Here is a 119,907-nt window from a genome sequence, read left to right as displayed (position 1 = left end):
GAGACAGAGGGCTAGGGCTGCAGACCCGCTAAATGGTCCCCAAATTCTCTTCTTTGAAGAGACACTGAGTTTCTTACCAGTCTGCCAGATTATTCTGCAGAGTTAACTTAATACAAGAAATTTACTCCTTTGATTCTTTCCCAGAATAGCAGCTTCTTGGTCTGGAGCAGATTCCCTCCCAGGATAGCAGCTTCTTGGTCTGGGAGCATTATCAATCAAGACTGCCTGCCCTGCTCCCAAGGCTGGCTGAGTTATTGTCTGTTTTGTTAAGAAACCTGTTTTTTGACTTCTTGGGTTTTAAAATGCAATCTTATCTTTAAGATGGAGTCTTTCCTGTTTTTACTATGTTTGTGACTGGGCCCACTTTCCATATTAATTGCCCAGATTGTAAATTACTTGATTAGGGGCTGGAGGAGGAATAAAACAGCATCCGGGTAGAGTTAAAGAAAACAAGCTGGGCCTTTTAGCAGGCTAAAGTAAATTTTTAAAAAGCACGATTTAATTGACACAATGAAGATATGGGCTATGCTGATCTCATTTTCTTGTCTGGGAATATTCAAACATTCCAGGCCAAGTTACTCCTGGCTTTTTAGTTTTAACTAATCTCACTGAAGAATGCTTATATTCCTAGTTTGATATTTTACTTTAGAGAAATGTGACTCTGACTTTGCTTAATTATTTAGTACAGAGTTTTGGTAGGGGCCTTTTTCCAGAGGCCCTCACCCTACTCTGACTACACCACAGTTCCTGTCTCAAAAAGACTACCCTTTATCCATTAAATTACCTTGGCTTTATGACCACATATGTGTGGTTTTATTTCTGGACACTCTTTTGTTATATTGATCTATGTATCTATTTTTATGCCAGGACAATACTGTTTCTCTCCAGGCCCCAGCAGGGCTCCCCAGCTGGCCTGTTTTGTTTTTTAGTTATTTTTTTTAATTGTAAAATTACATTACATGAAATTATCATTTAACATTTTACGTGTCCATTCAGAGACATTAGACAGTCACAACCATCACCACCATCTATCTACAGAAAATTTTCATCTTGCAAAACTGAACCACTGTACATGTTAAACAGTAACTCAGTCTCTCTTCTACCTAGCTTCTGGCAACCACTCCCTACTTTTCAATTTTTTTTAACTCTCTTGTGTTAAGAACAATTCACATGAGAACTACCATCCTAACAGATTTTAAGTGTATAATATGGTGTTGTTATCTATAGACACAATGTTGTACATATCTCATATAAGTGCAATCATGCGGTGTGTGTCTGTGACCAGCTTATTTCACTTAGCATTATGTTCTCAAGGTTTATCCGTATTGTCACATCTTGCAGGATTTCATTTTCTAAGGCTGAATAATATTCCATTGTATGTATATACCGTATTTTGCTTATCCATTCATCAGTTTTAGCAATTGTTAATAATGGTGCTATGAAGATGGATTTACAAATATCTGTTCAAGATCCTACCTTTGGGTATATACCTGGAAGTGGAGTTACTGGATCATAAGCTAATTCTATTTGTAATTTTTTGAGGAACTGCCATACTAGTTTCCATAGCAACTACAATATTTTACATTCCCACCAGCAGTGCACAGGATTCCAATTTCTCCACACCAACACTTGTTATTTTCTGATTTTTTTATAATCACCATCCTAATGGATGTGCAGTGGCACACTGTTTTGACTACTATAACTTTATAGTAAATTCAAAATCAGGGTCACTTAGACTATGTAGTTTCTAACCTATTTCTGGAACTGTGCCACCTGTGTAAAGTGCAGTCAGACCTTTGGCACTTACACTCCATCCTGGAAGTGCTATCCCTGTCAGGTTTCTAGTCCCTCCCTAAGAGTACAGTATCTCTTATCAGAGCAACAATCTCCTGGGTTTTACATTTGTAATCTAAGCTGAATTGAGAAGCTAGTGGTCTTGGATCTGATTTGTTTTCTTACAGTGTTACAACTAACCATTCACAGGTTTGAAATGTGTGTACATGCCTATTTGCAGATGGAATGGGTTGGTGGAGCTAACTTTCATACAAAGATTTGTGAAAGGAAAGGATGGGGAGCACTGCCCAGCTTTGTAATTACTGTGCTTTGGGGCAGCCGGCTTCAATCTAAGTAGGCTTTAGATATTAGGAATGAAATATTTAATTTGGGGCATACTTAAAATGCTTTAAATTTCCTGGTATTTATTCTTATCTTGACACTCCAGTACATCTCCTTCCTGCCACTGATTTTGTGATCTGGGACAAATCACTTTGATCTCTTGGATTTCACTTTCTTCATCTATAAAATAAGCAGAATATGTAGTACCTACTAGTTAAGTTCCTTCCTTGCTCAAAATTCTTTTATTCTGTCCTGTGAGTTGAAATTATATTTCAGATGATTTGAAGAGAAGGTATGCTATTTGGTCTGTAGCTAAGATGAAAAAACTGCTGGCACAAGGCAGCCCTACGGCTAGTATCCACCCAAAGGTCTAGTAATCCTCCCTCACCCTCAAGAGTGGTAGAAAATTAGTATCTGAGGAGTTTATAAACTCAGGCTTAATTTGGCTGTGGTTACCATGAAGGAGAACCCTTGGTGGTAGGAATTCTCAGGTAGTGATGCTGGTGGTTAGCCTTTTAGAATGGGGTTACACCAAGCTGGTGGGATTTCAGTGGATAGGACTGTAGCAAAACTGATAGGAGTGCTAGTTAGTAAGGAAACTTAGATGAAATAAGTAATATTCTAGAAAATAGAAATGATCAAAATTGACTCAAAAGAAATAAAAGGCCTGAATAAACCAGTAACCACTGAAGAAATTGAATTAGCAGTCCCTAATCTCCCTCCAAACAATTGTGAAAGACATTTGGACACAGTCAAATGGGAAATTTGATTATGGTCTAGATATTAGGTGAAACCAAAGAAATATATTTAATTTTGTTAGATGTGATAATTAAATTTTGGTTATGTGAGAAAATGTCTTTGGTTTTTTAGAGATGCACAGTGAATATGTACAGATAGAAACACATGATGTCTGTAATTTGTTTTAAGATACTTCATTTAAAGAAAAAAGGAAATCGAATTTTTAATAGGTAAGTGAAACAAATGTGACAAAATCATAATAATTGTTGCATCTAGGTGATGTATATGGGAATCTTTGAGCTACATCCTCTTCTTTTATATACCTTTGAAACTATTCATAATAAAACCACTAAAAACAAACATGTTTTTCCTTCCCCCAAAACACAGGGTCCAGATTGTCTCATTGGCAAGTTTTACCAGACCCTCAAAGATCAATAATCCTTTTCTCAAAGTATTTCAGAAAATAGGAAACAAAAAAAAAAGACCTAACTTATCTTGTGATACCAATACCAATGACAGGGCAAGAAAGTTCTAAACCAATACAGTTCATCCTCAGGCAGGAATCCCTGCTGCACCTCCCCCCAAAAGTAGCTTTTACATTTTTATAACTTAGAAAAGGGAGAAAAGAGGTAAACAAAAGGAACCCAATGGGAAGATACATATACAATCCTACCTTACTTTATTTTTTTTTAATACAAAGGTATCTTAGATCTTAAATGAGAAATTGTGCAGAAAACCATGCAATAGGCCTGAGATTGCTCTCTTTAGAAAGTCCTACTTACAGGGTTGGCCCTTGGGTGGAATATGGGAGCGTGACTGGTAATCAGTTTCCTACATTTATAGAAAATATTCATAAAGTGAGGGTGCCTAAACATGCCAAGACTATTTGTGCATATCATATGGCTTATGCTGACTACCTGCTTTCCTTCTAGAAATCTGGAATTTTGGTATGTGCTAGGCAGAGGCTGTATAGGTGAACAACCCCCAGGATAAACTTTGGGTACTGAGTCTCTAAGGAATTTCCCTAGTAAACAACATTTCTCACATGTTGTCACAATTCATCTCTGGAAGAATTAAGTTTGTCTTGTGTGACTCCACTGGGGGGAAAAGGGAAGCTTGAACCTGGGTTCCTCCAGGCATCCTCCATGTACTTTTTCCCTTTACTGATTTTACTTTGTATTCTTTTGCTATAATAAATCATAGCTGTGAATACAACTGGTTGCTGAGTCCAGTGAGTCCTCCTAGCCAGCCATCAAACCTAGAGGTAATCTTGTGACCCATGACACCAGAATTTGGTAGCTAAATCTATACATATCAAAAATATGAAAACACATTTTTAAAATCCTAGATTTCTTATTTTGTGGGAAATGAGTGGACGATTTCGTGGGGTACAGAAAAATGTGTATTTTGATAGAATAACATTCTCATGATACTAAATCAAGATCGGATGGGCTTTCTCCATATGGGCCAGGAGACATAGCCACAACAGCTTCAAGCATATATCCTTATCATCTGGCAGTCTGAAGGGAAAACATTTTTCCTGGCAGCCCCAGTGAGAAAAATCCTGGAGAGAGATGCTGACTGGCTTAATGAGGTTCATATGCCCATCAGTGTTGATGGCCATGCTAATTGACAGATACAATGATTGATCACCTGAGTATCCAGTAACCAGGAGAGAAGCTTGGGGGTATGGTAGTACAGAGATCCCCTGAGGTAACTGCTGGGAACTAAGTCACTTGGGGATACTACATCCATCTTTCGGCCTTTTAAGTAAGTGGCTTTTTTGCCACTAGCTTATTTTAAAGCATGGTTGTATTTTCTCAAACATACGCTGCCTCATCCTCTTTAAAGGGGAGCTTGGATCCTATCAAAATCATATGGAAAACCCACTGCTATGAACACTTCTTTTCAGGTAGAATCCTTACCCATTTTATATTAATCCTACTTATTTGCTTGTTTCATCCTCCATGCTTTCAGTCCTTGGCTCTGACACTTTCCCTAGACACTAATTTTTGCAAGTAGATTGGGTTTTGATTTAAACTTTTTTTCTGCCCTAGTGCTGATTTAAGCTATTTTGCTGAGCCAGTCCATCTGGGTCTACCAACCAAGTGTAAGGTATTAGACAACTGCTATTTTGGTTGTTCCCCTCAGAAGACTTCAGAGACAATGGTTTGAATGCAAGTTGCTTACTTGGAAAGTGATCCCAGGAAACTCCATTCTGGGAATGGAGAACTGAAACAGGAAGGTGACCAATAAAGTATGTGCTATTAAGCCAGCGGCCACAATGAGGAATTAGAGCTTAATCCCGCTGGGGAAGTCTGGCAACAAACACAGAAGAAACACCTCAGAATTGTCTCCATGCCGAGGTGAAGGACCTGGGGTATTAATACTCCATCTCCTGGGAGGGAGGTTAAGGGGTGGATGAAATAGGTGAAGGGGGAAAAAATTAGAATGTTTGATATCTTCGACTGAGAGATGGTTATATAGGTGCATGTATATGTTAAAATTAATCAGGATGTACACAAGATTTGTGCATCTTGTCAATATAAAAAAATTTTTAATGTCTTCAATGAGAAAAGAAATACTCCTCCTGAGAATCGTTAGTGGAGAGTTGATCCCAGGGGTAACGATAATCCGCTGGTTCTTCTGACCCGCTACACCTGGACAAAGCATCTTTAAGTTTCAAGAAAAGATCTTCAGGAATAGAGATACAGATATTGACTGCTGGGAGTCAGTTGGAGCTCAATTAAAGGAATAAAGGTCAGTGAAATTGCAGTAAAGTTTAAGGAATGAAAGTGGGATTTCTGGCACTTCTGCAATGACTGGCAGTTTTTTGTTTGTGAACAAGCATGCTCAGGAATTGGAGTTTTGGTATGGTATGTGAGAAGCACGTGATAATTTCCATAAGGACTCCCTGCAGCCTCAACATCTGGGCAATATCTCAGGCATCTGTGATCCTGCATGGTGCCCTGGTCCATTGCTTGGTGGGGGTCTTTTTTATCTTGCTAGGCTTATTGGGAGCTTCCTGAAAATAGGGCCCTCCCCCTCTAACTTCCTCACTGCAGAGCCCAGCACAAAGCCTGTCGCATTACAATTGAATGGCGACCACATTGTCCTCTGTAAGTGGACTCGAGTTAAAAACAGGTAGAACGAAGGGTCTGTGTATAGCTCCTTCTGCCATCACTGCCAGTTCTCTTGATAGTTGCATGTCTATCTACTGTTACTCATATTTCAGCTGCAATGCTACCTCTTTGGGTCACCCCTGACTTCACGAAGTACCACCCCAACAGTCTTTGGCACAGTACCCTGTTGTGATTCTCTGCAGAGCACTTATTACCATGTGCAGCTTTTCTTGATTATTTATACTTTATTGTCTGTCTCCCTCATAAATTGACAGGTTACCTATACCATATTATCTTTTGTATTTATATAAGAATAAAGGTTCCATGACAGCAGGGACATTGTGTGGCTTCCTCACTGCAGTACACACAGCATATACTGGTTGTTCAGTATTTCTGGAGTGAATGAATTTATCACAAACAGAAGTGGAAACAACTTCCCCTTGGATCGTCAGCTATTGTTAAAGAGGAAGGAAGGAAAGGTCCTAGAGACTGAAGAGAACATCTACTATGAGAGCTATCTGTGGGATTTTCATTGGGGACAGAGGTGACAGATAATTAACTTCTTAAAATTGCTTTTATTAACATGGAATTGAATCAAACAATATATGTGTGCTGTAGAGTAACAAAGATACTAAGTACCTAGCTTAAGAAATATGCTCAGATCATCTTCAGTAATGAAGGTTTATTGCAAAGGTTCAGGGGCACATGAGATAGCAGTGATCATTTCCTTCCTAGCCATATCATTACTTGGAGTCCCCAAAGGTCAGACTGGGATGTCCAGAAGCCTTATGAAGAGGTAGAAAATAGCTTAAATTTTGTGGAATAAACTTGATCTCAAATTATTTGCTGTCTTTGTTTTAGCACCATATTCTCATCCCAGGAGAATGTGATGCTTAGAGAGGTCACCACAGTTGCGAATCCTGGGAAGCTGGCTCAGAAACCCAAAAGAACAGGTTCAGACCTTGTATAGGCTATTGGGAGATCAGCTTGACCCCGAGTTGAAAAAGGGCTGACAGGCTGAGTGGAGTTTAAGTCTTGGTTCTCTGAGGAAAGCATGGTTAACAGAGTCTGGTCTAGTTTGTTCTTTGCCTTTTTCAATTCCTCTTTCATTATATTGAGTTCTGGGTCTTTAAAGAGGGATGGCAGGATCTTCAGGCTGTCACTGAGGCAAATTGGTAGATTTGGGCTGGGGCACATTCAATGACAGCTAGTAGGCTAGCATCTGCTTCTCCAGAGTCTCTCTCCAGAAAGGGGCCCACTGGAATGTAGGGTAAACTGGCTGAAGCAGCCTTGGCTGTTCTCAGAGGCTCCTGGTCGGCCCAGATTCAGCCCTCTGCATGCGGACTGACCTATCGGCCCAAGAGGCAAAGGAAGGGCAACGCTGCAGATCACAAGCTCCTTCCCTCAGAGAGAGAAGCTGGGCTTTGTTTTCAAGGCTATTCCCACTGCTGCCCAGGAAGCTACACTTAAGTGTTGTAGGTCACGCTGACTTGCTCAGAGACCCTACCCTCCACCCCGACTGGAGGCTCTGGTGCTGTCACAGCCCCTCATCTGCCTCACCAGCAGCAGACGGTTCACCTGCTGGCAGAAGCCCACCTCAGAGGCTGCCCTGAGCTTTCTACTTTCTTATGACTCCTGACATCTGGGGCCCACTCAGCCACAAAGCCTTCTTGTTAGTGTAGCAGAACCAATTCCCCTGCAGGCCACCCCAACTAGTGTCTCTCCGGTGGACACTTCTGGGACATTCCACATGCTTCTCAGTGGTTCCCCCCCAGAATTAAGACCCTAGTTCTATAGCAGTAGACTTGGTAACACACCCTTTTAGTGGCTTTTCCTCCTCTGTTTCACTCTGCCCACTGCCTTAACTCCTGCTTCCTGAGATCATCTCCCAAATAACTACCCGTGCCCAAAGCCTTGTGTCAGGCTGCGCATAGGAGCGGGCCAAACTGAAACATGAGCAGGTGCTCACATTCCAAAGCTAGGCCCTATGTAAACAAGCCAAGTTGCCTAGGAAAGGAGGGCAGCTGCCATCCCATTCCAGCTGATGTTTGACCTGTGGATCTGTAAGCTCGGCACTGCTAGAAATCCAGGCTTTAATGGGAAATTCTCCCATCTTTATATGTCAGCGACTAATTCAAAAATAAAAACACTGCACAGCACTCACCATATCTGCTGACCAGATTAGGTGTATGAGCAGCCCATTCAGCAGAGTATATGCACCAACCCCATGAACAGTGGGAGGAGACCATTAACGGGCTAGAACCTTAAGGATGGCAGAATGGGTCAGGGAGCATAGAAAAGTTCCCCTCCCAGACTTGTGAAGGCCTTGATAACACACTACAGTGAACACAAGTGTTCACCATGTACTCTGCTCTCAACTGCATTATTTCAATCTCACCATCTCAGGAAACAGATACTATGTTCATCATCCCCATTTTAGACATGAGGAAACAAGTTTTTAGAGGTTGTGATAGATAAAATTCAAATCAAGGTCTCTCTTCACTATTTAAACATTATAGTCTCCCTGGATTGCAAGCCTTGACTCTAACAAAAAGAGCCAGGAGCGTCAAGTTCTAATTTTTGGTTCACTTATGAGAATCTCTTTGCCTCACTTTACAGGTAAGTCTCAAAAGATAAAAAATTCTTTATAAAACGAATCTAATAAAGACAGAAGGAGTGATAAAATAGAAAGCCACCAATGTGCAAACTCTAATGAAATAATGGATCAAAGCTGGTTAGATCATAATTTAAGTGAAAGGCTAATGGAAACTTGATAATAAATAAATCAAGTCACTTCCTGATGTGATGCAAAAGCAGGTACCTATCACCTCTAACTATGTGTTCTTGCCAAAAATATTAGAACCTGAGTCTGAATGAGCCTTGAGATCTACAGTTTACAGGAAAAGTGTTGATAGTGGGTCATATTTAATGACACCACAGGAATACAACCAGGCGAGTCTAGAATGTAAGAAATTTTAGGGCAAATGACCTGGTTTTCTCAAATGGCAAATAAAAATAGAAGGGGAATTGTTAAGTATTTTCATTTTATTTTATTTTGGTATCATTAATCTACAATTACATGAGGAACATTATGTTTACTAGGTTCCCCCTTCACCAAGTTCCCCCCACAACCCCCATTACAGTCACTGTCCATCAGCATAGTAAGGTGCTATAGAATCACTACTTATCTTCTCTGTGTTGCACAGCTCTCCCTGTGCTTCCCCCCACATTCTACATGCTAATCGTAACGCCCCCTTTCTTCCCCCACATCCCTCCCTAAGTATTTTTATTTTTAAAGAGACTTAAGGGACATCAGCAAAATGCAGTGTGTGAATCTTGTTTGAATCTTTATTCAGACAAATCAACAAAAACATTTTGTGATGACTGAAGAAAATTGAACATTGATGGGGTTCAGGACATGCTACTCCAAAATATGAGACCTTGGCATATTGAATACTTTAAGCTGAGGGAATTAGAAAAATGGCAGGTGCTGGAAGCACTCTTGACCCTCTCCCAGGAAGCAGGTCATAAGACCCTCATATGAGAGGTGCTCTCCCTATCCTCCAGAAGAAAGGAGCATGCTTATCTCTAAAGATGGAGGGACACTGAGAATTTGAACAAAGGCCTGGCTAAGTTTCTCCCAGTTTACTACACTTAGCTCATACCATTCTGTCCTGTCACAATTTCCAAAGACTTTTCACTCTTTGTTACACCTCGTATAAAAACACTCAGGTTTAACTGTTTCTTTGGGTCTTCAATTCCTTCTGGAGGCCCCCATGTCCTATCAAAACATGTATTAAATCTGTATTATTTCCTTTTAATCTACCTTTTGTTATAAAGCCCCAGCTGAAAACCTTAGAAGGAGAAAAGGAAAAAGATTTTTTCTCTCCTAAAACATCATCTGTTAGTAAGAATTACTGTTAATTTTGTTAGCAATGATAATGGTGTTGTGACATATATTTTTAAGTCCTTAAGAGTTTTTCTGGAAAACCAAGTGGAACACTTATTACATGACAATGTCTATACCTCAATATCAGCCTTTCATGGAGAGGCAAGCTTTATTTCAAAGTAACGTGAAAAGAGCAGGCAGGAGGTCTGGAAGTACCACCTGGCAGGAGGGTACACAGAGCTGCATGTCCATTGGCAGGGTCCAGTTGGCAGTCTCACCAATTCCTGTTGTTGCCCAAGACTTGCTTGATTTCCTCTTCAGGTTGAAACTAAAAAGACAAACCTGAAGATGCCCATGTTACCCTTGTTATCCAAACATGCCTACTTCAGGGAAGAGGACACCTGAAGTCAACATAATTGAAGGAATTTGCTTAATTATTAAAATAAATAAATACACTGAGAGTACAGTTAATTTAGTAGCGTTCCTCACATTTTCACATTCTTAAAAGAGCCACGGGGGTTTTCATTCATGTTTTAAGCCACTGAGTTGGTAAAGATCCTGTCTTCATTTCACAGGAAATGGATTACATTCAAGTATTCCTCCCAATAGCCAACTGGAAGATTATTCCATTGCCTTTGAAGCACTGGTTGGGTTGGCATCTGTGATGGTAGCCAAATAAATGGGATTTGTATGTAACACAATGCTGGTACCTATGAGTGAAAACCAGGCAAAAATTACAGGCTTGTTTTTACTGAAAATGGACAAAAAAGTAGAAAAGAATTTATCCACAGCAGTGAAATGGCTCATCCACTGACCAGATGGTTCAGTGTTATCGACCTTCCTGTTTGGCACATTCAAGGACAACAGATCCTTGTTGAATCTTACTTGTTCTCACTTATCACTTCCACAGCTACCTCTCTAGGCCAAGCCACTATCGCTTCTTGCCTAGACTACTACTGGACCAGTGTCCTAACTGGTCTCTCTGCTCTACCTACTCTATTCTCTACATGGCAGCCTGAGTGATCATTGTATAATTTAAGTCAAGATTATGTCATCCCTTTGCTTAAAACCCTCCAAAGGCTCCCACCTCATGCTGTGCAGAGCTGAGCCCATCCCATGGCCCACAAGGCCTCATGTGATTGGGGTCTCTAGTCATCTCTCTGACCTCAACTCCTACCACTTTGCCTTTGGCTCACTGAGTTCTGGCCACAATGGCTTCCTTTGCTGCAATTTGGAGATATGCAGATGCTCCAGCCTGGGGGCTTTTTCACCTGATGTTTTTCTGCCTCACATATTTGCATAGCTGGCTCCCTCACCTCTAGTGTCCATTCAAGTGTCACATCAGAGATACTCTTTACAAAACAGCTTCCCTTCCCCCACTTTCCCTGCTTTATTCTTATTTGAAGCATGTATTAGTATGTGCCTAATTATATACTTCCTCCCTCCAGATTCTAGAGTCTAGGATGTAAGCTCCATGAGCACAGAGCTGGTACTTGTTTGGGGACTACTGATTCCCTAGTAGCTGAAACAGTGCCTAGTACTCAGTAATACATATAAAGTATCTGCTGAACAAGCTTAAGGAAGGGAGAAGGCACCTTCATGACCAATATGAGCTTACTATAGCAGTGATGTTCAGTCAGGGAACAGAGCTGCAAATCAGACCAGGGGACAGGAAGCATGGTCTGTGCAATGCAAAAAAAGCCCAAGGGAGATTTTGATAACCTTTTTACCCATAGCATAGGTTGAGAATCACTGCCTCAAATGAGTATTTTGCAACTCTTTTCCATATAGAAAAATGAATAAGCATTACTATAAACTGTAAAAAAGCACATTGTCAAATGCCAGAATCAAACGTAAAGACTTATCCAAAAATGGATATCTCTACTATTCCATTGACCTGTTTAGTGAGGGATTACAGATATTTTCAAGGGGTGGGAAAAGCATGGCTTTCTTAAGCATGTCTTCAGTAACAATGAAATAATATATTTTTCTATAATTGGGTATAATTCCTGGCCCAAATTTAGAAAAGAGGCTATTTAGTCTCATTTTGATATATGTCAAGAGACCACATTAAATTGCTGTGCAGAATTTACCTTGGACTTACCTTGGAAATCTCTTACTGGTTTTTGTGTGTGTTACAGACTGACTGCAAGTTAGAAGTAGGAGGAAACTTAGTAGTCAAAAATGGTCTTACTCCCTCACTTAAAAAAAAGGATAAGCTAGGTATCCATGATGAGAAAGCGGCCACCGCTCGTGCTCTCCCCACAATCTCTGCTGTTATCAGCTGACATGGCTTCATGTAAGGAAGGTTTTGCATTGAGCATAATTCAAATATTGAAGAAGGTGCCACGTCTGACTCCAGATTTCACAATGTACTGTCCATAGGGTCCTGGTCAGTAAGGAACCTCTCTCTGAGCCCATCTGCGACCAATCATCCAAGACTCCTAGTTCAGGACAGCAGCTGTATCAGCGCACCGGCTCCCCCTCCACGCAAACGTCAGAGGATGGGGCAGGGCACTTACTGGACGCACTCATTCGCCCGGTCTTTGATACTCCAGGATACAGCGGATCAGCTGGTTATTCTCCTCCAGGAGCTGAAAGATCAGAAAAAGGGTCAGTGCCGTGCGACATCAGAAAGGCGGGGAGACTGTCCCCGCACCCCCCAATCCCCGCCCCCTGCCGGGCGACTTTACCGACCTGGTTCCCTTCTCACCCCATACGCCTGCAGGTCAACCCCCCATGCACACGTCAAGTCTCAGCCGGGATGCGATTCCAGGAAGCTTTTCGCACCCGCAGCCCGTCTTGCGGATCTCGACGGAGGAACCCCTTCTCTTGGCCTGCGTTAGCGTTCACCCGCTGGATCGTCTCCTGATTGACTTCCGCCTTGCCTCTCAGCCAGTCCGGTACAAAGGCCACCGACATCCCGGGAAAGCCGGCTGGAAGCTCGCCGCAGGACCAGCAGGCCCCATCGTACCGAGAGCCAACCAGCAGCTCAGACGCTCTAGGCTAGCAGCAGGGATTCGGGATAGGTCGGACTTCCGCTCTAGACGTTGATTGGGTCCTGCCGCTGACTGGGAACTGGCGGAACGTGCCTCGTGATTGGGCTCGCAAGAGGGAGGCTCAGCCCCGCCCCTGGGGCGCCGGAGCTGATCGCGGATGCTTCGCATTTGCGCAGGCTGGAAAGCTAGTCTCAGACGGGCCTCGGCGTCAGCTCCGCGCCTTCTGTGCACCGGGTACAGTCGGCCTTTCCTAGCCCATAGCCTGGGGGTATAAGTCGTAGCTGGAACTCAGATGTCTGGCTCCAAATCCACTTCTTTTTAGACATCACTCTGGTGCCTCCAGGCCTGTATCTGGAGCATGATCCCTGGTCATTGCCTTCTACCAAGCCAAACTCTGAAGGGCCAAGGAAAATACTGGTATCAGCTTTACTCTTTGCTGCGGGAGAAGCTTGCATATATGACTTTCTTTCCTGTGGGCAATAATAATGCCTAATAGGTTTACAACGCTAAAAAGCACAATAATTTCCTCCATTTTACAGATGAGAAAACTGAGGTTAAATAACCTCCCCAGGGTCTCATAGTTGCTAAGGACAAAGCCAGGATCTTAACACACACAGTCTGGCTTTAGAATCCATGCTCGTAATCACTGCCCTACACTGCCTGAGTACCGTCCTGCAGAAGTAGTTTGCTGCAAGATACAGAGAGGAAGCTGGGCCTACCGTCCTGGACCACATAGTTACTGCTGGCAACCACTAAAACTCTGAAGTGGTTGTCTCCTCTCTTGTCTAGCCCATCCATGGTGGACAAGGGAACAAGTTTGGTTTTCCCTGCAGCACAGAGTGAGCAGCAGCCACATCATTTGGGAGGGAGATCTTGTAAGCCTTTACTTCTCAAATGGGGCCTGGGCAATTCATTTTCCTGAGTAGTGGCCCTGACCCAAAGCAGCCTCACCTACTTTGCTGAGCTTTCCCTCCACAATCCCCTTATTATACCCTGTAAGAAGACAGCTTTCATCCCATTTTGCAGAGGGATAAAAACCCAGTGTGAGAAGAGGGCAACATGCCTGAGGTGGCCCAGGACCCAGGGCTTCCTGGTTCCTAAGCTTGTACTGTTAACTCTCAACTAAGTTCCCTCCCAGGGAAAAATCCCCCGAGGTTCCACAGCAAATGGAGTCAGCAGAGGAGGAGCCATCAGGATGCAAACCTCCCTTAGTCCTTCTCACCCTATTCCTGTTTGGACAAATGAGGAATGGCAATAATATGAGATGGTGTTAAGGTGGAGCAGGTGCAGGGGGCAGCCAGGTCCAGCATGAAAGCTGGAAAGAGAAAGCCCTCCAGGAGAACAGATGTCTCAGTATGAAGAGGAAGTGGAAGTTACACAGGTGACAGTATCCAGATTCTGGATACTGGAGCAATGGGAGCTGTAGATGATTTTGAGCAGAAGACAGGCGAAGTTGGGGATGCATTTTAGAGTTCTCTTGGCTGTAATATGGTGAAAGGCAGGAAGGGCAGCCAGATGAGAAGCAAAATGAACAGTGGGAGGGCTGTTCCAGGTGTGCAGGGCAGAAATGGTAGGAGCAAGGAAAAAAAGAAATGTGTGCATCTAAAAGACGTTAGAGGTAGACTTGATAGGCTGTGACCTAATGGCAGAGGGAGGGAAAGGAGGAATTAGGGATGACTTCCCGGGTTCTGGCTAGGGCAACTGAGAGACAGGGTGTGGCTCTGGGAGGATGGGGCTTCCCCGCCCAGGGCAAGTTGGCTGTGAATCTGCTGAGGCTGAAGGAAGATAAGGTGAGAGGTTGGAGAAAGAGTTCTTTTATTGCTTATGGCTCAGTCTCTCCCTCTCTCTCTCTGTGTGCTTTTCCTCCCCTTTTCATTTGGCTCTGCTCCCCAGCTCTGTCCCGCTGGCCCAGTGCATGCCCTGCTTTGCCCCTCCCCTTCCTCTGAGAGGAACTCCGTGGGTGGATCCCTGGTGACTGGCCACCAGCTGACCAATTATATACCAGGAACAGGAGGGGAGAAGAGAATGGCTGCTTGCACCAGAGGGACAGTCTTTGCACATTCTGATATGCAAACAGGCCCTTATATATGTATCACTGTCCAGGCCAAGTGGGAAATTCTGGTTAAATACTTACATTTATCCCACACAGTGGATGTTATTTGTGGAGGTGGAAACGTTAGAACAGTTTACTTATAATGAATTATAAAACTTTGATAGTTAAATTGTGCCATCACTTATGAGGCACCTATTCATTATTTTTGTGGACCTGAAAGAAGCTTTGTATACTTGTATTTGCCAGTCTCAGAGGAAGATTCTGAAGAGAAGGTCTAAAATATTTATAAATCAAAACCCAACTGAGTTAGAACACTGGAACAGCAGAGAAAAAGCCTGAAAGGAAGTAAGAGTGATAAATTCAGCTGTGGACATGCACAGTTTGAGGTGATGTCAAATGGAGATGAAGTGTGTGGCTGGCTATGCAGGTCTGGAACTCAGGGCCAAGGGCTGGGCTGGCAATGCTGGGTTGGGAATACAGGCTTTGAGAAGGATCACTGTGGAAAGTGGAACCATGAAGTAAATGAGACTGTCTAAGGAGAGTGAGTTGGTTTCTCTCATGGCAGAGGAAAACTAGCTACAAAGGAGAATGAGGGGAGAAAGAAACTAGAGATATAAGGAAATCCAGGATAGTGTGGGGTCATATGACTAAGTGACTGAGAAGGTGAGTTAGGACAGCAATAAAAAGTGCTGTTGAAAAGTCAAGCAAGATAAAGACTAGATCTTCGATGTCCTTAATGAGGGAAATTTCAGTGATGTGGTGAGGCAGAAGTCAGAATTGCAGGGGACTAAGAAATTAGGGGAGAGATAAAGCAAATGTGTCTTTACACATAAGCCACTTTTTCCAAGAAGTTTGCCTATATAGGGGAAATGAGAAAAAGGTGGTAGTTGGAGGGACAGATGCTGGTGGGAGCTGAGGGACATCACTCTAATGGTTGCTCTTCCCTCAGTGAAGAAGGCACCTGGGAGAGCAAGGCAGGTTGAAGAGTGGAAGAGCTGGGGACCATCCAGGAGTTTTTGAAGGTGGGGTTGGAGAGAACTGGAGACACAGCTGACCTTCAAACACAGGACTGCTAGGCAGTGTTGAGGTTGAGGCTGGCATTGTACACACAGCTCTGATCTGTGTGGTTCTGAGATTTTTCCCGGAAGCACTTTCAGCCAAGGAGCAGATTCAGAACAGGCAGAAGACTGGATTTATCCAGGGTGCTGCCAGGAAGACGTGATGGCAAAATAACTGTACAGTGGAGGTAAGCACATTAGGAGGAATGTGATGGAAGTAAAGGACTCTGGCCTTTGAGCTGATGGGGAAGGAAATGAAGACTAAAGGAAGATGATAAATAGAATGATGTAGAAGGCAAATGGACTGGAGGCTTCTGCAGGCCAGACAACAGTTGAGGGGAAAGTCAGAAACCAGATGTCTGCATTTACAGCTTCAGAAGGTGGAGCTTTTCTGTGGCAATGCAGTGCCCCCCAGCAGGGGTGGGATGAAAAAGCCTAGAAGAGAAAGTCTCTGAAGCCTAGAGCCAAAATGACCAATGACTGGAGAGGACAGCTAGGACTTCAGGTACCACATCTCACACCTGTTGCCCAACCCACTGTGCTTCTGCCTGAGCCACACCAACAATGCCAGCTTGAGGGTACAAAGCCCTATTCTAAAGCACTCACAGTGTAGGTTTTCAGATCTCAAGAACCTGTATTTCACATTTGAAAGCTCTGGGTTTTTGTGGATCTAGCCCCAGTTTTTCCCTTCCCATTTAGGCCAGAGCCTTGTATTTGATGACCTGTGGTGGGAAAAACAGGTCTTCATTTCCCTGTGTGAATGCATATTGGGAGGGAATCCTAGCCCCTTTCCTGGCACATACATTGCAGGGGTTTGAATCTCCTTTTACCTACCAAATCTGGTTTTTCTTCTTTGTGCCTTTTATGAACTAGTCTCATGATCACTTTTCACACAGGCCAACCCTTACTCAGAGTGGAAGGGGACTACCCAAGTGTGAATACCATAAAGCAGGAATCCCTGGAGGTCATCTTGGACTCTATGGTAACTCTATTCTGTTTCCATTTTGTAATTTTTCTCTGGCTATATAAGTAAGCCCTGCTTCACTTTCTACCTATGTGGTGATGACTTTCAAAAGTCTATGTCCAGAAGAGGATCACGGGAAGATGGCGGCATGAGTAGTTCAGAGGAAATCTCCTCCCCAAAACATACATATTTATGAAAATACAATAAATACAACTATTCCTAAAAGAGACACCACTGGATGCAGTACAACAGCCAGGATACATCTACATCTGTGAGAACTCAACATCACACGAAGGGGGTAAGATACAAGCCATGGCCAGGCGGGAACCGAACGCTCCCCAACCCCAGAACCCAGCGGGAAGAAAGGAGTTGGAACAGGGAGGGAGTGAAAGCCCAGGACTGCTAAACAACCAGCTCTAGAAACTGCACCTGGAGTGCTGACACAAGGTGCATGGGGTGCTGGATATTAGAGAAACGGAAAAGCAAAACCTGTGGGCAGGTCCCCGCAACTGGTGCCCTTGAGACAAAAAGAAAAGTGAGTGCTTTCTGCAAGTCTTAAACAGACAGGGACCCCAGAGCTGGATGAAGTCATCCCAGCACACTTAGCCAGCAGCTGGAAATCTGGGGAACCTTAGGCACCCTAAACCCTGGGGAGGCAGCGCAGGTCTGAAGCTCCTCACGGCACTAAGCAGCCTGCCAGTCGTTCCTTCAACTGGCATTGACCCTGACACACCAGCCCAGTGGCAGCACGCGCCGGGGGCGGAGGTGCCGGAAGGGACCAGGAGCGGATCACGTTCGCCAATGGTGCCAGACGGAACCAGGAGAGGCTTGTGCAAGCCCGCAGCGGCAGCAACTTAATGAATAGCCTAGGTGCGGCTCGCGTGCACTGGCAGCAGTGGAGCCAGAGGGGCCCGGTAGAGGCCCATGCAGGAGAGTGCTGTGCACTCCCAGCAGCTGACCGGAATCCCAGCCCAATGCACAGCTGCCCGGGCCAGACCTAACAGCTGCTGCTGGTATACTGCTGCCCGGCAGGGTCACCGCTATCATGGAGGACCACACCTGGTGTGCCTGCCACTCCCCACAGGGCTCCACGCTGCTCTGACAAAGACCCCGCACACAGCAGCTTAGGGGACTAACCCAGTGGCTGCTCCAGGAGTGCAGGTAACAGACACAGGCAGCAGAGAAGGGCAAGGCATCCAGCAAGCAGGAAAGATCTTTCTTCTTCCAGGTGACACACCTACAACCTGCCTACAGTCACTGCTATCACCATGAAAAGGCAAAAAAATTTAGTCCAGTCCAAGACAGTTCAGACAACACCGGAGAGAGGATCTGCAGAGACAGATCTAACCAGTCTCCCTGAAAAAGAATTCAAAATAAAAATCATAAACAAGCTGACAAAGCTGCACAGAAATATGCAAGAGCTAAGGGATGAAGTCAGGAGGGAGATTACAGAAGTGAAACAAACTCTGGAAGGATTTATAAGCAGAATGGATAAGATGCAAGAGGCCATAGATGGAATGGAAACCAGAAAACAGGAACACATAGAAGCTGAGGCAGAGAGAGATAAAAGGATCTTCAGGAATGAAAGAATATTCAGAGACCTGTGTAACGAATCCAAAAGGAACAATAACCGCATTATAGGGGTACCAGAGGAAGAAGAGAGAGAAAAAGGGATAGAAAGTGTTTTTGAAGAAATAATTGCTGAGAACTTCCCCAAACTGGGGGGAGGAAATAGTTGCTCAGACCACAGAAGTACACAGAACTCCAGAGAGATGGGACCCAAAGAGGACAACATCAAGACACATAATAATTAAAATGGCAAACATCAAGGACAAGGACAGAGTATTAAAGGCAGCCAGAGAAGAAAGGTCACCTACAAAGGAAAACCCATCAGGCTATCATCAGACTTCTCAACAGAAATCTTACAGGCCAGAAGAGAATGGCATGATATATTTAATGGACTGAAAAAGAAGGGCCTTGAACCAAGAATACTGTATCGAGCATGATTATCATTTAAATACGAAGGAGGGATCAAACAATTCCCAGACAAGCAAAAGTTGAGGGAATTTGCCTCCCACTAACCACCTCTACAGGGTATTTTAGAGGGACTGCTCTAGATGGGAGCACTCCTAAAAAGAGCACAGAACAAAACACCTAACATATGAAGAATGGAGGAGGAGGAATAAGAAGGGAGAGAAATAATCATCAGACTGTGTTTATAATAGCTTAATGAGAGAGTTAAGTTAGACAGTAAGGTAGTAAAGAAGCTAACCTTGAACCTTTGGTAACCACAAATCTAAAGTCTGCAATGGCAATAAGTACATATCTTTCAATAATCACCCTAAATGTAAATGGACTGAATGCACCAATCAAAAGACACAGAGTAATAGAATGGATAAAAAAGCAAGACCCATCTATATGCTGCTTACAAGAGACTCACCTCAAACCCAAAGACATGCACAGACTAAAAGTCAAGGGATGGAAAAACATATTTCATGCAAACAACAGAGAGAAAAAAGCATGTGTTGCAATACTAGTATCAGACAAAATATACTTCAAAACAAAGAAAGTAACAAGAGATAAAGAAGGACATTGCATAATGATAAAGGGCTCAGTCCAACAAGAGGATATAACCATTATAAACATATATGCACCCAATACAGGAGCACCAATATATGTGAAACAAATACTAACAGAACTAAAGGAGGAAATAGAATGTAATGCATTCATTTTGGGAGACTTTAACACACCACTCACTCCAAAGGACAGATTCACCAGACAGAAAATAAGTAAGGACACAGAGGCACTGAACAAAACACTAGAACAGATGGACCTAATAGACATCAATAGAACTCTACACCCCAAAGCAACAGGATACACATTCTTCTCAAGTGCAGATGGAACATTCTCCAGAATAGACTACATACTAGGCCATAAAAAGAACCTCAGTAAATTCCAAAAGACTGAAACCCTACCAACCAACTTTTCAGACCACAAAGGTATAAAACTAGAAATAAATTGTACAAAGAAAGCAAAAAGGCTCACAAACACATGGAGGCTTAATAACATGCTCCTAAATAATCAATGGCTCAACAACCAAATTAAAATGGAGATCCAGCAATATATGGAAACAAATGGCAACAACAACACAAAGCCCCAACTTCTGTGGGACGCAGCGAAAGCAGTCTTAAGAGGAAAGTATATAGCAATCCAGGCATACTTAAAGAAGGAAGAACAATACCAAATGAATAATCTAACGTCATAATTATTGAAATTGGAAAAAGAAGAACAAATGAGGCCTAAAGTCAGCAGAAGGAGGGACATAATAAAGATCAGAGAAGAAATAAACAAAATTGAGAAGAATAAAACAATAGAAAAAAATCAATGAAACCAAGAGCTGGTTCTTTGAGAAAATAAACAAAAGAGATAAGCCTCTAGTCAGACTTACTAAGAGAAAAAGAGAGTACACACATCAACAGAATCAAAATGGAGAAAGAAAAAATCACGATGGACCCCACAGAAATACAAAGAATTATTAGAGAATACCATGAAAACCTATATGCTAACAAGCTGGAAAACCTAGGAGAAATGGACAACTTCCTAGAAAAACACAACCTTCCAAGACTGATCCAGAAAGAAACAGAAAATCTAAAAAGACCAATTACCTGCAACGAAATTGAATCAGTAATCAAAAAACTACCCAAGAACAAAACCCTGGGCCAGATGGATTTACCTCGGAATTTTATCCAACATACAGAGAAGACATAATACCCATTCTCCTTAAAGTTTTCCAAAAAACAGAAGAGGAGGGAATACTCCCAAACTCATTCTATGAAGCCAGCATCACCTAATACCAAAACCAGGCAAAGACCCCACCAGAAAAAAAACTACAGACCAATATCCCTGATGAACGTAGATGCAAAAATACTCAACAAAATATTAGCAAACCGAACTCAAAAATAGATCAAGAGGATCATATACCATGACCAAGTGAGATTCATCCCAGGGATGCAAGGATGGTGCAACATTCGAAAATCCATCATCATCCACTGCATCAACAAAAAGAAGGACAAAAACCACATAATCATCTCCACAGATGCTGATAAAGCATTTGACAAAATTCAACATCCATTCATGATAAAAACTCTCAACAAAATGGGCATAGAGGGCAAGTACCTCAACATAATAAAAGCCATATATGATAAACCCACAGCTAACATCATACTGAACAGCAAGAGGCTGAAAGCTTTTCCTCTGAGATGGGGAACAAAACAGGGATGCCCACTCTCCCCACTGTTATTCAACATAGTACTGGAGGTCCTAGCCACAGCAATCAGACAAAACAAAGAAATACAAGGAATCCAGATTGGTAAAGAAGAAGTCAAACTGTCACTATTTGCAGATGACATGGTATTGTACATAAAAAACCCTAAAGACTCCACTGCAAAACTACTAGAACTAATATCAGAATTCAGCAAAGTTGCAGGATACAAAATTAACACACAGAAATCTGTAGCTTTCCTATACACTAACAATGAACTCATAGAAAGAGAAATCAGGAAAAGAATTCCATTCACAATAGCATCAAAAAGAATAAAATACCTACGAATAAACCTAACCAAGGAAGTGAAAGACCTATACCCTGAAAACTACAAGACACTCTTAAGAAAAATTAAAGAGGTCACTAACAAATGGAAACTCATCCCATGCTCCTGGCTAGGAAGAATTAATATCATCAAAATGGCCATCCTGCCCAAAGCAATCTACAGATTTGATGCAATCCCTATCAAATAACCAACAAAATTCTTCAATGAACTGGAACAAGTAGTTCAAAAATTCATATGGAACCTCCAAAGACCCCGAATAGCCAAAGTAATCCTGAGAAGGAAGAATAAAGTGGGGGGTATCTCGCTCCCCAACCTCAAGCTCTACTACAAAGCCACAGTAATCAAGACAATTTGGTCCTGGCACAAGAACAGAGCCACAGACCAATGGAACAGAACAGAGACTCCAGACATTAACGCAAACATATATGGTCAATTAATATATGATAAAGGAGCCATGGACATACAAGGGGAAATGAGAGCCTCTTCAAGAGATGGTGCTGGCAAAACTGAACAGCTACATGTAAGAGAATGAAACTGGATCACTGTCTAACGTCATACACAAAAGTAAATTCAAAATGGATCAAATACCTGAATGTAAGTCATGAAACCATAAAACTCTTAGAAAAAAACATAGGCAAAAATCTCATGGACTTTTTCATGAACATATCTCCCCGGGGCAAGGAAAACAAAGGCAAAAATGAACAAGTGGGACTATATCAAGCTAAAAAGCTTCTGTACAGCAAAGGACACCATCAATAGAACAAAAAGGTATCCTACAGTATGGGAGAATATATTCATAAATGACAGATCCGATAAAGGATTGACATCCAAAATAAAGAAAGAGCGCACACACCTTAACAAACAAAAAGCAAATAATCCAATTAAAAAATGGGCAGAGGAGCTGAATAGACAGTTCTCTAAAGAAGAAATTCAGATGGCCAACAGACACATGAAAAGATGCTCCACATCGCTAATCACCAGAGAAATGCAAATTAAAACCACAATGAGATACCACCTCACACCAGTAAGGATCGCCATCATCAAAAAGACAAACAACAACAAATGTTGGCGAGGTTGTGGAGAAAGGGGAACCCTCCTACACTGCTGGTGGGAATGTAAATTAGTTCAACCATGTGGAAAGCAGTATGGAGGTTCCTCAGAATGCTCAAAATAGAAATACCATTTGACCCAGGAATTCCACTTTAGGAATTTACCCTAAGAATGCAGCACTCCAGTTTGAAAAAGACAGATGCACCCCTATGTTTGTTGCTGCACTATTTAAAATAGCCAAGATATGGAAGCAACCTAAATGTCCATCAGTAGATGAATGGATGAAGAAGATGTGGTACATATACAGAATAGAATATTACTCAGCCATAAGAAAATAAATAGATCCTAGCTTCCACAACAATATGGATGGAGCTAGAGGGTATTATGCTCAGTGAAATTGGCCAGGCGGAGAAAGACAAGTACCAAATGATTTCACTCATATGTGGAGTAAGAACAATGGAAAACTGAAGGGACAAAACAGCAGCAGAATCACAGAACCCAAGAATGGACTAACAGTTACTAAAGGGAAAGAGACTGGGAAGGATGGGTGGGAAGGGAGAGACAAGGGAAGAAGAAAGAGGGCATTACAGTTAGCATGTATAGTGTGGAGGGGGCACAGGGAGGGCTGTGCATCACAGAGAAGACAAGTAGTGATTCTACAGCATCTTACTATGCTGATGGACAGTGACTGTGAAGGGGTATGTGGGGAGGATCTGGTGAATGGGGGAGCCTAGTAAACATAATGTTCTTCAGGTAATTGTAGATTAATGATATCAAAAAAAAGATACTCCACTGCCTTATATCAGGGTGGGACTCCTCCTAGCTGTCAGGCCCCTTTCCCACCCACGTGTCCAGGTCTCAGCCCCACCACGCCCATCAAGGGTTTGCATTTCCCTGTGCCTGCCACACCTCTGAGCCTTTGCTTTTGCTGTTTCCTCCACCTGCCTTGCTGCTTCCTTAGTTCCCAAAGACAAACCTCCCTTCATCCTTTGAGGCTCTGCCCAAAAGCTCCTCCTTTGTGGCTTGTTAGGCCCTTGGGTGCCCCTACTCTAATCTCAGAGCCCCGCGAGTGATTCCCTGAGTTTATGTGTGCTCACCAATAGGCCAGGAGGCCTGAGACAGGTCTGGCGTGGGAAGAAAGGAGAAAAGCTTTTGTGGTTGGGCACCTACTGTGGCCACTTGCCTTCCGTGTCTCATGAGATATGATCTGCATGCCACTCTGTGCAGTAGGTACGTTTTAAAGGAGTCAGAGTAACACTTCAGGGTTAGCTGTCCCTGGGTCCAGACCCTGCTCTGCACTTCCTGTGTGACATTGAGCTGAACATCTATGAGCCTCAGTTTCCCTGTCTTTGAGAAGGCAGGATGCTAACCATGGGTTTTGGGGAAGCACTGTCAATGAGAGAAAGCTTATAAGCACTTACCATGTTCACAAGTTTCTATGTGCAGTAGTAGGTATTGTTTACAGGTGGGGAAACTGAGGCTCAGAATGGGGAAGTGCCCTCTTCAGGCCCCCACATGAGTCAGTGGCCAAAGGGAGAGACCAAGTCTTGGCTCCTGGCCTCCAACTCTACCCTGTGTTCTTCCTTCACTCCCTTAGTCCCCTGGGCCTCTTCTCTTCCCCAGATCAGGGGAAGCTTTGTTTGGGAATTGTTTTTCCTACAAAGTTTCCTCTGTGGTGCCAGTGGATGACTCAGCCCTGAGTCACCAGGAGGCTGAGGGCCAGGAAGGAGGAGGGAAAGGAGAAAAGGGGCAAGGAAGGGGGCCCTAGTTCCAACCCTGGCTTTCCTGCTGCTTGATTGACTAGGTCTGACTGGTGCCCCATCCTGCCTGGGCTCAGTTTTCCCAAGAATGAAAGGTGATGTTGGGCTTTGATGAGTGGCTCCAGGCTAGGCCAAGCCTCAGAATCCCAGGTTCCTGGGCCCCACCCCAGTCCACAGGCTCAGAGGCAGGCATGGGGCCTGGGAATCTGCCTTTCCTGGAGCTCCCCAGATGCTTCTGCTGCAAACCTGGTCTGCAGAGGTGTTCGGGAGCCCATGGCTCGAGGCTCCTCCTGGCTGGGCCTGAGAGCTCAGCCTCTGCTTACTCATCTCCACAAACTCAGAGAGAGCTGCTTTTCCTGCTGAATGCTTTGGCACAATGGTGCATAGGAAGTGAGTCAGTTTGTGTTTTTTGTATTTTTTTTCCTTAAAAAACAGCTTTATTGAAGTATAATTTAGAGAATTGGGAGTAAATTTACATACATATAATAATCTATTTTAATTAATTCAGTGTTTTTTGGTAAATTTACAGTTATGTCACCAACACTGCAATCGAGTTTGAGAACATTTTCCTCATCCCTAATCACCCCTAAAAGATGCCTGCCCCAGCCTGCCGGCTATCTCCTCACCCACACCTCACCCAACACTAATCTACTTTCTGTCTCTTTGAATGCCCAGACCTGTGCATACCTCCCAGCTTCACCCCTTCTGGCCGTGTGGCCTCTTGCAGATTATTGTCCCTCTCTGAGCCTTGGATTTCTCTTCTGTAGGAAAGGGGATCATCATATCCTCCCTGAAACTTGTTGTTTGAATTGCACTAATGTGATAGAGTGTCTGATGCATAGTAGGAGCCAGAGATGTGGGAGCCTGGTTGCAGTACACAGGATGTAGTACAGGTAACCTGGGCACAAGTTGTAACAATACTAGCATACATTTTATGGACTCTGTGCCAGGCACTGGACTGAGTGCCTTAAGTACATTATCTCTTTTAATCCCCTCAACAACTCTTGTTAGGTCAGTGTTAATATCATTTCCATTTTGTAGCCAAAAATGGAGGCATTGAGAAGAGATAACTTCCCAGGTCACATACGTGATAACATGGGTAGGTGGAGCGTCTGTCCCAGAGGCTATCCTAACCGGTACACTCCAGATGGGACTCACGGAGCAAGGGACACCATTAATGGACCCAGGACAAGGTTTATGGCACGAACTTGCAAAGGACAAGATCTGGTACAGTGGACATGGGATTCAAAAGATGGTATGTGGCACAGAGTATCCAGGTGTGGCATGTGACATGAAGCATGATCCAAATGTACGTGATGTGGGCTGCAGTACAGGAACATGCATCAGGTGACACACATAGGACAAGGTGTGAGGAACACAGGGCCTGGTATGGGTGCAGAGAGCACAGCATGTGTGACACTGAGGCAAGGTAACCAAGTTACAAGGCTTGAGGCACAGCAGTGGAACAGCCTCCTGGGCCACAAGGGGCCCCAGCTCCCAGCAGCAGGAGCCAGTTTTCTCCTCTCACAAAGGCCTGTCTGTTTTTTGCCTCCTCCTTTCTGTCTCTTCAGATGCCAAAGAGTGGGAGTGTCCGAGAGGAGTGGGGCCCAGGGTACCACCCACCACCCACCCAAGGCTTGGGGCCAAGTCCATGGCTCAGGAGGAGCCTGCAGGCCCCCAGATCCCCTGTTATTCACCAACCCAAGAAAGTTAAATGAGGCAAAGTTTATGCATTCTTTTCCATTCACCACAATTTTGTGGCTTGGCGGGCTGGGGAAGAGAGAAGAGAGTGGTAAACCTGAGTGGACATCTGGATCACAGGGCACGTGCTGCCACACTCGCATACAGGACTACAAGGGCTATCATTCTACCCTATGTGCATATTGGGCTCATAGCTCTTTTTTAACTTTTATGAAGTAAAATTAGAAAATGGTGTATTAAAAATCAGGTATTCAGTCATTAATTCTATTCTAAAGGCTACCTTGTTCTACTTAAGTTCAAAAAAGAAAAGGTTAGAACTCCAAGATGGATAAATAGAAAATCTTTCTGTTGACTCTAAAACTCACTTAGGAAAGAAGCAGCTAAATAAAGTACCTCAGAAAAAGCTCTATAAGACAAATGGGGGAAATATGAAAAGATCAAGATCAAGGCAAGATTAGGCAGAGCAAGTTACGATCCTATTACAGTTAGGAAGTTTCAACATACGTAACCCGGGACACCTATAGGAAGAAACTAAAAGAACAGGTGGGATATGTTTCCAAGTTCTAAAGTTAATGCTGGAATACTGTTTAAGCGGACTTCTCCACCTACCATATCCCAACCCCAAAGGTAAAAAAGGAAAGGAAACAGGGTGACCATCTGGATCTCAGTTTGGCTGCAACAGGGGATGGGCTCTTGAGGAGATGGCCCATCAGGTCCCCTGCTGACGGCACTCCAGCTCTAGGCCATGCTTCAAAATGCAGAGTCCAACTACGGCTGTGAGCCATTAAAGGGTTGTAAGACCAATTTAATCACAACCAAACTATTTCAAGTGAAGGAAACCACAGGAAGAAGATGGAAAGCAAAATGTCAGAATACACCTCACAGGGCGAGCAGATGGGTTGCAGATGTCCACACGCCTCGGGCTGTGTACTGGGCTGCCCTGTAAAATGCACTGCAGTCAGAGAAAGCTGAGACACACTGCTCTTGGCACGTTTTAACCTCAGTATGGTTTTCTATGAGAAAGACAGCAAAAGATGCTGAGAAATCAGGAAGGAAAAGGATGCTCGAGAAACAGATGAACTCACATAAAAGGCCAAGAAGACCTGGTGACAAGAACATGGGTTGTAGAGTCAGCCAAGTAGAGTAAGCCAAACAAACTCCACTGGCATTACGGCTCCAATAGCTTCAGAAGCTCAGGATGTTACTTGGCTTCTGGGAGTCTCAGTTTCTTCATCTACAAATCGAGGAGAAGCTAACTTTTAGGCTAATTACTATAAAAGTGCCTGGCTTGGAAGAGATGCTAAGTATTTTCTTCCTCCTTCCCTACAGCTTCACAGGCTCCTCCTCTGTAAAACCACCCACTGTGACTCCGAAACCATGGCATCACTGAGCTCCCAGTCCTGGGGCCGCCCTTGGTCTCCGCAGCGCTCTCTGGTGTCCCTGGTTGGCACCCACAGAGACAGACAGCACAGGTGCATGCTGACAAGTGCCTACCAAAGCCTGCTGCTGGGGAAGTCAGGGCCATTCAACAAAGACTGTAAGTCACGGAGAAACTGAGTTGTCAGAGTAAGTACACCCAAAGCCCTGCCCACAGTCGGTGAGCTGGGAAGAGGAACACGATGCAGGAATGTCGCCATCTTGTTTCTGCTCAGCCCTGGCAGCAGGGGAGACGTTTCCAGTGAGAAATGGAAGATTCACACGTGTGCCCCATGCAGGCTTGCAGTGCTAAGTCATACTGAGTACCTGATGCAGGAATCCTGGAGCCTATGACCCTTCAGGGTCCCTCACAGAGGGAAATACACCAATCTAGAAAGACAGCTCCACAATTAAGGCCTCAAAGGACTTTAGGGAGGGAAAATAAAATCCTCACTAATCAAAAATCACAATGTCACTATTAGTGAGAGTCAGTAATTATACAAATGAACTTAGAAACAAGAAGGTCGGTGATTTACCAGAGAAACAAACAAATACTACAGAACCCCATTAACAACAGGTTTGGTACTGGTCTGAGAACAGACAGCTTAATCAATAAAAGAACCCAAAACTCAAGAGAACTGTGTATATATAAATACATGGTAAATGGTAGCAGGAGCCCCACAAACTACTAAGTTACACATATTTAATTTTCTGTGCAGAAAAATGAAGCTGAATAACCATGTACAAAGGTGAATTCCAGACATTAAAGTTATCCTGGAAAAGATAACAGAAGAAAATGCAAAAGAATATCTATGAGACCTTGGAGGAGGAAATGATTTCTAAGACAAGTCTCTAAACCCAAACCATGAGGCCAAAACAGATGAATCTGACCAAGTCAAAATTATGAACTTTGGTTCAATGAAGATGCCAAAGACAAAATTAATAGATGGATGATATTCTATTTCACTAAGATGTAATTGACTGTATTTTATTTACTACTAAGGAAGAGAAACAGTACTGATTAAAATGTAACGATGTTTTCTTGTCATCCAGAATTTTTAGTTTACATTTAATGAAAAGTTCTCCTAGGCATTCTTAGGAACAGATTTTTGTCACACTACTTGTGCACTTATGAAAAGGAGAATGTAGGCAAGATATGGCTCAGGACATTCCTACCCTCTCTACCTGAGTTCCAACCGTCTGCTCTCCTCTGCTGAGTCACAGTCACCATGGCGATCTGTGCAGATTCTCCTTCCCACTATCAGGAGTATCCCGCGCTCCCCTACCATCCCTGCAATTACCCAACAAGCAAGCGAGTGTCACCCATTCTCAAGTGCTGATATTGGAACTTTCTTACTGGACTCAATTCCCAGACTCATCTTTCCTCCAATCAAATCACATGTGTCTAGAAAGGAAGCTGTTACTAAAAGGCAGCACAAGTTTGACAATGAGATGTTCAAGCCTTCGTCACAGCGGCCGTTTAATCCTCCTGTAGGGGTCCGGCTGTTTCTCCTGCCTCTGCCTAGCTGACTTACCAGCAGTGCTCCTCACTCACCTGAAGCTGGCAGTGAGCGCAGCCACGACCACGTTCACAGGTACACAGGCAGTGAAAACCCCCCACTGGCTGACAATGACTGTCAGCAGCTCTAAGATTCATGTCAGAGATCTTACACAGGAAAAAAAGTGTCTTAGAATTAATGCAGGTGTACTACATCAAAAACTACCCAGGGTTAAAACCTACAGAGTATATAAGACTCTTGCTGATCAAGACAGGCTGGGAATCTGGTGGGAAAAATGAGGTAAAAGATATAAAGAGGCATTCGATTCATTTTCGAAGGGGAAACTACAGCAGCTAATAAGGTGAAATGAGACTCAAATAATCAGAGAAATGCAAAGTAAAGCAATGCTACCCAAAAGGGCTGTGGGGAAACTGGAACCTCCATGAAGTTGGGGGGAACAGGTGGATACGGCTGTGTCACGATGTGGAAAAATCCCACTGGGAAATGAGACACCATCAGCACCCCACTTTTGGTTCTACACCCCCAGAGAGATTCAAACAGGTCCACAAGGGCTTATTAATCACCGGGTTTTCTGTGGCAGCAGGGAGTGAGGGCAGCTGAGGTATCCAGAGGAAAGGGGCTCGGTAAAATCTGGTGACCACACACAACAGAACACTGTGGAGCTCTCAGAAGAAATAATTCAGAAGTCCCTCCAGCAACCCACCTCTCTGCTCTGCTTTGACATTTCTTCAGACCACTTAATTCCAGCTAACACTGTATTTATTTCATTGTTGGCCTAAGATTGTAATTTACTCCATGTGCTCAGCACATTCCTAGAACACAGTACACACTCTAATACATGTTCAAAAAATAAATGTTGAGTAAAAAACTTGTGAAAAATTAGAATGAAGTCTGGAGAACAAAATTAAAAGCATACATCCATAAAATATTAAGATCATGTAACTTCAAAAACTCAATATAATAAAATATCAATCATTTTAGTAACAGAAATAACGTAACACATCAAATGAGAACAGGAACCTGTGACCATGGGTCTCCTCATGGGAGGAGAACAGAGGCAGGCACTGGGGTAACCGAAATAAAGAAGAAAACAAATGAGAGCACTGTCTTTCCTGGCTGCCGACCATGGTGGCTCTGAGGACAGGGCCGGGGCCTGGGCCTCGTGGGGAGGCCCGAGATGGAGAACACAACATAGCGCCTCAGCTCAACAGAAGCAAGCCTCTGGCAAATTGGAGTGAGAAAGGAAGAAACACAAACAAACAAGGCCTGCAATGGAGACATGATCCCACAGATATGTCAATGCATCTGTAATAAAGTTACATGTGTATATATATTTTATATATGCATGGCCAGGACAATCCTAGAAATCAATTCATGCCAATACATTTGAAAATCTAAAAAGAAATGGACAACTGCTCAATGACAGTACACTAAACTTAGGAAGGAAACCTGAACAGCTTTGAAAACTCACTCTAGACAATGAAATTATCAAATTCATTAAAATCACAAACACAATGAATACATGCTAAGAAAATGATAAAATTAATCTATCTCTAATACTAAAACTGAACCAGCATAGTAAAAGAAAAGAAAAGAAAGAGACTAAACTTACTTTTCAACACAGATGTTAAAAATCACAAATGTTTAATGGACAGGTCCCTGTTTGATCATCCTAGAATGAAGCCTTCTATCAGTCAGGAAGCCCACCCCATTTACACAGGGCTTCTAATAGCATTTCTGTGTCTCATTCTTAAAAGTCGATATGGACAACCTTAAATTTATGATTGGTTGATTTTCAAGAGAGTACCAAGACAAAAACAGGGAAAGAATCTTTCCTGTTTTTCCCAACAGATGGTGCTGGGACAACTGGCTACACACATGTGAAAAAAGAATGAAGATGGACCCCTACCTCATTACCATACAGAAAAATTAACTCAAAATGAATCATACACCTGAACTTAACTATAACAGCACAAACTATAAACTATAAACTATAAACAAAGAAGGAAATCTTCATAAGCTTAGATTAGGCAAAGAGTTTTAGATACAAAAGCACAAGCAAGGAAAGAAAAAGATGGATTGGACATCATTAAAATGAAAAACATTTGTTTTTCAAAGTACACTATCAGGGAAGTGATACAAAAATGCACAGAATGGGAAAAACTATTGCAAGTCATATATTTGTAAGGGACTGGTATCCAAAATATATAAAACTCATACAATTCAAGGATAAAAAGACAACCCAATTCAAAAATGGGCAATTGTCCAAAGAACATATATATAACTGGCTAATTTGCACATGAAAAGATGCTCAACATTGTTAGTCATTAGGGAAATACAAATCAAAACCACAATGATATACCAGTTCTCACCTACTAGGGTGGCTATAATAAAAAAGATAGACAATGTTTGACAGAATGTGGAGAAATCAGAACTCTCAGACACTGCTGATAGGAGTGTAAAATGATTCAGCCACTTTGTAAAACGATTTGGTGGTTCCTCAAAATGAGTTACATTATGACTCAACAATTTCACTCTTATGTACATTCCAAGAGAAATGAAAACATGTTTATACAAAAATGTGTAAACAAATTATTCATAGGAGATACATATATATATGCATATGTATACATACGTATATATATATATGTATATGTATCTTTTCATATACACCCATATAGAAACAACCCAAATGTCCATAAACTGATAAATGTATTAACAAACTGTGACATATCCACAGAGTGGAATACTATTCATATTCAGCCAGAAAAGTGAATTAAATACTGATGCATGCTACAACATGACTGAACCTTGAAACTACTATGTTATATGAAAGGAGTCAGACCCAAAAGGCCATGTATTGTACGGTCCCTTTTATGTGAAATATCCAGAACAGGCAAACCCGCACAGGAAGTCAATGAGTAGGCACCAGCTGCAGAGAAGGGGGAATGGGGAGCTACTGCTAAGAGTGTGGGATTTCTTTTGGGGGGATGAAAATATTCTGGAACTAGATGGTGGCAAATATACTAAAACCCACTTAATTCTATACCTTTTCAAAAAGTGAACTTTATTGTACATGGATTATGTATCAATAAGCCTGTTATTTAAAGGAAAAAAAATCTATCCGAGTTAACAAATCTCACTTATTCTTGTGTCAACTCAGTACAGAAAGCAGAGGCACTGCAAAAACTGAAAAGTGACTAAGGTTATCACTATCCACAAAACAGCATTCAAACTGTTCTGTGGTTTTTGCAGTTTACATAATGCTACTGATGACAATGAAAATATTCAGTATATTGAAAAGAAATTTATGTTAAGGATCACCAGACACTGAGAAGGTATCTAACAGATCTATTAAAATCAGGTTCAAGAACACAATGTTTTCCACGTGAAACCTTAGTAAGAGTGTGTATCAGTGATCCCTTAATTTAAAAAAAATCAGGTTTAACAATTACTCCAGGGTATGAGTAAAGTAAAAAATAATTTAAAGATGTGTATGGTTTCAAAAAATTTACCTTCCTTCAGGCCTTCCTCAGGAGTCTATTTGCACTCTACCAACATAAGAAGTAAAGCACGAGCGGAGACAGCTGGAGCAGGAGAGACACATGGGATTCCTGAGAGTAAGGCAGCCCTGGGCAGTAGCTCCACAGAACACCAGTCAGGACAGGAGCAAATGACAAGGGTTCCAGGAAGGGAAAAGAGTATGAACCCAATGTTTAAACATTCTGAATGGAGATCCTCTCTCTTGGAGAAAGACAACAGGATGAACTGGACTGGTATGTAGAAGCAAGCAATCAAGCAAACAAAGGAAAATGATTAACTCCAGGGAAAAGAAAATTAAATTAAGCTATTTTGCATAGTGAAAAAGAAATGGCTGCTGAATGGACGGTATTAATACAATCACGGAAATGCAAACACCGAGTGATCTAGGACACACTGCGAAACGACAAGACTGCCGGGAGAAGGGAAGATGGGGGCAGCTGTGTGGCTGTGCAGCTCCAGTCCCACTGAGGGTGCCAGGGAGGCTGCTGAATTTGCGGGGGGCAGCCATGCTAGTCCACACAAGGGCCCTGCAGGGGCCACTATAGGCCTGCAGCAGCAAGTCTGTGCGCATCTTCAGAGAGCCAGCCTTCACCTCTACAATTAATGGGTGTAACTAACACCGTGAAAGAAAGAAAAAAGAAGAAAGAATCACACAGGCAAACTCTTTAGAAAAAACAGAGAAATGCCAGGAAAAAAAGCTATAGAAATGGAAAGTGTTGACTTCTAAAGTGGGAATCTGGCATGAGGAAGGGTGGCATGCTGGACTGCAGTACTTCTCACAGAAATGTATATGTATGAGTAATTTTAAAATCCTATCTGTATAATTTAATATAGTAACTGGAATATATAATTTAATATATAATATACAAAGAATTTCCATGGTGAAAGGCATACATGGTTCAAAGTCATATATGGTCGTCTCAATAGGTACAGAGAATGTACTTGATACAATTTAATATTCTGATTTTGAAAACTATTGAAAAAGTTCCCTCAGCAAACTAGGAAGAGATAGAAAGGCCTATCAACTTGATACAGGTTATGGCTACGAAGCCACCAGGAACAGGACACAGAGGCCCTTGTCACCACTCCTATTCAACACAACAAGAGAGGTGTCCCAGGAAGAAAAACATGCTCCTCATGACAGCAACAAAAACTCTCTGGTACCTAGAGAGAAATGTATTAGAAGATGTACAGTGTCAGCTTCCTGGCTGTGATGCACTATATGACAGCCAAGATGGTAACATGGGGGGAAACTGATGAAGGGTACATGGGATCTCTCTGTAGTATCTCCTACAAGTGCATGTGAACCTACTATTACTTCAAAATAGACAGCAGGGAAAAGAAGATAAGCAAAGTCTTTATCAAGAAATTATGTAAGTTCACGGTGGGATATGGAAGACCTCAGTATACATGCGATGCTGGGAGCCGGGGCTATGTCCCTTTCCCCATGTCTGAAGGCAGCATGGGAAAGCATAAGCTTGAGAGCAACCGATGCAGTCCTTGGAAGTTATCTGCCCACAAAAACATGTCTTTTCCTTGAGGAGGAGCCAAGACTCCTCACTCTGAAAATAGGGAAACCTTGAGGATGTGTGAAAACACCACCCCTGCTTCTGGCTATGCCCTTCCCCCACTTGCCGATGTGGTGGGAATGGAGAACAAAGAACACTCTGTTTATGCACTCCATGAGCAACTAACGGAACCCTGCTGAGCCTACCTTTGCCCAGTTACCGCTGAAGTCAATACTGTGCTTGATTGTTTATTGGATAATGCCATTTCCTGGAATAGTGAGCTTTTTGCTGTATAAATACCCTAGACCTTCAATAAAGTTTTGCTGGTGACCGAGTAGGAGCCTCAGCCCTCCCCACCTCTCTTCTGTCCTTTATTCCGGTCTCATGTCCTTCGGTGGCTCTGTACAACTGTTGCGGCTGGACCGTGACGATGCGATATGCCAGCTACAGCGTGACAAGATTCAGCATTACCCAGTTTCCAATTCTTTTTAAACTGATCCACAAAATCAGTGAACTGCTAGTCAACTCAAGCCATTTATTGGTCAGATTTGATCACCCAAACTGAAATTCAGTGAGGAATAAAGAGTTGAGTTGAGAACAGCCTAGACAATGTTGAAGAACAAGGTGAAGAACTCACTCTGGTCGAGGCCTGTTCTTAAGCTGTGGCATTTCCATGAGTGAGGTTCTGGCACAAGGAGAGACAAATACACCAAAAGGTAGAAATAAAGCTGGCAACAGACCCTTTGCAAGGGAATGTGATATACAAAAGAAGGGAAACTTCCAGTCCGTGTTAAAAATGAACTATTCAACTGAGAACACTGGGACAGCTGACCGACATACGGAAAACAGATCACTGAGCCTCTGGGGTAGGGAGGGGTCCTTAACCGTAACATTTGTGGTTATTAGTATGTGTGCTTTCAGAACACGCAAAACTTTTATAAGGCCACGGAAATCCATAGAAGCGAAGCAGCCTTTCTTAGATCAGACCAGAAGTGGAAGGATACATTCAGGAGAATATCTGCATCACATTTTTAGACAAAATACAAAGAATTTCCATGGTGAAAGGAATACGTGGTAAAAGTATGTCACAAGCAAAGGAAAGAAGTGCACCAACTTGAAGACAGCAACAGCGGTTACCTTGAGTGGAAGGTAGGGATAAGCAGTCGATGGAAAGGAGGTTGCTCAGGTATACTTGTAATGTTTAATGTTTTCTTTATTTTTCAAATAGATTTAAAGATTGCAAAACATTAATGCCTATTAATTCTGGGTGGTGGGTCAATACGTATCTAGTATTTTCTGCATACTTAATATACTTAATTTAAAAAAGCTCATACAATGAAGCAAAGCTAACCAACAGGAGAACCAAAGGCAGACTAGACAACGGAAGGCAGGAGGCAGTGTGGGTCGGCCTCCTCGCTCCTACTGGAAGAGGTGGCTGGTGTTTGCGGGCAGTCAGAGAACTGCAGTGTGAGCCTGTCACCACCTGTAGTTATGAAGGTGACCTACAACAGATCTAAAACCAGATGCAAGCCGGGGGGGGAAAAGCAGGAGTGCGCTTTTCATCTTAAGTGTATCTGACCTTCTGAAATACTACCATGAGCATGTATACTGTGAACAAAATATTTTTAATAGAAAAGAGGGACAAACTTTAATGGCCAAAAAATAAAACATGTCCATACCACCCCTAAAAAGAAGTTATATACTGGGAACTAGAGCAGTTAGTTTCTGATCTCTGGAAACCTGGTGAACATTTCATTCCAGTAAAAAGGAAAACTATATAAACCACCGCATACTTTGTTACCTATGGGAAACCAAGGGTAAGGCCTTCGGGCAGCAAACCGATTTACCCTGAAACGATGTAGTTGAGAGCAGGATGGTCTTCTGAAACAGGAGGAACAAGAGGTTCTGGTTGCCACTCTTCAATCAATTCTTCCTTTATCTGCAGGGGAAAAGGAGTTGAAATACAGCACAGTGCTAGTCAGGGAACAGCAGCTCCAGGATTATCTGAATCACCTGCTGTAATGGCACCATCATAATGAGCACACAGCTGGAAACAAAGGTCCAGAAATGCAACAGCATTACCATTAAGTTCTGTGCACTTAACCCTCACCTGTCCTGATCACAGGTTAAAGGCTCTGTTCCCATGCAGTTCTGTGGGTGACTGGAAAATATGAGAAAATTTTATTTCCATGTTCAGGATTTTCCACTGTGCTAAGTGGAAGTAAACCTATCCTGCTGGGAAGACAAAGAAAGTCTACAACACAAAGGTGCGAAGCAAGACTTGCAGGTAAGTGAGCCCTGCCTCTACTCCAAGATACTGCAAATGCCACACCTGCAGTTCTTAAAGCCATGACTGTCCTGGGAAGGGGTCAACCAGACTACTAAGCACTGCTTCCACGAGCCATCTGCAGGGATTAACAAGTAGCTGAAATACAGAAAAAGACTCTCTTATAATTACTGCAATGGGATTTAATTTGGAAATTTCTCATAAGAAGCCATGTTGTTCCTTATTACTTAATTCATTACAAATATTTTGAGTATCTTGAATGTCTTATCCTTTCCTGAATAAGAAAAAAAGGTAATTTTGAAATGCAGTCTGGATGTACAGGGTGAGGTGGGGCACCGAAATGAACACCAATTCTTGCCTTACATCGAGGCCCACTCTCAATGGTTCTCACCTCATGATTCTGTTAAGTGCTGTGCATTTTTCTCCTGACAGACAACTCCAAGGCTGGGCTAAGAGCATATTCACCTGATGCTCAGATACTCCAAAGTGCTGACGGAACAAATTAACCAATCAATTCCTCATCTGTTTCTACCAATTACTGCACATGAGAACAGCAGCCCAAACAAGGCCAGGGTACCTGTCATGCATGCTGTCTTCTTGCTCCTGTGGACATGCTAGCTTTTATATCAGCTTCTCTTACATCGGTTTTTGGGAATGAGTCAGATGCTTTCAAAGAAATGCTAAGTCTTAAATCACTAAACAGATTCTCAGCAGATGGTGGTGGTAGGGGAAGCAATTTTTCGGTCTCTCTGAATGGCTACGTGGGAACAGAAAACACCTAGACAGAAAGACCAGAGCTCTGGGCAACACAACAAAACAAGATGATAAGACACCCCCAAAAGCCCCAGCCCCAGCCCTTGTCACTATACAGAAAAATAAGTTATGGACCTCTATGAAACTAGATTTCCCAAATTCTGTCTCATTTAAAATTGAAGGGAAAATAACTTCTGTAAAAATGAGCAGGCGAGTCAATCTCATAAAAATCATTCTAAGAGGAAAAAGAATAAGCAGAATAATATACCTACAATAAAAATAAAAACATACCAGGAAAGTGTGCACACACAACAGGTCAAAATTGAAAGGAAGGAGCGACACACAGCAGCAATTCACTGGAGAATTCCACTTTATTAGGGAAAGGTGCTGGGTTATATAGGAAGGGGCATGAGCTGATTGAGGTGTCACTTCTACGGGGCTGGTGGCTATTGGCTAGGTACTGGGATTGGGAGGGGGGCGAGAGGTGATTGGGCTTCAGGTGGCGCCGGCGAGAACCAAAGACCTGGAAGAGAAGCAGGAAGTTCGCCATCTTACGGATGGGGGCCCTTCAAAAATTGTAGCAGATTTCAAAATGAGATTAAAAACCTTTAAGAATATAATAAAATACAGGACACAACAACATAAATCAGAATTAGAATAACTCAGAAATGAGTGTCAAGACTCACAAAAGACTTAGAAATTAAAAAAACATTATTTCATAAATGAAGACTAAATTTGAAGGAACAGAAGGAATAAACATAATAGATAATGCCTTAAGAGAAATAGAAGCAAAAATTTTTTAAGTGAAAGAAAAAAGAAATATGAAGGGATTCGAGAGGATGTGACAAATACCGAAGACAGGCAAAAATCAAACATTTGAGTAACAGAAGTGCCTAAAGAAAGCCAAATCAAATATGAAAAATACTAGTATAGGAAAGATTTCCTGAAATAAAAACTGAGTGGAAACTATACTACGAGAATAGTGACCAAGAATAACCAGCACTGCCATGGACTGAATGCTTGTGTCTCCCCAAAACTCATATGTGGAGGCCCCAGTGTGACAGTATGTGGAGGTTGGGGCTTTGGGAGGTAATTAGGTCAAGCGGGTAGAGTCCTAATGAATGGGATTAGTGCCCTAATCAGATACACAAGGGAGATGATTTCTCTCTCTGCCATGCGAGGACACAGCAAGACGACAACCCCCTGTAAACCGGGAAGAGTGCCTCCCTGAGAACTGACCCGTGCTGGAACTTGATCTTGGACTTCTCCCCTCCAGAAGAACTGTGAGAAATCTTGTTTTAGCTACTCAGCAGCCTGAGCTAAGTAAGGCAAAACACAAGCTAGTAAAATTACTGGAAAATGATGAAGAGAAGAAAACCTTTTGGGTATTTAGGAAAACAAACAAACAAACAAACAAATGCAGGGGACAAAACTTCATGCCAGAAGAAAATGAAGATACATATTTAAAATGCTAAAAAACAAAGTGTGAGCCAAGGATTTTATATCCAGCAAAAATGACCTTAAGTATAAAGGACACAAACTATTATCAGTAAGAATCTCAGGGACTATTATTCTCATGAGCACTTCCTGAGGGATCTACTAGAAAATAACCTTTAGACAACAAAATGACAGGAGAGACAGAGGGACGATGGGCAGCACTGAATTTATGGTTATGAAGTCTGAGAGGGGGGGATATACAATGCAATGTGCATATGCTTCAACACTGTAGACACAATACAGCCACCTTTAGAATGGGGAGAAACAGTATGCAACCATACTCTAAAACCCTTAATGTTTCCAGGAATCCTAGTGTGGCAGTACTGGCATCTTTTTTCCTGGACTTTTGTGTAATATGGGATAAAACAAGTGAGTAATTATGGGATATTATAATTAAATAATTTCCTATATGCTTAAGAGCCAGGATTACTAGGTGGAGGAAATGGTATACAAATGTGACAGAGAAGAGATCAAGCAAAAGCTTGAGGACCTCAAATTAAGTATCAATGTAAGTGTGGAAGTATCAATATAAACTCATTAAATATTGTATCATCATATATAAATTGCATATATGTATATAAATGCACATATACATTTATATGCAAATTATATATACATACATACACATAATATAAACATGTATATGCAAATACATGAATGTGTGTGTATATATATACACACACACACACACATACACACATATACATACAAATAATCTGTCCAAGGAAAAGGCCCAGAAATGTTAGTAGCAGCAATGATCATTCTTAGCTCCAATCATTCTTAGATCAAGTTGTCTTAAAACACACTTTCATAATTAAAAGAAACCAAGACTTCTTGGAGAGACAACTGATTCTGGGCCTGGGGAAAAAAATGTATGAGATGACACTGGACACTTTGTAATACTAGATAGCAATCAAAGACATCACATCAAAAGGTCTCAGGAACAAAGATTTCCACTGCCTAAAGATGGGATAACTGAGCCTCAACAATATTAACTGCAGTGGATTAAGATCCATTAAATGGGTTTGAATCAATTACTTCATACTGATTTTAAGAAAAGAATGGATCATCCTCTGAGGATGATATGGAATCTATTTACTAAAAATTGATGAAGAAAGGAATTAAGTATTTTTCCTGCCTTCTCCATATGAACTGAATCACTAGGGAAGTAATAGTGGATGAGTAGAGGTATCTCTTTATAGAAGCATTTTAACTAACAAATGAAAAAGATCTGGAAAATATCATTTTGCTACTGTGAATGAATTAAACAGGTACAGGCATTAAGCATCAATGGCTGCCAGGATCATGTGTGCCTCCCACAGTCTTAGCAGACACTAACTTTTATCTTGTCAGGGAAACTGAACCCAAGTTTGATACGGTCTCAGGAGCCAATTGTTCATTTCCAGAAAGTGTAGAGGACGGAGGAGTATGTTCAACTGCATCAAGAGTACATGTAATCAGCAAAATGCAAATTGAGGAAAATTCAGAGATGGCCCAGGTTCTTCAAATAAATCATGAGAAAATGAAAGGGATGGGAGAGGAATCCTATAGATTAAAAGAGACTACATAAACATTTTTCAGAAGTGGGTAAGACTAAACTATCAGGCCTAGGGATACACATTTGTGTATTCCATAAAAATGCAAAAAATACTGCAAAAGTTAGAATAATTAGTACTTAATGGGGCACGAGTGGGGGCAGGTCTTGGGGTAGGGGACAAAGTTATCTTGGCTGAGGAGGTCCTTCCTTTATCCTGCCACCTACTTCCCCAATGTAACATCTTGATTGTAGAACTATTTTACAAGCTAATTGAAGAATCTCTTACAGAACTATTTGCACAAAACAAATATGTAAAGAAACGTTTTCAGAACGTATCGATAGTTACCTAAGAATTTATCCATGGATTCATACACCTGTTCTTGATTGATAACTCTGTCATTTGAAAACTTCATCAGTTTTCTTAGTCTGAAAGTGCTAATTTTTCTTATGGCTAGGCAATTTTGAGGAGAAACTGACTCTATCTTTTATAGTTTTTGGTCTATGGTTCTGTTTAGAGAAACTGATGTGGCTAACAGATAAACCATCATCTGAGGATGAAAAATTATCAACAGCCTGAGAGTTACAATTTTCATCTGTTGTACACAGTTGGTTTGCTTTCTTCAGTGTTTTAGGAAAGTTCCATTTTACTTTCTTTTTTTCTCTTAAACCTCAAAGAACTAGTAGCCCTTTGCTTTCTTACTCTTGACTTGGAGGGAATTTCAATGTCATCAGTCTCATCACTAATATCACTATTGCCATTTCTTTTCACAGATTTCAGGGCCATGTTCTCAGAATGTAATTGTTTTGAAAGTAGTCCATTTCGTGGGACATCAGGCTTTCTATCATCACAAGTATTTATTATTTTCACATAGTTTTCTGTTACAGGATCTTCAGATCTATCCATGGACGGCTTACACTGCACACTGTTCGTAGAGAATCCCTGTGTTGTATACTGGGTGGGAAAGATGACATCACTGTCTTCTGATTCTGTGACATCCCCTAAATTGCAGTGGTGATCAGCTGCGTTTAAAAAAATTTTCTCACCATCAGATTCAGAAGAAATACTCTGGTCTAAAATCTCACTTTTATCAAAATCATATTTTTCACTTGGATTTAGGATGTTAGCTAATTTCTGGTATTCTTTAGTACCAAGGGAGTCGTGGCTTTTCTGACAACGAGCATCTTTGGCTTCTGTTGAAAGGCATGTGGGCTGTTCATTAGAACTTTCATCAGAGGCGGTATTTCCATCACTGGCCTCAACGGCTTCACACTCTGTCTCAGACAACTTGGAGAAACCGCACTGGAGTAAGGAAAGCTGTCCAGGAGAGCCCACAGCTCAACGTGCGCCAGGTGCTTCCTTCCTCACAGCCTTGACCCCCAAGTCTCCCAGCGGTTCCTCATTGCTGAAGTCACTGCAGGGATCACGCCCGTCTTCAGCCAGCAGCTCCGGGGGCTGCTCTGGACCTCCGTGTCCCCGACGCTCAGGTTCCCTCAGCTGTCCAGGAGCAACGACAGAAAATGTTAAGACAACATCATGGTGAGATGTCAAATCATCACGCTGGAAGGGAACTGAATTAGGGCACAAGTGTGTCACTTGATACTTTCTGGAAGTACAGTTAATACACAAACGTAAAGGATTTAACATTACACTTTGGCACACTATTTGCTCTTTTCAAGTTGAATACTTTCCAAAACAAATACGTTTAAGCGAGAATACCACATGATCAAATTATTTATAAGGAAAATACAGAGCAGAGTGGTCAGCCTTTCAGATGCAGGAACCAATTCCTGGACTCAGAAGAGAAAAGTACACATGTTGGGAGCTGGGGCTATGTCCCTTCCCCCACGTCTGAACGCAGCATGGGAAAGCACAAGCTTGAGAGCAACCGGTGCAGTCCTTGGAAGTTATCTGCTCACAAAAACATATCTTGTCCTTGAAGATGGGCCAAGACTCCTCACTCTGAAAATAGGGAGACCTTGAGGATGTGTGAAAACACCTCCCCGCCAGCGCCACCTAAGGTCCAATTATCTCCTGACCCACCCCTTACTTGCTACTTGTATAAATTGAGCCTGTAAACAATAAACTTCGCCAGCTTGATCAGACATCCTGTCTTGCTGGTCATTCTTTGTGTCTCTTGCTTGTCTCATTTCTGCAGGCGTCTCCGGTACACTCCACGTTCGTCCCGCGGGCCGGGACATACACAACTTGCTTTCTGCAGTCCAGCAGATTCTTGAAATACGCCTTAAAAAATGTGTAGGAGTTAAAGAATTCATAACGAGACAATATAACTACTGATTAAAAATAAGATCTGATAGGATCATGACCACAAGACATTCAGAAAATACTGAAGATGTTTTGAAGTAAAATTTGCTACAAATATAAATTCAGCATTTATTTTCTCATATCAATCAGAGCTAAATACATCCTTCAGTTTCTTAAAACTAAGGCTTCATTAGTAAAAGATTTAGAGAATGTATCATACAGTAATACTTCTGTCAACATTTGATATGCAGGTATTTCTACAGAGAAAAATATTCTTCCCATATTTCAAATCATTGGGTACAAATTTATGGTTAAACTGCTAAAAACAAACAAGAAAAAACAGGCAATAACAAAAAACTTTCAACACATATTCTTTACTTTTAAAAAGGCCTTAGGATGACAATACATATAGATTTTGTAGTATGTGACATGACAAGCTACTGAAAGGATCCCAAGATCAAGTACTCAAATAAAATTATCTGCTTGAGTCAGTGATTTTGATGTTTGGATTTAGTAATCATAAACACACAGATTACTATTTTTCCATTTAATTTATTGTTTAGTAAAAATTATTTATTTAAGATTGGACCAGTTCCCTATACAAGGACCAATTTTTTTAATGCAGTAGAAATTTTTTTAATATATAGGTGTTGGGGGCAAGGTGACACTTACAAATTGGATGTCACACTCAGTGAGACACCATTTATCATGTACTAGCACTGAACATGGTATGATCTCTAGTAATTGCAGGTGAGATCACATATTAGACCCCACTTAATTTTGGATGGACAGTTTGGGATAGCTGAAATTCCAGTTTGGATATAAATGCCTGATGACTGCTCCTGAATTTGTTATGATATGAAATGTTAAATTAGCCTAAATTATTAATTTCACTGACAGTCTTCTAACTTTGTGTCCTTGGATTTTTTTTAGAAGATTTTTTTCTTCACTCATTGAAAATTGAGAGAGAAAGGAAAAGAAACTTAAGATGGTCATGGCACGTGCTGTCCGAGTTCCACGCTACAGACGCAGGAGCTGCTCACAGTTCCCAGGCTGCGCACTGGAGGCTCCTCTTTCAGCCATGTTGTGACTGTCAGGACCCCCGCTTCCACTTGGCCTTCCCTCTAGAGAATGCAAGTAACTGAGTAAAATACGGGGTAAAAACCAGATAAACGGCAGCAATGTACACTAAAACCTGGGGTTGGGAAAGGAAAACTGAGTGCAGCTTGCTTAGTTCTCCTATTTTTCAATTTGCTGTAAGGACTCACATGCAGTTTACAGAACATTAAAATTCTCCTAAGTCGCAGGTAGTGGAGAGGCACAGCGGGAGCAGCAGGGCCTGGCACACACTCTCACTTCTTGCTTCAAAGCTGACTTTGCCAGAGTGAAGACGAGTGAGTACTACTTTGCAGCCAGCTCCAGGGAAACGTCTCATGAGGCTGGGGGGAGACTGAGAAATGCCATGGATTTGCTCAATAATGATCCATAAGTACCTAATAGTAACCATGTCTATGCAATATTTATAGGAAGGACATAATATCAACATTTCAAACACCACAGATAATGTGGAGTGTTGGGAATTGCACAATCTAGTCTATATTGCTAGTGTATTTATTATTCATACTCATTTAAACACTTTCACTGATTCCTGCAGCATAGTAGGCATCAAAATGAAAAAGTCCATCTAATATGAAACTAAAACACTCTTAATTATATAACAGGTTTGCTACATCTTTTGGGAAACTTCACGTTTTTAAAACTTTTGGTATACCATTTAGCAGAGGTATTAATGGCCTAGATTCTAGAATATTAAATTCTCCTTTAAAAGGAAACCAGCTTATTTCTCTTTTTAAGGCTTTGTTACCGGGACAGGCACAGTGGTACTGCCAGGCCAGTTACCAATGCCCGATTCAGGAGGACACACCAATGGTCCCAGCCGCTTGGTATCTGGGCAACAACTGGGCGTCTTCTCCGCAGAACCAGAGAATTATAGGGCCCCTGGGCTGCCATGAGGTCCCTTCTCCCGGGGCCTGGGGACGACCACGGGCCGGGGTGGGCAGCCTCCTTCCCGGTCCTGCCTGTATCTCCTCAGTGGAAGCCCAGGGCCTGCGACAGATGCAACCGACAGCGCCAGCAGCCGTCAAGCTGCCAGGACCCCGCTGAAGGGGGGCGGCTACTCTGGTCTGAGCACCCTGGAGTCAGGCTCGTCTCAGACCCCGTACCGGACCCGTCAGCAGCCGGTCGCTGCCCCCGAGTCCTCGCCCTTCTCCACTGCCACTCCGGCCCAGACCACCATACCCAGCTGGACTGCCACAGTGTCCTCCCCGGTGCCCTGCCTCTGCTCAGTACTACAGTCTAAGTCCCTGGGTTCAGTCCGGGGAACACAGAGCAGGCCGCGTCTCTGTTCGCTCAGAAGCCTCTGGGCTGTAAGTTGAGAACAGCAGTAAGAGTCCGAGGCGCACGGCCAGCCTGCTTGCCCCGAGCGCTCCGCGCACAGCCCTTTCGGCAGCGGCAGCCCTCAAACCCGTGCCCGCCTCCAGGGAGAACCCCGTGTGCCAGAACGGGGGGCATTTCATGGCATGCCATACTGTAAGTTCTGTCTCAAAGTCACAGCCACAGTTCCGCATGATGGGGCTTCCTGTCGTCTCTCTGTCACCACCTTTTGCTCTCTTGATCTTCACTCCAGCCATTCTGGCCTCCCTGCCATTTCAAAATTGTGCTGGGCAGGCTCCTCTGTGGAAGCATATCTCCCCCTCGTCTCTCCAAAGAACCAAGGCCACCTCACAGCGAGCACTTCCCCAGCCACTCCACCTATGACTACAATGCTGACAGCCTCCCTACGTGTCCTGTCTGCGCTGTTTTATACTGAGATATAATTCACACAAACACTGTGTACACGCAGGGTGTGCGCTGCTGATTTGACACATTTGTATACTGCAATATGTAACCACCTGAGCTTTAGGGGACACCTCTGTCACATAATTAACACTTGGTTTTTGTGTTAGCAATTTTATATATATATAATATAGTACTGCCGGCTATAATCACTACACTGTGCATTAGATCTCCAGAACTTACTTATCTTCTACCTGCTCCATTTCTATCCTTAGAACCTATCATTGTCATATACTATATGCTTCACTTATTTTTTTATTACTTGTCTCTCCCAAACAGACTATACATTTTTTGTGGGTAGGATTTTTTGACTGTTTTATTCATTTCTCTATGCCTAGCTCTGTGATGTACAGGACCTGACATTTAGCAGACATCAGAAAGTATTTGTGAAGTCAACTCTCAATATCTATTTCTAAAGGGAAACCATGATACAGACAACAGACAACAGAAAGTCAATGCAAAATATAACTAAATTGTCCCAACTCATCAGATTAAAAGTGTTCTATAAATTCAAATTTCTACATCTTAAAACATTTTAAAAGGGATTTTCTACAACCTTTAAAAATTAAAAACATAGCACAGGGAATAAAATACTTATTTTATAATATGTGCTTCCATTATACAGGGCTTGGAACAATCATATTTTAAAACATCACCTGGCCAAAAGCAGCATGCATTTAATGAGGCCTGAATAAATTTGGATACTCTTGGTAACAAATGAACAATCTTAATTCAAAATTTCATCACTGAATGTTGACAGTATGCCTGGCAAGAACTTAAGTACGTTTTACTGCAAACAAAATATAAGATGTGGAGGGTCCTGCTACTAATAAACAACCCTGGAGGAAAAACAAGATACACTTAGGACAATGAGAGAGCAAGACAACTTTCCATGTGACTTAACATACTGAATGTCTTACTTCACACTTTAACAATGGAATAGGTGGCTACTCTGACAAACTGAAACACTGAACTATTTAATATATGGCAGAAAACAGGACAAGTCATACAGTGCTAATAAGTTTTGTGGATAATGATCTCAGATTAGAAACATGAGTACAGGCTGGAGGTGGGGTGGTACTCTGAGATGGAGGCAGGATCAGAGGGGGGCCTGGAAGGCAAAAAATGCTGCTGATTACAAAAGAGGAACTGGGGGAAGGAAGTCTGAAAGCAGCAGCATATTCAATAGAAAAGACAGAGAAAGGGGACCTTTAAATGGGCCCCTCAATTTAGAATCAAATAGTTACTGTAACAGAAACTCAGCTGTGAACATAAGACATTGTATAATAGTTGTAATATTCATAGGACACAAATAATATATACCTTCTTCTTCCCCATCCATCAGCGATCACTTTGAACTGGCACAGATCTTGCTTAACATGCTCACTAATGGTAATGCTCATTATGTAAGTGTTCCCTTCCGCCTCCCATCACGATGGTGTAAGTTAGGACAGGGACCAAGTGTTCCTGTTTTTACAGTACTGTTTTAGGTCAATAAATGACTTACATGAAAGTTTTACTACAAAGTCCTGGAAGTTAAGGGAAATATCCTTAAGTTTCCTAGGACTCAGTTCCCTCATTTTTATGGTAAGGAGGTTAACAAGGACAACAGTCCAGGACTTTATTATGCTCATGTCAACATCAACTAGAAAATAGGTTAATAGCCTTTGTATGCTGGTGTGTGAAAGAATTTAAAATATTTTTTCAAAGGATATAAATATCTTGTTTGGAGAATAAGAAACATCTGTATGCTGAGGATAAACACACGTGAGAGAGTTTGAAATATTGGTGTGGAATTTTTATTGGGAACAGAAAACAAAAATCTCCATGAAACATGAGAGTGCATCTCAGGGAGTATTTGGTAATTTTTAACCAAAACACATTTAAAATTTTTGTTTATTTAGGAAAGTTTCTTTTTAGTTCTTGACTTCAACAGCTATTTTAAAAAATAATACATTTCTCTTTGCCAGTCTGAAAATGGCCCTGGAGGTCACACTATCTAGTATATGTACATATCTAGTATATGTATACATCTAGTGTGTGTACATTATTTATAACTATATATGAGAAAAATCTTAGTTTAAAGGTACAATAATACAATAATACATTTCTTATTTCTTTAAAAGTAGAAATTCTCAACACAAGGCATTTTTTGTAACAAAAATGAAACATTTCTCTGAAAAGGCACCAGAAATTGTATTTCAAGTTTACTAAGGGAGAAAAATGTGTTTAAAATATTATTGAAAAGGTCAGAGAACAATTTCACCCCTCCAGGATGTCGCTGGTAAGACAAGAGCCTTCGGACCATAGTCTGAAGAGGTTACAGACCCCGAAGAGCTCTCCTCGGTGCTGTTTTGATCCTTGAACTGCTTCAAAATATCGCCTGGCATTTTCGCTTCCAACTATACCACACAGTGAAGTTGCTAGAACAGAAAAAACACAAGATATTTTTGAAGTGTTTGCTCCAACAATATGTCAGAATTTCCTGGCATTCCCCATATATACACAGCTTTAGCTGGAGCAGGCAGAATCTACTTAGGCAGGAAATTTTATTTTCATTTCCCTGGCAGATGTTGCCATTATGGTGAAACGGTAATAATCTGGCCAGTGTTACTGAAGAGAGCTGACATTCCCTATTTAATCTGTTTTCTACCAACTTAGTCAAGATTATATCTCCATGAAACACCCACCTGATATAATATGTCTAATAATAAAGGCATACATCTGAGTATGCATTTCTCCTTCTAGACTATTATTACAATAGCAACTACTAAAACTGACAAAAATAACTACTGTATCACCAAAATTAGATTATGATCTAAAATAATTGTATGCTAAACCTGTGGGTGTCAAAAAGTCAACCACTGTTTAGAAACATCACATCTTTGAAACAATTTTGAATGCATAAAGAACACTGACGTGGAACCTGTAAGGCCATATACCACTTTAGTATCAACGTTATTGTGCGTTTTTATTTACTGGAAATTTTACTAAATGTTATGTAAATAAAATCTGATCAACCCCATGTATACTTTAAAATTTCTTGTCAGAAACAAATGCACAGAAGGGAAAATAACTTCAGCCTAATGTTGATGGAAGGATTAGTAAGAAGTAATACTTTTGTGATTATCATCAGAGTTGATTTGCACTGTAATACATTACTCTAGGCAATGAAAAGAATTCTTAATAATAGCTGCTATTTATTGAACACTTATTACATGTGTACCTTTTTACATTCTTGCATTTAATTCCTACAACCCTAAAAGATATCTCCCTTTTGTAAGGAATTTAAGTTTAGAGAAATTGCTCATTAGATGCCCAGCTTGGAAGTTATTTCTAGAATTATTCTTGGGTTTGGCTGAATCCAAAATTTACACTGTAACATCTCTCATGTCCAGAACATCCCTCTCAAAACAAGACCCTTGGGGCCTCAGCTTGAAGAAGTTGTGGATCAACATACTGACTGGATCAGCTCTAATAGCAGTGTCCCAAAAACATGAGCTATAGTCCTGGAAATATGGAACCACAATAGCAATTAATGTACCTGACGGCCCAGGCACCTGGTGGCTCTGCCCTTGCTGGCGCCACCTTCAGCACTGTGCTGTCAGACTGCAGGGACTAGACAGAATGACCAAGTGATGGGTGGGCATTCATCTGAATCTCTGTAAGTTTCCTACAACAGCTTTACCACAAAACTTACAAAAGGCACCTCATTTTGTATTTATAATCTTTCCCAAAATGGCTTCAGTAAAAGTGAAGGCCGCATCCGCCTGTAAGTTAACTACAGAAAAACATTAGAATTCAAAAGGGTAGAGGAAAAAAATCAGGAATTAGGAAATGTAGCTTAAGAAAAACTCATACAAGGCTACAAATGCTTGCATTTCTTCTTAGCAACTTACAAGATAATGCAAGATGTAAAAAGAAAAGCAGGAATGGTCACATGTTAGGGAGCTCCAGCGCTACCTCCGTCTTAAAGGCTGGTAGTGTGGCACCTTTGTATCATTCTCCAGACCTGCTTCTGCCCTAGGAATCTCTTCCTCTTTCTCTGAGCCTCCTGCCCAACCGCTCCCTTTATAAATATCCTTATGATTACACGGGGTCCACCCAGATAATCGAGGAGACATTGCCAGGAAAATGGGTGAAATCTGGATGGGTTCTGAGATCACAAAGTATATTAATGTTTGTTTCTTGATTTGGATAACTGCATTTTCAAGAGGACACTGAAGGGAAAAAAGAAGTTTCAGAACAAAACATAAAATGGAGTGTTTTCTAATGGATAAGACTATTTTTATGTGTACATGTAAAAAACAGTGTCCTTGTTCTGGGGAAATACACACTAGAGGATTTAGAGGTGATAAATCTGTAACTTTCTCTCAAGTAGTTCAGAAAAGGAATAAAAGATCATGTCTGAGAGAAAGATACAGCAGATGTGGTGAAATGTGAACAGCTGAGGAATCTGGGTGAGTTAATTGGGAGTTCTTCATGCTGTTCTTACAACTCTTCTGTAAAACTGATTTTTAAATGAATTATATTTTTACAAATTTAATTTACATTTAAATTCCCTCTATATAATTTCACATATACATATGCATTAAAGATGAATTTCTGAATGCCAAACTTTAGATTACGTGCAATGCTCCGAACATTATAGGAGTCAGTTGCCATAGAAATCATGGTTTTATTTTTAAAAAGCATAAACTATCTGAATGCATTACCACCAAATGCCAACAAAAATGTCAAAGTGAAAGTCCCTGTTGAACAGTACAGATCACCATCAGTATAACCCATACCGTAATGTTTAGGTGTATCCTTCTAGATCTTTTTTAATGTATTTAGAGCTATTTACATATATAGTTTTATATATAAATACAGTTGATTACTTGTTCTGCAAGTTTTTTGCCCCACTTAAAAATGTCTTAGAAACCTTGCCACATCAGTTCATTTGCTCTATAATTTTTTTGTGCTGCTGCTGCTGCAGAGTATCCTATAATATGGGCTTATCAGAATTTACATTATCATTCTGTTACTACTGGACTTTTAGGCTGTTTCTTTTTTCATTTTTTAAACAAATATGAACAGTGCTGAATATGAGTTCTTGCCATTCTTTACTATGCGTATGTGAGAGAGGAGGAAGGTGCTATGTGTTTTAAAATGCTATTAAATTAGCACTAAAATAAGTGTACCAGGTGTATTTTGTATTCTGAAAAATAGTATATGAGTACCTCTTTACAAATATCACCCCAACAAGAAATGGCACCAATCTCCCCACCTTCCTAAAAAAAGACCCCTCAAAACAAGTCTTCTGTAGAATCTGCAGAAGATAATCTTATTTTATTTTGTATTTCTCAAGTATGAATGTGATTATCTTTTCATATACGTGTTAACCATTTGTACTTTTTCCCTCAGTAAATGCCTAGTCATAGTCTTTTTGTGGGTTTGTGGGAGTTCTTTATACACTGTACATGCTAATCCTTTATTATATTTATGGCAGATATTTCCTTCTGGTCTCCCTTTTAATTTGGCTTGTAGTTCTTTTGTCATACAGAAGTTTTATAGAAAAATACAGTCAATTACATGACACTTGCCTTAGAGGACGTATTAGTTTCTTAAAGATGCTGTAATAAAGTACCACAAACTGGGTGGCTTAAAACAGAAACTTATTTTCTCACACTTCTGGAGGCTAAAAATCCGAGATCAAGCTGTTAGCAGGGCCATGCTGGCTATGGTCCTGCAAAGGTTTTAAGGGAAGGTCCTTCCTAGTGTCCAGTGGTTGCTGGCAATTCTTGGTATTCTTTGGTTTGCAGCTGAACTCCAACATTTGCCTCCAGTTACATGGTGTTTCCCCTCTGGTCCATATGCACCTTTATAAGGATGTCAGGCATTGGGTCAGGGCCCACCTGGGTCAGGGCCCACCCTCATCCAATATGACCTCACTTTGGCTACATCTGCAAAGACCCTACATCTAAATAAAAGCCCATTCACAGGCACCAGGGCCCTACTTCCAAATAAGAGTCCATTCATAGGAACCGGGACAAGGAGTTCAACACATTTAAAAAAGTTTTCTTGGCCAGTGGGAGGAGCACAATTCCACTTCTAACAGAGGCTTTGTCAAAGATTTTACATTTATGTTCATGAGAGATATTGATTTGTAATTTTCTGTTCTTGTAATACATTTGTGAAGTCTTTGTATCAGGACTTTTCCATCTTTCTAAATTAAGTTGGAAGTATTTCCTCCTCTTTACAAGAAGATTATTTAATGTTTGACAGAATCCACTCCTGCAAGTGATATAGACTAGGATTTTTGTGAGAAAGTTTTGCATTAAAAATTCACATATTTCCTTGACAATACAGTGCTATCATTTTCCCTCATTTGAATGTACTACTCCTTCCTAAGTGTCCTTCCAGTAAATATACTAGTGAATATATCTTATTCACGAGTAAGAAATTAGATGTCTATCTAATTCTATTATTATGGTAGGTAATGGTTTTTTCCCTCTAGAAAGTCTACCTGTGAAAATTTTATGGATTTTTCACTTTACCCTTGGTGTTTCAAAATTACAGGAAGACGGTGTAAGTGTGGCTCTACTTTCATTTATCCTGTTTAACACTCAGTGGGTCCATATAATCCATGGACTCTTGTTTTTATTTTCTTCCATGTTTATTCCTTTATTTGGGGTTTCTTTCCTTCTTTCCCTTCTGTTTCCTTTTTCAGCTACAAGGCTGATAACAGAACTTCTAGATCTAGCCTTCATTTCCCCTAACTTTTCTTACATGTGTTCTTGTTTTGTGATCTAGAAGAACTGCTTGGCTCTTTTAGATGAAAACTTTGCTCTTTGCTACTTAGCCTACCTGATCATTTTCTGTATCTCTAATGGATTTTTTCCTTGCAATCTATTTTTGTTTCTAGAACCCTACAACTTCACTTACCTTTTGAAAATATTGTTTATATTTCCTTAAAAATCTCTTCTACTCTTTTCTATTCCGTTTTCTCTTGCTAATTCTGTTTTTTTTTTTGTTGGAGAGCCTGTATTAGTTTTTATGGCTCTTGTTAACATATCATAAACTTGTTGCCTTAAAACAACAGGAATTTTGAAATAAGTATCCCTGTGCTGAAATCAAGGTTTGGCAGAGCAGTGCTCTCTCCAGAGGCTCAAAGGGAGAACCTAGTCCTTGCCTCTTTCCGCTGCTAGTGGCTGCTGGCATTCCATTGCTTTAACCACACCACTCGGATCTCTCTGCTTCTGTGGCTTTACTGTCTTCTTATCTGTGTCAGAGTTCCCTGCTTCTTTCTTACAAGGACACTTCTCATTTAGGGCCCACCTGGATAATCCAGATTAATAGCCCCATCTCAAAATACTTTATCTAATATTACCCGCAAAAACCCTTTTGTTTCCCCCACAAAAAGTAACATTTACAGGTTCCAGAGATTAGGACCTAATATTTTCGAGGACCATTTTCATAGTGTTTATTTTCCTAAACTGTTCAATAATTATTTTTCATTGGGTATGTATCTCTTTTAAGCACCTTATATGCTGATTTCAACATACTGCATTGATTATTCAAAGTTATGGGGAGGTGTAATTATTTAATCTTCTAGGCAATGGGAGGGGCTTTCTTCTCAATTTTAGGAAAACTCTGGAGTTCTGTCTTGCTTCTTTTCTTCTAGTATTTCTACTTATTGTCTCGACTTGTGGGCAGACACTTCTGCTGGATGTAATTTGGTAGAAATGGGGTAAAACTGTAATGGTTAAACCACTTTGTTAAGATCATCAATGATACCCTAAAGACGGGGCACAACACTCCCCCAAGGCACCTTTCTTTTTCAGTATCTGCTGCCTCTAAACTAAGAATATCCAGTAGTTGTACATACCTTTTCTATTCTTGACTGAGTTTAGCTTGGTTTCTTCCTTCAATCTGATTCCAAATACCTTTTGTTTTTCAGGGTTCCTTACAACTTCAGGGCCACAGAGAGAACTCTTTTTGTTTTCCAACATTTTTATAGGTGCTTTTTTAAACATCATTTTTTGGATTTTTTTTCCCTAAGAGATTTGAAGAACACTTGGGAGCTAGAGTGTATATGCTGTATACTTTGAACTCGGTTCAAACTCCAATCAATCTCCAAATCACACTTAGTGCATTTTTCTCACATGACTGCCATCTTATATCTTTATTTGTGCCTACCAAGTTGTATGGCTGAATCTTCCCTAAGTGGCTCACATTTTTAGAATATTTTAATAAGAAACTAGATTGTGTAATTTTCTGAAAATTTAATTACCCTCAATTTCTGAAGCCTTTTTATTATATATTACATAACATGCATTTTATTTCTTTGAGTCAGATGAACAGACAAAAGGGAAATATATATAGTAATGGGATTGAGAAAAATTACTGCGTGATTGAGAGGAAAGACTCTTACTTACAACAAGTCTATGACAGTATTCTAAAGAACTGCCCCTAAGATGAAAAAAATAACATCCTACTTTTTTCCAAGTTTGGTTAAGCTCTGTAAAAAGTAATTTTCAAATAGTGTGCTATATACCAAAGAATGCAAAGATTAAAGGTTTCTTATAGAGATAAATGGTTTAAGAAAAAACAATAACTGCTGTTGCAATTCTATTTTTAGAATTAAGAAAAAAGCATAAGTTTAAGACTAGATTGTTCTTAGGTTAACTACCACCACATGCGGCAGATGTTTGCTCTTAAATAGATGCCAACTGAATATATAGGGAGTAATTCAAATTTAACATTTATAATTAAACTTGAATCTTATTCCAGGTCTTCTCAAGTGAGCAGTTATAAATTAAACTTAGTTTATTTAGAGGCATAAATGGACTAGCATTTGATACCCTAGGAGCATTAAAGAGTTAATGTAATGCTAGATGAATACTAAAAGCACTGCACAGTAGTAAGGGCAGTTGAGTTCTATCTATAAGGCCATTACTGGAGTACCCCTGGGTCCCAGTTCCATTATGTACAACATGAAACAGGTGCATTAGGTATCTCTAAGGCACTTCTATCTTTTTCATATCACAGCACATACAGAAAATGGTAACATATGAACATGTACCTGGAGACTTAAGGCTGGAAGCTGGCTTAGATAACCCCGCTGCCCAGAAAGCTGTGGGACTCAGTCTCAGAGCCACTGCAACCCAGCTGTGGTGTACAGTAATGTCTTGGCCCACAACTTGGGGAGCTGTAACTCTGCCACTCAAATTGTGGTCTGTAGACTAGTAGTGCTGGCACTCCTGGGAGCTTGTTAAAAATGCACAATCTTGCACTCCAACCAGAACTACTAAATCAGAATCTATATTTTAAAGATCTCTAGGTGATTCACATGCACATTAAAGTTTAAGAAGTACTGGTCTAAGAAACTTTCAGCTCTAAAATTCAATGAACCTAAGAATTAATGTTTTATAGAAGTATATTCTAGAGTGTATTTCATAATCTTATTAAATTCCATATTATAGTTAGAATAAAATTAAAAACATACTTTTATACAAGTTTGTTCCTAATCCTTGAAAACAAATGTTTACTTTCTTTTAATTAAAGTATAGTTAACATACAATATTATATTCATTTCAAGTGTACGACATGGTCATTCAACAATAATAGACATTACAAAGTGGTCACCATGTTAAATCTAGCTACCATCTTGATCATACACTGTTGTCACAATTAGCTGTATTTCCTATGCTGTATGTTGCATCCTTTTTTTAATGACTGAAAGTTTGTACCTTTTAATCCCCTTAAATGTTTACTTCTTCATGAAGAAAAGGGAAGTATATTTACCTGCTTGTACACCTGTTGTAAGTACATGATCTCCTCCAGTTCCCAAGGATATCAGCCTAAGCACTTTGACATCCCTGCATTGCCCAATCCTATAGGCTCTGCAAAAAGACAAAAAGCAAGAGCAACAGAAATCTAGTGAAACAACTTTGGTTCAGGAGGTGGCTTCTGGACATAAAAGTAGAACACTAATAAAATTTTAATTTAAAAAGAGACATTTTATGTTTAGAGAGGCTATATTATTTAATAATGCAAAAATAGTAATTCATACAAAAAGATCAGTCATTGAGGAGAAAAGCATTAAAGAAAAAATGAACATATCAACCTCATTTTTATTATAAACATACCCTTTCACTGCCCAAAAACATGTCCTAAATTCAGTTTTCTTTTATAGCAGTCTTACATTTATGAATGGGTTGTTTTATTTAAATAATTCCATTTACATAATACTCAAAAAACGCAAGCCAATCCATAGTGACAGAAAGCAGATCAGTGGTTGCTTGGGAATAAGGGCATGGGGAGGGGTAAGGGAAGGATGGGTTACAAAGTGGCACAAGGAAAATTGGGGAATGATATGTTCTCTCCTGATAGTGGTGATGGTTTCACAGATGTATATATATATATCAAAACCTATCAACTGTTCACTTTAAATATATGCAGTTTATTGTATGTTACTTATACTTCAATGAAACTTCAGGGAAAAGCAGGTCACCAACTGGCAAGCACCTGAATTACAGCCCTCACCCACAGACATCTCATGAGCCATCTGACTGAATCACTTAGTTCACTGGTATCCAAAATGCTTGATACCAACCAGAGTGCTAATTAAAACTCTAACCTGACTCACCACACTGGTTAACTGGGGGGTCCCTGCAGTTCTCCCAGGTGGAGGCTTTACTGGAATGCTCTGGGTAAGGCCATCTATTTCTAAGCACCTGTTACAGTGGCGGGGGATCAGGAGCAAGGCCATACTGCCCCATGCTTGAAAATGTTACAATTTGGGGGGAATTTCATTTTGACCTTGTAAAGTCACTCTATGTTGTTGTATCTGGTGCTTTTTCTGCCTTTTACCCATTCATCCTCACAGAGAAGGGCTTTTATTAGAGGGCAGCTCAGGGTCCTGAAGATCTCACACCCTAGCGGGGGTGGGGGCCCTTGTGACAATGCTGCCAGTGGCAGGTTAGTGCACCCCACTTCTGTCCTGTGGCCTGGATACAGGGCGCTCATCACCCCTTTCTCTCCCACATGGATTTGGCTCTAAAGTTTCTTAAAAAATGGACCTAAGGCTATGTCTTTTAGGTATAAGTTCAGTCATTTGGTGAGTGGGACAGATTCTGTTAGAATACATGCTCTTTAATCTTTACAAACACCTTGTAACATGTTGTTTTGGACCTACGCTTCATCAATTTCTAGTTCTCAACACAGGGGTAGGTTAAGGTTAAGGGATAGTATTTCACCACATGGAGACAAGTGTTGAGGACATACAGTACGCAGGCCAGTATCTTCATTTGTCTTCTTGGTTCCTCCTGCCAAAGTCCATGGGAGGAGATGGACAGGAAGAGGAATGCTGTCAATTAATTTTCACTGAATTAATTGTTAAGGAACACTGGGATAAATACGATACTAAGTCTCGATGGCCCAGAGGAAAAAAAACAAAATGACAAAATTTGTTAAGATAAAAATGGACTTCTCTCCTTTCAAACCAGTAATTTTTTTTTCATGACTGGTTTCACCATTTGTCTACAACAGTGCCTGAAACATATTTGATGCACACACACAAAAAATGTTTCTTTAAAAATAAAAGGCCAGAAGTTTATTAAAAATAATAATAATAATAATAATAAAGGGAGAAATGTGGGATCCACATATAAATCAAGTATAAAAATCAAACGAATATTCATATTTGACCTGATTGTTTATAGTTCATAATGCGTGATCAGAACCGAAAGTTTCTGTGATGAATGCCTTTGTACTGTTCACCAGGTAAGAACTTATTCACTATGTAAGAATTCGTTCACTATGTAAGAACTTGTTTGTTATGCTTCAGAAGATTGGAGACTGATGAGAACTAGGCTTGAGATGGATTAATGATTGTGCATTGAGCATTGACCCCCCTATACAGAATTTTATTGCTGTTAACAACCATTTGATCAATAAATATGAGAGATGCCCTCTCAAGAAAAAATAAAAAATAATAAATAAATAAATAAATAAAAGGCTAAAATCATATTTTTAAGTTAAATGTAAAAAGCCTGGTTAGGCTACCAAATGATATATTCAATTTGTTCTTTGCTTTTCAAAACTAAAGATCTCTAGTCAATGTAACTCTCCTACATTGTATAAGGAATTGAGTGTCATCTGGTAAAAACTACCAGAAAACTGTTAAAATTAAAATTCTCTGTGGAGCCTGCTTCGGGTTTCTAGTCTCTTCTGAAGTAATATAATTATTATATTGCCAGTGAATTAAGAGAAAAGAGATCATTCCAAAATATTAAGGTTACAGATGAATGCACAGTTTCCAGTTTCTCTTCCCTAGCTGAGGGTACAGATGATTGGGATCACATTTATTCTGCAATAGAAGATGAGCTGAAGCTCAAACATGTTCTCTTTAAAAAGGCAAAAGGGAAATGATGTAATGTTTTGCATGTCACATTTAATTCTGCTAGTAGTCTTTGTAATGACACTTAATGTGATTTTGTGTTTGAACTTTTACAAAAGGAAATGGAGCACTGAATGGTCTTATCTAGCTGGTTTTGTTAATCAAACAAGTGAAAGGAGTTTAAACCTAACAGAAAAAATACATTCTTCATGTTTTACTATAAAATGGAAAACTAAAACTCTTAAAAATATGCATGATTATTTCTGGTGATTCGAAATGATGTGTGAAATCACCCGATTTTCTGCAGTGGTGTTGCACCTGTAATAATAAATGTAAAAAAATGTGAATACAAGATAATTCAATTGCTTAAAAAAAAAAGGACTTCTCTGTGTATTTCATTTGGTCAATTTCCTTGACAGCTGCCCGTGGCGAGAAGCTGGTGAAAAGTGTACGCTCTGCAAGTCAGATTCTGACCCTGCCAGTTACTAGCTGTGAACTTGAGCAAGTTGCTTAGTTTGCTGTGCCTCAGCTTCCTCGGTGTAAAATGTGTACATAGTGCCTCCCTGACAGGATGCTCTGATTTTGAGATAATCGACAGAAAGCACTTACAGCAGTTTCTGGCTCACAGTAAATATACAATGTTGCTGTTATTTCAGTCCTTATCCTTACTGTCAACTAAAGAACTGAAGCTAATTTGCTTTGCTTTGTACACAGCACAGTATTATGTGTATCATAATTGGGGTGGTCTTAATAACACTGTGTATTATGAGCTGCACTACAACTATCAAGCAAACAGGAATGGATAATTTAAATCTCTATAATTTAAATCCATATCTGACTTGCTTGAATGCCCATAGAGTCTAACAAGATGTCTTATAAACACTAATGATCAACAAATATTTTTGGTATTTTTTATGAATGTGAATGAAATTTCTCCATTAAAAAAAAATCTCTCAAAACAGGGCCTAATAACCATATGAAGTTGTAGATTTCTGACTATTATTTCAGTTTCTTCTACGATTATTTGAATATATTTTTATACTTTATCTTTAGACGATCTTAATCACTTACATTCATCTAGAAAAAGGCCTTTTTGATGTAGATTTCCAAATGTATTTGTATAAACCTAAACATAAACATGTTAGATATTATAAATAAATAGGCAGTGGTTATGTGGCCTTTCCATTTCCTAACATTTTCTGTGTATCTGCCTTTTTAATTCAGATTAGACTTATCAAAAGTTTGTCTGTTTTACTCTTTTCAGTGATTTAAAATTGTTTTTATTCTTAATAATTTCTTACACAATTCCTTGTACTTTCTCTATATTTACTTTGTTCTTTTTCTAGTTTTCTAAATGATACCCTTTTTTTCACTTATTTTCCATCTTTTTTTCTAAGAAATAAATGCAAAACTCTAATATCAGAACTTCAATACTGATTCAGTGATTTCATTTTCATTGAATCAGTTTTCTGTCAAATTTAATCAATTCTTCTCTTGATTTCCTCTATTGTGGTAAAATACACATAAACTTAGAGCTTAATCATTTTTAAAGGTACAGCTCAGTGACTGTAAATACACTCACACTGTTGTGACACCATACCACTGAACCATCATGACTTCCATTTACATGTTTTCCATCTTTCCCAACTGAAACACTACGTGTGAAACATTAACTCCCATTCCCAGCCACAGACCCTGGCGACCACCATCCTACTTCCTGCCTCTGTGAACCTGACAGGCCTAGGTACAGCATATTAGTGAGATCATATAGTATTTGTCCTTCTGTGCTGAAAACACACATCTTTTCCTTATTGCTGTTCTTAGAGGAAAAACTTTCAGTCTTTTACCACTGAGTATGATGTCATCTGTGGGTTTTTCATGAAGAGCCTTTATTATGTTGAGGTAGTCTCCTTCTATCCATAGTTTGTTGAGTGCTTTTATCAGGAAAGAGTGAATTTTGTCAAATGCTTTTTCTGCATCAATTGAGATGTGATTCATTTTCCTTCTTTCTGTTAATGTGATGTATTACATTGACTAATTTTATAGAGTGTTGAACCATCCTAACATTCCAGTAAAAAATCCAAGTTGGTCATGATATATCATTCTTTTTAACATGCTGCTTAGTTTAGTTTGCTCATATTTTACTGAAGATTTTTACATTGATATTCGTAAGGGGTACTGACCTGTAGTTTCTTTTCTTATAGGATCTTTGCTGGTTTTGGTGTCAAAGTCAGTCTGATCTCAGAGAAGGAGTTAGGAAGCATCCCTCCTCTTCAAAATTTTGGAAGAGTTTGAGAAGAACTGGTGTTAATTCTTTGTATGTATTATATATTTCACCAGTGAAGCCATCTGGTCTTGGACTTTTATTGAGAGGTTTTTCAATTACTGATTCAATTTCCTTAGTTATTGTACAGCTATTAAGACATTCTATTTCTTCATAATCCAACCTTGGTAGGTTATGTTTCCAGGTGTCCATTTCATTTAGGCTTTCAAACTTGTTGGCATACAGTTGTTCACAGTGCTCTCTTTTAATCCTTTACTTCTGTTTCTGCCAAAAACATCTTTGGAATTTCAATAGGGATTGCACTGAATTTATAGATAGCTTTGAACAATATCAACATTTTAACAATACTAAATTCTCTGATTCATTAACTTAGGATGTTCTTCCATTTATATGCATCTTCTTTAATTTCTTTCAGCAATATATATACTATATATACATATATATGTATATATATGTATTTTTTGGTATCAATAACCCACAATTACATGAGGAATATTATGTTTACTAGACTCCCCCCATCAGCAAGTACCCCCCACAAACCCCATTTCAGTCACAGTCCATCAGCATAGTAAGATGCTGTAGAATCACTACTTGTCTTCTCTGTGTTGCACAGCCCTCCCTGTGCCCCCCCAAGTTATAAGTGCTAATCGTAATGCCCCCTTTTATCCCCCCACTTATCCCTCCCTTCCCACCCATTCTCCCCAGTCCCTTTCCCTTTGGTAACTGTTAGTCCATTCTTGGGTTCTGTGATTCTGCGGCTGTTTTGTTCCTTCAGTTTTTTCTTTGTTCTTATACTCCACATATGAGTGAAATCATTTGGTACCTGTCTTTCTCTGCCTGGCTTATTTCACTGAGCATAATACTCTCTAGCTCCATCCATGTTGTTGCAAATGATAGGATTTGTTTTCTTCTTATGGCTGAATAATATTCCATTGTGTATATGTACCACCTCTTCTTTATCCATTCATCTACTGATGGACACTTAGGTGGCTTCCATTTCTTGGCTATTGTAAATAGTGCTGTGATACACAAATGTGATAAACATAGTGCATATGTCTTTTTCAAACTAGGCTGCTGCATTCTTAGGGTAAATTCCTAGAAGTGGAATTCCTGGGTCAAATGGTATTTCTATTTTGAGCTTTTTAAGGAACCTCCATACTACTTTCCACTATGGTTGAACTAGTTTACATTCCTACCAGCAGTATAGGAGGGTTCCCCTTTCTCTACAACCTCGCCAACATTTGTTGTTGTTTGTCTTTTGGATGGTGGTGATCTTTACTGGTGTGAGGTGATATCTCACTGTGGTTTTAATTTGCATTTCTCTGATAACTAGCAATGTGGAGCATCTTTTCATGTGTCTGTTGGCCATCTGAATTTCTTCTTTGGAGAACTGTCTGCTCGGGTCCTCTGACCATTTTTTTAATTGAATTATTTGCTTTTTGTTTGTTGAGGTGTGTGAGCTCTTTATATATTTTGGATGTCAGGCCTTTATCGGATCTGTCATTTATAAATATATTCTCCCGTACTATAGGATGCCTTTTTGTTCTACTGATGGTGTCCTTTGCTGTACAGAAGCTTTTCAGCTTCATATAGTCCCACTTGCTCATTTTTGCTTTTGTTTCCCTTGCCCGAGGAGATACGTTCATGAAGAAGTCACTCATGTTTATGTCCAAGAGATTTTTGCCTATGTTTTTTTCTAAGAGTTTTATGGTTTCATGACTTACATTCAGGTCTTTGATCCATTTTGAATTTACTTTTGTATATGGGGTTAGACAATGATCTAGTTTCATTCTCTTACATGTAGCTGTCCAGTTTTGCCAACACCAGTTGTTGAAGAGGCTGTCATTTCCCCATTGTATGTCCATGGCTCCTTTATCGTATATTAATTGACTGTATATGTTTGGGTTAATATCTGGACTCTCTATTCTGTTCCACTGGTCTGTGGGTCTGTTCTTGTGCCAGTACCAAATATTCTTGATTACTGTGGCTTTGTAGTAGGGCTTGAAGTTGGGAAGTGAGATGCCCCCTGCTTTATTCTTCCTTCTCAGGATTGCTTTGGCTATTCGGGGTCTTTTGTGGTTCCATATGAATTTTGAAACTATTTGTTCCAGTTCATTGAAGAATGTTGTTGGTATTTTGATAGGCATTGCATTGAATCTGTAGATTGCTTTAGGCAGGATGGCCGTTTTGACAATATTAATTCTTCCTAGCCAAGACATGGAATGAGTTTCCATTTGTTAGTGCCCTCTTTAATTTCTCTTGAGAGTGTCTTATAGTTTTCAGGGTATAGGTCTTAAACTTCTTTGGTTAGGTTTATTCCTAGGTATTTTATTCTTTTTGATGCAATTGTGAATGGAATTGTTCTCCTGGTTTCTCTTTCTGTTAGTTCATCGTTAGTGTATAGGAAAGCAACCGATTTCTGTGTATTAATTTTGTATCCTGCAACTTTCTTTCAGCAATATTTTTTAGTTTGCAGTGTACAAGCTTTCTGCTTCCTTGTTTTATTCATAAGTTTTTTTATGCTATTGTTAAACAGAATTATTTTTAAAATTTTCCTTTCAGACTGTGTGTTGCTAGTATATGGAAATGCAACTGATTTTTGCATGTGGACTTTGTATCCTACAACTTTTCTGAATCAGTTTATTAGCTTGAATGGTTTTTATGTGTGGAATCTTTAGGGTTTTCTACATATAAGATCATGCCATCTGTGAACAAAGATAATTTTACTTCTTCCTTTCTAATCTGGAATTCTTTTATTTCTTTTTCTTACCTAACTGTTCTGGCTAGGACTTCCAGTACTATTCTGAACACAAGTGGTGAAAGTAGGCATCTTTCTTTTGCTCCTGATCCTAAAGGAAAGCATTCAGTCTTTCAACACTGATTATGATGTTATCTGCAGGTTTTTCACAAATGCATTTTATTATGTTGAGGTAGTTTCCTTCTATCCCTAGTCTGCTATCATGAAAGGGGGTTGAATTTTGTCAAATGCTTTTCCTGCATCATTTGCCATCCTTGCATTCCAGGATAAATCCCACTTGGTTATGGTATATAAACCATAATATGCTGTTGAATTTGGTTTGCTAATATTTTGCTGAGGATTTCTGCATCAATAGTCATTAGGAATTTTGGTTAGTAGTTTCTTTTCTTACAGTGTCTTTGCTTGGCTTTGGTATCAGGGCACTGCTGGCCTTACAGAATGAGTTAGGTAGTGCTCCTACATCTTTAATTTTTTGGAAGAGTTTGAAAAGGATTGGTATTAATTCTTCTTTAAATGTTTGGTAGAACTCACCAATGAATTCATCTGATCCTGGTATTTTATTTTTGGCATTTTTTTATTACTGATTCAATCTTCTTTCTAGTTATAGGTCTACTATTCATATTTTCTATTTCTTCATGAATCAGTCTTGGTAGGCTATATATTTCTCAGAATTTATCCATTTCATCTAGTTATCCAATTTTTCATGTATATTTGTTTATAGTACTGTTTAATAATCCTTTTTTGTTTCTGTAAAACCAGCAGTAATGTCCTCCTTTTCCTTCTGATTGTAGTTATTTCAGTCTCCTTTTCTTCTTAGTTAATCTAAATATTTGTCAAGTTTGATCTGTTTGAAAGAATAACTCTTGGTTTCATTATCTTTTTCCTGTTGTTTTTTAGCCTGTATTTCATTTATCTATCCTTTAATCTTTTATTTCCTTCCTTTTGCTAGCTTTGAGTTTAGTTCTTCTTTTTCTAGTTCCTTAAGGTATAAGGTTAGATTGATTTGAGACCCTTCTTTTTTAATGTATGCATTTACAGAAAGAAATTTCTCTTTTAGCACTGATTTCACTGCATTGCATAGGCTATGGCACGGTGTGTTTTTATTTTCATTTTCTCCTTGTGATTTCTTTTCTGACCCATTGGTAGCTTAAGAGTGTGTTCTTTAATTTCAACATATCTGTGAGTTTTCCTATTTATTCTGCTGTTGATTTCTAGTTTCACTCTATTGTGACTGGAGAAGAAATTGTACAATTTCAATCTTTTAGAATTTATTAACATGTTCTCTGGCCTAATGCATGGTCTACCATGGAGAATATTCTATGTGCACTTGAAAAAAAAAGTATATTTTGCTATTGCTAGAAAGGAGTTTTGTATATGTCTGCTAGGTCCAATTTGTCTATAGCACTGTTCAAGTCTTCTCTTTACTGATCTTCTGACTGAATGGTCTATCCATTATCAAACATAGGGCATTAAAGCCTCTACTACTATTGTACAGCTGTCTATTACTCTTTTCAATTATGTCAATACTCACTTTATATATTTTGGAGCTCATAGGTTTGGTGCATTATAATTGTTAAAGCTTTTTGGCAAATTTATTCTTTTCTCATTGTATAATATCCTCCATCTCTTATAACAGTTTTCAACTTAAAGTCTATTTTTTCTTATTTTAGAATAACCATTCCTGTTTTCTTTTGGTTACTATTTGTACAGAATATCGCTGTCCATCCTTTCTCTTTTAACCTCTGCGTGTTCTCAGATCTAATGTGAATGTTTTACAGGCAGTATATAGTTGGGATACTGTTTTTTTATTTTTTAATACATTCTGCCAATCTATGTCTTTTGATTGGGAGTTTAATCCAAATAAAACGGAATTTGCCATTTTGTTTTCTGTATGTCTTATAACTATTTGGTCCCTCATTTCCTCCATTACTGCCTTCCTTTGGCGTTATGTAATTTTTAAAAGACACATTTTGATTCCTTTCTCATTTCCTTCTGTATGTAGTCTATAGATATTTTCTTTGTGGTTACCATGAAGATTAAATATAATACCCCAAAGTTATAACAATCAATCTTAAATTGATACCAACTTAATTTCAATTATATAAAAAAAACCTACTTCACAGCTCTGTCCCCTCCTTTCATACTACTGATGTCACAAATTATATCATTATATGTCATGTATCCATTAACACAGATTTGTAATTTCTCTTTAAAATCATGTAGAAAATAAAAAATAGAATTATAAACCAAAATTACAATAATAGTGCTTTTTTGTATTTGTGCATGTACTTGCCTGTACTGAAAAATTTATATTTTCATATGGCTTTCAGTTACTGTTAAGAGTTCTTTCATTTGAACTTGAAAGTCTCTCTTTAGCATTTCTTCCAGGGCATGTCTACTGGTAATAACTCCCTCAGCTTCTGTGTTTCTGGGAATGTCTTAATTTCTCTTATTTTTGAAGGACAGTTTTGCCTGATATAGAATTCTCATTTGATGATTTTTTATTTTGGTGCTTTAAATATATCATCCCAATGCCTTCTGGCCTGTAAGGTTTCTGTTGAGAAACCTACTGAAAATTTTACTGGAGATCCCCTATATATTACAAGTCAATTTTTTCTTGCTACTTTAAAGATTCCCTTGTCTTTGACTTTTGACAGTTTGATAATATGTCTTGGTGTGGGTCTCTCTTTAGGTGTATCCTATCTAGAGTTTGTTGAGCTTCTTTTGTTTACTCATGTCATTCCTCAAATTTATGATGTTATTATTTCAGTCATTATTCAAAGAACCTCCATCCTTTTCTCTGTCTCCTTTAGGAATACCCATAATGCACCTATTTGGTGAGTCCCATTGATCCCTTAGGCTATATTCATTTTTCTTCACCATTTTTCTTTTTGTTCTTCAGATCTGCCTTCAGATTTGTTGGCTCTTTTCTTCTGTTTGTTCTGATGAACACCTGTGGTGCTTTTTCAATTCAGTTATTGTATTTTTCAAGTCCACAGTTTCTGTTTTTTTAAAATAATTTCTACCTCTTTGTTGATATTCTCAGTTTGTTCTTATATTGAGTTTCTGATTTCCTTTGTTCTTTGTTTATGTTTCATTTAGTTCTCAGAGTTAGAAAAGTTGTTTTGGAGTCTTTGTTTAGTAAGTCCTATGCCTATATTTCTTTAGGCATGGTTTCTGGAGATTTATTTGGTTTCTCTTGGGCCGATATGTCAGTCCGCATGCAGAGGGCTGAATCTGGGCCGACCAGGAGCCTCTGAGAACAGCCAAGGCTGCTTCAGCCAGTTTACCCTACATTCCAGTGGGCCCCTTTCTGGAGAGAGACTCTGGAGAAGCAGATGCTAGCCTACTAGCTGTCATTGAATGTGCCCCAACCCAAATCTACCAATTTGCCTCAGTGACAGCCTGAAGATCCTGCCATCCCTCTTTAAAGACCCAGAACTCAATATAATGAAAGAGGAATTGAAAAAGGCAAAGAACAAACTAGACCAGACTCTGTTAACCATGCTTTCCTCAGAGAACCAAGACTTAAACTCCACTCAGCCTGTCAGCCCTTTTTCAACTCGGGGTCAAGCTGATCTCCCAATAGCCTATACAAGGTCTGAACCTGTTCTTTTGGGTTTCTGAGCCGGCTTCCCAGGATTCGCAACTGTGGTGACCTCTCTAAGCATCACATTCTCCTGGGATGAGAATATGGTGCTAAAACAAAGACAGCAAATAATTTGAGATCAAGTTTATTCCACAAAATTTAAGCTATTTTCTACCTCTTCATAAGGCTTCTGGACATCCCAGTCTGACCTTTGGGGACTCCAAGTAATGATATGGCTAGGAAGGAAATGATCACTGCTATCTCATGTGCCCCTGAACCTTTGCAATAAACCTTCATTACTGAAGATGATCTGAGCATATTTCTTAAGCTAGGTACTTAGTATCTTTGTTACTCTACAGCACACATATATTGTTTGATTCAATTCCATGTTAATAAAAGCAATTTTAAGAAGTTAATTATCTGTCACCTCTGTCCCCAATGAAAATCCCACAGATAGCTCTCATAGTAGATGTTCTCTTCAGTCTCTAGGACCTTTCCTTCCTTCCTCTTTAACAATAGCTGACGATCCAAGGGGAAGTTGTTTCCACTTCTGTTTGTGATAAATTCATTCACTCCAGAAATACTGAACAACCAGTATATGCTGTGTGTACTGCAGTGAGGAAGCCACACAATGTCCCTGCTGTCATGGAACCTTTATTCTTATATAAATACAAAAGATAATATGGTATAGGTAACCTGTCAATTTATGAGGGAGACAGACAATAAAGTATAAATAATCAAGAAAAGCTGCACATGGTAATAAGTGCTCTGCAGAGAATCACAACAGGGTACTGTGCCAAAGATTGTTGGGGTGGTACTTCGTGAAGTCAGGGGTGACCCAAAGAGGTAGCATTGCAGCTGAAATATGAGTAACAGTAGATAGACATGCAACTATCAAGAGAACTGGCAGTGATGGCAGAAGGAGCTATACACAGACCCTTCGTTCTACCTGTTTTTAACTCGAGTCCACTTACAGAGGACAATGTGGTCGCCATTCAATTGTAATGCGACAGGCTTTGTGCTGGGCTCTGCAGTGAGGAAGTTAGAGGGGGAGGGCCCTATTTTCAGGAAGCTCCCAATAAGCCTAGCAAGATAAAAAAGACCCCCACCAAGCAATGGACCAGGGCACCATGCAGGATCACAGATGCCTGAGATATTGCCCAGATGCTGAGGCTGCAGGGAGTCCTTATGGAAATTATCATGTGCTTCTCACATACCATACCAAAACTCCAATTCCTGAGCATGCTTGTTCACAAACAAAAAACTGCCAGTCATTGCAGAAGTGCCAGAAATCCCACTTTCATTCCTTAAACTTTACTGCAATTTCACTGACCTTTATTCCTTTAATTGAGCTCCAACTGACTCCCAGCAGTCAATATCTGTATCTCTATTCCTGAAGATCTCTTCTTAAAACTGAAAGACGCTTTGTCCAGGTGTAGCAGGTCAGAAGAACCAGCAGATTATCATTACCCCTGGGATCAACTCTCTACTAATGATTCCAGGAGGAGTATTTCTTTTCTCATTGAAGACATTAAAAATTTTTTTATATTAAGAAAATGCACAAATCTTGTGTACATCCTGATTAATTTCAAATATATATATGCACCTATATAACCATCTCTCAGTCAAAGATAACAAACATTCTAATTTTTTCCCCTTCACCTATTTCATCCATGTTAGGCTGGAGGAAGGAAAAACAAGGACATGCAAACAGAACAGAGAGATGCCATAGGGGGAGAACAGACAAGACCCCAAGGTCCGTGCCTTATACGGAAAGGGGACAGCTCTTTCTGAATTCTATCTTTCTGATGTGCCAACTAAGACCCGATGTCAGCCTCTTCCCTCTTGGAAGGAAAAAAAGTTTCTAGCTGCCTATTGTCACCTTTAGCCAATCATAACTCTCCATGCCCCCTAGGATAGCTTGCCCATTCCTCCCCTTCCTAATCCCTTATAAGCCTCCACCTCCCTGACCGGGTGTGACTTCTGTGGCCTGTGATAGCCAGACCTTGGAACATCATCCGGGAGTTGCACTCAAATAAACTTCCTGGCCCTTTGTTGCCTCTCTTCGCCTGCTTATTTCGGTTGGAATTTATTGGAATTTATCTTACATTTGGTGCCGAAATCCCGGGAAGGAGTGTGAGCGTGGGGCCCTGACTGGCTACCAGTGGCTGCGCCCCCTCCTTCCCCGACTCAGGACCTCAGCCTGCTCTCCGCTGCATAGACTATTTTTCGGTGAGTCCCTCAGTTTCCCTGGTCTGTTTCCCTTCCTAACTCCATTTCACCTGGTCCATTAGAAATTGTACATACGTCCAGGTGGGACATCCAGCCCCTTGGGCATCTGGCCCACCCTCTGTGGGTATCCGGCCCGCCCTTGGCCCTGTGGTATGGCAGACGTTCCTACCCCAGGCCCCAGGATGTCTGCAGGCATCCGGCCCACCCCTGGCCCTGCAGTGGGGGAGACATCCCTCACCCAGGCTCCCAGGCTATCTCCCCTGACTTGGTGCGCTTGGGATGCTGGGCACTCCTCTCAGTGGGATTAGTTGGGAAGTGGCGCAGACATGGGGAACCAACCCTCAAAAGCAGAGGCTCAGACCCCACTGCAGTGTCTCATTTCCAAATTGGGTACTCTATATTTGTTCCGGGAAGTTCACAAATAGAAGCTAGGCTTTCTTTGCTCTGAGGCCAGGCCTCAGTATCCTTTGGACAATCTATCTCGCTGGCCCCCTGAGAGAACTTTCAATTTTAGCCTCCTCACCGACTTGATTAATTATTGCCACTGGAGGGGAGAGTAGAGTGAAATCCCATATGTGCAGACTTTTTGGACTTTGCACTCCCGCTCAGACCTTTACGTTAAGTGTTCAATGACTCAGGTTCTCCTAGCCTGATCTCCAGTTGAAGATTGTCAGCCTCTTAGTCTGCCCAGTCCTTCTTCCTTTTCAGATCCACCAGAAAACCTCAGTCGCCCACCTCCCTCACCTCGCGATCCCCTCCCGCTCCTCCCCACCATCATCTTTAAGTCCTTTGTCTTCACACGTGTCACTGCCATCTTAAAGTCCTACATTCTCAACCATGCCGTTGTCCTGCTCTCCTCTTCTGGTGGCTGCACCACCCCCTCCCCCCTCCTTCCGCCTTCACGGCCCTCTTCCCCCACTGGAACACGCTCCTCCCGCCCTCTAGTTCCAGAAGCCACAAACAAGAAGCTGAGGAGAGGGAAGGCAATTGGATTTCAGTGACTCAGTCTTTATATCGGTTTGTCTGTCTGTGTATATGTTTTTGTGTGGGAGGTGTTGCTGACTGTAGTTGTTGTGTCTCAGTTTGTATGTTTGTGTGTCTAGGTGTATGGATGAAAAATATTTTCCTACCTCTGGATAGTATTAATAAAAATTGATTTAAAATCAAGCGCTTGTGAAAATTGGGCATTCTAAAACTTCCAGAAAATCTGATAAAAAATGTTAAGCATTAATGCTAATTTGAGTCTGGCTGAGGCGGGCATGTCCTTGTGGTTATCAGCTGCCTAAGTTTACCTAAGGTCATTTAAGTCGATGTTATCTGCTAAATCTTTTAAGAATAAAATGCTTAAAGGCTTGGCTTTGTCTAATATTCAGTAAAGGTCTTGTAAGTAATCTAGCATAGTTGTTATGAATGAGTGAACTAAATAAGTGTGGCAAGTGAACACCTTTTTAATTGTGTTACAGTGTGTATACATACCTGCAGCCTGAGAATCTTTGTAGTAACCTAAAACCTTAAAGTTTTGCAAAGTTAAGAAGATATACTTTATGCTTAGTGAGAGATTGTGCTGTAAAGCTCATAGTTACAGAAATTATAAAATGTTCATAAATTTGTCAATCTAAAGAATGCTAGTGTAACAGTTTACAACAGCCTGCTTCTCAGTGTTCACAAAAATTAAGGTACCTAATGGTTTTAAGTTCTAATTAAAACTACTTAAAGTAATAAGGAAAACATTACTGCATGCTAAAGAATGTATCTTTTGATAAAAGAAAGTAACTTTATTCAAAAGTACAGCTGTTTATTCAGAAAGAGAAATCTAAATGTAAGAAGGTTGTAGAAAGTTTTAGAAGAATTTAATATGGTCATGCTATATAAAATTAAAGCAAATGAGTCTCAGTATCACGTACACAGCAAAATTAGAATTTTGTTTTCAGTTAAAAAGACAAAGTTTTCTAAACTGTTAGTCTGTTCTTAATATTGAAAGATTGCAAAGGGTTCTCTGTTTTATCAAAGCAGTTTCTCATGCTTAAAGTCTCAGTGAGTTATCAGAGTATTTAAGAAAATAAGATCTTAATATTAAAAAGGACTAAAAGCTAAAGTTTCCTAACAACTGTGTAACCTTCTTTATTTGCCTTTGAGGTATTTTGTTGTCATTCTGGTTAAATAGATAAGTATTGCTTCATAGCAACCTATAATCCTATTTAAGCAAGTGCCTTAAAACTTTTAACAGCTTCCCAAGATCAAATTCAAAAAGGTGCTTTTACCTCTAGTTAACTCTGATATTTTCCAGAGGGCCCCTGGAACATGTCAGAAGAACTTTTTCTCATTGGAGAAAGTATTTGGCTAATTTAGCTTATTTATCTGATATATAATTACCTGCTTAATTACCTAGAAAACACTGTCAAAAAGAATAATGCTAAACTTTGTTACTAAATGTTTTGTTACAGAAATATCAGAATTTCCTTACTTCAACTGTCTTACAGTAAGCTCTCATCAAATCTTTAACCATTGTCATTTGTAAGTCTTTTATTATTTATAGTCACTGTTTTATTACTCTTAAGCTAGTAAAGAACTAGATTTCAGCAGAACAGGTATTAGTTACATAGGACTAAGTAAACTAAAGAAGATGATTTTGTGGCTTTTTGTTTCAAATGTTGTTGATAAAGTGTTTTAAGCTTTTTCTCTTAAGCTGACAAGTTTAGTAAATAACTGCCTTTATAAGCAGAATTGAAACTTGATCTTTCTCTCCACCTGATCCCTCCAGAATTTAAAAACTCTCAGTGACTATTTTTATATTTCATGGCAGTATGTTTATTTGCACAAGTTCAATAAGAATCTGCTTTCCTTGTAAGAGGACCAATCAAAAACACTGGTTATATGAAAGTTTCTGTTGTAGGACCCCAACCTCCCTGAGAAATAAGTTAGCCTAAGAGTAGCCATCTTGAAGCCCAAAAAGCCATTCTGATATATGACTCAGAGGGAACAACTGAAACCAGGTAACTCCTCTAGAAAAACAAGTTAATCAATCATGACTGCTGGCAGCGCTAACCTCTCGGTTAGTTAATCATAAATGCCGACCCTACCTTGCTACACCCCCAGGATGTGGCACTAACCCAGAAATCGTAGGTTTGAAAAATTACTGCCTTTGTAGTATTGTTATCTTGCTATGTAGTATTGTTATCTTGTTATTACAAAACAATCTGTAACCATGGTAATCCTCTAGGGCTGAATGCCTCAGAAAATCCTATATAACCACTTAGTTGTAAGTGCTCAGGGTCCTCGTTGAGACCCGCTGCGACGGGCTGACTTGGACCCCAACTAGTTGGCTTCTGAATAAATTCCTCTTGCTTGTTGCATCAAGAAACGTCTTTGGTGAGTGATTTGGGGCGGCGCCTTCCTCAGGGGAATCCAACATTTGGGGGCTCGGCTCGTCCGGGATCATGCGCTCACCCCGCTTCACTCCCGAAGTCGCTCTTGGAGGAAGAGGTAAGATTAGTGGCGCCTTGAGTTGTCTGTGTTCTGTCTTCTGTTTTTCAGTGAGACCGGTCAGAATTCTGAAAAGGGGTACCCACTGTCTGGCAGCTGTCCCGATCCCGTAAAGGGGTCGAGACTGCGGTCGGTAGACGTACTAGGAGCACCGCAGGCTGCAACCCTGGGGGACGCCTCGGGGAAGTTGGGAGGCCAGGGACGCCTGGTAGCCTCCCGTCTGTTTTTCTGGCAAGGTGAATCTGATGAGATAGGGTTGATTTTCAGGCGCCAGGAATATCAACCCTCTGATTCCTTTCGGTTTCTGTTTGAAAATCTGAGAAAAAACAAAAGCGGCCGCTGTGTGTCTAATCTGTGTGTGTCTCTGTTTTTTGTGTCTTTCATGTGCCTAATAATTGTTATACTGACAATGGGACAGACTCAGACAACCCCCTAAGTGTGTAAATGAATATATCTTTCTACCTCCGGATGGTATTAATGAAATTGAATTAAAGACAAGCGCTTGTGAAAATTGAGTGTTCTAAAACTTCCAGAAAACCTGATAAAAAAGTGTTAAGCATTAATGCTAATTTGAGTTTGCCTGAGGTGGGCATGTCCTGGTAGTTGTCGGCTGCCTGAGTTTACCTAGAGTCATTTAAGTCATGTTATCTGCTAAATCTTTTAAGAATAGAATGCTTAGAAGCTTGGCTTTGTCTAGTGTTCAGTGGGGGTCTTGTGAGTAGGCTAGCGTAGTTGTTGCAGGTAGGTGAGCTGGATAAGTGTGGCAAGTGAACACCTTTTAAATTGTGTGTTGCAGTGTGTATGCCTACCTGCAGCCTGAGAATCTTTGTAGTAACTTAAGGCCTTAGAGTTTTGTTAAGTTGAGAAGATGTGCTCTGTGTTTGCTGGGAGATTGTGCTGTGAAGCTCATGGTTGCAGAAATTGTAGAATGTGTTCGTGAGTTTGTTGGTCTAGAAAATGTTAGTTTGACAGTTTGCAGTGTCCTGCTTCTCAGTGTTCACTAGAAGTTAAAGTTTCTAATGGTTTTAAGTTCTAATTAAAACCACTTAAAGTAATAAAGAAAAACATTTCTCTATGCTAAAAGATGTATGTTTTAATAAGAAAAAGTATAAAAAATGAAAACTCTTCTGCATGCTAAAGAATGTGTTTTGTGATAAAAGAAAGTAACTTTGTTCTAAAGTACAGCTATTTATTTAAAGAGAGACAAAGAGAGAAAACAGCGTGGTGCCTTTTGTTGTGGAAGAACCGCTCAGCCTGTTGCTTTGGGGAGAGGGTTAGGATGTTTAGAGATAAAGTGAGATAAACCCAGTCAAGCCGCAGGCAAGCCCAGGCATAATTCTCACCGGCTTATGTGCTTGGGACCATGGGGCAAATGAAGAATAAATTACTATATTCTTACAGATATAGTCGTGCCTAGTGAAATTAAAGCAAGTGAGTCTTGATATCAAGTGCACAGCAAAATTAGAATCTCGTTTCCAGTTAAACAGTTTTCTTTAACTGTTAGTCTGCTCTTAATGTTGAAAGATCACAGCAGTTTCTCATGCTTAAAGTCTCAGTGAGTTGCCATGAAATCGTAATGTTAAAGGGACTAAAAGCTAAAGTTTGTTAACAACTGTATAACCTTTATTTGCCTTTGAAATATTTTGTTATTAAAAATGATTGCATGGCCTGAAAAATTGAATTCCTAAGCAGAATAGTAACAAAGTTTTTTTCAGCTGATTAAATGCACTTAGTTAACAAACCAAAATTTATTAAACTGTAGAATCTGGACAAGATTATGTTTCTCCCAGAAAAACAGGTTTCACTGTAAAAGTTTAGATAGACGAACGTGTGACCACTTTTGAGAAAAGTTGTAATAGATTTTTTGAGAACCACCAGGTCTTCTTGTTTAATTTATATGCTGTATGTTTTAAAAAACATGGGGGACTCTCCATATTTTTTAATGCAAATAATCTTAGAGCTTTTAATAGAATTTGCATAGTAGCTTATATCTACTATTAAAAAGTAAAACATTCTTGAAGCTTTCAGGGAAGACCTGTAAACTTAAGCACTTTCTCTGCTTTTTTGTATCTGGTCTTAGACACTTATGCTGAGTTATGTTCTTATTATTTTCACTGTTTGTAAGCTATTGATTGTAAGCCAAAAGTCATCATTTCTCAGTCCCTAAATGAAGAAGTAAAATGCCTGATCTCTTTCATCTCAAATCATATTTCTGGTCATATCTGAATATCTGTGTGAAAGAAAGAGACATTTAAATTTGAGATTCTGCTTAAACTTTTAAGTTGAATTTGACTATAGCCATATTCATTCTTTGTATGTATCTCTAACAGGTCTTTTGTATGCCTGGTGATATTATACTCTGCCTTGAGTTTAGACAGTTCTTTCAGCTAAATATGAATTCTTATTGTAGCTTTTTTCCCCTCCTGAAGATGAAAGCAGAAGAATCTACCATCTGCTACCATTCTCTCAAGAATGCTTAGTAACCTAGAATTAGTTTGACTTTCTGTATGTTGTCTTTAAAAATTGACAGCAGCAGTCTCCCCTGCTGCCCCACTTTTTAAGATATCTCGTTTACTGTGCTGAGTATATAGACAATAAATGTGTAATGATAGTTCTAAAAAAATTAAATGCAAAAAGGTGCTTTTACCTCTAGTTAACTCTGATATTTTCCAGAGGGCCCCTGGAACATGTCAGAAGAATTTTTTCTCACTAGAGAAAGTATTTGACTAATTTGGCTTATTTATCTGATATATATATATATATTTATTTACCAGGAAAGCACTGTCAAAAAGAATGATGCTAAACTTTGTTACTGAATGTTTTGTATTACAGAAATATCAGAATTTCCTTATGTCAACTGTTTCACAGTAAGCTCTCATCAGATCTTTAACCATTGTCATTTGTAAGTCTTTTGTCATTTATAGTATTATCCCTAAACTGGTAAAGAACTAGATTTCAGCAGAACAAGTATTAGTTACATAAGATTACATAAACTAAAGAAAATGATTTTGTGTCTTTTTGTTTCAAATGTTGCTGGTAAAGTGTTTTAACCTTGTTCTCTTAAACTGACAACAGTTTAGTAAATGACTATCTTTATGAGCAGAATTGAAACATCCTTCTCTCTACTTGATCCCTCCAGAGTTTAAAAACTTTCAGTGACTGTTTTTGTATTCCATGGCAGTATGTTTATTTGCACGAGTTCAATAAGAATCTGCTTTCCTTGTGAGAAGACTACTTAAGAACACTGGTTATACTACCAGGGCTTTGACTGGAATGTCGTACCTGAGAGACATGTGCATAGACTCAGATGTGAACAACTTTAAAGAACTAAGATTGACTTTATAAAGCCAACAAAGCCCCTTGGAAGAACTGGCCTGGTACCTTGCTTACAGAGTTCCCAGCAGCCTTACCAGGTGAGTAAAGAAGGTCACTTCCTGGCAGGTGCAGAGACCTCTAGAAGAGAAGAATTCATCCAAATCTACAGGTACTGCAGGCAAAGCCTGATGGCAAGTCTGGCTTGGCTGTCTGGCCTCAAGAGGCCTTTAAAAGTTCAATCTGAAATTCCTTACAAAAAGTTCCAGCAAAGCATATTTAAAAGAGCCTGTGTAATCAATTGCTCTTCTTGCTGCACCTGTGCAAATAATCAAGCCAGCTGTTAATTATTTTCTTAACCTAGTTACTTCTAGTAAAAATAAGAGTGATTTTAGAGAGAAGTATCGTTTCAATAATGTAGCCTCCTTCCAGAATAAAAAATCTAACTCCAGATGTTGCTACATAACCTAATAACACAATTTGTTTTATCTTGCCTAGAAGCCACAAAACTGCAAATAGTAATAAAAATGAAACCCAGAATAGAAGCGCCAGCCTTCTGAAGCCCTCTCAACTGACCAGTGATGGAGACCTAGCTGCACCCTTTACTGCGCCCCCTTCTCAGCACGAAGCAGCCAGAGCGGTCATCGCCCCTTTTCCCTAGCAGCAGCTAGAGTCTCTATCTGTAGAAAAAAGAATGAGACCATACCCATAGCCTTCCCTGGTAAAAACAGGTATTTAATCCCTCCTCCCAAGGGATGGTGGGCTTGTAACACTGGAGTGACCCCATGTGTCTCTACTTCTGCCTTCAACTCCTCCCGTGATTTCTGTATCATGGTCCAGTTAGTACCCAGACTAATGTATCATGATGACTTATCATTCGTGGCAGAATTAGAACCTAAACTAAGGTATAAAAGAGAGCCAGTCTCACTCACTCTAGCTGTATTACTAAGAGTAGGAGTCGCAGCCGGAGTAGGACCAGGGGCAGCTGCAATTATACAAGGAAACCAACATTAAGAAGGACTAAGAATAGCTATCGATGAAGATTTGAGAACTATAGAACAGTCTATTTCTAAACTTAAAAAGTCCCTAACCTCTCTCTCTGAAGTAGTGCTGCAAAATAGACGAGGGTTAGATTTACTATTTCTAAAAAAAAGTAGATTGTGTGCAGCTCTAAAAGAAGAGTGCTGCTTCTATGCAGACCATACTGGAGTAGTAAGAGACTCAATGTCTAAATTAAGAGAAAGATTAGATCAGCGAAAGCGAGAACGAGAAGCTAACCAGAGCCTGTTTGAATCCTGGTTTTCTAGATCCCCATGGCTTACAACTCTAATATCCACTTTGGCAGGACCCCTGCTTATTTCAATATTGCTCCTCACCTTAGGTCCCTGCATTTTAAATCGAGTAATAACCTTTATTAGAGAAAGAGTAAGTGCTGTGCAGGTGCTAATGCTGAGACAACAGTATCATACCCTCACACAACAAGAAGAAACCAACATTCCATGATTAGAATGTTCAGAAAAAGAAGTGGGGAATGTAGGACCCCAACCTCCCTGAGAAATAAGTTAGCCTAAGAGTAGCCATCTTGAAGCCCAAAAAGCCATTCTGATATATGACTCAGAGGGAACAACTGAAACCAGGTAACTCCTCTAGAAAAACAAGTTAATCAATCATGACTGCTGGCAGCGCTAACCTCTCGGTTAGTTAATCATAAATGCCGACCCTACCTTGCTACACCCCCAGGATGTGGCACTAACCCAGAAATCGTAGGTTTGAAAAATTACTGCCTTTGTAGTATTGTTATCTTGCTATGTAGTATTGTTATCTTGTTATTACAAAACAATCTGTAACCATGGTAATCCTCTAGGGCTGAATGCCTCAGAAAATCCTATATAACCACTTAGTTGTAAGTGCTCAGGGTCCTCGTTGAGACCCGCTGCGACGGGCTGACTTGGACCCCAACTAGTTGGCTTCTGAATAAATTCCTCTTGCTTGTTGCATCAAGAAACGTCTTTGGTGAGTGATTTGGGGCGGCGCCTTCCTCAGGGGAATCCAACACTGTGATATGACTGCCCTTGCACTGTTCACCATGTAAGAACTTATTCACTATGTAAGAACTTGTTCACCATGTAAGAACTTGTTCATTATGCTTCAGAAGATTGGAGACTGCTGAGAATTAGGCTGGGGATGGATTAATGATTGTGCATTGAGCATTGACTCCCCTATACACAATTTTATTGTTGTTAACAACCATTTGATCAATAAATATGAGAGATGCCCTCTCAAAAAAAAACCAAAAAAACAACAACACTGGTTATATTACCAAGGCTTTAACTGGAACATCATACCTGAGAGACACATGTATAAACTCAGATATGAACAGACAGCTTTAAGGAACTAAGATTGACTTTATAAAGCCAACAAAGCCCCTTAAAAGAACTGGCCTGGTACCTTGCTTACAGAGTTCCTAGCAGTCTTACCAGGTGAGTAAGGAGAGTCACTGCCTGGCAGGTGCAGGAACCTCAAGAATATCTTGGGAACCTCAGAGAAGAGAGGAATTCACCCAAATGTACAGGTACTGCAGGCACAACGTGATGGCAAGTCTGGCTTGGCTTTCTGGCCTCAAGAAGCCTTTAAAAGTCCAATCTGAAATTCCTTATAAAAAGTTCCAGCAAAGCATATTTAAAAGAGCCTATGTAATCAATTGCTCTTCTTGCTGCACTTATGCAAATAATCAAGCCAACTGTTAATTATTTTCTTAATCTGGCTACTTCTAATAAAAATGAGGGTGATTTTAGAGAAAAGTATTGTTTCAATAATGCAGTCTTATCTATACTAAATTGCAATACTAGTCATTGAGATGTAAACTCGATCCAGAACTCCAGTCCCCCTTAATGGCCTGGCTAATGCCCCTACTGGGCCCCTTAATAACAGTTTGTGGTTTACTCTTAGTTGCCCCTTGTGTCCTCAGGTTCCTCCAACAGCGGCTAACCCAGATGACCCGGGTCGCCACCAACCAGATGTTACTTCACCGTTATGCACCTCTTCCCACTAAACCCCCTCCTTTGGCCTAATACCAGCCTCAAACCCCCATGATGCCCCTTGTCAGCCGGAAGTAGCCAGATTGAGTCGTTGCCCATTATGACCAAAAGGCTGGAATGTTAGGCTGGAGGAAGGATAAAAAGGACATGCAAACAGAACAGAGAGCTGCCATAGGGGGAGAACAGACCAGACCCCAAGGTCCATGCCTTATATGGAAAGGGGACAGCTCTTCCTGAATTTCATCCTTCTGATGTGCCAACTAAGACCCGGATGCCAGCCTCCTCCCTCTTGGAAAGACAAAAAGTTTCTAGTTGTATGTTATGTCACCTTTAGCCAATCATACCTCTCCATGCCCCCTAGGATAGCTTGCCTACTCCTCCCCCTCCTAATCCCTTATAAGCCCCCACCTCCCTGACCGGGTGTGACTTCCCCAGCCTGTAATACCCAGACCGCAGAACATTACCTGGGAGATGCACTCAAATAAACTACCTGGCCCTTTGTTGCCTCTCATCGCCTGCTTATTTCAGCTAAAATTTATCTTACAGAGACCTGGTTGCATCTAGAGTAACTGGCTACTCTTTGACTCTCTGCTTGCTTCTTAGAGGCTGAAATTTCCTGTATAGACATGTTTGCCTTTCCTTTTTCGTCTGACTGGGAAATGCAGGCTAGTATAATTTTTTTTAATCAATATTTTCTTTAATTGTCATTGCTGTATGTGTCATTTAAGAAATACTTCCTTAATTTTTTTTTTGAGAGGGCATCTCTCATATTTATTGATCAAATGGTTGTTAACAACAATAAAATTCTGTATAGGGGACTCAATGCACAATCATTAATCAACCCCAGGCCAAACTCTCAACAGTCTCCAATCTTCTGAAGCATAATGAACAAGTTCTTACATGGTGAACAATTTCTTACATGGTGAACAGTGCAAGGGCAGTCATATCACAGAAACTTTCGGTTTTGATCACGCATCACGAACTATAAACAATCAAGTCAGATATGATTATTCATTTGATTTTTATACTTGATTTATATGTGAATCCCACATTTCTCCATTATTTACTTATTTTTAAGTAAAATGCTGAAGTGGTAGGTAGATGCAAGATAAAGATAGAAAGCATAATTTAGTGCTGTAAGAGGGCAAGTGTAGATGATCAGGTCTGTGTCTATAGACTAAGTATTAATCCAAGCTAGACAAGGGCAGCAAAACATTCACGGATGCAGAAGATTTCTCTCAAAACAGGGGGTGTGAGGTTCTAAGCCTCACCTCTGTTGATCCCCAATTTCTCACACCTGATGGCCCCCCTGCGACTGTGCCTGTCTTAGGTTGTTCCTCCTTTAAGGAATCTTACCTGTCTCTGGCTAACCAGCTGTCTTCCGGGGCCATACAGGGAAATGTAAAGTTGGTAAGTGAGAGAGAAGCAATATTCTTTGAAAAAGTTAGCTTTTTACTTCTTTGCAGATTTATGCCCTGTGGCTTCTATGCCCAGCATTTGTCTTGAGGTATCTTTACCACTTGGAAGAATTATGATACTCGGTAATTTTTAATATGAGGCACAAATTCTACTAAAGGGCTGCAATTAGGAAGGAAGAAGAAAAGCTATAGAAGTAGCAGACGGAAGAAAACATGGGAAGATTGATTATTTCTTTGACATAACTTCTTGTTGAGTAACATAAGCATGTATAGGTTTTAACACACTACTAATTAAATTGCGTAACTGTGGCTTTATTTTTAAGGACAGTAAATGGTTAAATAAATTTCAGTACTTTGACTTAACAGAATACTAAGCAGCCATATTGAGGAAACTCTTGTATGGATACATTGAGCTCCATTATCTTCTTAGGTGAAAAAAGAAAAATGTGTAACAGTAAGTAGTGTGCTATCTTTTATGAAAAAGAATATTAAAGCAATATATTCATATTTGTATATTCACTGAATATATGCATAAATGTTCTTTGAGCAAATACATTAGGAATTAATAATATTGTTTGCCAGCAGGGAAGGTGTCTTGCCCATGGGTTTCAGCCCCGGGCAACTTCAGTCTTGATTCAGTGAGACCGAAAATGACAGTGGAACGTGCTTGGGGTCAAAGGGTTTATGCCCAGCTTTATTCTCATAGTGGCAGGTCAAGTGCTAGAATCCCGTCTGCCTTAGAGCAAGTCTACATGTAGCAACCCGGCATCTGCCTCCCGGGCCTCTCTGCCTCCCCCAGTCATCTCAGTCTCTGATCTCAGCACTGCCACCACTCCAGCCTCTGCTCTCCTGCAGCCATGCGGCCCAGAGCACTGGGCTGAGCTCTTTACATAGTCAGTAATAATGTATTGTCCACACATGTGTAGCGAGCAAGCTGACCAGGGTCAGGTGAGAGTCCTGGCCTTAGGAACTTTCATTTTCTCTACAGAAGGGAACTGAGTAGATGGGGGACACTAGAATAGGGATTATTTTTCACTCTATGCTCTTTTGTAAAACGTATTATCTATTTTGTCTACTTATACATTTTAAAGGAAATAATGCACGTTTCCAGCTCTGGTACAAATGGCACTAGCACATACGACACTGTCTCTCTCTCTTTTTTCATTTAAAAACATCACTTTTTCATATCAAAGGAAAAATAGAAGACCCACCCAACCCTTTCCAAAAATCCCAATAATAATAAAAAATCCTACTGGAAACCATAAGGAACCACTGAGAGTTTAAGTATTAAATTCTTCAACTTTGCCGTTCAGGTTTTTGTTTTTTAGATTGGTGACTATCTATTTTTAAAAACCTTAGAAGTGCAGTCAAGAGATTTTGCTTAAAGTTAAGTATTTAGAGGGCTACTTCAAAATACTGTAGTAGGGCTGTGCAGTGACCCTGTGGGCCAAGATGCTCTCACTTCTGCATCCCGGCACAAGGTTCAAAAATGATCATACTTCAGGTTAGCATGAGTGGCCAGTGTGGGTGGGAAAGCCAGGGAGAACAATGTATTCCTCCATGGACAAAGACAATCCACCCTGAACTCAAAAATTCGGTCATGGAATGGTAGGACTTCACAGTATAGTTAGCCTGGGAGGGGAGAGGTGGTGCCCAGACAAAGTGGGGTGAGGGCTTGAACCAGTTCCCTGAATCAGGTTTTCACATCTTTTTAGGGATTTTAGTGCAGTCCTTCAAGTCACAATTGAGAATGCCCTTCAGCGTGCTCCAGATTGTTGCTTCATAGTAAAGCACACTGTTTAAGATTTGCATCCCAAGGAAAATCATGTTACATAAAAATTATCCAAGATTTTTTCCCAAAAATCTTCTTGGATAAAATCTAAAAGATACTATTGTAATTGCATCTCTTGAAGGAAAAAACATTATTCTAAAGGTAAATGGATGCACTCGATTATTTTGTTGTAGAAAATTTCAGAGGAGGTAAATTGCTGCCTACTTCCTCGCAGCATGTGCTCGCCAGGGCTGGGGGTGCCGCCTTGTTGTCCACATAGCTGAAGAGAGCATCCCATTGCTTCCAGAGAAAGGCAATGAAAACCACCAGAATTAAAGTGCTCAATGCCCTGTTGTGAGTCTTCACAAGAGGAATCACGCAGTTGACTATGTAGAGACAAAGATCAGGAGGACTGCCATAGCTGCCAGGAGGATGCTGCTAAGTTTGCCCAGAAGGTTCCGGGCCGTGGCATTCTCCAGCCCTTCAAGCTGTACCACCTGCTGCTGCAGTGGCAGCTCTGTCTTGGAGATGCAAGTCTGGCATGCCTCCAGGGGCACCTGAATGTCCCAGGCCCATTCATAAGACTGCTAGGTAATTTTCTCTTCCTTGCTAGCCAATTCCTGCTTCAAGTTCAAGATTTCATTCTGGGGGAGCTCTGTTAGGTCATTTAGTTGTTCCTTGAATCACTCACATCTGTATCACTCCTCCTGTAAGGCCTGCATTACTAAGGAATAGTTCCTCTGATAATGTTCCTTGAGGGTTTCAAAGGGTTCCTCTAGTCTGGCCTGGGCTTCCCGGATCTCCTGGATCTCATGGAATAGTGCATCAAATTCTGAGCTCTGCACATCCTGGGTGTTTGTTTTGGAGCTAGATGCTTCTACAGTGATGCCCCCAGTAGGGCCATTGATTCCCACTGAGCCTGAAGTGGCACTAAAACAGTCTTCCTCACTACCATATCTTGGGCTGGACTGAAAGTTTGAAATCACTCCCAAATCCGTCCCCCCATCATCTACTTGCGCTTCCTCAGAGTCCTTCAGGTTGGGGATTCTGTCTGCACTGCCAAATTGATTCCGAATTAGTGGACCAATGTCTCTGGGCTTTGAGACCATGGCCCCTGCTGCTGAATGGGTCACCTGGGAGAAGCTGGAAAGTCCACCTTTTACACGTTGACCACGCCTTCACTGAAGCCAGTCACCTTGGTGCCCACATCCTTCAGACCCTCAGATTTCTGGTTCTTCTTCTCAAAGACCAGCTTGATGCAGACAGCCTGCTGCTCATCCGTGCTGTTGGCAAGCTTCAAGTACTCAGCAGTGTTGTCGTCCTGGGCTGTTTGTGCAATCTTGAGCTGCTCTGTAAGTGATCTCCTGCTGGTGAGCAATGGCAGCCTGTGTGCACTGAGGGTCTGGTGTGCCATCCACAGAGCCCACGTGGACGCTGCCATCTGTGTGGGAGGCCACTGCACTGGAAGTCTGGGCGAGGCAGCCTATGTGCAACCATTGGAAACACTGTGCAGTTGTCTCATCCCCTGGTTAGACATGCAGAAGCAGTGGCCACACAAGCTATTTCCATCACAGCAGGACTGGCAGGAGCATCAGTCCTGGATGCAGACATGGGTTGGCCAGACTGCACAGCAGGTGCCATTTCCTGGCCAGATTTCCTGTTGACTTGGGACTTCCCTTTGGGGCCTCTGGCTTGTCCCGCCTACTACGCAAGCTTGTCCCTCTCTTCCTCTTGGGTGGCATAGGGATCTGCTATAGGACATGATTCAGAACTGTGGGATGGGTGGGGACACCATCAACTTCAGCACATGAGTTCTGGCTTTCCAGATGCATTTCAGGTTCTGGATCTGCCTGAATTTGGTGCACATAGTGTGGAGATACTGATGACCTCCTGCACTGGGGCTGGAAGAGATGTTTCATGCCTTGGCCAATCACGTTAATATTCTCCAAAGCATTTTGGGTCAGTTTAGACAACCTTTGTTCTGATTCTGTCTGCTTTCTGGCCTCTGCATGTTAGGATTTGCCTCCAGGGTCAGGGTGCTCATGTAACTGTTACTGCCAGAAGGCTCCATCAGTAGACTTAATATGCTTGCTTGCAAACCCAAAATATTTTAAACACATCAATACTGTCAAATTAGGTAGGCACGTGCTTCAACAGTAACTATACATGCAGTGGGGACACGGATGTTTCAAGCCTACTGTTATCACTCTCCCTCAAGCACTTTTAAGGTATGCAGGAAAGCTTTCAGGAAAAGCTCCTCAAAACCCCAGCACAACAGCTTTCCTTTCTTTGCACAGATGAAGGTCAACAGTGGTAATCCAAACTGTTTCCCCAAAAATTATTAAAAAAAAAAAAAGACATAGAAATAGATGATCCATATCAAAAAAGACCCAATCCGGGAAAATGGAGACTGTGTCTTCTAAATCTTGTGACCAAGAGTGGCTGTTCATCAAGTGTCAGCATCTGAAGAAAGTGCTAACTGTGGGTGTGTCTTCTTGAGAGAGTAAGACCTGCGCTGGGAGGTGAGGAGAATGAGGCATCTCTGCCAGCGCCATGGCTAGAGTTCTGGTGCTGCCAGCTCCTGCCCTGGGGCTGCTGCGCCCTGTCCATCCCCACCCCCACCCGCCTCCCGGCCCTCCACCCACACCCCTACTCCCCAGACCCCTCCTGCAGCCCCATTCCTGGCCCTCCCCCTGCACTGCCTCACCTCCACCCTCTCTCTTTCACAAATGCAGCTAGGCCCTTGGACAGAAGGCATAGAGAGCTATCTGAGGACAGAAGGGTAAATGGTGGCAGGTGGACTGAAGAAGGAAACCAGACCCAAGGAAGAGCAATCCAGCAAGGAGGCTCTTATTTTTTTCCCTCTAATATCCCCTGGCCTGGATTCAAAGACAGCTTGAAACCTGAAATTGCTTACCAGGTGTAGATAGAACGAATTCCAAGAGAAGTGTGGATAAAACGAAGGTTCCTCTGGCCAAGATTCTCACCTGGCCCTGGTTGGCTAACTATCCATGTGGGCAATACGTTTTTATTGACTCTATATAAAGAGCCCTGCCCAGTGCTCTGGGTGACACAGTGGCATGGCTGGAAGGCTGCAGGAGAACAGAGCAGCCTGGAGTGGTGGCAGCACTGAGGACAGAGGCCCAGAGGATGGCTGTGAGGGCAGAGGGACCCAGAGGACAGCTGTGCAGGCAGAGAGCTCCAGAGGCAGAGACCAGCTTGCTGCACGCAGATTTGCTCTGAGTGAATGGGATTTTAGTGACTGACCTGCCACCATGGAAATAAATTTGGGTATAACCCTTTCACCCCAAGAATGTTCTACTGTCATTTCTTTGGTCACATTGAATCCATAGTGAACTTAACCCAGGGCTGAAACCCACTGGCAAGAAAGCAGCTTTCTCTTTCTGATCTACCCTTCACATTAAAGAAAAGATGTCTTAGAGGGGAGAATCAAGAGCCAAGAGGTGGAGCCAAAGGTCAAGGAAGGTTATTCCTAGACCTCGAAACCTAACTGAGGACACCTGACACTTCCCTGGCCAGATTTCAGAACTGCCACAGATCAGTGATTCATTGTTTTCTTCCTGTTTTCCGTGTGTTGAACCTGAATGTCCATAGCTGCTATCCTGTGCCTGATCCACTGTTGTATTCTGGGTGTATTGGGGAGCAGATAACTTGTTTCTGGTTTCACAATGCCACAGATGGAGAGGAGAAATTATGTCCAAGGAACTGTACAGAATGGATTCAATCAAGGGTCTCATCTCTACCACCTGGGCTTGATTGAGATAAAGAGATTTGGGGTCAGATAACTGCTATAATGGGAAGAGACTCTCAGGAAACTTGGCAGATGAAGGATGTATTGGTCAGATGGGAAGGAGATGAATCACTGGAGGCCAGAGAAATGGACTAAGCACATGGATCCTCAAGTGACACCCTCAATAGTTCCTGTCTTCTGGTTCTGCTTTTCATGCCCTTGTATAGCCCCATCCTTTTGAGCACGGGTGAGATTATGACCTGCTTTTATCCTATGGAATATTCCAAATGTGATAGGATGTCACACCTATGGTCACATTACATTTTATAAGACTATCTTGCTAGCAAATTAGACCTTTAGATTCTCCTTCTGAGCATGATAAAGGAGAGTGGCTTCTAGCTGTCGGGCTACAGAAGTCATGCAGCTGGAAGAAAATGAATTCTGCCAACAACATAAATGAATTTGGAAGTAATGACCAGAGTGAAACTAAACTAGAAATCAATTAAAGAGATAACTTAAAAATCTCTGTAATACTTAGGAGCTAAAACATTTCTTAGTAATCCATGTGTCAAAGAGGAAGTCTCAAAGGAAACTAGAAAATATTTTGAATTGGAAGAAAATGAAAATGTAGCTCATAAAAGTTTGTGAAATTCAACTAAAACACTAGAGAGAAATTTATAGATTTAACTGCTTATGTTAGAAATGAAGAAAAATTTCAAATCAATAATCTTAATTTACATCTTAAGAAACTAGAAGAAAGAAACTCAAAGTTAGTGACAAAAAATTAGTAAAGGACAGAAATCAATGAAAATGAAGACAGAAAAACAATAACAAGAATCAATAAAACCCAAAAATTCATTCTTAGTAAGAGTAATAACTTTGATAAACCTCTGCCAGAATGACAAAGAAAGAGAAGATGCAAATTACCAATAACAGGAGTGAAAAAAAAAATCACTTCAGACCCACAGACATGAAAAGGATACTCAGAGTACCAGAAACACTTCTAGGCACATAAATTAGATAAAATGGACCAGTTCCTTGAAAACCATAAGCTATATCAAAGTATACCTGCAAAGAAATAGACAATGAGTCCTATATCTAACAGGGAAATTGAACTTATAGTTAAAAACCTTCCCAGAAAGAAAACTACAGTCCCAGAGAGTTTCACTGGCAAATTCTATCAAGCCTGTAGTGAAGAAATAGGCCTTTATAAATAGATGGTGCTGGACCAATTGTTCATACATATGCAAAAGAAAAACATCAAATTAAACCTCATACCTTATACAAACTTCAACTCAAAATGTATCACACCAACTCAGTGTCAGTAAGGCCAAGTGGTGACCCTAGACTTGTACCAATGGAGCAGTAGTGCCTCCCTGCCCCTACTGGAAGACTATCAGAGAAGGACAACTAGAACAGGCTTTAATAAAGCATAAACAACAGCAGAATAGGAAAATTTCAATCAAACATCACTTGTCATACCAACAACCAAAAGATATACAGAACAAAAGAAAACAATGAGCAAATGTCAATATAGAGACGACAGCTATGTCAGAGTTATGATAATGATTTTAGAGCATCCATTATGTCTGAAATGATGGAAATTCATAGGATGGTGCACATGAAATTCAGTGAGCAATTACGAACATGCATGAAACAAACAGAAAGGCAGAAAGCCCCAGCAAAGAAATAGAGGATATAAAGAAGAATTCTATGGAGATGTCAGAACTAGAAGACAAAATAACCAAAGAAAACGTGTAGTGGATGGGCTCTGCAGCAGAATGGAAGAGACAGAGGAAAGAATCACAAGCTGAATGCTGGTAACAACAGAAGCTTGTCAATGTAAACCAGAGAAAACAGGCCAGAAAGAAAAGACAAGAGCCCTAGGGATCCTTGGGACAATAACAGATGCCACACTGGCTTCAGTGGAGTTCCAAAGAGAAGGGGGAGGGCTAAAAAGGCGTTCAAACAAATGGTTCAGACCCTCCCAAATTTGGCAAGAGGCTTAAATCTGTAAAGAGCTGAGCAAAACTCATACAGGTAAATTCAAAAACCCAAACAAATAAATGCCAAAAAGTTAATCAAGCTTCTGAAAACTAATGACAAAGAAAAAATCCAGAATGCAGCCCAAGAAATATGACATCTAACATAAATGAGAAAACAATTTGAGTGATAGATTTCTTCTCAGAAACCATGGAGACCAGAAAAAAGTATCACATATATTATATTTCAAATGTTAAAGAAAAAGAACTGTAAAGCAAGAACCCTATAACTAGCAAAAACATCCTTTAGTAGTGAAGGGGAAATCAAGCCATTTTGGAGTAAAAGGAAACTAAGAATCCATTCCCAACAGACCCAATCTAAAGGAATGACTAGGAAGTTCTCTACATAGAAAAATAAGGAAACAGAAAGATTACCAGGAAGGAAGAAAGAACACAGTAAGTAACAAGTATGGACAAACACACCAGGCTTTCCTTCCCCTTCTGAGTTTTCTGAATTATTCTGGATGGTTAAAGTAAAAATTACAATACTGTTTGATGTAGTTGTGAATATTACATATAGGAAATACTGAAAACAAGTTATATTCTAAATGAGGAGAGTAAAGGGCTGTCAAGGAAGGTAAAGGCTCTATCTGTCTATACAATGTCATATTTAGAGAAATGACTAAAAAACAATACAAAGAGAAACACTCAAAAACACCAGATAAATAAAAATGGAATTACAAACATGCTCAATTAACACTTAGAAATGCAAGAAAAAGGAAACAGAAAAAAATAGCAGAATATGCAGTAAAAAATAAAATGGCAGATTTAAGCCCTCATATATAAATGATTCCTTAAATGTAAAAGGCCAAAACATACAATTTAAAGACAGAGATTGCAGAGTGGATTAAACATGACCCAACCATATGTTGCCTGTAAGAAATTCCTTCAAATGTGATGGTACATATATGTCATATATGATGACAAAGGTAGTGAGTATACAGATGTTATATACAGTAAGTATACCATGCAAACATTCTTCAAAGGAGAGCGGGAGTGCCTATTTAGTATCTGGTTAAATAGATCTGGGAACAAAGAAAATTACCAGAGACAGAGAAGGACATTATATAATGATGACAAGAATCAACTAACCATGAAAACGCGTCCCAAATATGCACCAAACAACAAAGCTGCAAAAGACAAGAAACAAAAACTTACAAAAGTGAAAGGAGAAATAGATAAATCACAACTGCAACCGCTGACAGAACTACCAGACAGAAAATCAGCAAGGATATAGAAGAACTGAACAAGGGTTCCTGTTGAGAATGAACAAGATCATCAACCACAACCTGACTGTCAGCTATAGAATATCCCACTGTACAGCAGAATATTCTTTTTAAAGTGACCACAGAACATATTTCAAGACAGACACATCACGAGCCACAAAACAAACTGCAACAAACTAAAAATATCCAAACACTTGGAAACTGAACATACTTCCAAATGACCCATGGGTCAAAGAGGTCTAAAAGGAAATAAAATACCATAAACAAAAAAAAAAGGAAAAAAAAACACATGAAAATTTGTGGGGAACAACCAAAGTAATAATTAGTGAGAGGGATATTCATAGTACTAATGCCTTGGAACAGAGGAAAAGTCTCAAAACAGTAATTGGAGTTCCCACCTGAAGAACTTAAAGGAGCAAAATAAAAAATGAACAGCAGGCAAGAATACCAAAAATCAACAGAACTGAAAACTGAAATACAACATAGAAAAGTCAATGAAACAATGAGCTGATTCTTTGAAAAAAAATCAGTAAAATTGACAAAACTCTAGCAAGACTTAAAAAAAAGACAGTAGATACAGTCAGAAATGAAACAGGGGATGTCACTCTAGGCTCTGTAGACATGAGAAAGATAATAAGAGGATATTAAAAAGAACACTATGCATAAAAATCTGACAACTCAGAAGAAATGGACCAAATCTCAAAAAACACAAATTACCTCAACTCACCCACTATGACATCAATAATTTGAATAGCCTTTGTAAGTACTAAGGAAACTGAATTCATAATTAAAATATTTCCAAAAAATCAATCTCCAGGCTCAGCTGGTTTTCCTAGAGAATTTTACTAAATATTCACACAATTTCTCCAGAAAATAAGAGAGGAAACACTGTCTAATTGATTTTATGAACTATCATCCTCATGTCAAGACCAAAGTCTAAAAAAGGTAAACATCACTAGCCATCAGGGAAATGTATTAGAACTACAAAGAGATCTCTACACATGCATCAGAATGGCTACAATAAAAGACAGTGGTGACACCAAATGCTACTGAGGGTGGGGAAACTAGATCACTTATACCTTAGTGGTGGGAATGTACAGCCACTCTGAAGAAGTTTGGCAATTTCCTAAAAGACTTAAACATGCGATATCACATGGCTCAGCGACTGCACTCACGGGCACACATCCCAGCAAGATGAAAACAGGTACACAGAAAACCTGTATCTAAAAGCTTATAACAGCTTCATCTGTAACAGTCCAATGCTGGGAACAGCTCAGATCTCCTTAACAGGTGTTAAGACTCCACAAACTGTGGTGCCTCCGTGCCACAGAATATGACTCAGCCATCCAAAGAAGTAACTTGGACGTATCTCTGGAGAATTATTCTGAATAAAAAAAGCCAAACCCTCAAATGTAACCTACTGTATGGCTGCATTTGCTTAACAACCTCAAAATGACACAGTTACAGAAGTGAAGAACACATTAGTGGTTCCCAGGGATTAAGGAGTAGGCAGGGTGGGAGGGACATGGGTGTGGCCACTTGAGGGATCCTTGTGGTGATGGAAATGTTCTGTGTCTTCACTTTAACAATGACACTATGCCAGCTGTGCAACTGTATTAGAATTTTGCAAGAGGTGACCAGTGGAGGAGACTAGGTGAAAGGCACACATAGTCTCTGTACTACTTCTTACAAGTGTACGTGAATCTACAATGATTTCAATGTAAGGTTTTCCACTAAAAAAGGTTCATGAATTAATATGAACATAGACTTGGTAGGACAGACCTGAGTTCATGAGCGACCACTGCACAGAGACCCACCTCTGGCAAAGCATTTAAACAGTTTACTACAAAAGGAAGAAAAGAAGCCCTGGACATACTGTCTATGACTGATGACTTTAACAAAACAACAATTTATCAACAATTTACTAAATCCCATTTTCACCTCTAGCATTCCTACTTTCAAATGAATTTCAGGCAGAATATTTAAAATTATGTGCAACAGAAGACCTTGGCTAATGAGACATTAGAGACTAAGTTCTATAACACAGGGTATACAATATGAAATGAATTTGGCCTCGGCTTCCTAGCAGTTAAAACCAAAAGGCCAGTATAGTATTTATTACCTGACAAAGGAAGCACACAAGTGCAACTGTGACAGGAAACTTCTCTGGACTTAAGCTCAAAAAGAAATTTAGGCTGAGATACTTATATAAAGCTATAGAGGATGACACTGTAGTTGTCTGTAACAATGCTTTTATTAAAAACCTAGGAACACTGTTTAAATCACCAACTGTTAAAATTGCAATGAGTCTATTTGTCTTTTAACGATGTGCAAAAAAATTAATGAAAACATTCGACTTCATACACAATGGGAAACAATCCAGGACATGTGCTGGAGCGTTCCCAGGCTGTTGCAGAGATATGGGGAAGAACGGGCCACATGTGCCCCAAAGCCCAGAGAAGTAGGATGCTTGAGCTTGCTGCACTAGGAGGCAGCCCAGCAAAGAGTGAGAGGCAGGAGGGCAGCAAAGGGGCAGCAGTACACTGGGCTCTGAAACCTGGTCACCTGGATCCACTCTGGGCACCAGTCCCTGTTCACTCATTTACTGAGCAGGTGGTCGTGGAGCACTACTGAGCAGATGCGATCCTAGGCCATGAACTAGTATAAACCGTGGAAGTGCTACAAGAGAAGCAGTCCAGGGAATTTGAGGCAAGAGAGCAGAGGGGGTGTGTGCACACATGCAGGGAGGCTTGAGAAGCAGAGGGGCTTTGACAGGCAGAATGAGTGCCCATGTGGCCCAGGGTTCACAAGGACACCGAACTGCTCTGTAAGATTTCTCCACATGCAGCAGGGTCTTGTCTGGTTGGAGGGGCTGGCGGAAGCTTTCCTGCAAAGGTGGTTTCAGTGTGGGGAGAGCAGGATGAGCTGGCATTAAGCAGATGAGATGAGAAGCAACATTCTAGGCTCAGGATGAGCACATACAAGGCCATGAGGTAGAGGAAATGCATTCAAGGCTGTAAGGCCACAGAATGACCCCCTGAGGGAGAATGGCACAAAATGAGCCTGAAGAGGGGGTCCAGAACAAACAAAATCATAGTAAGTAAAAAATCAATAAAGTTTATTTTAGGAACAATGGAAGCTCTTATATGGAGTCTGACACAACCAGATGAGCATTTTTGAAAAAGATTATTCTGGTTATGGTGTTAAAAAGGGAAAGAGGAAACAAAAGTAAATGCCAGAGCTAAAATTAAAAGAGTCACTTAAAAGCCCAATGAGCTGACGGTGGCCTGGGCTACAGACAGGAGCTTCTGACAGTGGTACCCAGCTGAACAGGCTGCAGCAGCCCTCACTTTGTCCTCCTCACAACCTATCTAGCACACATGAACCCAAGTGTGTAAATTTGCTTGTGGGAAGAAAGCTGTCCCCAGCTCATGGTTTCTAAGTTCTTATCATGAAGCAAGACCAGCAAAGACCAAGAGCTGGGGTAAGTGCCAAGAAGCACAGTGACCTCACCAGGTAGTGTGAGTGACCATGTGGGCTGTGCCCACGTACTCACAAGGACACCACATGCCACAGGCATGGCGGAAGGAAGAGGGCCTCCTCCTGGGTAAATTTGACCTTCTCGACATTAATAAAATCATAATGGAAAAAGAGACTAGAAAAATTAGAACAAATGAACCCCAAAGTCAGTAGAAGGGGGACATAATAAAGATCAGAGCAGAAATAAATAAAATAGAGATGAATAAAACAATACAAAAACAAATCAATGAAACCAGGAGCTGGTTCTTTGAGAAAATTAAAAAAAAGATAAACCCCTAGCCAGATTTATCAAGAAAAAAGGAGTGTACACACACAAACAGAACAAGAAATGAAGATGGAATAATCACAATGGATACCACAGAAGTATAAAGAATTATCAGAGAATACTACAAAAAAATTATATGCCAATAAATTGGACAACCTAGAAGAAATGGACAACTTCCTAGAAAAATACAACTTTCCAAGACTGACCCAGGAAGAAACAGAAAATCTGAACAGACCAAATTACCAGCAATGAAATTGAACTGGTGATCAAAAGACTCCCAAAAAACAAAAGTGGAGGTCCAGATGGCTTCACAGCCAAATTCTACCAAACATTTAAAGAGCTAATACACCTTCGTCTCAAAGTATTCCAAAAAGGAGACGAGAAGGGAATTCCAAACTATGAGGTCAGCATCGCTCTAATACCAAAACCAGGCAAAGACACCACAAAAAAAGAAAATTACAGACCAATATCCCTGATAAACACAGATGCAAATACCCTCAACAAAATATTAGCAAGCCAAATACATCATCCATCATGACCAAGTGGGATTTATTCCAGGGATGCAAGGATGCTTCAACATTCAAAAATCCACCATCATCCACCGCATACACAAAAAGGAGGACAAAAATCACAAAATCATCTCCATAGATGCTGAAAAAGCATGTGACAAAATTCGACCTCGACTCATGATAAAAACTCTCAACGAAATAGGTGTAGAGGACAAGTACCTCAACATAATAAAAGCCATATATGACAAACCCACAGCTAACATTATACTTAACATTGAAAAGCTGAAAGCTTTTCTCTGAGAATGGGAAGAAAACAAGGATGCCCCCTCTGCCCACTTTTATTAAACATAGTTCTGGAGGGCCTAGCCACAGCCATCAAAGCCACAAGCAAAAAGAGGTAAAAGACATCCAAACTGGTAAGAAAGAAGTTAAACTGTCTCTATGTGCAGCTGACATGATATTAAACATTAAAAAAACCTGAAGAATCCACCAAAAACTACTAGAATAACTGAATTCAGCAAAGTTGCAGGATACAGAAAATGGGTTTTGAACACATTAGACTAGATGAACTTAACATATACAAACAGAACATCCAGAGCAAACAGCAGAAAGCACCTTCTTCTCAAGGACACATGCAACACTGTTCATGACAGATGACATGTAAGGCCACAAAGCAAGAGAGCAAATTTAAGAAAGCTTAAGTCATCAAGCATCTTTTCCCCCCAAATTATGAAAATAGAAATCGTTAACAAGAAAAAATTGGAAAAAAACACAAACATGTGGAGGCCGAACAACACGCTACTGAATAACCGATGGATTAAGGAAGAAATCAAAGGATATAAAAAAATACCTGGAGAACAATAAACGCAGTTTCCCATCTGGTTTCTTTTCTCATCTCACGCCCCGACAAAAACAAACGCTAACGGATCGCAATTCTGTCCCCTGGTTCCTGCCGCACAGTTCCAAGGCCCCGACTTCCCGAGGGTCTTTCCAGACTCAGATCTCCCGCTGTTTCCACCACACCGTTTCATCAACAGCTCCTACTCTGGTTTCTGAGGACCAGCCTCTCCCCTGCGCCCTCTTCCACGCGCTCCTTTCGCGCCGGGACAGGCACGGAGGGAACTCCCCGCTCGCCGGGACTCAAACCGAGACCCTCGGCTCTGGCTCTCGTCGGTTCCTCCCCACGCTCAGCGGCCGGGGCGGTGTGCGCCCGCGAGTCCTTCCGGAGACGGGCGCCGAGGGACCGGGCCAGGCCCGCCCAAGCCTCCGAACACAGTCACGCACACCGTCCACGCTCCCGGGGCCGGGTGTGGCCGCGAGCCACGAGCTCACCTCGTAGAGCACCTGGACCAGCTCCACCAGCATCCAAGGCTCAGCGAAAGCCGCCATACCCAGCCTCTCCGGCCTCCTTCCCGAATGCAAGCGGGTCACTCAGTGCGCGGCGCGGCATACGGACGTCTGCGCGCCTGGGGGTGGGGCGGCCGGATGCTGGGCACCGCCTCCTGGCGCTTGCGCACTGCGCGGGAAAGCAGAATGCCGAGGCCTTTGCGGGGACAGTTGTTGACCTGTGCCTCCTACCTGGGGCGGGGATGTTGGGAAACTGCGGGCTGAGTCTTCTGGCAGGTGGTCCCATGCGGGCTTTGGTGACAGGGAAGAAAAGTCAGAGCTACTCAGGTCGTGCCCGGTCATCACTGGATGCCCTTGCGTCCCCTCTGCCAGCTCCACCGGTCAAGACGGATGACCTGGGATTGTCATTCAGGAAAACAGCTCTTAGAATGCCGATTGCATTTCCATTTCAGAATGACTCACAGTCATGTACAATAGAATCCTGACCAGTTTTGCACATTGGGGTGAAATTTATACATTACATATGTATTGATATGTCTATACACCCCTGCATATATATACGCGTTCGTGTGCACGCGTAGGTAGGGGGATGTGGGGATGTGGGTGTATTGACGCGCTGCTACAAATACCCCAAGGTAAGGAGAGGACCTGATATGACACACACCCCTACGGAAAACTTGCATGATACAAAATCAACATATAGAAATCAGTCATGTGTCTAAAACAAAAGCACCAAATTACTCAAAAAGGAAATAAATAAAAAAAATCCCATGCTCAATTTCAGTGCAAAGACTTTAAATATTTAGGACTAAATTTGACCAAAGAGGTGAAAAACCTATATGCGGAAAAGTACAATTGATGAGGGATATTAAAGGTACTGGTAGTACAGAAAAACATTTCACATTCATCTATCAGAGGACTTGTTAAAATGCCCATACTACCCTACATTTTTATCTTTGCTTTTGTTGTTTGTGCTTTTGGTGTCATATTAATAAAAAACTGTTCCCAAGACTATGTGAAGACTATTTTTTTCCTATGTTTTCTTCTAGGAGTTTTACAGTTTCAGGTTGTTTAAGTCTGTAATCCATTCGTACTTAATTTTTGTGGGTGGTATAAGGGTTCAACATTTTTCTTCTGAATGTGATTGTCCAGTTTTCCCAACACTGTTTATTCTTTGTGCATTGGGTATTCTTAGCTCCTTTGTCAAATCTTAATTGACTATATTTGTGGGTTTATTTCTGAGCTCTACTCTGTTTCATCTATGTATCTTTCTATGCCACTGCCATACAGTTTTGATCACTATAGCTTTGTAATAAAGTTTGAAATCAGGAAGTGTGATGCCTCCAGCTTTGTTCTCCTTTCTCAAGATTGCGTTGGCTGTTTGGGGTCTGTGACTCCATATAAATTTTAGGTGTTTCTTCTGTGAAAAATGCCGTTGGAATTTTGATAGGGAAAGCATTGAATGTACAAATGGCCTTGGGTCGTGTGGACATTTTAACAATGTTAATTCTTCTGATCCATTAACATGGAGTATCTCTCCCTTTATTTATGTCTTCAAATTCTTTCACCAGTCTTACAGTTTTCAGAGTACAGATCTTCCATCTCCTTGGTTAAATTTATTCCTAAGTATTTTGTTGTTTTTGATGCTGTTGTAAGTGGGGTTATTTTATTTTTTCAGTTGTATAGAAATGTAACTGGTTTCTGTATCTTGATTTTATATCCTGCAAGTTTACTGAATTTGTTTATTAGTGCTCACAATTCATTGTTGTAGTCTTTAGAATTTTCTATACATAAGATTATACTATTTGCAAACAGACAATTTTACCTCTTTCTTCTGATTTGCATACCTTTTATTTTTTATTCTTGTCTGACTGTTCTGGCTAGAACTTCCAGTACTATGTTGAATAACAGTGGTGAGAGTGGGCATCCTTGCCTTGTTCCTGATCTTAGAAAGCTTTCAGTCTTTCACTGTTGTGTGTCATCTTTGCTGTGGGTTTTTTATATATGGCATTTAATTATATGGAGATAGTTTCCTTCTATTCCTATTATATTGAATGTTTTTATCATGAAAATGATGAATATTGCCAAATACTTTTTCTGCATCAATTTAGATGATCATGTGTTTTTTTCCCCCATCATTTTTTGATGATGGTGTATTGATTTGTATTTATTCATTTATTTTTTTAGGAGAGCAAGTGAGAGACTTTTATTTACAGATAAAGTGAGAGGACAGATCTCCTGGGTCATGCCAGGAGGGGACAAAAGAGTCCCGGGGGTGGTGTATTGTTTAGGGGATTTACAGGTGGTTGAGAGACAAAGGGCTAGGGGTGCACACCTTCTAAGTGGTCTCAAAATGTTTATCTTTGAAGAGACATTAAGTTTCTTATTAGTCTTCTGGGTTATTTACAAGAAATTTACTGCTCCGATTTCCTCCCAGGATAGCAGTTTCCTGGTCTGGAAGCATATCACTGGAGACTGTCTGCTTTGCTCCCAAGGTGGGCTGAGTTATTGTCTGTTTGTTAAAGAGTATGTTAAGAAACTTACTTTTTAACTAACTGGGTTTTAAAATGCAATCTTATTTTCAAGATGGAATCCTTCCTGTTTTTACTACATTGTTTTGGGCTTGCTTGCTATATCTATTGCCCAGGTTGCAAATCACTTGGTTAGGGCTGGAGGAGGAAAAGCAGCACCTGGGTAAAGTCAGAAAAATAAGCTGGTCTCCCCAGCAGACCAAAGTAAATCCCACAATGTATTATCTTGTTTTTTTTCCCCCAGAGGCCCTCACCCTACTCTGTCCAAGCCTACAGTCCCTGTCTCAATGATTCATGCCAGTGCTGTGGTCTGCCCACCAGCACAGCAGGTAGAGGGAGACGAGACAGGGAGGCCCGAGGAAGAATGCTACCTGTCTTCTAGTGTCTGTGTTCCTGGCCAAGGGCACAGGCTGCTCTCTGAGATACAAACCGTAGATGTTTAACTGTGGCCCCTATTTCCTGGATGTGTACTGACGGCCAACCTGGTGGACATGATGAGTTTTCTACTCTTAATGCTTCCATATTCAGCATTGTGCAACCTGCTCTTTTTCCTGGTAATGTGCACAGTGTATAAACAGATTTCTAATCTTAGATGTTTTTTTACTACTTTACCTTTCTTTACCATTTTATGTTTTACCACTTTCCATCCTAGAATGGAGGATTTTTCTCTGAATCACCAGGTAAAGGAAGAGAAGGGCTTTCAAAACCCTGCACAGAACCCTTTGATCTTGATCTGCCCTCCTCTCTGAGAGAGCTGGGCACAGAGCTCCTTGCTCAGCACAAGGTGCCTGGAGCCCAGGACTGATATAGGCAGCACGACACCTGCCCCTCTCTTCAGTGGTGGGGGACTAGTGCCTCTGTTAAGTTTTAAAGCTGATGCTCTTATGGTGTGTGAAAAACACACTAACTTTAAATCCTTCTGTATTATCCAGAGCAACAGATTTTATTCTAACTGAAAAGCTACAGATTTCATATTTTCATCTGTTTCTGCTGACACAACTCCCCTCTAGGGACAAGACCCCCTTCTGTTCAGGCCCTTAAATAGGGGAGGGCCTTGGCCAGAAGGAGTCAGAGCGGAAGAGCCTTTGAGTCTATACTTCACAGTTACCAACTGTTTTATGTGTATAAATGTTTCATCAAAACACCTTGTTTACAAATTTTTCTGCATAATGGACCATGAAAAGCTCTGTCCCTATACATTCTGCTGTGTTCACCAACAGTATAAACATGCAACTTTTGCTAGCATTCTTGGAAATTAAAATGAAATAGTTGGCAATTAAATGAGTTCCCTGGAACATGAGCATATTATTTGTATATTAGTCCATTAGGAAGATAGTAGATAAACCAATATCATAGGGTTTTGTATAATTTACATAAACTTTGATAACGAGAGAGAGAGATGCCACTCCAGTTAGCCTCACACTTCAGCCTTTGCAGCTCTAGAAAGGGTAGGGCTTCTGGGAGCTCGGAGGTGTCACGCAGAGGATAGTTCCTTTATTTCTGGACAATCTTAAAACTTTGCCTCCAGTTCCAACAATACTATAGCAAAATCAATGATTCTTTTCTTTTATGATTTCCGGCAGTTCTCATTGCCAGTTTGCCCTTTGAATTAACAATGTGTCCATTTACACACTGTACATTTAGATTACTTGGCAGGTGGCAACCAATGCCAGATGTGTATATGTGCTACTGCAATAAAGGCAAAAAAACAGCAGAGGACAACGTTTACTTAGACATAAAAGCATCTAACAAAGGGATCAAGGCAAGTAATCTGAAATATGAGGTAACAGAAAGACTTGGCACTGGCATCCTCAGGAGGTGCAGCCCCAGACCACACAGGAAACCTTAGCTTCTTCCTGTTCCCTGTTGTGAGGGCAGAGGGGAAGTTGGTTCAGGGGTGGATCTGCATTGCCCAACACAGATTGTCAGAATGCACTATTTTATTGATGGTACAACCTCAGTACATTATACTGCTGTACTTCATGATGAGCCTCAATGAATGAATGTAGTTGCCATCAGATACCAAGTGCTTTCCCACTGACACTTTCAGGCTCACTCTTTCCTTCCTGATTTAACAGGCCGGTGATATGGCATCCCTGTAGGAGCAAGACAAGAGGAGGTGCCCATGGGATAGCTCTAAAGGAACATCCCATAGGGGCTTCATATGTGCTGAGCCCGCACCCCAGACTGAGAGTTTGGGGCCTGCACACTGGAGACGGCCAATAATGGAAATGCTACCCATACCAGCCCACAAAGTCAGCACAAAGATCCTGCAGACTGGGTAGTTTTGCCTGCAGTACAGGTGTGCTGTCTGCCTGCAGCTTTGAGAAAAATATAAAAAGATGCAAAAACACAGCTCATTCTGTAGGGGGAAAAAAGGTTAAATATCAACAAAGCTCCTTTCCTATCTGCTCATTCTCTCCTTAGAATCCTGTTTGCTTCATCTGTATCATTAGCTGAAATCCACCTCTGAGGAAAGTAGACATTTCTCAGCACCTCTGTGGATCTCTGGTTATATCCTTTTCCCCCAGGGCCTATATTTTGTTTTATGTCTTCTTGATGGCACAGTTTCTGCTAAGGAACATCCCAAGAGACTATGGACAGCAGACCCTCTTTTTGAGCCAATACCTTGGTCATTTATGTCATGAGCATTTCCCCAGAGATTCAGCAGATGCCAACCAGCTCAAGTTTATTTGCATAGCTATTTTGCTATGATAAAGCTCCAGGGACATAGTTGTGACAAGCCAAGTGTGGAGCAGTTTGTGTGGGGGCAGTGAGGTGGGCAGGGGCTGTTTGTGCTGTGCTGAGACTGTGCCTATGCTCTGTGAGTCACAGCGAGGTAGGAGGAGGGCAAGTCTGTGAATCCTAATTCTGGGTACCAGAGGAGGTGTGTTAGGCTGGCAGAGGTACAGATCTAGGTAGATAAGAGAACTCGGGTCTAAAAATGAACTGAGTCGGGAGTCAAGGAGCCCTCAAAAGTTATTAGAGGATGAGGGAGGCAGGGAATACATTTTAGGAGCTCGTTGGCATGTACATGGGAGAACTCCAGAGGTGAGTTCCAAAGGTGGCCCAACCCTTTCTCCCCTGCATGCCCCACGTGGTCAGTGGCTTGTCACTGTCCTTTTGCCTGACAAAAGGGGAGACTGAGTGCTCCTGACCAGGAGAGGGGGACACTGTGCGTGGCTCACCCCAAAGAATGGATGTAGTCCTGGGCGGAGCCCCGCACAGGAGAGAGGCCCTTCCAGGGCTCCCACCTGAGAAGTCACCCAATGCAAGGGTGGGGGGCTGCCAGTGTGTTTCAGCTGTAATCAGCAACTCAATCTGCTGAGAAGCTCTTAAAATGAAGATTCCAAGGATTCCATCTAGACCACTGATCAGGCTCCTCAGGGGTGATTTCTAGCTGCATCTAAGTTTGCACAAGCTGCTCTTGCTTTGTAACAAATTGGCTATTTGACCTTGTGCCACTCACCTCAGCAATGAAATGAGGTGAGCATTGATATCCTGGCTATTGATTAAAATTACAGACAGTTCCTTTGCAAACTTGAAAATCCTACCCAGAGGTGGTTATTACTACCTTTCACTGGACCAAGGTGACCCTCCTCTGGCCTCCAGCTGTCAACATGCATATTCTTGTATGGATTTCTGATATGCTAAAAAATGTCTTCCTAAGAGTGCTGAGTTCATTTCTTCGACCACCATCCCCACAACAAATAACCAACTAGTATATGCAAACACTGTGCCAGGCACTATACAGGATGAATTGATAATGCTGATGAAAATGCATTTCTCCAGGAATCTCTAGGACACGGAGAGCACACATGACCTATTGCAAGGCAGGCTGTGTTCACTGACAGAAAATACGTTCTGAAGAGCTCATATTTCAAGGAAAGCTCCCTTCTGAGAAAGGTAGTCAGGGAGGTCCCCCCAGGGATAAAAGGCTGGGCTGGGCTTTCACAGTGTCCAAATTGAGTGCTCAGGGCTTGCTGGTGGGAAGATGCAGCTGTGTCCCAGTCATCCATCATGTCCACATTACCACTGTATAAAGTGCAGGGGGGCTGGTAGGATGAGAATAGAGTGATAGAGAAAAGGACTCAGAAATGAGGCTGGAGGCAGATTATTTTTTTCATGCCTCAGAAAATGGGAAGTTTATTTTTCTTAATAGCATTTCTTGAAGGAAGATGAGCATATTCATGCTTTTACAATCCATCACTTTTCTACATTAAACAGCAGCTTAGCTTACTAAACAAAATTAAAAATTAGTAAAAAAATGCAATACAGAGAATACTGTGACTCCTCCTGTGGGCGCCCGAAGCAGTTCCCTGTGGCTTGGGTTCCGCACACAGCTAGTTGTGTTGTGCTTGTCAAACACAGGAGGGCTCAACCCTAGTGAAGCCACAGCAGCCGGCGCCCTCCTGCCTGCCCCCAGCTACACTTTCTGGGACTTAGAATTTAGGTTTTCCCAGAAAGAAGAGTCCAATCATACTTATGGCTTAAGGTCCTATTTTCTTTTTCTATAGAACTATCTCTGAAGCAGCATACAACTGATTGCACCAAATGTAGATACAGTATAAATCTGCTACATTTTGCAAAACAGGTTTTTTGTTTGCCCTTAAGGTCCTGGGATGGGAAGGGAGAGAAGGAAAAAGAAAGTCTGTAGCAAACTGCTCAGAGAGAATGGGCCCAAGCCTCGCTTCCTGCCAATGAGGTGTTGCACTGCAGAACAGCTTCTGATAAAAACAAGATTGATCCTGGGAGAGTCTCGCCCCACCCAGAAAATGTTCGCCCTGGGCCCACACCAGCCTGGGAACCTGAAGACTTGGCTGTTTCACCCACCAGGCACAGCTGAGCCCACCACTCCAGCCCAGGGCAGGTGGTCAAAGCAACAGCAAGGGATGATGAGTGTAGGTGTGGCTCCACAAGAGCTGCTCAGCTGAGGACATGGCTTCCCTATAATCACGACTGTCCTTTGGAAAACACAGCGGGAATGGGAGCACCCGGGATGGAGTCATGGACCCGCCTGGGCCAGCAGAACATGGGGTGGGCGGGAGTGGGCAGGAAGGTTCCAGTGTGGGAGAGGGCACAGGCCCTGACCCACAGGACGGAGAAGGGGGTCAGGAGGCAAAGCCTGACCTTGCATGTTGAACCCAGGAGATGGGAAAGGACTGGAGTCTGAAAGGCTCAGCAGAGTGGTGGGAAAGGCTGGATGGATACTGAATTGTGAAGCACCTGTCTCCCAGAAAAGAATCATGAGTTTTGTTGAAATTAAAATGGCCGTGGATAGGACTAGGTGTCATTAGAAGTATCTGCTACCTGTCCGGCAAAGCACTCTGCCCAGGTGACATTTTACTTCAGCAAAGGTATGTCAATCTAGAACTGACACTTGGCAGGAACCCTAGACTTTGTCAGCCCGCTGACGGCGGGTTGTTGTTTCGGGATGAGACAGAGTCCAAGTTAACAGACGTGAACCAGGCCAACCGGGTGGAGGACTTGACCATCAGGGCCAGCCTCACCATGTATTCTGAGGTTAGATTTGAGAACAATATTCTTTTGGGTGGATTCACCATGACTTAGTTAACAAATCCCCTACTGATTTACATTTAGCTTGTTTGCAGTATTTTATTCCTATGAACAATGTGTATATGCCCCTGCATACTTGTGTCTATATGATTATAAAGGGAAATGCTGAGTCAAACCATGTCCTTTTCAAGTTGTATACATGCTGTCAAATTGTCCTGTGCAATGGCTGCATGATTTTTCTTCCACCATAGATCGCATGCTTCACTTAATCTGTATCAACCCAGGAGCTAGTAAACATTTCAATCCTGGCCAAATTTAGAGATGAGTGGTGCTCTCAGAATTGCTTCAGTCTGTATTTCATTAATTCTGAGTGAGGTCAAATACCTTTCCATGGGTTTATTGACCATTTCTATATCTTTTTTACAGATATTTATTCATCCACTTTATGTTGCTCCTACCGGTTTGTTGTGTCTATTTTTTAGTAGATTTTATATGACATGGAAATCACACCTCTGTCATTTGCCTTTTGGCTTGTGCCACCCTCCAAATTCAGCCCAGTCCAGACAAAACATACTTCTAAAAGGAAATTATATGGCTGGAACTGTCCAAGTCACTTTGGGAGCATTCCCTCAATGCACTTTGTTTCCCTCTTCCTGAGCAAGACTATTTTCTAGTCTTCTAGGATGAGTGCCTTCCATTTAGTAATTACCAGGACAGGACCACAGTCTTGCCAGCTTTGATGATCAGTATTTATAGCTGATATCTCAAACACACTTCTCATCAGTGAGTTTGGCCAAAATAAAATATTTTACTAAACAGCTTCAAGAGCATATTGTTTTCTTAACAATCATATTTAACTTACGAAGTAGTTTAGATGATTATAATAGGGAAATACACTAGAAGAAATAGTTTGTAAAAACAACTGGGCTGAGAGCAGTATCTGGGGGCTGAGAGGATTTATAAGGAAAATATTAGCTAATGTTGTCAAAGACCTATGGCCTCACATGGAGTGCTAGATACACACAATGAAAAATGCATTGGAGCACAGAGAGAGAGTTGCATGCTGTCCCTGCACACTGGGGTCCCTGGACACTGGATCTCAGAGCTCTCTTCAGATGTATAACTAGAACAGATGTCAGTCATGGTAAGTCAGTCATTTAGACTTACTCCTATAGGAGGGCTTAGGGTTTGGAGAAATTAACATATTCACATTCAAACAGTCACTCCAAGTCTTCCTTGAGGAAGGTGAGCCGTTGTGTTCAAGGGGAAAGTCCTAACTAACTGTCCAGAAGGGGCATTCTAATGAAGCCTAAGCTTTAATGGAAATAGGATTTACTATGAGCAACTGGTCAGCAAGGACAGGTGACAGAAGCACAAATTAGGAGATTATATACTTAATGAAGTGATTTCACTTTATCTGCCTTTTCATCCGTCCACACAGCCCTAATCCCCTCACCCAATGTGGCATAAGAACCTGGAAGCCCAGAGTCAGACACATGAAACAATATGCTGTCAGGCTGACAGGGTCTGGGTTTGTGACGTGTGAGCCGGCAGGGGCCTCAGGGCACAGGGACCAACCTGCTAGTTTTGCAGCTGAGAGAAGTGCCCTGATCAAGGGCAGCACCAGGCACACAGGCAGAGAGGTTCACTCTGGGCTGCCAGACCTGTGTGACTCACAGGGACACCACCAGTCACACACGTTACTTCTGTGACAAGGGCCACAGCTTCTCAGCTTCTTCCTTGGGACAGGCAGGAAAATGCGTGGTCAAACTAATGTGACATTTTAATTTTAAAAAGTCAGAAGAGAGTTATAACATGCTGTGGGCACACACTTTCAGAACTTACCTGGACTCACATCATCAAAGGACACAGAAGAGAGTGGTGTTTGGAATCTCCTCTCCTATAGACAAGCTCTCTTAGGACAGCTCCTCACATTCCCACCCTTTGCATGCTTGATGTAGTGTAAGTTACTTAGTGCCCTGGCCACGCTTATCCCCATTGTTCAGTTGGGCAAACACTTTCAGAGAGGTTAAATGCCTTGCCCCAGATCACATGGCAGGTAAGTGGTGGAGCAGTTTTACTCGCCGAGAACTAAGAAGATGGGCGGCTAGTTTTTGAGTGTGCCATGCTGTGAACATGTTCTGCACGCAGAAGCTGCAACCCCCTGGCAGTCCGGCCCCGCCTAGCAGGCCTCAGAACATGCCCTTGTCCACGGTGATTGGGCAGTGCTCCCCCAGCTGTCAGATCACAGAAGGCTCTGAAGGCTGCCAGTGCTACCTGCCATGCCTCCCTCCTAGGACCCAACTTGCTCTGCCTGCTGGAAGGGGAGCAATGAAGTGAGAATTGTGGGAACCCATCCCACTTGGGGCCCTGGTGCTTTCCTCACTCACTTTGATTCCTGGTCATCATCTTTCTGCCCAATCGAAGGTGTTCTCTGGGCCTCCCTCTGCAGAGGTGTTCGTCATGGGCAATGGGGCTCAAACAGCCAGCACCCCAGGACCGATGCTCTTGCAGGTGGGTTTTCTGATGCTCTGCAAGGCAAGGAGGCAGCTGTTGGGTCCCCAGTATGTGTGCTCACCCAGGAGGCGGAGTCTGGGCCTGAGACAGGGACCGTGGGTTTAGGCAGAGTAGAGTGAGGGCCTCTGGAAAGAAGATAATTACAGTCGAAACAATGTAACAATATGCAAAGAAGTCCCTGTCCAAACTCCAAGTTAAGCATTAGCAAAGTCAGAGTCACACTAATTCTCTAGGGTAAAGATAACAAACTAAGAGTATAGGCATTCTTCAGTGAAATCAGTTAAAGCTGATTTAAAAGGCCTGGAGCAGGCTCGGCTCCTCGCAGGAAGGCGTCAGTTCTACCGCCATCGTGTTCACATCTTCGAAACGCTTCGCTGTATCTGGGGCAGTTTCGGGAGCTCTTCAGTCTCTGACTTGGAGAAAGCGTGGCTTCAGGACCGGAAGAACATCAGGTTGCCAGGGGAACGCCACGCGCAAGGAGAGTGCCCAGCCACTGAGGCTCCGGCTGACACAGGCTACCAGTTCACCCTTGTAGAGGAGACTTTTGCTCCGGACCACGGATCCTTCCTATGGATGCATAGAGAGGAAGGCTGAGAGAAGCCAGCACCAGATTCCCATCCCAGAGGCGGATGCGAGCGAGTGTGTCTGTTGCTGTTCTTCGCGAGCGCCTAGGCCTGCAGGACCAACCTCAAAGACCAGCTGGTTTGTAAATACTTGAATCACATTATGGGATTGCTAGACAGACTTTCAGGCTTGCTTGGCTTGAAGAATAAGGAAGTTCATGTTTTGTGCCTTGGCCTGGATAATAGTGGCAAAACAACAATCATCAACAAACTTAAACCCTCAAATGCTCAATCACAAGATATAGTTCCAACAATAAGATTCACATAGAGAAATTTCAATCGTCTATAGTTTGCCTTTTACTGTGTTTGACATGTCAGGTCAAGGAAGGTACAGAAATCTCTGAGAACACTATTATAAAGAGGGACAAGCCATTATGTCTGTCATTGATAGTAGCGATAGATTAAGAATGGTTGTGGCCAAAGAAGAACTTGATATTCTTCTGAATCATCCAGATAGTAAGCACCACCGAATACCCATCTTATTCTTTGCAAACAAGATGGAACTTAGAGATGCAGTGACATCTGTAAAAGTGTCTCAGTTGCTGTGTTTAGAGAATATCAAAGATAAGCCATGGCATATTTGTGCTAGTGATGTCATAAAAGGAGAAGGATTGCAAGGTGTACAAAATGAGATTTTCATTAATGTAGAGTTGCCTCAACTATAAAAAGGACATGATGATTAAAACACTGAACATAATTCAACAAAAAACTGATACCCTGTAACTACTTTAGGAGGATGGAGAAAGGGTGTTTTAAAAGAATTAAAATCCTCATCTACCATAAGATAGCAGTAACATAACAGCTGTTGCTATATTTTTAACATATACAGGATTCTGCATCATTTAATCCTCACAGTAACCTTACATGGTAGGTTCTATTATTTGTTTTGTCTTATAAACAAGAAACTGGGACCTAAAAGCGGTATGTTCCCTCTATACCCCTGGGTCAGGAGACTAGGATGGGGTTAGGAGAATGTCAGAGACAAGGAAGGGACTGCTATTTTTTCTTTGTTTAAGTCAGTTAATACTTCATATTTTTAAACTCTGGGCATAAATAACTATGATCAAAATAATTCATAAAAGCTACATTGATACTAAGTTAACTAGTATTCCACCAACTGTAGTAACTCACACCTATGCAAATAATTAGCAGAGAAGTACTGACTTTTTCCTTTTTTCCCTGATCTCCCAATCTACTTTATAATCTATAAACACCTGTTCCCACTAAACATTCCCATGTAAAGAATAGGTAGAAGCAAGCTGAGTATAGTAGTCACAGGATGCCATATAAGTATGTATAAGCTGAGGTTATTGCATTTATTATTATTTAACACATTTTTTTAACATTATGCTATTAAAATTTATTGCCTTAAAGCTCAAACAAGTGTTTTTTCATATTTAGACACTGTATTACAAAATTTAATTCATTAAGCTCTACATTGCAATATAAACACCTCATAAAACGCTCAAAATGTATACTGCATGTTTGTTTTTTTGTTTTTTTTTTTAGGAGAGCAAGTTACAGGCTTTTATTTAGAGATAAAGTGAAAGAACAGAGCTCCCGGCTTATGCCAGGAGGGGACAAGAGAGTCCAGGGTGGTGCGTTGTCTAGGGGATGTATAGGCTATACTGCATGTTTTGCATTTAAATATTTATATGTGGCCCTATTCAGCCTGTGCTTTATAAATAAGAAAAGGACTGAGTTTTATGTATTTGTTTTTCATTTATAGGTTGTCTGCTAAAAATTATGAATTCTCTCCTATTTGCTTAAGTTATTTTTTTCCTTTGGAATTTTTTGCATACCATGATGGGATTTCCATAAATAATATAGTTAATATCAAGAATACTTAAGGCAAATACATCCTGCATGTAACTCTGGTTTTAACTTACTTTGTGCATATTTTCTGACTTCTGATTATACTCTCTTTTTAGTGTAAAAAATAAACCGGTATTAAAAGTTCACTTAAGTGGATGCTAAAATAGGTTTGTCTATTTCTGTTGCTGGACAGAAATACTATAATGATTGGCAAACACTTAACTGTGTTTAATCGAATGTTTTGGGTAACTTAGTTATTACATTTCAGAGTGACTCTTATTACGGACACTCCTGGAGATTGCAAGGGGCTGCCTCAAGATGACTATTATTGACTCTTCTGACAATTTGATTTTAATGCCACATTTGGAGGCTTCATCAACATACAATGTTAAACTTTCTTTGGGGATTTTGAATAAACCAAGGACAAATTAAATCTTTTACAAATTTCAAGTCCCCAAGTAATGCTAAAGGTCATAGAAGAATAGTAGTTATTTTTTTTAAAGTTTGGTTAGAAATATAGTGGTGATAATAAATATTTTTATAGTTTTTACTATGTGCCAGGCACTTTGAAAGCACTTTATGTATATTAATTCATTGACTCCTCATAACAGCCCTGTGAAGTAGATGCTGTTATCTCTATTATATAGATCTGGGGTCAGCAAACTACCAACCTGCTTTTGTATGGCCCTTGAGCTAACAATGAGTTTACATTTTTAGTTATTTTTTTTTAAAGGAGTGAGAAACAACAGATAATGTATGTCACCCATAACGAGAAAAATTATTTACTGTCTGGGGCTTTAAAGAAAAGTTTTGCCAACCCCTGTGTAGATGATGAGAGTGAAGACATAGAGGTTAGCTAATTTGCCTACGCTTATACAGCAGATAAGCAGAGGACCCTGGACGTTGAATCTAGGCAGTCCCGCTCCAGAATCGTTCTTCACCTCTTTAACACTCCTCCAAAACCTAAAGATTATTCTAAAATAGAACAATTAAAATTAATTCTTGCTTAAATAATTAAAGATAAAAAATTAGATACAACTGGCTCAAAAGGAATGCTCTTTGAGATTGAATGCCCCTGTAAGATTGATGTCTTGACCTTCTGAAGTCTTTCTCCTTCCTTTTCTTTAAATGGGTGGCAACAGATGTGGCAGCTTCTGAAACTTCAGACATGTTAATATTTTAAAGTATAATCACACACAGATTATCCCCAAGCAGCTGGCTTAGAATCCCAGATTTCCCAGTCTTCCAGAAAAATTCGTATTTTGAGGTAAATGATAACTAGTGCTGATAGACATAAAAGATAGTAAAATATGGAAATCATTTATAATCAATTTGAGGATATGCATTTTAAGTGACCACAACTAACAACTATAGCTTAAAATAATTTCTTAATTACAAACATTTCATGGTTATACCTCTGTTCTAAATTTGTTCATGTGATTGGTGAAATAACATATATCCATAAAGGACTAGGCCCAGAAATCAGTATCTATCTGTATCTCTCCTTACCTCTCTTTGCCCACTCACAATTTTCTCCCAGAAAATTAGAAAAATTTATCTAAGCATTTTATGAAATACCATGTTATAGTAAAATGTTACTGAAATAGGTTTATGCTTCCACCAATTAAATGTAATTATTAATGCTGGAATTAAAGCCAATTTCACATTCAAGCTCTACCTTAGGCTCAGTGTAATTAATATACAGGATTTTGTATCATTTAATCCTCACAATAACCTTACATGGTAGTTTCTATTGTTTGTTTTATAGACAAGACAACTGAGACCTAAAAGAGGTGTGGTCCTTCCATACCTTTTTGAGAGTATCATGAGTGGATGTAGATTTTTGTCAAATGTTTTTCTCCATTTATTGATGATAATATGGTTTTTAATACTTCTGTTAATGTGTATGTAACACTGATTTATGGATATTGAGACATCTTGGCATCCCTGGAATAAATCCTACTTGATTGAGAAAAAAAAATGGCCAGGAGCAACTTGGCCTGGAATGTCTGAACGTTCCTCAGATAAAGAAAAGTCAAAGCCCATGACTTCAAAGTATCAATTAGGTCATCATATTATAAAATTTCCCTTAGCCTGCTAAAAGGCACAGCGTATTTTTAATGTCACCTGCATGCTGTTTTTCCTTCTCTAATCCCAATCAAGTAATCTGCAACTTGGGCAAAAGATTAATCTAGTAAGCAAGCCCAGCTATAAACAGCCCAAAAAGTTAAGAAGTAAAATTCTTAACACACTCTTTAGCAAACAGGCAAGGACCCAGCTCACCTAGGGGCAGGGCAGATGGTCTTAACTGATATGCTCCCAGAGGGAAGCTGCTATCCTGAGAAAGAATCAGAGCAGCAAATTTCTTCTATTACTCATCAAAAATGAGCATTCTGGGACCACTTAACAAGTCTGCACCCCTAGCCCTTTACCACATTCCTAATCCTCAACCACCTATAAAAGCCCTAGACAACACACCACCATGGACTCTCTTGTCCCCTCCTGGCATGAGCCAGGAGCTCTGTCCTCTCACTGTATCTATAAATAAAAGCCACTCCTTTGCTCTCCTACCTTGAGTGTTTGCGAAGTTCATTCTTTGACTCCGGGAACAAGAACACCTGCATCAGGGCCAGGTCCTAGCCCTGCTCTACGCTCTGGGGCCGAAGCATGTGAACCCATTTACCACCTACCTGACAGGGTGGTGCCTCCTTGTAGGACAGGGCTTATGGGACTTATGTGAGGACCTGATGAGAGGACTTTACACAAGTCAGGCCGCTTTCAGAATTGGAAAACAAACCCTTACTGCATGTGCCTGGAGAGATGGAGTGTGTGCAGCATTCCAGAAGTATTCAGAAGGGACAGCTGCAGTGGAAGCTAAGAAAAGGCCAGAACCAGGCCATTGCCTCATCTGAGCTTCTCGTCTTACCTGTGGGGAAACTGTCTCCACAAGCAGAAATGACTGGCCCAAGTGTCTCAGGTGCCTCAGGCCTTTCCTGGGACCTAGAGAGTCTCTTCTACGCCAGTGCTCTTCCCTTACAATCATCTACCCTAAAAGTCCGTTTCCTCTGCGCTGGTGTTGTAACACAACTTGCAATGATGGTTGCATGAGGGAAAAGGGGAGGCCAGTCTTCACGGTCTGGACCCTGGCCATCACCAAGGCGTGGGTGGAATAGGGTGGGATACTGTCATCACTGGTTGGGTTCTAAGCCAGGAGTTTAATTTGAGATCTGAAAACAGCCGAGTCCCTCCCAAATTGACATTTGCTGAAATACAGCAGGCTGATTCACTGGGGTAGCCTCTTTCCTGGTTGTTTCAAAGAGCTGGTGTTTCTCTGTTGAGGGGAGGAGTCACAGTTCCAGACCCATTTGACCTTCACCTGGCCTGGTCTCAGTTTCCTGCCCTTTAGAATGGAAGGCTGGAGTTAGGGGGTCTGCAGTGTGCATTCAAGTCTGGATGTTCTCTCATCCAAGAGCCACAGACTTGCAGTGGGTGTCTGGGGTCTCGAGTCTGGCCACTGCAATCTGCCCTCTCATCCCCCACAAAATGGGCTGGGTCATGGAAGCAGGTGATTCCCTGTGTATCTGCCTCCAATGGCTCCCTCCTGCTCACCCAAGTCTCTGGTCTGCCCAGCTGGCATTTCATACTTCTACAACCAGAGCTGACTGTAGTCCCAGGAGTCCCCCAAGTCACCCTGATCTTTCCCACCTTCAGCCCTTCACCCAGCTGTTACCTCTGCCCAACTGTCTTCCCTGCTCTTCCCACCAGCACCCTCTGGCTAGGCACCACCTCCTCCTAGAAGCCTTCCTCAGCTACCCCTACAGAGGGCGCTTCTGTTTTCATGTTTCCATTGCACTTTGACGTGGTATTTAATGTTCAGTTTTCATGTCTGATTCCCCTCTGCACTGGGACCTCCTTGAAGACAGGGATACAGTAGTTTTCATTCTTACATCACAGCCAGAGACAGGGCATTATTTTTTAATTCAAAGGCTTTTTACTTTAAAGCAGGAGCTTAAAAACTTCAAGGGAGTTGATACAACACCCCTGAATGAAGTGATTAATATGATTAAGTGATTAATCATTAATGATAATGACGACACAGGAGAAAGGTGGGTACCAGTTGAGGCCTGAGGCAGGGGACAGATGTGGTATGCGTCATCTCACTTTGTGGCCCTCTAGGGGACTGTCCTCTTGGAGGACTGTGCATGTTCCTGGGCACTCTGGCAGCCAGCCCTGGAGCTTTGCATGTCTCTCTTGGCTCCTCAGGGACTCATATCTGATGTCCATTCTCTCTCTCCTGAGCATGCCCAGCTTTTTCCACTTGGGCCTTCCTGCTCTGCTCTCTGCCTGAAGAGTGCCTGCTCCAGGGGTCTCCAGGGTTCCTGCTTCTGTGCATTGAGATCTTGGCTCACTGTCACAACCTCCAGGGGACTTTGCTGGCCACACAGTAGCTCCCCTCCCACCCACTCTGCTCAGTCCTGTCTCCCTGTCTTATTGTTTCTCCAACTCTTGTCACTACCTAAAATTATCTTTGTTATTTTTTCCGACTGGATTTATATTGTCTCCTCTCCTAGAACTGCATGAGGGCAGAAATTTTGTTCCCAGAGCCTGGCCATAGTAGTTGCTCAGTACATTAATGAAAAGAAAGAAAAGGAAGGATGGATGGAAAGAAGGAAGGAGAGGAGGAAGGGAAGGAGGGGAAGGAAGAATAAACTGACCGGGAATGGGGTGCTATCTAAGAATCCCTACACACTTTATCCTCACAGCAAGCATTTTTCAGCCCTTACTGCCTGCCAGCCTTGCTCTGAAGGATCTGCATTTTCTGTCCTACAAAGACTGAGCGTATGAGGTATGCTCAGATATTCCCATTTTACACAAAGGTTAAGTAGCCTGCCCTCAGCTACTTAGCAATGGAGTTGGGAGCTGAACTCAGATCAGCTGGTCCCAGAGCTCATGCAGGTAACCACAAGCCTGTGCTGGCCTTTCCCTGCTTCAGTGCCCTGGACAGGCTGTGGTGAGTCAGACTGGAACTTGGGCCTCCTTGCTGGCAGCCAGCTCTTTCTCTGCAAACCCCAATTGCTCTCACACCCAGGCCATTCCTCAAAGGAAGTTCTGTCTGTATGGCCCAGCTTTCCTAGATCCAGGTGCTCCCTGGAGCACTCCCCCGACCACACCCTTTTCTCTCTGGGTTCACTCACTAGCTGTTGAGAACTTGGTGACGACAAGCCAACAGCATAGGTTGGATGAGAGCCAGTTGCAGGTTGGGGTTGCCAGGTTCAATTCCCTTATTCAGGACTAGGCAGAGACAGAGCCTGGCTTACATAATTTGCATATTTTTCTGTTTGGTGACTTCAAATTCAACTCTGCTCAGAAATTATTTTATTTTTTATTGAAATACGGTTGATATACAGTATAACATTGGGTTCAGTGTACAACTAGTGCTTTGACAATTATATACATTAATAGATGCTAAGAAATTTAAAAAAATCAAGACATATGGATGCAGAGTTTCAATTTTAGAAGGTGAAAAAAATATTCTGGAGATTAATGGTGGTGATGGTTGCACAATGATGTAAATGTAGTAATGCCACTGTACTTAAAATGGCCAACCCCTTAAAAAGCTCAAAGTGATAAATTTTGTTATGTGCATCTTACACACACACACACAAGTACCCATATATATTTGAAAATGGATTAAAGAGCAGTCAACAAAAATTGTCTAAAGGGGAAAATCAGGGAATAGCTAGTAAGATGTGTTAATTAGAAGTAATAAAGGTAAACAGCTAAAATAGTTGAAAGTGGTTTTCTCAGAGAAGTGGGATTCAGGGACTGGGCAGATTAGTGTGAATAAGAATTTAGCCTGAAAGTTAAAAACTATGCCATTTTGAACACTAAGAGAAATAATCTAGTTTACATACTGTATCAGTAGAAAAATAAATGTCCTGGATATTGTAGAACAGGACTAATTTCAAATATGTGGTTACATTTTCTCCAGAAATATGTTTTTATTCACATGGATGCTACTCCATGAAACTCCTTCAGAACAGCGACCTTCACGGTGGAAGGTCCCTGTGTAGATGGCAAGCCACAGAAAGAAGCATATTTAGACAAAGCAATCCTTCATGGTTAAATAATATGCCTTTGCCCATTAATTCCATATTAATTCTGTCCTTACACATGACAGTCATGGTGGACACCTGCATGTGGCCAAGAAAAGAAGATGTACTATGAGCTTGCTGAAGAAGACACCCATTGTTATGATCAGCTACATGCCATGAATCAATTCCCAATATACAATACACTCAATGAAACAAATTTCCTCTAACCTACATGGATTTTACAACATAGACTTGACTTTGTGAATTACACCCAAAAGACTTATGGACAGTTTTATTACTAAAAATATTTTTAACTATCATACTGAGGGAACAGCAAATTCTTTCTAGAATTGATTTACTTCATAAAAGATACCTTGAAAGAGGACTGTCAGTCACAAGTTGTACTTCATAGCAGTTAAGTCAAAGTGAAACTTTCTCCATTCTACTTAACATAGTGATGAAAACATTTTCCTACCTGAATCTAAAGGACTTTAAGAAAGAATCCCAAATACGTAAATTTTATAATAGTCTAGAAGTATTTATTCTTATTGTCATATGAATATATTTCCAGGGAGACATTATAAACAAATGGTGTAAAAGGAACCCAAATTTGGCTAGTTTGAGCATCTTAATCATCTGTTCACAAACCTGTGAGCATTTTCAACACCAAGGACAATGTGGTTTTAATTAATAAATGGAAATTCGACTCTTCTTTTATAAGTTGTAATCACTAAAACTCAGTACTGTTCTGATCCTGGATTGGGTGCGATAAGCACACTCCACTCAATCTCCTTCACTGAACACAGCTATAAAATCAAAACAAAAGACATGAAAACTAAGTAAGTCCATTGCTAGGAGGCCTGTTCTGAAACAATTCGCTAATAGAAGTTTTTCAAACAGAAGGGAACTTGAAAGATCAGGAATAAAGAACAAGAGAAGGAGGAGCCAAGACAGCAGCGTGAGTAGGGCAGCGGAAATCTCCTCCATATATATTATTACATATGTTATTAAAAACACAACAATACATATTATTGAAAACACAACAAATACAACTTCGCCTAACAGAGACCAGAAGATAGTACAACAGTCAGGCTACATCTACATCTGCAAGAACTCAGCATCTCATGAACGGGGTAAGATACACAGCCACAACCCGGCAGACCCGAGTGCTCCCCCCACCCCAGCTCTCCGGTGGGAGGAAAGGAGTCACAGTGCGGAGGGAGTGGGAGCCCAGGACTGCTAAATAACCAGCCCCAGTAATCTGAACTGGGAGGACAGACACATTGCATGGGGTACTGGATACTAGAGAAACGGACAAGTAAAATCTGCAAGCGGGTTCCCACAGCTGGCTACACTGGGACAAAAGAAAAGTGGGTGCTTTATGAAACTCTTAAAGGAACAGGGACTTAACAGTTGGACAGAATGGTCACAGCACACTCAGCCCAGCTGGCTGGGAATACTGAGGAACTTCAGGTGCCCTAACCCCCTGGGTGGCGACACAGCTCTGAAGTCCCTCACAGCGATAAGCAGCCTGCCATTTGTTCCCCCTGGCCAGCGCTGCCCCGCCACAGTGGCCAAGCAGGCAGAGAGTGGCCCAGCCCACAGCAACTGCCCCAGAGTCTCTTCCCAGTGAGCAGCTACCTGGGCCAGACCCAGAGGCCGCCACCAGCACGGAGCTGCCTGGCAGAGTTATAGGAAGCCGGGCCAAGGGGTAAAGGGGCGCCATTCTCGCAGAACACACCGGTGTGCCTGTGTGGGACCCCTGGAAGGTTAACATGACCCCCTGCCTCCATTTTGTGTCCTCCATCTTGAATAACTATGTGCCTCCATTTTGTGTCCCCCATCTTGAATAACTATGTTCCTCCGTTTTGTTCTGTAAGAAGTTTCCCGCTCAAGCCACGCCCAGTTTCCAAGTGTATAAAAGCAAAAGGGGAACTTTGTTCAAGGTCTCAGACCGAGTCCTGTGTTTTGATGGGCCACTGAGACCCTAGTTCGAACTAGCAATAAAGACCTGTTTGGCTCTTGTATCTCTCAACTGAGGCTGGTGACTGCGGCTCCACACGGGGGACTCAAGGAAACGGGGCACAACAACTGCCACTCCCTGCGGGGCTTTGGGATGCCCCAAGGGCTGCCCCACACATGGCAAACCGGGATTAATGCGGAGGATGCTCCCGGGGTGCGGGTGGCTCCCAGAGGCAGCAGAGAAGGGCAAAGTGACCAGAAAGCAGGAAGGGACTTTGTTCCCCAAGCTAACACAAGCACCATCTGCCTATGACCACATCTATCACCATGAAAAGGCAGAAGACTTTGGTCCAGTCAAGAATCACCCAGAAAACCCCCAACAGAGGGCCAGGGGAGACAGATATAACCAATCTTCCTGAAAAAGAATTCCAAATAAAGGTCATAACCATGTTAATGGATCTGCAGAGAAATATGCAAGAGCTAAAGGATGAAGTCAGGAGGGAAATTAAAGAAATGAAACAATCTCTGGAAGGACGTAAGAGCAGACTGGATGAGGTGCAAGAGACTGTTAATGGAATAAAAATAAGAGAACAGGAATACAGAGAAGCTGATGCACAGGGAGGTAAAAGGATCTCCATGAATGAAAGAATATTAAGAGAACTGTGGGACCAATCCAAAAGGAACAATATCCACATTATAGGGGTACTAGAAGAAGAAGAGAGAGAAAAAGCGATAGAAAGTGTACTTGAAGAAATAATTGCTGAAAACTTACCCAAACTGGGAGAGGAAATAGTTGCTCAGACCACAGAAGTACACAGAACTCCCAAAAGAAGGGGCCCAAGGAGGACAACACCCCACGACACATAATAATTAAAATGGCAAAGATCAAGGACAAGGACAGAGTATTAAAGGCAGCTAGAGAGAAAAAAAAAAGGCTACCTACAAAAGAAAACCCATCAGGCTATAATCAGACTTCTCAACAGAAACCTTACAGGCCCGAAGAGAATGGCATGATATATTTAATGCAATGAAACAGAAGGGCCTTGAACCAAGAATACTGTATCCAGCATGATTATCATTTAAATATGAAGGAGAGATTAAACAATTCCCAGACAAGCAAGAGTGAAGGAATTTGCCTCCCACAAACCACCTCTACAGGGTATCTTAGAGGGACTACTCTAGACGGAAGCACTCCTAAGGCTAAATAGATGTCACCAGAGAAAATAAACACACACCAAAGAAAGTAGACCAAAGAAATACTAACTAAAGGCAAAAAATAAAATCAACTATCACAAAAGCAGTCAAAGGAAACACAAAAGAGTACAGAATAAAACACCTAACATGTAACGAATGGAGGAGGAGGAATGGGAGAGAAATAAAGAATCATCAGACTGTTTAAAATGGCTTAATAAGTGACTTAAGTTAGATGGTTAGAGAGTAAAGAAGCTACCCTTGAACCTTTGGTAACCACAAATCTAAAGCCTGCAATGGCAATAAGTACATATCTTTCAGTAATCACCCTAAATGTAAATGCACTGAATGCACCAATCAAAAGACACAGAGTAATAGAATGGATAAAAAAGCATGACCCATCTATATGCTGCTTACAAGAGATTCACCTCAAACCCAGACATACACACAGACTAAAAGCCAAGGGATAGAAAAAGATATTTCATGCAAACAATAGGGAGAAAAAAGCAGATGTTGCAGTACTTGTATCAGGCAAAACAGACTTTAAAACAAAGAAAGTCACAAGAGACAAAGGACATTACATAATGATAAAGGGTTCAGTCCAACAAGAGGACATAACCATTATAAGTATCTATTCACCCAACACAAGAGCAACTACATATGTGAAACAAAAACTAACAGAATTAAAGGAGGAAATAGAAGGCAATGCATTCATTCTAGGAGACTTCTACACACCACTCACTCCAAAGGACAGATCAACCAGACAGAAAATAAGTAAGGACACAGAGGCACTGAACAACACACTAGAACAGATGGACCTAACAGACATCTACAGAACTCTACACCCAAAAGCAGCAGGATACACATTCTTCACAAGTGCACATGGAACATTTTCCAGAATACACCACATAGTAGGCCACAAAAAGAGCCTCAGTAAATTCAAAAAGATTGAAATTCTACCAACCAACATCTCAGACCACAAAGGTATAAAACTAGAAATAAACTGTACAAACAAAACAAAACGGCTCACAAATACATGGAGGCTTAACAACATGCTCCTAAATAATCAATGGATCAATGACCAAATTAAAATAGAGATCAGGCAATATATGGAGACAAATGACAATAGCACAAAGCCCCAACTTCTGTGGTACGCAGCGAAGGTAGTTCTAAGAGAAAAGTATATAGCAATCCAGGCCTTTTTAAAGAAGGAAGAACAATCCCAAATGAATAGACTACAGTCACAATTATTGAAACTGGAGAAAGAAAAACAAATGAGTCAAAAAGTCAGTAGAAGGAAGGACATAATAAACATCAGAAAAGAAATAAATGAAATTGAGAACAACAAAACAATGGAAAAAAATCAGTGAAACCAAGAGTGGGTTATTTGAGAAAATCAACAGAATAGATAACCCCCTAGCCAGACTTCTAAAAAGAAAAAAAGAATCTACACACATCAACAGAATCCGAAATGAGAAATGAAAAATCATGATAGACCCCACAGATATACAAAGAATTATTAGAGAATACTATGAGAATCTATATGCTAACAAGCTGGAAAACCTAGAAGAAATGGACAACTTCCTAGAAAAATACAACCTTCCAAGACTGTGCAAGGAGGAAACAGAAAATCTAAACAGACCAATTACCAGCAATGAAATTGAAGCAGTAATAAAAAAACTACCCAAGATCAAAAAACCCCATACCAGATGGATTCACCACTGAATTTTATCAGACATATAGAGAAGACATAATACTCATTCTCCTTAAAGTTTTCAAAAAAATAGAAGAAGAGGGAATACTTCCAAACTCATTGTATGAAGACAGCATCACTCTAATACCAAAACCAGGCAAAGATTCCACCAAAAAAGAAAATCACAGACCAATATCCCTGATGAACATAAATGTTAAAATATTCAACAAAATATTAACAAACTGAATTCAAAAATACATCAAGAGGATCATGCACCATGATCAAATGGGATTCATCTCAGGGATGCAAGGATGGCACAAAATTTGAAAATGGATCAACATCATCTACCACATCAACAAAAAGAAGAACAAAAATCACACGGTCATCTCCATAGATGCTGAAAAAGCATTCAACAAAATTCAACATCTATTCATGATAAAAACTCTCAACAAAATGGGTAGTGGGCAAGTACCTCAACATAATAAAGGCCATATATGATAAACCCACAGCTAACATCATACTCAATAGCGAGAAGCTGAAAGCTTTTCCTTTAAGAATGGGAACAAGACAAGGATGCCCACTTTCCCACATCTATTCAACATGGTACTGGAGGTCCTAGGCACAGCAATCAGACAACACAAAGAAATACAAGGCATCCAGATTAGTAAAGAGGTCAAACTGTCACAGTTTGCAGATGACATGATATTGTACATAAAAAATCCTAAAGACTCCACTCCAAAACTACTAGAACTAATACCTGAATTCAGTAAAGTTGCAGGATACAAAATTAATACACAGAAATCTGTTGCTTTCCTATACACTAACGATGAACTAGCCAGAAAGAGAAATCAGGAAAACAATTCCATTCACAATTGCATCAAAAAGAATAAAATACCTAGGAATAAATCTAACCTAGGAAGTGACAGACCTACACTCTGGAAACTACAAGATACTCTTAAGAGAAATTAAAGAGGACACTAACAAATGGGAACTCATCCCATGCTCTTGGCTAGGAAGAATTAATATTGTCAAAATGGTCATCCTGCCTAAAGCAATCTACAGATTCAATGCAATTCCTATCAAAATATCAACAGCATTCTTCAATAAACTGGAACAAATAGTTCTAAAATTCATATGGAACCACAAAAGACCCAGGATAGCCAAAGCAATCTTGAGAAGGAAAAATAAATCAGGGAGGATCTTGCTTCCCAACTTCAAACTCTACTACAAAGCCACAGTAATTGAGACAATTTGGTACTGGCACAAGAACAGACCCACAGACCAGTGGAACAGAATAGAGTCCAGATATTAACTCAAGCATATATGGTCAATTAATACATAATAAAGGGGCCATGGACACATAATGGGCAAATGACAGCCTCTTCAACAGCTGGTGTTGGCAAAACTGGATAGCTACATGCAAGAAAATGAAACTGGATCATTGTCTAACCCCATACACAAAAGTAAATTCAAAATGGATCAAAGACCTGAATGTAAGTCATGAAACCATAAAACTCTTAGAAGAAAACATAGGCAAAAATCTTTTGGACATAAACATGAGCATCTTCTTCATGAACATATCTCCTCGGGCAAGGGAAACAAAAGCAAAAATGGACAATCGGGACTATATCAAGCTGAAAAGCTTCTGTATAGCAAAGAACACCATCAGCAGAACAAAAAGGAATCCTACAGTACGGGAGAATATATTAAGATCTCATGCACCTTAACAAACAAAAAG

General features: G+C 40.9%; 1 protein-coding gene, 1 long non-coding RNA gene and 2 pseudogenes across 2 annotated transcripts; 2 read left to right on the top strand and 2 right to left on the bottom strand.

Annotated features, from left to right (window-relative positions):
* Positions 1-37,435: 37,435 nt before the first annotated feature.
* On the bottom strand, positions 37,436-94,445 carry LOC108408991 (DNA excision repair protein ERCC-6-like 2). Its single transcript, XM_073228842.1, is given in 3 exon segments — positions 37,436-47,698; positions 55,065-55,162; positions 94,211-94,445. A coding segment is annotated over 1 exon segment (1,017 nt). The 5' UTR covers positions 41,763-47,698; positions 55,065-55,162; positions 94,211-94,445; the 3' UTR covers positions 37,436-40,745.
* On the bottom strand, positions 71,776-84,132 carry LOC140847740 (transmembrane and coiled-coil domains protein 1 pseudogene; annotated as a pseudogene).
* LOC140847741 (uncharacterized) lies at positions 74,880-77,323 on the top strand. Its single transcript, XR_012127853.1, has 2 exons — positions 74,880-75,419; positions 75,817-77,323. It is a non-coding gene; the product is annotated as an uncharacterized lncRNA (long non-coding RNA).
* Positions 94,446-105,428: 10,983 nt separating the features above from the next.
* LOC118969888 (ADP-ribosylation factor-like protein 6 pseudogene) lies at positions 105,429-106,078 on the top strand (annotated as a pseudogene).
* The last annotated feature ends 13,829 nt before the right edge of the window (positions 106,079-119,907 follow it).

The sequence above is a fragment of the Manis javanica genome, chromosome 2 (genome assembly GCF_040802235.1).
Source record: "Manis javanica isolate MJ-LG chromosome 2, MJ_LKY, whole genome shotgun sequence".
In the NCBI taxonomy this organism is placed as follows: domain Eukaryota; kingdom Metazoa; phylum Chordata; class Mammalia; order Pholidota; family Manidae; genus Manis; species Manis javanica.
The sequence above is the reverse complement of the archived record's forward strand: the minus strand, read 5'-3'. Positions and strand labels throughout refer to the sequence as shown.